Genomic DNA, 137,170 nt, shown 5'->3' on the forward strand with positions numbered 1-137,170 from the left:
TCTGGCCCATTCTGATGAACACCCTGCCCCGAGAGCTCTCGTGAGCCCTGAAGACTGGGTCTCTCCAGAGTGCTCTGCCCAGTGCTGGGTGTCACAGAAGCCCTGGTCAGAGCTGTGTGACTTTGGACATGTGCCTTAACCTCTCTGAGCCTCAGGCTCCTGCTCTGCTGCTCCTGTGACAGATGGGCGAGTAGGCGGCTAGGTCAGGTCCCAGCTGGAGTGAGAAGAGGGAGAGTCTCTCTCCCTCTCTCTCTCTCTCTGTCTCTCTATTTTTTTTTTTTTTTTGACAGGCAGAGTTAGGTAGTAAGAGACAGAGACAGAGAGAAAGGTCTTCCTTTTTTCCCTTGGTTCACCCCCTAAATGGCTGCTATGGCCGGCGTGTTGCGGCTGGCGCGCTGCGCCGATCCGAAGCCAGGAGCCAGGTGCTTCTCCCTGGTCTCCCATGTGGGTGCAGGGCCCAAGGACCTGGGCCATCCTCCACTGCCCTCCCGGGCCACAGCAGAGAGCTGGACTGGAAGAGGAGCAACCAGGACAGAATCTGGGGTGCTGGGAGTCTCTAAGAGTGGGCAAGATGCAGGCTTCTCCCCAGAAGACAGAAGAGCCAGTCCCACCCCCCACCCCCCCGAGTTCCTAGAAGTCGCCTTCCCACCTTTCTGATGGCCTTCTTTTTCATCCTGAGCAGGCTGGACAGGATGACAATCCCAGCCTTCTGAGGGATTCTGTCCCTGCCCTCTGTTGTCCCCAAACTGTGCCTAAGCCTCCACTCCCGGCAGTTTCTCGGGTCTTCCTCTCTTGGCGCCCCCCTCCCGGCCGCTGCACCAGGAGGTTTCTGACTCAAATAAACCTCACTTTGCTCACTGCCTTGTCTGCGTGGAAATTCTTCTTCTACGTGAGACGGGCACTGAGGTCGCCTTTCTTCCTCACCGTTTTCCCTGTAACGCTCTCACCCCCAGCCTGCAGGCTAAGGCACATACAGTAGGTGCTCAACAATGCATGGGCTCAGGGCTCTGCCCACCCACCCTTCCCACAGGTCCTGAGTGCTGAGGAGCTGCTTCTGAGACCGAATCTCAGCTAGCAGCAAGGGGGAGAGCTCAGGAAGCCAAGCCCGCCAGCCCCGTGCCCTGCGCCCTAGTCGTTCCGCTAGGACGCGGCTCCCCTACACGCCCAGCCCCTCACGGAGCTGCACAGCCAGGAGGGAAATTGCCCTAAATGTGAATCCGCGTGTGAGCCTGGGGACACTGAGTTGGCTGCTTGGAGCCGAGTGTAGGGGGCCTTCTGTGAACAATGTTTCCAGCTTGTCTGCCTCCCAGTCGCGCCTAAATCTTATGTTTTATTTGCTGCGACTGCTCGTCAGGGCCCCGCTCCACCTGGCACCGGCCGCCAAGGCCGCACATTTGCGGTCACATCTGCTTCTCATTTGCAATGGACAGAACGGGATTCAGCTGCCTGCTCCGGGGCGCCTGTGAGTCACCCACAGGCCTGCCGCTGCAGGGGCACCAGCGTGGACGGGGGACTTGCACCATCTGCCTGAACGAGGCATGGATAGCGTGGCTGCAAGGCCGGGGAGCCGAGCCGCACACAGCAGCCCCGAGTTCAAATCCTGACTCTTCCACTTCGGGGCTCTGTGACTTCTTCTCTGCCTCATTTTCTCACCCATGGACGGGATGATAAAATCTTTGCCAATCTGTGTTTTTTGCAGCCTTCTCTCTCCAGCAAGCAACCGGGGATGGCGTTCTCAACGTGTCCTCTCCATGACAGTGGCTTCAAAGTCAGCTTCTATAAGGCTGTGTGTGTACCCTCAGCCTCGGGTGGGTGGGATGGATAGGCTACGATCCTGCCACACAAGGCAGGAGTACTCACAGCCCTCAAGAGCATTTCTGCCCCTTGAAGACACTTAGGCTCAGTAAAACAAGCCGGTTCCAAAAGGGCAAATACGTAGGATTCCACCCACAGGAGGGCCCTACTGTTGTCACTTTGCAAGGACAGGTGGTAGAGGGTGCTTGCCTGGCGCTGGGGGAATTGGCATGGGGTGGGGGCGGAGCTTCGGTTTCACATGACGAGAAGGTTCCAGAGATGGGCTGTGTTGATGGTTGCCCAACACTGCGGGTGTACTTGATGTCACCAAACTGCGTTTCAGCGCGGTTGACACAGTAAAATTCATGTTCCCTGTATTTTACTATGACTTCAGTTTTTTAAAACTAAGAACAAAGTCAACTTTTAAAAAGCCAACCCAAGAGGAAGAAGCCAGGAGAACAACAGATCTGCCCTGGAGCAGGTTTCAGAGACGTGCAAGGGAGTCCAGGGACAGATATTAGCTAATAAAAAAATTCCAGCCTGGCTGACATGGATGGTTTGCAATTTCCAAGAAATTACCAAACTCGCCTTTAAAAGGAGTGGAAAGCCAAGGAACGCATTAAACTGCAACAGAAGTAGATGATTTTCTCCAGGAGCTGCCCTCCCGGGAACATCTCCAGGCCCTGATGACTGGCGTCTACTCCATTTCATTCATTCACGGAGTGGATCCCAGGATCCGAACCCTCCATGGCAGAGAAAAGAAAGGAGGCTCCCGTTCATCTTGCAAAATGTGCATCACCACGTTGATGAGATGTAACAGAGACAGCGCAGAAAAATAAAACCACTGATCGCTCTTTCCTCTCATTGAAGACGCAAAACACCCGAGACAGGGGCGGGTGCTGGGAGCAGCAGTTAAGACACTGGTCAAGATGTCTGAATCCCCTGTTGGACTGTGTGGCCTCGACGCCTGACTCTGGCTCCGGTTTCTGGTTTCCTGCTAATGTGGAGCCTGGGAGGCAGTGTTGACAGCTCAAGTACTTGGGCCCCTTCCAGCCCTGCGGGAGACCTGGCTCAGTGCTGGCCGGCTGTGGCCTGGCTCAGTGCTGGCTATCGAAGGCGTTTGGGAGGATGAACCAGCGGAGGGAGCGTGCTCCCTGTGCATCTCTGTGCCTCTCTGCCTCTTGAATTAAAAAAAAAAAAATCATGAACTAAATTCTGGTGATTTGAAGCCCTTGTGTATTACTTTCAGAAAACCAGAGTTTGGCAACAGCTATTTCTAACTTTTCTTAACAACATACCATGTGTGAAAATCAGGAATTCATCTTTTTAAAAAATCTGCATTTTCGCATAGAAACCAGTGCCAGCAGGGCACAAAGATGTCAGTGAGGCATCTCGTGGAGAAGCAGGCGCCTTCTGTTCACAAAGCCGCGGCCGTCTCGGGCACAGCCCAGAACCGAACCCATTTGCCTTTTGCAGTTTGTGAAACGCTGAGATCCCTGGGGCGGGGGCTGCGTAGCCTGCACTGCCTCCGAGCAGGCTTCCTTGATTCATGAAACGACATTGGGTGCCTGCTCTTCTTCCTGCCGCTGAAAAGTGGCTACAGCAGGTGCACGGGTACACACTGGGGGCCACCCAGGGATGGAAGCCCCCAGCTCCTGGCCCGGCCTGGCTGGGGGCACAGACCAGAGAGCTAGCATGCAGAGCACATCCTGGAAGGTGACCTTGGTCTGTTTCCTGCGTTCATGGCCTTGGCCAGGGATGGGATTAGCAGCTGACTGCTCTTGGAGGGGAAGAGGGAGGTCCCTGGATGTGTTGGTGCAGGCTGGTCCTTGCTCATGGTTGCAGATGTCACAGAACCACCAAAGCCTGAGGCTGGAGTCTCCTGTCCTGTGTGTGTCCCTGCGCTCCCTGGAGGTGGAGGTGGTTCAAAGCCTGACCCCACCCCTGGGCAGCCTCCCAGCTTGGCCTCTTGTTGGACAAGGAGGTTATTACCCACAGCCTTGGCTGGCCTGGGTGCCCCTCCTCTCCCTGTCCACACCAGAGGAGCAGGCCAGTGGTGCCCTGGAATTCATGCCCCAGCAGGGATTTGAACCGTGAGAGGCGGGGGGTGGGGGTGGGACAGTCCAGTGGGTGCCCCACAGCGGGAATCAGAGGACCCCCCAAGAAAAGATATGGCCCTAGCCTCCCCCGATTCCAGTTACTGTTGCTGCCAGACAGAGCACTCCAAAACTCAGCGGCACTCACCAGGTGTTTTAAACACCAACAGAATTGCGTGGATGGGACTCGGGCAGAGCACGTGGTGGGAGGCTTGGCTCTGCCTGCAGTGTTTGGGCTCCAGCTGGGGATGCTCGGTGCTCAGGGCCTGAGGACCGGAGCCACGTGGAGGCAGCCATGCTCCGTGTCTGCGCTGAGCCAGGCCCTCCGCGGCTGGGGTGGGGACTGGCGCTCCTGCCCACGGCCTCTGTGTGTAGCTTGGGCTTCCTGGCTGCATGGCGGCCTCAGGGAAGTCAGGCTTCTAACGTGGGCACTGGGGGTCCATTGTGGGACATTACAGCAGTTCAGTTGGACGATCTTGATTTTTTCTTGTTTTCCATTCTAGAACTGGACAATACTTCCCTCTGTAACAGTCAGTTGTCCCTAGGCCGGCGCCGCGGCTCACTAGGCTAATCCTCCGCCTTGTGGCGCCGGCACTCTGCCTTGCGGCGCCGGCACACCGGGTTCTAGTCCTGGTCGGGGTGCCGGATTCTGTCCTGGTTGCCCCTCTTCCAGGCCAGCTCTCTGCTGTGGCCAGGGAGTGCAGTGGGGGATGGCCCAAGTGCTTGGGCCCTGCACCCCATGGGAGACCAGGATAAGTACCTGGCTCCTGCGGCGGCCATTGGAGGGTGAACCAACAGCAAAAGGAAGACCTTTCTCTCTGTGTCTCTCTCTCACTGTCCACTCTGCCTGTCAAATTAAAAATAAATAAATAAATAAAGAGTAAGTTGTCCCTATAGCCTGAGTAGGGGAGGCTGACTTTATAGACAAAGGCTGCAGACAACAGACTGGGCTTTTCCAAGTTGAGTTTCCTTGCAAGGGTGGGACACAACCACAGAAAACAGCTGATGGGTCATCATCAGATGGTTTCAGATTATGAAAAAAAAAAAAAAGATTCAAGGATGAGGCAGAGGGCAGTTCAGCATCAGGCCCGGGACACAGGACTTGGGAAATGAGATTGTCATCTCGCCAATCCCATCCCGATCTCTTGGAAGTTCAGGTAAGCAGTTTGGTGATACAGAGCCTTTTCAGATTTATTTATTTATTTATTTATTTATTTCAGAGGCAGAGCAAGAGAGAGAGGAGAGGGAGCGAGGGAGAGAGAGAGAGATCTTCCATCCTCTGGTTCACTCCCCAAGTGGCTGCAACAGCCAAGACTGGGCCAGCCTGAAGCCAGGAGCCAAGCCCTGTCTTGGGCCATCATCCACTGCCTTCCCAGGCACATTAGCAGGGAGCTGGATCGGAATTGGAGCAGCTGGGACTTGAACTGGCACTCAGATATGGGGCACTGTGGTTGCAGGTGTGGTTAGGCGCCCACTGCACCACAGCGCCAGCCCCTGAGGCAGATCGTTAGTCCAGGGAACACCGTTTTGAATTTCAGCCTGTTGTGTCCTAGTGCAGGAGTTTAATCTGAAGCAATGAACTCCTTGACTTTTTAATTTAACAATCCCAGGGGACAAGGCAGGCACCTGTGTAGACTTTTGTGGCCTCACATCACGCAGCAGCCACACACTGTCACTTCTGCTTCGCTGCATTGGTTGAAGGAGTCATAAGCCCACCCAGATTCAAGGGACAGGGACGTGTAACCTGTTTCTTCGTGGGTCTTTGTGGCCGTGTTTGAAATCCCCCCCACCTGCCGCTGGCCAGGGGCCCTCTGCCGGCTCTCCCCCACTGCTGGTCTCATCACCCCTCCACGACGGGACTTGCACCCAGATGCGAGGCACTGAAGTCCTCTCTTCACGCCTGCTCCGCATCCCACCCCCCAATCTGCGTGCCCCCTCCCTCACTCTCCAGAGCGCAGTTCTGTCATCATTTTGGCCACACCTGCCTCAGGCATTTTTCTATGCATTGGCATGTATATGTCTTCATGCTTTGAGGTGAACTGTGGCACTTCTGGGTGTGGCACTTTTGATCTGTTTTTACAAGTAGGCACTGGAGTGATCATATCATTCATGTCCTCTTTTTACGCAAGAATCCATCTATTGATTTACCGACGTCAGTACACAGGAAAGGGGGATGGGGTGGGGGGTGCTGCTCAGGTCTGGAAACTGGACAACCTTCAGGACTAAATGCTCACAACCCACAAGCTACAGTCAGAGGACTTTGCTATGGATGCCCAAGTCTGTGGCTGCTAGGCCTCTCACATTAAATGGTGCAGTATTTGTAATCTATGCATACCCTCCCACACACTTCATAGATTTGTAGATTTATTTGTTTGAAAGGCAGAGTTACAGAGAAAGAGAGAAAGAGAGAGAGAGAGAGAGAGAGATCCTCCATCTACTGATTCACTCCCCAAGTGGCCACGACAGCCAGGGCTGGGCTGGGCTGAAGCCTGGAACTCCATCCGGGTCGCCCAAGTGAGTGCAGGGGCCCAGGGAATACCATCGTCCACTGCCTTCCCAGGCACATTAGCAGGGAGCTGGATCAGAAGTGGAGCAGCCGGGACTCCTATCAGCACTCACATGGGATGCCGCTGTTGCAGGTGGCGGCTTAACCTGCTGCACCACAGTGCCCGCCACTCAAATACTTTTGATCCACGGTTGGTTGAACCCGCAGGTGCGGAGCCCACAGGTGGGGAGGGCCGGCTGCTCTTGTCAGCCCACCAGGGTGCTCAACGTCAGGACCCTCACCTGTGCTCGGCCCGTGGCTCACCTGGTTGATCTTTGCCAACAAACCACAATGGGGTCTCCGTCTGAATCTCCCGCCCCTTCCTTTGGTGCGGCCCCAGGTTCTAATGCGTGAAGACGTCTCCCTGTCCATCTGGACTAGATAACTGCTGAGCCCCACCAGCGGGAAGGGGGACTCTCTGGGCGGCTTGTTTACTTCTGCTTTTGGAAATTACAAAGACAGGGGGCTGAGACCCAGGGCCTGTCCTCAGCGCTGGCCTGGGGTCAGGGCCCTTTTTCTTTTTTTATTTTTTGACAGGCAGAGTTAGACAGTGAGAGAGAGAGACAGAGAGAAAGGTCTTCCTTTTTCCATTGGTTCACCCCCCAAGTGGCCGCTACGGCCGCAACGCCGGCCGGCGCGCTGCGCCAATCCGAAGCCAAGAGCCAGGTGCTTCCTCCTGGTCTCCCATGCGGGTGCAGGGCCCAAGGACCTGGGCCATCCTCCACTGCACTCCCAGGCCAGAGAGCTGGACAGGAAGAGGAGCAACCAGGACAGAACCGGCGCCCTGACCAGAACTAGAACGCGGGGTGCCGGCGCCGCAGGCGGAGGATTAGCCTAGTGAGCCGTGGCGCCGGCCAAGGGCCCCCTTTTCTTGAACTCAGAGTTCTTTGGAAGCTAGGACGATCAACTAGAAAAACCAGAAAGGCATAGAATACCCATGCTGGGCACTACGAGGTCCCTGTGTCTCAACCCTGGGTCAAAGGTCACCTAGGTGCACCAGCAGAGGATCGGGGCAGGGCAGGCTTTGGGGGGTTTTCCACCCTCGGGGCAAGCGCAGCTGCTGGCTTTAAACGGAAGTGACATTTTGGTGCCCATGCAGCCAGGTTACTTCCTGCTGCCATAGGGGCAGAATCTTCTCCGGGCTTTGTGGCAGCCTTGTTCTGCTGAAGCACCCATTGTTTCTGTCTGTGGCCTCCAGGGCCGGAGCCCAGCCAGGCACAACAGGAAGCCACAGAGCAGAGCTGTCCTGTCAGATGGACAGGAGGCAGGCCCAGGGCCCCTGCGCGCCCAGGAGAGGGGAGCCTGCCTGCTCCTCACCCACTCCAGGCACTCCAGTCTTAACCTGACCCACCCTCCACCACCCCTGCCACACGCGCAATTTTCACCACATCCCTAAGTGTGGGGACCAGGAAGCAGGAGATGTTACAATCCCTAGAAACCTCATAACCTCTAGGTAGCGGAGCACACAAGCACGTTTGGGCAGTCATGGTTCTGGAAACTTCAGCAGGTCCTCCTGTTAGGAAAATGGTGCAGTTTTATCTATGGTGCAATCTATACCCTAGCCCTAGCCTAGGATGGATAGCGGGTGGGTAGGTGGAGGGGTGGACGGGTGGATGCATGGAGGGATACATGGATGGGCTGATGGCTAGGTGGAGGGCTGGATGCATCCATGGATAGGTGAGCAGACGAATGGATGCATGGATGGATAGATGGCTGGGTGAGTGTTTAATGCAAAAATCCCTCGTAGTTATTTTTTACTCTCTATTCAGAAGGAATGGAAACAGTTTTCATAGGCAACCAAATAATCTTATACTGGACCAACCAGGAAAGAAGGTAACTCTGTCAATGTTTTTTAGTGTTTATTTATTTTAATTTATTGGAAAGGCAGAGAAACAAGGACAGAGAGAGATCAACAATCCATCCCTTGGTCCACTTCCCAAATTCCCACAACAACTGAGCCAGGCTGAACCCCGGAATCAGAAACTCCATATGGATCTCCCACCTGGGTGTCAGGGATCCAAGTGCTTAAGCCACCATCTGCTGCCTCCAAGGGTGTTCATCAGCAGGCAGCTGGGCAGGAAGCGGAGGTGAGACCCAACCCCAGGCACTCTGATACGGGATGTGGGACAGGAGCATCCCAAGTGGAGGCTGCAACACGCTGTGCCACAGTGTCCGTCCCACGGCCACTGTGCAGGAGAGGTCGAGGGAGCTGGGTGCACCGAGCGGAGCTTGCCTGGTCCTGCGTGCTGCGAGAGCATGGCCCACTGAAACACAGCCTCCTTCCCCAGGCCTGTGCCGTCTCCCCGTGCCCCAGGACGGTTCAGGGGCCCCAGTAGGAGTGGGTGAGATTCCTGTGCTTCCATGGCACCCATTTTCCTTCTGGTAACAGTCATGGCTTCTCTCAAGGTGGATGGCTCTGGGATCTCTGGGCTCTTTGAGATCTGTGGCTCAGTTCTCTTCCTCGAAGCTGGATCATGGAATCTTTTCTTCCCAATACATTATTATGAACATTTCAAATACAGAGGAAAGTTGAAAGAATTTAATGATGTGCACCCATTAACTCACCACCTATGTATGCCACTTTGTCTCGTGTCTATCCCTCTATCTGTCCCTTCATCAAATAATTAATACACCTAATTTTTGGTGCCTTCCAAGGCAAACTCTGGACATCAGTGCACTTCCTACTTCATAGGTACCACTGGCTAGATTAAAATATTTGTTTACATTTTTCTTTTATTGTAAAAATTACATTAAATAAAATAGCAGGGGCAGGTGTTGTGGCATAGTGTGTAAAGCTGCTGCCTGTGATGCTGGCATTTCACACGGCCACTGGTTCGTGCCCCAGCTGCTCCACTTACGATCCAGCCCCCGTAAGTGGCTGGGAAAAGCAGCGGAGGATTGCTCAAGTACTTGGGCCCCTGCTTCCTATGTGGGAGACCTGGAGGAAGCTTACCTTCAGCGTGGCCATCCGGGGAGTGAACCAGTGGGTGCAAGACCTTTTTTCATCTCTCCCCTTCTGTAACTCTTTCAAATAAATTTTTAAAAATATACAAACCCAAACCCCTGCATATGGAATATTGCCATCACCCCCGGGTCCCTTCCTGCCTCTCTCCAGCCGAGTCCCGCTCTGCTGGCTGACTTGCTGCCCCGAGCTGCCTCCGATTTCGGGATTTCGGGCTGTTACATGGCCTGCTATGAAATTTAATGTAAGCCTGCTTTTACAGATGCCTGCTTTCATTTCTTCCGAGTGACTGTGCAGGGACAGGACTGTTAGATGATAGACTGGGTATGTTTTTTAGTTTAAGAAACTTTCACACCCTTTTCCCATGGTTGCACCACTTCACATCCTCATGACAATATTTTAATTCCAGTTGCTCCACAACCTTGCCAACCTTTCGTGTGAACAGGTTTTTTACTTTTAGCCACTCAGGTGGTGTGGAGTGATCATACCGAGCATATCTTATCTTTGTCGACCATTATTTCTCTTCCTTTGTGAATGGCCATCTAAATCTCTTTTGCCCATTTTGCTGGGTTCTGTGTCATCTACCTACACAGTTTGGGAGATACATAAATATAGATGTAACAGACACTGTTCCTTCGTCAAATCTGAGTTGTACAGACCGTTTCTCCCAGTCTATGGTTTGCCTGTTTTCTTAATGGTGTCTTTTGGTGAGCATGTGGTCTGGGCCTATGCTAACTCATAGATCTCGTTGTCACGGCCATGGAGGTTGTTTCCAGGGTGGGTACACGACTCAGTTGTGTGCCAGTGAGTGATCTTCCAGGGAGCCAGGGCAGACACCGGCCCTCTGTGGGTGGCTGAGCCTTAGACACAGGGTCTGTCTTGCTGCATGTATAGATACCCAACGTGAGCTGGTGCCCAGCCAGGGAGTAGAATCGGAGACAAAGACGGCAGGCACCGGGGGCACTGGGGCCCTGCCCATGGCTCTTGCCCATGTAGAGCTCGCACAGCCTGCCCCCGTGCCTTTGCCCAGGCTGTCCCCCTCCGCAGGGGCGCCTCTCTGCCCAGTCTCTGAGCGTCCACACAGCCACACCGGATATGCCTTCCCCACCACCTCTGCTCTGAGCTCTGCCAGCCTTTCTGTGTCCATCTCAATGTCCCTGTTCTTGGTGTCTTTCTTTGTATTATTTATAACCTTGCACTATAAAGATGATGCATTGCTTTTTTTTCTTAAAGATTTATTTATTTAAAATTCAGAGTTACACAGAGAAAGAGACAGATCTTCCATCTGCTGGTTCACTCCCCAAATGGCTGCAATGGCCAAGGCTGGGCCAGGACAAAGCCAGGAGCCAGGAGCTCCTGTGAGTGCAGGGATCCAAGCACTTGGGGCACCCTCCACTGCTTTCCCAGGCACATTAGCAAGAAGCTGGATCAGAAGTGGAGCAGCCAGGTCTCAAACCAGTGTCTTCATGGGACTGAGGCGCTGCAGGCACCAGCTTTGCCTGTTATGCTACAATGCAGGGCTGCTTTTTAACAAAAGTCACACTGCATCACGTCTGGACCCATGTCTCATCTTGGTATGATTTATTTGTTTATTTTTTGACAGGCAGAGTTGGACAGTGAGAGAGAGAGACAGAGAGAAAGATCTTCCTTCCATTGGTTCACCCCCCAAATGGCCGCTACGGCTGGCACCGTGCTGATCTGAAGCCAGGAGGCAAGTGCCTCCTCCTGGTCTCCCATGCAGGCGCAGGGCCCAAGCACTTGAGCCATCCTCCACTGCACTCCCTGGCCACAGCAGAGAGCTGGACTGGAAGAGGAGCAGCCGGGACAGAACCAGCGCCCCAACTGGGACTAGAACTCGGAGTACCAGCACCGCAGGTGGGGGATTAGCCTAGTGAGCCGTGGCACCAGCCCCTCTGTCTCTTAGTAAGAACCCCTTAGCTCTGGGCTGTGGTGCACACACTTCAGAACAAGTCGGCTGAGCGTGGAGAGTCCCCCGAAGTTGCTACTTTTTTCTACTTTGACAAGCAACGGTGTTTGGAAAGCTGCCATCACACCAAGCTTGACTTCATCAGAGGAAGAGAGACTTCCACACCAAAGGGGGAGCGCGGCGTCGCCGAATCAGGGATAAATCCCCCCTCCCCCCGCCAAGCGCTCAGCTCACAGCTATTCCCCTCGTTTTGCCTTGAAACAGCACTGAGCTGCCAGCGAGCATCCGGGAACCACTGCGGGCTCAGCTGGAGGCCACAGAGGCTCAGGGAGGGAAAGAGGGCGCCCCCGGCCACCCAGCCGGGGCAGCAGAGCCAGGCCAGGGCTGTCCACCTGGCTCTACCTAGGGGCTCTGTGCCCATTCTCTGTGTCTCTGGGGTCCGCCCTCACTTACCTGAGCTGCAGCGTCGGCCTCATTTTGGTATTACATAACGTAACCTCTAGAATCTACAGGTCTGGATTTCTCAAGGTGGGAGCCCAGAGAATTTCAATTCCCTTTCTTTTTTGCAACTCTACAGAAGTGGGTATTGCTTCTGCATGCAGTGAAAAAAAAATTAAAAGGTTAAAACTCACCGAATGGATGAAAGGATGGATGAACGAAGCAGGGTGCGTGTGTACCGTCTTCACGCACCCGAACGTCGCCACCCCCGCTCCCTCAGGCATGGCATCCAGGCTCCTTTCCCCCTGGGGTCCTTCCAGCTGTCCTCCTCCACTTTGCTCAGGCTTCTCCTCCCCTCTGATTCTCTCCCCGTCCCGCAAAGCCCAGAGCAGCACCCAGGACTGGCTGCAGTGGCCGGCTGGGGAGTAAGGAGGCGGCCCCTTCTGGGTCCACAGTTTCTGCTCCTCACATAACCGACTTGTCCCGGTTTCTCCAGACTGTCCTGGATCTAGTATGCAAGTTCCACATTCCCAGGCAAACCCAAACAGCTGCTTACCCCGCTGCCCGCTCCTCTGAGCCCCGATCATCTTGTTCCATCACAGTGAAAAGAAACCTGCAGTGGTTTCTGTGGTGGGCAGACCTGTACGGCGGCCCCAGGTCTCCTGTGCCCTGCAGAATTCCCTCCCTGGAGTGTAGGTGAGGCCTGCGACGTGACGGACACATGCGGTCACCCAGCAGTTGGCTCTGAGCTGACCAAAAGGAAGACCATCCTGGATGGGCCAGGGTGAGGTTTTAAGAGAAGGTGACACATCAGGTGCCTTCCTGTTGGCACCAATACCCAGCAAGCCACAAACAACAAAAACCAGCTGAGCTCAGTGAAACCTGGGGCCCAGGGGACACCTCGATTCCAGCCTGTGGGACCCCCCAAGAAGACAGGAATGCTGTGTCATGCAAAGCGACTGCATCTGTGGCCGCTTGTACACAACGACACAAGTATGAAAACAAATCCCATCCCATGATGGGTACTCCCCACAAGAGGAAGCCAGGCAACTGCGGCCAGTTCCCTCACCTGTCTGGGCCTCGGTGTCTGTCTCTGGATGGAGGAAGCCAGCACCCGTGTCCCAGGGACATTCCGAACAAGAAACGGGCGCCTCTCCTGGAGCGTTCAGAACAGGGAAACAACTCAGCGAGCGGGGAGGCGGGGCAGGGGCAGCGTTCCCACACCAGTTCTTGGGACAGTCGGCCCCTCCGCTGTCCAGCAGATCTTGTCTACCCTGGCTCTCACATTCACATGGCCAAGGTTCAAGGTTGGTATGCAGCTGGGCTCCACCCTGACTCCCTCTTCCAATGGATAGAACTCTTTCTGTCTCAACGGGCAACTGCTTTGCCAGAATTAGGCAAGAACCAAGCCCTGGACACCCTCGGGCTGATAGAGGAACTATGGCTAGAAGGAGCCTGGCATCCGGGGAGATTCCATGTCGGGGCCTCCCTGGCTAAGGCAGAAATCTGAGCCTCACCGTTTTCTGAGTACTCGCTGCACACAAAGCACTGTGGGGTGGCAGGGTGCCTGCAGGGGGTTTACCTTCCTGGACAGCGAGGACCTGGGCGCTCACCGCTCGTTCTCTGAAAGAGTGAAGCAAAATTCAACAAGATTGAAAGTAGAGCCTCCAGGAGCCGGCGCTGTGGTGTAGCAGGTAAAGCCACAATGCCAGAACCCTTACGGGTGCCGGTTCATGTCCCATCTGCTCCACTTTCAATCCAGCTCCCTGCTAGTGGTCTGAGAAAAGCAGCAAAAGTTGGGCCCCTGCCACCCACATGGGAAGCCCAGATGAAGCGCCTGGCTCCTGGCTTCAGCCTGGCCCAGTGCTAGACACTGTGGCCACCTGAGGAGTGAACCCAGGCATGGAAGATCTCTCTCTGTCTCTCTGTGTCTGTCTGTCTCTCTCTAACTCTGACCCAAGAAAATGAATGAAACTTAAAAAGAAAAGAAGAGAAAGTCAGGACTCCAGTAGATTCATGCAGTCATGGTCACATCGACCCTGTTCACCACAGCCAACAAGGTGGGAGAACCCAAGCGCCCACTGATGGGTAAATGCGTGGCCAGAAGGGGACGCATCCATGCAACGGAACATTACTCAGAAATAAAGAAGAAAGGAATAATGAGGCAATGGAGAAAGTCAATTTTATGTTTTAAAAAACAAAAACTGTCCAATTTCAAAAAAATAGAAATCTGAAAAATACCAAGTGTCTTACAAATGAGGGCTAAGAACGCTCATCCACAGCTGGTGAGATGCCGAGCCCTACTCTGGAGCCACTGGCCGACTCGGAGACCACTCTGGCTTTGTCCAGCAAGTTTGAGTGGCAACTACCCTTGCTCATCCCGCCCACACAAGCTCATCCTGGGCGTGGATCCTGGAGAATCTCACACAGAGAGGCAAATTCAAGGAGGCTTGTTGCAACACCCTTTGTAACAGAAAAAGTTACAATCTATATGGTTACTTGGAGGGTAAAGAACACAGTTGCTGCTTTGTTTACACAACGGGATCATGGAGCCAAATTAATGAAATATTGCTACATATGTAACTTCCATCAACCTCAACCAAGCCCAGGCCACAACACCCCTCCAATTTCAGACTGAAGCACAGGGCAGGATACTGTCTGTGCAATAGGTAAAAACATGCCAGAGAGAGAGAGACAGAAGGAGCTGGCACCAGTGAGAAGAACCCTAAGTGCAGAAGGCAGTGCAGAGGAGCCAGAATAGAATGAGGTGTGAAAGGTCACCTGAGTCATTCCCTGGTAGGACAGAGCTTGTATCTGACACTGGGCACTGGGTACACGGCTGTTCAACACACCCCGCACACTTATTTATGTGTCTGAAATGTCTCATAACAACACATAAGCAAGATTAAAAGAATTCAATGGGATACTGACAAAAGAGCTCGTTAATTTATTGAAATGATTGTTGAGCACACCCTACGTGCTCGAGGCTGGGTACAGGGCGACAGCGTGGGTACAGGGCTTCTGTGTCAGAAGCTTATGGTCTTGCTGGAAGACAGGTGTGAGGGGCAGGTGTTGGCCTAGGGGTTAAGACACTGACTAAGATGCTGCATCCCACATCAGAGTACCTAGGTTCAATTCCCACCTCTGCCCTGGATTGCAGCTTCCTACCCAACACATACGCTGGGATACAGAGATGACGGCTCCAGGAACTGGGTTCCTGCCACCTACATGCAAGACCTGGATTGAGTTCCTGGCTCCCAACTTCAGTCTCCTGACCCAGTAATGGCTGCTGTGGGTGTCTGGGGAGTGAGTCAATGCAGGGAAGCTCCATCTGTCTATCTCTAGAACAAAAATCTAAGCATCAGGTGAAGGAACGTAGAACTAAAACTAAATCAGGTGCTCTGATGGCAAGGCCAGAGACTAGACTTGTCTTTGACCCAAGAATGACTTACAGTACTGACACTGGGGGACGCCCACGGAGCAGTCTGACTGGACCATTCCACAGTGACAGGGTCCCCGAGCAGCAGGAAGCTGTCAGGGATCCCCAGTCATCTGAGGCAGATCTGTAGCATGAGAGACCACAACCACTGACGCCTGCATGCATATTTGTACACGCGAATACAACAGCAACTGCGGGCGGTGACCCATCTTCAAAGGCGGGTGTGTGGTGCCACACTCAAGTCACCACTGGGGACACCCACATACCATAAAGGAGTGCCTGTGTGAGTGCCACTGCTGCCTCGGATCCAGCCTCCTGCTAGTGAGCACCCTGGGAGGCAGCAGAGGACGGCTCAGGTACTTGGGTCCCTGCCCCCAGTGTGGGAGACCCAGATTGTATTCCAGGCTCCTGGCTTCAGCCTGGCCCAGTCTCAGCTGTTGTGGGCATCTGGGGAATGAATCAGCAGACAGGATATCTCTCTTTCAAATCAAATGAATTTGTAATTTTTTAATTTTTATTTATTTATTTAATATTTAGGTTCTTATTGTGTGTGCCTCACATCCAGGACAATACTCAGTTACACTCCTTAGATCTTTTTTATTTATTTATTTACTTACTTATTTTTTTATTTGACAGGTAGAGTTATAGACAGTGAGAGAGAGACAGAGAGAAAGGTCTTCCTCCCATTGGTTCACTCCCCAAATGGCTGCTATGGCCGGTGCTGCGCTGATCCGAAGCCAGGAGCCAGGTGCCTCCTCCTGGTCTCCCATGCAGGTGCAGGGCCCAAACACTTGGGCCATCCTCCACTGCACTCCCGGGCCACAGCAGAGAGCTGGACTGGAAGAAGAGCAACCAGGACTAGAGGTGGAGGATTAAGCAAGTGAGCCATGGTGCTGGCCCTAAAAATTTTTTTAGAAATAGAAACTATAGGCCGGCGCCATGGCTCACTAGGCTAATCCTCCGCCTAGCAGCGCCGGCACACCGGGTTCTAGTCCCGGTTGGGGCGCCGGATTCTGTCCCGGTTGCCCCTCTTCCAGGCCAGCCCTCTGCTGTGGCCAGGGAGTGCAGTGGAGGATGGCCCAGGTGCTTGGGCCCTGCACCCCATGGGAGACCAGGAAAAGCACCTGGCTCCTGGCTCCTGCCATCGGAACAGCGCAGTGCGCCAGCCGCAACGCGCTGGCCGCGGCGGCCATTGGAGGGTGAACCAATGGCAAAGGAAGACCTTTCTCTCTGTCTTTCTCTCTCACTGTCCACTCTGCCTGTCAAAAAAAAAAAAAAAAAAAAAAAAAAAAAAAAAAGAAATAGAAACTACATTGCTATTTAAAAAAAAGAAGCAAAACAAAAGCTATCTTTACGATCCTCAGAGAAATAAAAGGAGGTGTTGCATCCACAAAACAAGAACAGAATGCCATTTTAAATAAAAGGAATATTGAAAGAACAAAGAACTTCTCACATGTAAAAACATGACGGGGTGGGTTTCTGGCCTAGCAGTTAAAAGTGGTTAAGCCGGCCGTAGCAGCCATTTCAGGGGTGAACCAATGGAAGGAAGACCTTTATCTCTGTCTCCCTCTCTCACTGTCTAACTCTGCCTGTCTAATAAAAAAAAAGTGGTTAAGACAACCATGTCCTTTTTTTTATGATTTATTTATTTATTTGCAAGACAGAGTTACAGAGAGAGGTAGAGAGAGAGACAGAGAGAGGTCTTCCATTCGCTGGTTCACTCTCCAAATGGCTGCAATGGCCAGAGCTGAGCCGATTAAAGCTAGGAGACAAGAGCTTTTTCCAGGTCTCCCAGGTGGGTGCAGGGTCCCAAGCACTTGGGCCATCCTAATGCTTTCTCAGGTACATTAGTAGGAAGCTGGATTGAAAGTGAAGCAGCCAGGACTTGAATCGGCAGCCACATGAGACGTTGGTGCTGCAGGCCGGGACTTTAACCTGCTGCGCCACAGTGCTGGCCCCAACACACCCATGTCCTTTTATCAAGTGCCTGGGCTCGAGTCCTGGTTCTCCCAAGTCCATCCTCCGGCTGATGCACACCCTCTGTGACACGGCATCACTCCAGCAGAGTTCTGGGCCCCTGACTTCCAGTTAGCCCAGCCCAGCCCAGCCGCAGCGGGTTGTGGGTGTTTGGGCTAATGAACCAGGAGATGGAGGAGCTCTGTCTCCGTCTTTCAAATAAATAAGCAAGCAAATCAGTTCGTGGTCTACTAAAGAAATAACTAAACATTTAACAGAGGATTCTGACAGGACCCAGAGTCTGCGTGCATAATATTCACAACGCCCAGGACACAGTGTAACCTCTAGGCACACAAAGAACCAGGGAAAGCGACCAACCCTCCAGGGAAAAGACAATCAACAGATGGCTGCCCTGACAGTCCCCATGCGAGGGGATTAAGAGAGGCTGTACAGCAGCTATTCTAATGATGCTCTCTGGGTACAAGGAAATTTGGATTAATGGACGGGAGAATATCTGAGCTAAAAACTCACTGGATGGGCTGAATACGGACTGGGGAGGAGGGAGGAAGGGAGCAGTGAACCTGAAGTTACAGCAACAGAAATCACACGCTCCAAATGACAGAGAGGAAAAAAGATTTGAGAAACTGATCATAGCCCGGGGGACTTCTGTGACAACATCAAAAGGTCAAACACGGTGTCCCTGAAGCCACAGAAGGAGCAGAAGAAAAAAACAGGTTGGAGAAGAGAGCGAGCATCTAAAGACATCACGGTGATGGAAAACTACATTTACATATCCAAGAAGGTCAGTGAGCCCCAAACCAGATACACTCAAAGAAAATCACACCATAATCACGCTGCTGAAAATCCAAGATGGGAAAAAAGATCTCGAGAGAAGTCAGAGAAAACCAGTGTACCGCAAAGGGAAGTGAGATTTCTCAACACGGGCCCCAGAGGCCAGGGGACGGGGGGACAGCAGCTTGAAAGGCCAAAAAGAAAACAAAACCCTCCCAGCGGAGAATCCTGCATCGAGCAGACACCTTCGCTTAGGAGTGAAGATGAAGTGAAGCCATGCTCGGTGTGGGGAAGCTAGGAGAATTCAGCGGAAGCTGGCGTTGTGGCACCGTAGGCTAAGCCACCACTCAGAAGGCTATAGCATCCCACACCACAGTGCCTCAGTCCCTGCTGCTCCACTTCCAATCCAGTCCCCTACTAATGCGCCTGGGAAAGAAGAAGATGACCCAGGTACTGTGCCCCTGCCACCCAGATGGAGTTCCTGGCTCCTGGTTTGGACCTGGCCCAGCTCCAGCTGTTGTGGCCATATGCTTAGCAAACCAGTGGATGGAAGATTCCCTTTCTCCCTTCCCCTCTTTCTCTCTCTCTGCCTTTCAAATAAATAAACATATTTATTTATTTATCTATTGGGACCGGTGCTATGGTGCAGTAGGTTAAACCATCCTCTGGTGCTAGCACCCCTTGGGGGCGCCAGTTCAAGTCCCAGCTGCTCCACTTCGAATCCAGGTGCCTGCTAATGTGCCTGGGAAAGCAGTGGAAGATGGCTCAAGTGTTTGGGCCCCTGAACCCACGTGGGAGATCTGGAAGCTCTTGGCTGCTGGCTTTGGATCAGCTCAGCTCTGACTGTTGCAGCCATTTGGGGAGTGAACCAGTGGATGGAATACCTCTCTTTTTATTTATTTATTTGACAGGTAGAGTTACAGACAGTGAGAGAGAGACAGAGAGAAAGGTCTTCCTTCCATTGGTTCACCCCCCAAATGGCCACTATGGCTGGCACTGCGCCGATCTGAAGCCAGGAGCCAGGAGCTTCTTCCTGGTCTCCCATGTGGGTGCAGGGACTCAAGCACTTGGGCCATCCTCCACTGCCTTCCCAAGCCACAGCAGAGAGCTGGACTGGAAGAGGAGCAACCGGGACTAGAACCAGCATCCATATGGGATGCTGGCGCCACAGGCGGAGGATTAACCAAGTGAGCCACGGTGCTGGCCCTAAGACCTTATTTTATTTATTTGAGGCAAAGTTACAGACACATAGAGAGAGAGAGACAGAGAAAGGGAAAGAGAGAGAGAGAGATCTTCCAGCCACTGTTTCACTCCCCAAATGGCTGCAACGGCCAGGGCTAGACCAGGCCAAAGCCAGGAGCCAGGAACTTCATATGGGTCTCTCACGTGGGTGCAGGGGCCATCTTCTGTTCCTTTTCCAGGTGCATCAGCAGGGAGCGGAATTGGAAGTGGAGCAGCCAGGACTTGAACTTGCACCCATATGGGATGCTGGAGCTGCAGGCCACAGCTTTACCCGCTACGCCACAGCACTGCCTGAAGGAAAGGCCGCCACAAAACACCAGAGTAAGGGAAAAGGTTTATTGTCGAATGGGGGAACCCAACAGGCTGCTTCCCCGTGCACAGAGAGACCAGCAGCCTGCACTGGGAGCCCAGGTCTCCACATCCCGTTAGGGTGGGGTGGAGCTGACACTGTGGTTGGGCTCCTGGGTCACCTGACTTCTAGAGAGCCAGGCTGGGCTTAGGGAGATGGCACCATTTTACTAACACCACCCCCAATAGACACACTTTTTTTTAAAAAGATTTATTTATTTACTTATTTGATAGTCACAGCTACACAGAAAGAGAAGGAGAGGCAGAGAGAGAGAGAAAGAGAGAAGGAGAGAGAGAGAGAGGGAGGGAGGGAGAGAGAGGTCTTCCATCCTCTGGTTCACTCCCCAAGTGGCTGCAACGGCCGGAGCTATGCCAATCCAAAGTCAGGAGCCAGGAGCTTCTTCCAGGTCTCCCACATGGGTGCAGAGGCCCAAAGACTTGGACTATCTTCCACTGTTTTCCCAGGCCATAGCAGAAAGCTGGATCGGAAGCGGAGCGGCCGGGACTTGAACCTGAGCCCATATGGGATGCTGGCACTGCAGGCAACGGCTTTACCTGCTATGCCAGCGCCCGTCCCATAGACACATTTTTAAAATAAAGAATTCAGCAGCAGCAGATCTGTTCTACAAGCAAAGCTACAGGGAGTTCTTTAGATGGAAAAGAAAACAATGCTGCCACACGGAAACCGGAAAGTCAGGCAGTAAAAGGAGGGACGCATCCCAGGGACGCCCGAGACCTGACTACTCCCACCTTGGGCCTGACCTCCATCTGTCCCAGGTGAGCCTGGAGGTCATTCCAAGCCCTGTGGTAGGGTAAACAAAATCATGAAGATAACTGCTGGGCTTATCTGAAGTTCTTATCCAACTCCTACAATGTTCATGCTTCTGGAAAAAGCCCAGGGGTTCCGGTTCGCCAAGGCTGCCTCTGTCTGTGAAAGCCTTGCCTGCCTGCCTCCCAGCACTGGTGCACATTACGCTGTCTAATCCTGGACTCGTCTGTCTCTCCCATTAGTCTGACAGTCAGTTTTCATATACTGCATTTTTTCAAAACAAATATAAAGACTATTATACTCCCAGTGAGTTCTTTAAAACACGTATAACTGCTGAGTTTAGAAATCAGCACATCACCTGGTGAGATTTCCTGTGTACACACATGTAATACCTATGACAACCATGTGGGGTGGGTGTTGGGTGCAGTGGTTGAGATGCTGGTCGGGATGCCGGGTTTGGGTCCGGGCTCTGCTCCCAGATCCAGCTTCCTGTTAATGCGCATCTCACAGACAGCAGGTGGTGGCTCAAGTATCTGGGTCCCTGCCCCCGACATGGGACACCCAGATTGAGTTCCCCTGGCCATGGTGGGCAGCGGAGGGATGACCCAGTGGATAGATCTCTTTCTATCTCTGTCTCTCTGCCTCTTCAAATAAAATTGTTTTAATCCTTTACAAAGAAAAATAAGGTATGTATATTTTAATGCCTAGATTAACCACCAAAAACTCATAAAAGGAAAACACCCAGCAAACCAATAGATAAATTAAAATGGAATTCTAAAAAAAAAATCAAATAATCCAGAAGAGAGCAGAAGAGAGGAACAGATGACCAAAACCAGATAAAGACAAACAGATGCAAACAACAGATTGGTAGCACTACCTCAAACCAGCTCCAAAGTGATATTAAATGCAAATGGTCTAAACATGCCAAATAAAAGACAGATGTGGTCAGACCAGATTTTTTTTTAAAGACTTGGTTACAGGCCATCTATAAGTAACTCAGTTTCATTATAGAGACATGGATGGGCTAACCGTACAGCCTGAATAAGGATATGCAAAGCATACAATAATAACTTTAAAAGCTGGAGGGACTACCTTAACATTAGACACAAGAGCCTCAAAGCAGTATCACTGGGGATAAAGAGGGATATTAGAGCCAAGGAAAGGGTCGGTTTTGCCCCATCTCCTGCCTGGCCCTGGTGGCCCTGGGTGTCCTGCTCTCTGTTCCTAGGGAGCTGAGCATAACTTTCCCCCTTCATCACCGTCATTTCTGTCTGTGTCCCACAATATACAACTAAAATGAATTCTGGGCACCATTTTAGAATTCCTGAATAATCTTATATTTACTAGAGAAATTGAATTGTTAAAACCTTCCAGCAACAACAAAAGAAAAACAAACGAACAATGACCCTGGAGGCCCAGAGACTCCACTAGAAAATACTGCAAAATGAGGCCGGTGCTGTGGTACAGTGGGTTAATGCCCTGGCCTGAGGCGCCGGCATCCCATATGGGCACTGGTTCAAGATCTGGCTGCTCTACTTCCAATCCAGCTCTCTGCTATGGCCTGGGATAGCAGTAGAAGATGTGCTCGGGCCCCTGCACTGGCGTGGGAGACCCAGAGGAAGCTCCTGGCTCCTGGCTTCGGATTGGCGTAGCTCCAGCTGTTGCAGCCAATTGGGGAGTGAAAGCAGATGGAAGACCTCTCTCTCTGTCTCTACCTCTCTCTGTAACTCTTTCAAATAAATAAAATAAAATAAAAAGAAAATACAGCAAAATGCATAAGACAGACATGAAAGCAACTCTACAAACTCTTCCAGAATGTAGAAGAGGGAGTAATACCTCCCAACTCCTGCTACGAGGCCAGCATTACCCTGACACCAAAAACACTGCAAAGAAAACTACAGACCCACATCCCTGAGAATGCACAACTGTTCAGCGTGACTTTGGCGAATCAGATCCAGCAGAAAGGACAGTCATCATGCCCCCGTGGGAGTTACCACGGAAAAGAAAGGCTGGTTCAACATCTGAGAATCAATGTAACTCACCACAGGCACAGACGAAAGAACGAAAATCGTCATCATCTCAACAGAGACAGGAAAAGCATTCGGCAAATCTCAGCCTTCGTTCTAGACAAAGACTCGTGGGTAACTTGGAAGGGAACATCTGTCACCTGATAAAGCTGACGTGGATCACTGAGAGGCCACAGCTAACAGCACACAGGGTAGGAGATGGAATGCCTCCCTCCCAGGATCAGGGACATCCCTGGCATGGCCACTCTCACCACTGCTATTTGCCATTGCCACTATCTTGGAGGCCTAGCCAGTGCAAGAGGCGAGAAAGAGAAGTAACAGTCACACATGTTACAGAGGAAGAGATACTGTGCCTCTGCTTACTGATGATGTCATTGTCTACTTAGGAAATCTCGGGAAACGGACCCAGAAACTACTAGAACCAATAAGCGAGTCTGACAAGGTTTAGGGATAAAAGTTCAACACGAGGGGCCAGCACTGTGGCACGGCAGGTTAAGCCTCCGCTTGCAACAGCGGCATCCCATATGGATACCAGTTCAAGTCCTGGCTGCTCTGCTTCCGATCCAGCTCCCTGCTAGTGTACCTAGGAATGCAGCAGAAGATGAGCCAAGCACTTGGGTCCCTGCACCCACGTGGGAGACGAGGGTGGAGTTCCAAGCACTTGGTTTTGATCTGGCCCAGCCCTGCCAGTTGCAATCATTTGGGAAGTGAAAACAGTGGATGGAAGACTTGTTACTCTGTCTCTCCCTCTTGGTCACTCTGCCTTTCAAATAAATAAATCTTGGCTTAAATTCAATTTTTTGCTCTCTTTTCTGAAAACGGGGCGTGGTACTGTGGCATAGCGGGTAAAGCCACTGCCTGTAATCCCATATGGGCAGTGGTTTGAGACCCGGCTGCTCCACTTCCAGTCCAGCTCTCTGCTAATGGCCTGGGAAAGCAGTGGTAGATGGCCTGCATGTCGGGTCCCTGCTACCCACGTGGGAGACCCAGAAGAAGCTCCTGGCTCCTGGCTCCAGCCTGGCCCAGCCATCTGGGGAGTGAACCAGCAGATGGAAGATCTCCTTCCCTTTGTCTCTCCCTCTCTCTCTGTAACTCTTTCAAATTAATAAATAAACCTTTAAAAACAGTTTTTTTCTGATAAATTCCATTTCCAATAGCACTACAAACCATGGAAAATGCATACTATGGATCTCAAATAACGTTGTATCAAAATAAACTTGACTTTTTTTTTTTTTTTTTTTTTGGCAGGCAGAGTTAGTGAGAGAGAGACAGAGAAAAAGGTCTTCCTTCTGTTGGTTCACCCCCCAAATGGCCGCTGCGGCCAACATGCTGCACCAATCCGAAGCCAGGAGCCAGGTGCTTCCTCCAGGTCTCCCTTGTGGGTGCAGGGCCCAAGCACTCGGGCCATCCTCCACTGCCTTCCCAGGCCACAGCAGAGAGCTGGCCTGGAAGAGGAGCAACCAGGACAGAATCCGGCGCCCCAACCAGGACTAGAACCCGGTGTGCCGGTGCCGCAGGCGGAGGATTAGCCAAGTGAGCCATGGCGCCGGCCCTAAACTTGACTTTTTAAAATTAAAGATTTATTTTATTTATTTGAAAGGCAGAATGACAGAGAGAAAGGAAGAGACAGAGAGAAATTATCCATCCACTGGTTTATTCCATAACAGCTGGGGCTGGGCCAGGGCTGAAGCCAGGGCCAAACCAGGCAGAAGCCAAGGGCTATGAGCTTCTTCTGGGTCTCCCACATGGGTGTCAGGGCCCAAGCACTTGGACCATCTTCCACCATTTTTCCAGACCATGAGCAGGCAGCCGGGACACTAACTGGTACCCATATGGGATGCCAGTGTCACACGTGGCACTTAACCTGCTACGCCACAATGCTGGCTTCCTATTCCCAGATATTTACCCAAGAAAAATAATAGCCTATGTCCATGTAAAGATTTCTACTCATAGCAAGCAACTTTATTTAAAATAGCCAAAAATTGAAACACCAAAAAACTACACACCCACAGGTAAAGGATAAAGCAGCTCACTCACTGGAATACTACTAGGCAAGAAAGAGGGATCGATAGAAAGCACAATGTGGATGAATCTTGAAGTAACGACGTGTGTGAAAGAACCCAGACAAAGAGTATTATGGTGTGCCCCCATTTACAGAAAATTTGAGAAACAAACTGATCTAGGCAGAGAGCAGATGGGTGGAGGTCTGCAAATGGAGGTGAATGAGAGAGGCTGGGGAGTTGGGGTGAGGGGCAGGATGGAGGAGCTACCAGAGAGGGCTCTGGAGGCCTGGGTCATTACCTGGACAGTAGCGACGACGTCATGGGTATACGAGGGTACTCCAAGAAGTTCATGGAGGGAGCAGTGCCGGGACTGGATCTGCATGTTCACAGCAGCCTGCGTATCTCCCTACATCACTGTCTGCTTCCCAGTTCCAGGGTGCTGCTGGCCAAGCAGGGCCAGAGCTGGATGGAGGAGGTGCTGACCACACAGGCCCGGTGGCAGGACTCACTCAAGGCCTTCTGCTGTGCAGACAGCTCCCCAAGGTCAGGAGGAGACCCCACTCTGCCCCAGTCCAGTGCCATCCTCTGTCACCCGGGCTGCTGCTCCGGGCGGCCCTGCTGGACATGGGAACGACAGCGTGGAGGACGTGGGCTACAAACACACGGCCCCCTACTGCTCCAAGGAGAGGCAGGCAAGGGCGCCCACATGAAGGCGTTGCCTGGGCCACAGAAGCCTGTTCAGCCCCTGCTGTCCAGGAACCAGGGAAGCCAGGCCGTGGTCTCAGGCAACCCGATCTTCACCGATGGCAACCTGCAGGGGCCTTGCCTCTAGCCTGCCAGATCCCGGCCCCCAGCTGCCCGGATGTCTTTTCATTGCTCACAGCCTCGGTGGCGTGCCTTGGTGCCTGGTTCAAGGTCAAGACCTTCCTGGCATTCCACAACGACACGAAACAGTCCATCAACCACAACGGGAACAGTGAGGGCTTGGGAGCCCTGCAGGAGGAGGCAGGGGCTCCCCAGGAACACCAGAATTTGAGAGAGAGAGAGAGAGAGAGAGAGAGATAAAGTTAAAGGTGAAAAAAATGAATTAAGAGATAATTTTATTTCAATGTAAAAAAATTGAAAATCATGCAGTTTTTTCATAATACACATTTCCATGAACTTTCTGGAACTTCTTCAAAAAGACTTTTCATGGATTTCAAAGTTTTTCCCATCAAAACATTTTTTAAAGATTTATTTATTTGGCCGGTGCCGTGGCTCAATAAGCTAATCCTCTGCCTGCGGTGCTGGCACCCCAGGTTCTAGTCCCGGTTGGGGCACCGGATTCTGTCCCGGTTGCCCCTCTTCCAGGCCAGCTCTCTGCTGTGGCCCGGGAGTGCAGTGGAGGATGGCCCAAGTGCTTGGGCCCTGCACCCGCATGGGAGACCAGGAGAAGTACCTGGCTCCTGGCTTCGGATCAGCGCGGTGCACCAGCCGCAGCGGCCATTGGGGGGTGAACCAACGGAAAAGGAAGACCTTTCTCTGTGTCTCTCTCTCTCACTGTCCACTCTGTCAAAAAATTTTTTATTTATTTGATATCAGAGTTACAGAAAGAGAGCAAGAGATAGAGTGAGCTCTTTCATTCACTCCCCAGATGGCCACAGTGGCCAGGGCTGAGCCAGGAGCTCCATCCAGATCTCCCATGTGGGTAGCAGGGGTCATGCACTTGGGCCATCCTCCACTGCTTTTCCCAGGCCATTAGCAGGGAGCTGTATTGGAACTGTATTGGAAGTGGAGCAGCCAGGACCCAAACTGGTGTCCAAATGGGATGCCAGCATCGCAGATGGTGGCTTTACCCACTGCCCCACAAACGTATCTTTTAATTCCACTTTCCATGACCTCTTTGAATCCCCCATTGTGTCAGTGTGCACACACGGGTGTGCATGGAGTTTCAGAGTTCTCACACTTTCAACATGTGCCATTTACTGTACCTCAGTCTCCTCAACAAAGCACCCCAGAATACACTGGATGCTAGAAGACCACGGGCGAGGCCGTCAGTGCTGTCCTGTGGAACGGTGCACAATCCAGGGTTCTACACGCAGCTACATCATGAACCAAACGTGAGGACAGACGAGACAAGCGTGGTCCTGATACACCACGTTCCTCCCTGGGGACCTATGCTGCAAGGTGTCTGGCGTGTAACAAATCTTCCCAGGCAGATGAATCAATTAATTCACAGGCTTTTGTTGGGGCTCCGCTCCCGGGCGAGGTTCACCGGTCCCAACAGAGCAGCAGAGCGGGGGCAGGAGAAGTCGCACGTCAGAGATTGGGAGAGCTCCTTTTATAGATTCAGGGCCTGGGGGTTAAAGGTGGAGGCGGGGCTGATCCTCACTGGTTGACCTTTAGGCACCCGCAGGGACCTTGACAAGGACTCTTCTTCCCCGGAAGTACAGGTAGGGACTCTCCATTCCCGGAAGTGTAGGCCTTCCTTCCTTGCGGGTCCCAGAGCTACCGTACGCATGTAGTGCTCCTCTGCGAAGTGGGGCAGGAGTGGAGTCAGGGGTTCTCTCTCCCTCTCTCTCTCACACACACACACTCACACACATGAGGGGACTCAAAAAGTTCATGAAAATGGAATTAAAACACAATTTTATTTTGGTGTGAAAAATTTTGGAATCTATAATAATTTCAAAATCCTTCATATGCATAATTTCAAGAATCTTTGCACCAGAATAAATATCTTTTTTTTTGTTTGTTTGTTTTGGACAGGTAGAGTTGGACAGTGAGAGAGAGAGACAGACAGAAAGGTCTTCCTTTTTCAGTTGGTTAACCCCACAACCCGCTACGGCTGGTGAGTTGCAGCCGGAGCGCTGCGTCAATCCGAAGCCAGGAGCCAGGTGCTTTTCCTGGTCTCCCATGGGGTGCAGGGCCCAAGCACCTGGGCCATCCTCCACTGCACTCAGGGCCACAGCAGAGAGCTGGACTGGAAGAGGAGCAGCCAGGACAGAATCTGGTGCCCCAACCGGGACTAGAACTCGGGGTGCCAGTGCCGCAGGCAGAGGATTGGCCTAGTGAGCCGCAGCACTGGCCCCAGAATAAATATCTTTTAATTCCACTTTCCATAAACTTTTTGGGGTATCCATTTATATATACATATACATATATACTCTATTAAAGGTAGCTGCTAACTTATCACTCCTAGGGTAAGATTTAAAATAGCCATTTCAGGGACTGGCACTGTGGCTCAGTGGGTTAAACTGCTGTCTGAAGTGCCAGTATCCCAGTTCAAGTCCTGGCTGCTCCACTTCCAGTCCAGCTCCCTGTTAATGACCTAGGAAAGCAGCGGAAGATGGCTCAAGTCCTCGGGCCCCTGCACCCACGTGGGAGACCTGGAAGAAGCTCCTGCCGCCTCTTTGGCCTGGCTCAACCCGTTGAGGCCATTTGGGGAGTGAATCAGCAGATGGAAGATGGACCTCTCTCTTTCTTTCTCTCTCTTTCAAATAAATAAATAAGTCTTAAAAAATAAAATCATCACTTGCTAATGATCACATCACTCCAATCCTCCGGGAGTGTCTTGAGCACTTGGCCATGTTGCAGATCCTTAATAAATCTCTGCTTTTACACTTGGAGGTCATATGCTGACCTGCTCTTTAGTCTGAAAAGGAGAGCCCAGCAGGCCCGGCGTCGGGAAAGACTGGGAGTGGTGAGCCGCAAACATCTCGAAACGGAGAACAGGGGCGGGCGTTCGGCACAGTTCGGCACAGCCGGTTAGGCCACTTCTAGGGACACCCACGTCCCGTATTACAGCACCTGGGGTCACGTCCTGCCTCCACTTCTGATCCGGCTTCCTGCTGGCGTGCACCCTGGGAGGCAGCAGTGATAGCTCAAGTACTTGGGTCCTCGCCACCCAGATGGGAGACCCAGGTGGCATTGGGGGCTCCTGGCTTAGGCCTGGCCCAGCCCCAGCCCCAGCTGTGAAACACAGATGGAAAATCTATCTTTCTTTCAAATGAATAAAATTCAGTTAAATGAACAGAATACTCCACTCACAAGGACTTGAGTGATGCAAGTCTTCCCCACTGTACAACACGCCCCAGGTAGCCTCTTCGCTTCCCTGGGAAACGACGTTACTGTTTAACACCATTGGCGTCTCCCGGGAGGTGGGTTCCGTTTCTCGGCCCCCTGGGCGGTGCTTGGCCAGGGCTCACTTTGGCCAGACAGATATAAGATGAGGCTCCACGAGTCATTTCCTTGCAATAGCTTCAAAAGCCACCGCGTGCTTCCTCCTTCTGAATTCTACAGACAGCAGGTGTGGCCACGCAGCGTCCTGCGGCCAGGGAAAGTGAAAAGTGCCCATCACGGAGGCAGAAGCGCCACCAGCCAGTCCGCGCTTCGTCTCTTTCTCCTTGACGTCTGAGGTTCCGGACAGGACCAAGGGCAGCTCTGTCAGCCGTCGGCGAAGCGCAGAGACCACACGTGGCAGAGGCACAAAGCACAGAGATGCTCCCGCAGCAGGGGACACGGCCTACACTGGAAGGCGCAGGGACTTCAAGATCTGTTACTGCCGCGCGGTCTGCGCCGTCCGCACTGCTCTGCACGCGGCTCCCAGCTGGCGACGTCTGAGAGGCGTTTCAGCATCACCAGTTCCCGTGATCCTCTCCAGCCTTCGTGCAGGCGATGGCTTCATAAGCAGAGCCAGTCATAACCACAGGATGCAGAATTTTCTTTTTAGCCTCTGAAAGCCTTTCCTTATCCTCTCTGGGTAAAATCATTCTCATTCATTCATTTCACAAATATGGAGGCAAAAATCACGCGCCAGGCGTTGGGCTAGGTGCTGAGCGGGCCATGAACAAGGTAAGCACGGCCCCGCCTCAGGGGAGGTTTAGTCTCGAGGAAAAGCCAGAAAAAAGCAAATCCTTACACAGAGACTTACAGGCAACAGGGGGAGTGCAACAATGATGTCGCCCAGGGTGTGTGAACACGTAACCGTGAACCTGACCAGGTCTGCCTCCTTGTCCAGGAAAAGATGGGGAAGCAGAACTGTATCTTCCTACGGAGCCGTGCTCGGATCTCTGGACCAAACTTTGGAATGTATCCCGCACCTGGGCCAAGAACCCTGTTCACACTGTTTATGTTCATGGGAAAACCAGCTGGAATATGGAGGAACCAACATCTTCAGCTCTAAACTATTAAAAAAAAAAAAAAAAAAAAACCACTTGGGGCCGGCACTGTGGTGCAGCAGGTTAAAGCCCTGGCCTGAGGCGCTGGCATCCCACATGGGTGCTGGTTCTGGTCCCAACTGCTCCTCTTCCGATCCAGCTCTCTGCTATGGCCTGAGAAAGCAATGGAAGATGGCCCAAGCGCTTGGGCTCCTGCACCCATGTGGGAGACCCAGAGGAAGTTCCTGGCTCCTGGCTTCGGATCTGCACAGTTCAGGCCATTGCGGCCATCTGGGGAGTGAACCAGCAGATGGAAGACCTCTCTCTCTCTCTCTCTGCCTCTCCTTCTCTCTCTGTATAACTCTGACTTTCAAGTAAATAATAAATAAATCTTAAAAAAAAAAACACTTAAAACAGAAATATCACTGATACTGGGTGATAATTACATCAGTGTTCCCTGTTGGTGAAGGTTGATGTAATATTCCTGACAGCGACAAAGCTAAAACACTCCACATGCCAGACCAGGCAACAAACATGTGTGTTGTTATGGTCCTGCCTCATAGAAGCGTGTTAACAACCACCCAGCCAACTGGGTGGGTTGAAATATTTGCCTGAAACTGATCATCTTCACTCTCGCAGTTTTGCCAAATTCTTTCATTATGCCATAATCTAGAAATCATTCCAATTGGCATTTTTCTTGCTTTTTCTTTTTAAAGATTTATTTGTGTGAAAGACGGAGTGACAAAGACAGAGATCTTCCATCCACTGTCCTCCTCAAATGGCCAGAATGACTGGGGCTGGGCCAGGCCAAGGCCAGGAGCCTGGAACTCCCTCTGGGTCCCCTACATGGGTGGCAGAGGTTCAAGGCCTTGGGCCATCTTTTTGGTGCCTGCCGGGCACATTAGCAGCAAGCCAGGACCCGTGAGCCGTCATTCTCATACAGGATGCCAGTCCCAACTTGGCACTTTTCAGTCCTAAGGAAGCATCTACGAGGTGTCAAACTCGGTGTTTTACAGAGGAAAATGAGAAAGTCTGCTCTAAAGAAATCCACAGTCCGAGAGTGAAGTCATTAATGAAAACAACCAAAAAGCGCACTTTGGCGATCGGCCAGGAGTTTCTCAGATTTCTTCCCCCGCCCGGAGCTCACCCCGTGTCGGCGGGTGGGGGTCATCAAGAGAAGTCAATGGATTCTCTTCCTCATCTCCTCAGCTTGGCGCCCATCTTCCTTCCCAACTCAACTCGGGTATAAAACACTCAGCGACTCAGCCCTTCATAAAACCCAACCCTTGGCACCAGAGGGCTTGGTACACGTTAAACACGTGAGCAACTGTGTTAACCCAGACAGGCAGGCCAATTTGGACTTGCTGCCAACAAGCAGGGTGTCCAACTCCAGGCCTTGCTACTTCTCTTGGGTTTTGTTTTCTTACTTAGAACAACTTTTAAAAAATATATTTACTTTATATGAAAGGCAGAGTTAGAGAGGCAGAGGCAGAGAGAGAGAGAGAGAGAGAGAGGTCGGTCTTCCATCCACTGGTTCACTCCCCAGATGGCTGCAATGGCCAGAGCTGCGCTGATCCGAAGCCAGGAGCCAGGAGCTTCTTCCAGGTCTTCCACGCGGGTGCAGGGGCCCAAGGACTTGGGCCATCCTCCACTGCTTTCCCAGGCCACAGTAGAGAGCTGAATCGGGAGTGGAGCAGCTGGGACCTGAACTGGTGCCCATACTATATGAGAAGCGGGCACTGTAGGCGGCCACTTTACCCGCTATGCCACAGCGACGACCCCCAGAAGAACCATTTCCAAGGCTCAAGTGTAGTCCTGGACTTTGCTTTAAAAACTCTGTACCTGTGCCGTGGCGTGGCGGGTTAATCCCTAGTCCTGCATCCAATATGGGCGCGGGTTCAAGTCCCAACTGCTCCACTTCTGATCCAGCTCCCTGCTAACGCGCCTGGGAAAGCAGTGGAGGATGGCTCAAGTCCTTGGGCCCCTGCACCCGCGTGGCTCCTGGCTCCTGGCTTTGGGTCGGCTCAGCTCCGGCCGTTGCAGCCATCTAGGGAGGGAACCAGCGGATGGAAGACCTCTGTCTTTCCTTTTCTGTCTCTGTAACCCTTTCAAATAAATAAAATCAAAAATATGTATCTAGTCACTCTTTAAAAAAAAATTTACTTAAGGCAAGACGTCCTGCTGCAATCCCGCAATGCGTTCCGACCCAGGGGGCGCGGGCGCAGTGAGGGTCCCGACCGCAGGGGCGTGTGTCGGAGGCCATCGGCCGGCTCCCGGGGGTCCCCAGGCAGCCCCCGGGCCGCCGCCAACCCCTCGTGGCGCCGTCGCGCGCCCGCCATACCTCACTCTGCTCTCACCCGGCCGGTGCCAAGCGCCCGCTCCCCACAGCGCAACCCCAGGGGTCGGGTTTTCAGTGAACCTCGCCTCCTCGGGGGGCCTGCAGAGGAAAGCCCCGTCACTCCTCCCTGAGCGTCTCCACGGCCCGCGGCCGGCAGCCCCCGGCCCACGTCCGAGCCGCAGGGGCCTGTGGCGACAGCGCCGTCCGCCCGGCACCGGCTCGCACCCGGGGCAGGGCGGGGTCGCGACCCGGCGCGGAGGGCGCCCGGAGCCCCGCCCCCCGCGCCGCGGCCCCGCCCCCGCCTGCGGCCGGGCCGCGGTCACGTGCTCTGCAGACCCCGCCCCGCAGACGCGGCTCCCCTCGCACCGGGCGTCCCGGCCTCCCTTCCGCCGGAAGTGGGGCGCTTTTCCCTTTCCGGCTACGGGTCCCCAAGCGGAGCGGGAGGCCGGACCGGGGAGCCGACAGGCGGCGGCGGCGGCGGCGGCGGGGGCGGTAATGGCGGAGCTGGTGCAGGGGCAAGGTGCTCCGGTGGGGATGAAGGCCGAGGGCTTCGTGGACGCCCTGCACCGGGTCCGGCAGGTACGGGTGCGGCCGGCTGGCGGGAGCACGAGAGTCCGAGGCGGGGCCGGGCCGGGCCGGGCGGGGAAGAGGGGGTCGGGCCTGGGGGCGGGAGGCAGCCGGGGCCGACGCCTCAGCCGGGCCTGGCCTTGCTGTGGGGCGTCTGCGGCGGGGAGGAGCCAGGGGACGAGGCGCCGCTGCGGGGCTCGGGCCCACCCTCGTCGGGCGGGTCTCCCAGGTGCCTGCAGCCGCTGGGAGAGGAGCCCCGGGGCGCCCCCGCGGCCGGGCTGAGGGTCGTGGGGGCAGGGGGCTGGGGAGCTCCCGCCGAGGGTCCGGGCACGGAAAATGCCGTCTTTGGACTTAACCATGCTTGGAGGGTGGAGTGGGAGAAACCGAGGGTGTTCTGGGGGCGGGGGGTCCCGGGCCCTGGAAGTCCCGCGTGTCAGCCGTTTTCCTGTGCCGGCGAGAACAGGACAGGGGCTCATCCCGACTGTGGGGCTTGGTCGTGCATTTTGACAGAGTTGCAAGGGGCTGCACGCTTCCCCGGACAGCGAGCGTGGGCCCTGCCGCCGGCGGTTCCCTGCCTCCCGGCAGGCGTCTTCACCTCGTGTCAGGCTTACCGATCAGGTAGCCGGGATACCGGAACTTGCTCTGTTGACTGGCATCTGACTGTCGTTGCTGTGTGATTGTGCGTGCGCTGATGGTATTAAGGGTTGGGCTGTAACTACTGACTGCTGGATCCCCGACAGACAGCCGCAGGACTCGCTGTGCTAGAAGAAGTTCTCCACTTCCATCTCTTCCCAGTGTCCGAGGGAGGGAGCCCTACCCGTTTCCCAGATACTCACTGTTGGTCCGAATACCCGGCTCCTCGAGACGTCCTGTCGGATCCCAGAACTCTTCGAGCCTGTGGTCCCGCCTGGAATCTTACCTGATGAGTGGTCCTCACTGCCTGGGTGCCAAGCAGGGCGGTAGTGAGTGTCCAGGGCCGCCCGCGGGCTGTGATGGACAGACACGCCCTCCAGTGCCCCCTCCGCTCCTCTGCGGTACAGGGCCCTGCACCTGTTCTCTGGCTGTAACACAAGTGTGCAGTTCTGTGCTGATGTGTGACAGTCACCTTGCTGGCCTGCTGTGTCCAGGAAGAAGTCTAGTCCGCCCTGAGGAGCCCGGGTCCTGTGGTTGAACGTAGAGAGCGGTTTGAACCATTGAGAAGACGGCGTTCCCTGCGCTGGTGGTAGAACTCGTGTTCTTGGACAGCCTGCTCGGGAGGGAGCCCCTCTGTCGTACGCTGGCCTCATGTGGGTTGCTGAAGCAGGGGTGTTTACTGTTAGCAGTGAAAACCTCCCCGGAATTGTGCTCAGCTCTGAGCTATGCTGTTGGCCGGAGCAGGAATCAGCTGGGTGGAGACAGGGCCGTAGGTGTGTGCCTTCTGGTGTTAGCAGCCAGAGGTCCACACTTCTCCAAGGACTGGACGGCCTTTAAAGACCGAAGGAGAAGACAGGTCTGTGTGTAACGTTAGGTGTAGCCCACAGATTTGCGTGGACAAGAGTGGGGTGTTAGAAATCTGTGATACTGTGTGCCTTATGGTAGGGCTGACCCAGAGGCTCCCGTGTCGTTTGGACATCTTTAAGGAAACTCGGCTTCACCGCTGTGTGCGCAGCATGTTGTACAGACGTGACTTCCCCCACGTAAATAGAAGTAAAAGACTGCGTTTCTCTATGTGAGTGATTTCAAAGCTCTCTCTTCTCTTACGTGTCTTCATAAACAGTCTTTGAGCCCTTACAGGTTTGTTAGGGAGCAGTGAGGCGTCGGCGTGCTCAGTGTGTCCGGCAGATCCCGGCAGAGTCTGAGTGGCCCCTGCTGCGGTTGGAACCTGCAGTGTCTGTCCAGTCTGCCGCGTGGCGTCCAGCAGCTAATCCACGGAGCGTCCCTGTGGCACCCTGGAGCCTTTTGCGTAGCCTTTGGCCTCTTTCCAGCAAAGTGAATCAGTTGTTGCTGTGAGGTCCCTCTGATCAAAAGAGAATCTCGGAAGATGTTGTGTACGCTTTAAATGTTTTCCCAGCAGTCTGGAGTCCAGCGAGTTCGTGTTGGGCACACGTGGGTCATGGACACCGTTCTGCAGGGAGCAGGACTGTGGTCCGACTCGGTCCCAATGCCGAAGAGCTGAATCTGCTGCGTGTTAAAAGCATGCAGGGATGGGGGCCGCTTGGAACATGCTCATCCCATGTCAGCCTCCTGGGTTGAAGTTCTAGCTCTGCTTCCCAGGCCGGATTCCTGCCACTGTGCGGCATGGGGGGCAGCAGATAGTGGCTCACGTGGCTGGGTCCCTGCTGCCCATTTGGGAGATTCGCTTGGAGTTCCTGGTTCCCAGCTTCAGCCTGGTGCAGCGCTGGCTGTTTTGGGCATTTGAGGAGTAAACCCCCAGATGGGGGTAGCTCGCTCTGTGTGTCTGCTTTCCACATAAAATGAAAATGAACAAACGTTAAGTAAAGACATGGCTAGTTCTGCAGAGTTACAGGCTTGGTAGTAAAAGTAAAGTGTTTCTTCAACTCGTGCAGAGGGAACAGGGTCCTCCTAGTACAGGTGGGACGTGTGCCCAGCGTTAGATAGGCCTCTGCACCTGCCTCCTGACTGGCTGGGTCGCGGCTATCCCACTGCGATAATGGATGAGTAGGTACAACTGTGGCTCGTTTTGCTTAGTTTTTCTAAAGGTATTTTTGCAAGTTCCAAGAAAGTCTGCTGCTCGTGTAGTTGTGTCTGTCACCAGGTACCAGCAGGCACGTGGGAACAGGTCCGTGTGCCACCACAGAGCATCGCTGGTCCCGACGGCCTTCCACAAGCCGGTCAGCGGTCGCCAGGCCTTACCTCGAGAGGAGAGGATGCCAGCCCCCAGTGCTCTGTAGGACAGTAAGCTGCTGTGTTGATCCAGGCCCAGCCAGCGCCTCTGCATTGCACAACGCCAGAGGATTCTGTTCACTTAGAATCAAGTATGAATGGAGCTTCACGCAGTGGCTCAGCCCCTAGTGGGTACGAGGAAGTCCTTGCCGAGTCAATAGGAAGTGGCCTTTTGACAGATTTTCCAGCCTGGAACCTGTCTTTGCTGGCATTTGGGAGTGGGGGAGGATGGGGGTTGGTGTGGCGCCTCCGCTGCTGCTGCCTCTCGCCTTGAACCTGAGCAGTTGGCATGATTGTCGGATACCCTGGGCCCGTGTGGACTTCAGCAGTGCGAGGTGCTTTGTATATAAGCACAGTGTTAGGAGAACACTGTGTGTCTGCCATTAACAGTGGGGGAGAAAACCTGCGTTGATTGGCTGCTGGCTACACCTTGAGAGATTCGTGCCTTTGCCCATTTGTTAATGTTTGTTGACTCCTGCAAAGGTGAGCGTGCTGGGTGGTCTAGATGCTTAGTTTGCACTCACTGAGACTGTTGTGTACAAGCAGGGGTTGACCAGTTCAGCATGGCACAAGGGGCCGACGTCTGCCTGCAGGCTCACGTGAGCTTTCTCAGACGCCTGAAGGCGGCCAGGGGCTGCAGGAGGCCCATGGGCCGCTCCCGGAGCTTTGCTGTGGTGGGACCCAGTACAGCGCCCTGCACAGGGCGAGTCCTTGTTAAAGAGTTTTGGGTGTGCCACTGAGCCCACCTGGGGAACCACATGCTAATGCTGAATTTCGTGTTTGGTATTGAAGAGTAGATAGTAAACGAGCTATGCATTCCGCTGGATGCCTCTGGCTTTCCTGGGCGGTAGCTGAGACTTCTCTTCTTACCATCTGACAGCCCATTGGTGCTAGCAAACTTTGGATTGCTTTGAAGTCTGTTTTGTTAGATACCTCCACCACAGTTCCCTAACTGGTAGCCCGTGGGCTGGAGCAGGGTTACAGTGGGTCTGCAGGCGTCCTCTGTTTGACCCACTCGGTGCCAGCTCTCAGAAACTAGAGTGGTTGGCGGAAACTGAGACTCCAGCTTTTCTAGAAAAGGTGTGGCCACACTGCTTCCACTTCCTGTGTGGCGGTGGTGGGCAGGAGTAGCTGCTGCCCGCACAGGCGCCTTGACTCTGGGCTGCCTTCACCCCGCCTCCTTGGTGAAGGTTGGGATGCCCAATGAGCAGCTTTGGTCCTGATTCTTTGCCAGTTGTGAGCCCATCATCTAATTCTAGTGCAAAGAAGTCTGGGTGGAGAGTCAGAGGTCTGTGTCTCCTGCCGGTGGCCGGATGACCTTGGGCCAGGTTGGCCTTTGCCAGCTTCTGATCGCAAGCTGTGGTAGGTCCTCCATGAAGAGGAGCTCTTGGGCAAACAAGTTTGTAAGTGCAGGGTTCAGTAAAAGTGAGCTGGCTGAAGTCAGTGCCCTCTGTTCATGAAGCCGAGTCTTATTCTAGGGGTCAAACTTGAGGAAGTGGACAGTCGCAACACTTTAAACCCATGAATATTCAGCATTTGCATCTGACTAGATTTTTTTTTATTATTATTAAATAGAATTTTTGGATGCTGGCGCTGTGGTGCAGCGGGTTAAAGCCCCGGCCTGAAGTGCTGGCATCCCATATGGGCGCTGGTTCGAGTCCCGGCTGCTCCTCTTCCAATCCAGCTCTTTGCTATGGCCTGGGAAAACAGTAGAAGATGGCCCAGATCCTTGGGCCCCTACACCCACATGAGAGACCCGGAAGAAGCTCCTGGCTCCTAGCTTCAGACTGGTGCAGCTCCAGCCATTGCAACCATCTGAGGAGTGAACCAGCGGATGGAAGACCTTTCTCTCTCTCTCTTTCTCTGCCTGTCTATAATGCTTTCAAATAAATAAAATAAATATTTTTTAAAAACATGGAATTTTTAAGATATTACTTATTCATTTAAGAGGTAGAGTTACAGAGAGAAAGGTCTTCCATCCGCTGGTTCACTCCCCAAATGGCCACAAACAACTGGAGCTGCGCTGATTCAGAGCCAGGAGTTTTTCCCAGGTCTCTCATGTGGGTGCAGGGGCCCATCTTCTACTGCTTTCTCAGGCCATAGCAGAGAGCTGGATCAGAATTGGAGCTGGCGGAACTTGAACCGGCACCCATATATGATGCTGGCACTACAGGCAGAGGCTTAGCTCACTACGCCACAGCACCAACCCCCTGACTAGAGCTTTAGAATTTTTGCAGAGTTTTTTATTTGATAGATCTTCCATCTGCCAGTTCTGTCCCCAGATGGCTGGGACTGGACCAAGCTGGGACTTGGGAGCCAGAATGCAGTCCAGGTCTCCCAGGTGGTGGCAGGAACCCACTTGCTTGAGCCATCCGTCACTGCTGCCTCCCGAGTTCGCACCAGCGAGGCTTCAAACCCAGGTTGCACGTTGGGTGCAGGTGTCCTGAGTGCAAGGCTAGCCACCACCACCGGAGAAGCTTGATGGTGCTGCTTCTGTTGCCGCCTGATCACATCTTGTCCCAGTGGACGTCCAGTCGGGCTCCCTGCCCCTGCTGTGCTGTGCAGTCCTTGGCGCTGGTCCCAGTGGAGAATGTGTGCATCTGGGGTTTCAGTTATGGAGACACCTGGGAAAGACTGGCCAGGGCGTCTTTCGGAGTCGTGAACTGCACTTCTGTTTCAGTGCCAAATGCTACGAAAGCATTTGCAGGACCTGAGTGGAGTGGCGCTGCGGTTCAGATCACTTCCATCACTGAGGACTGCCGCGTTCACGTGGCTTTGGTTTGGTGCTGGGCCCTGCACGGTGCATCAGACTGGTTTGAAGCTGGTTTTCACCTTGTTTCAGAATTAGATCTCCCAGCAACCAGATGGGCTATAATTCTCATTTCTTATTAAAAGAACGAGCCAAAGGGGGTATTTGCCGAGAGGGCCGTGCCTGGTTAGTGTGGTAGTTGTCAAACCGACGTGTTCACGTTTTGCAGACTTGGTTCCTTTGCAGAGGTGGTGGAGTAGTGTTCCCCCGCAGCGGGGGACTGCAGCAGAATTCTTGAACAACATGTCCAAGAGACGCTGGTGGGATTCAGTGGACCGCAGGAGGTAACGCCCACGGGCAGCTCGTCAGGAGGGCCTGTGGTGGGGACCCCGCCTGGACCAGCACTGCCGCCGCGAGCTCAGCGCATCGCTGCAGCTTTGCCTGCAGATGGGCTTCTCTGCATCCGCTCTAGATGTAGTGAATGTGTAATGAGCACCGTCTGTATGCCAAGCATTGTGGTATGCATGAGGGGAGTTTTTCTTTGACTTTTTAAAGACGACCGTGGAGCCAGCGCTGTGGTTCAGTAGGTTAAAGTCCCCACCTATGGACAGCGATATCCCATGAGTGACAGGCAAGTCCCAGCTGCTCGGCTTCTGAGCCAGCCCCCTGCTCGCTGTACCGGGGAGCAGTGACGACGGCCCAAGTGCTTGGGAGACCTGGGCGAAGCTCCTGGCTTCGACGTGGCTCAGCCCCGGACATTGCAGCCTTCGAGGGAGTGAACCAGCGGATGGAAGATTCTCTCTCTCTCTCTCTCTCTGTGTGTGTGTGTGTGTGTGTGTGTGTGTATGTACCTCTGCTTTTCAAATAAATAAATCTTTAAAAAACATTACTTCTTGGCCAGCGCCACGGCTCACTAGGCTAATCCTCCACCTGCAGCGCCGGCACACCGGGTCTAGTCCCAGTTGGGGCGCCAGATTCTGTCCCGGTTGCTCCTCTTCCAGTCCAGCTCTCTGCTGTGGCCTGGGAGTGCAGTGGAGGATGGCCCAAGTGCTTGGGCCCTGCACCTGCATGGAAGACCAGGAGAAAGCACCTGGCTCCTGGCTTTGGATCGGCACAGCGCGCCGGCTGCAGCGGCCATTGGAGGGTGAACCAACGGAAAAGGAAGACCTTTCTTTCTTTCTCACTGTCTAACTCTGCCTGTCAAAAAAAAAAAAAAATTACTTCTTAAGAAAATGGACCTCTTAAGGAATTTTTGTCTTAAGGGTACAGAATGCTTGAGACAGGCCCACCTCTCAAGACTCCGGGAGGCAGGGAGGTGGATGTCCCACACGGGAACTTCCTCAGTGAGGTTATGCTGTTTCGAGGTGGTTTCTAGAGTACTTTCCAGTGAGAAACGGAGCGCTTGGTTGTGCCCCAGCGCGGGTAGTGTGAGGCGATCAGCTTCTGAGAAGAGCTGGCCTCTTGCTCAGCCGTCACAGAATTCCTTGTTCCGGAGAATGCCAGCAACTAGGGCAGAGTCGGCCGGGGCCTCATCTCTGGTGACAATAGCTGTCGTTCACTCAGCCCGTGTTGTGCTGGTGCCAAGCAAGGGTTCTCATTTATGTCCTCTCTGATGACAGCCGCAGAGTTCTCCGCGGGTACTGCCGTCTGGTGGCAGTTACAGTTAACTTGAAGCCTCACCTTCATCTCATCGTCTGTGATGTGGCATCTGTGGATGATAGTAGCAATTTTGCAAACAGTAGCTCGATATGAAACACTCGGGGGTTACCCTTGGTGGGGTGGTCCCTCGAGGAGGTGCGGGGCAGACGTCAGGTGCTGGTTGTGTAGGCATCGGAGTTGATGGAATCGCAGCAAGCTGTGAACTCGGGTCGTGTTCCTTCTTGTGTTGTTGTTGTTCTTCAATGAAAGGTTAAAATAGCAAGCATTTCTGCATTCTTACTGGTGCCCCGTGGTCCTGGGTGTGTTACATTTGTTATCTTTGGTGACCTTGTGGATACAATTCTAGGCTGACCTGCCCCAGACCCCGCAGGAGTGAGGCTCAGGCCCTTAGGTGCCGTCACATTGACAAAACGCAGTCCCCTGCGCGGCGTGCTAGGTAGCAGGCCGGGACTGCGGCTTGCTCCTCGCTGCCGGCCTCTGCTCTCCTGGCCACGTGCCGTCCCCTCCTGCCATGGGGAGCCAACTTCCTGTCCCACTTGTGTGTTCTCCTGGCGGAGCCTCTCTGGCGGCTGCAGAGCGCACGTTCTGGGAAAGTTTGGCCCCTGCTCCCTGGGGGTGCTGGGGTGAGGGTTGACCTTGCCGAGTGTATGAGATCCAGAGTGGCACAGGTAGAATACGGTGTTCGGGTGGCTTTGTCTGCTTCCGCTTGGTGCGAAATTACAATAGGTGTGACCATGTCGGGGTGTCCATAAATGGGACATTCTTGGATTTATGAAGTTAACTACTTTGATGGTAAAACCTGTTGTCAGAGAATTTTAGTCTTGAAAATGTGCGCTGAGAAAAATTCAATTTCTAACTTGTGTGGTTTGTGTACCAGCTCTATGATCTTTCCTTGCCATACCAGTAAACCCTCAGTTTACTATTTGCTTAACCTTATAAAATGTACATATGTTTAGAGTAATTTTTAAAAGGAAACTAAGCCACGGCCGGCGCTGCAGCTCACTAGGCTAATCCTCCGCCTGCGGCACTGGCACCTCAGGTTCTAGTCCTGGTTGGGGCGCCAGATTCTGTCCCAGTTGCCCCTCTTCCAGGCCAGCTCTCTGCTGTGGCCCGGGAGTGCAGTGGAGGATGGCCCAAGTGCTTGGGCCCTGCACCCCATGGGAGACCAGGAGAAGCACCTGGCTCCTGGCTTCGGATCAGCGCAGCACGACAGCTGTAGTGGCCATTTGGGGGGTGAACCAACAGAAGGAAGACCTTTCTCTCTGTCTCTCTCACTGTCTAACTCTGCCTGTCAAAAAAAAAAAAAAAAAAAAAAAAAGAAACTAAGCCAGGCTCCTAAGTGGAAAACTGCCTACATAGAATATAACCGTGGGCCAGCGCCGCTGCTCAATAGGCTAATCCTCCACCTTGCGGCGCCGGCACACCGGGTTCTAGTCCCGGTCGGGGTGCCGGATTCTGTCCCGGTTGCCCCTCTTCCAGGCCAGCTCTCTGCTGTGGCCCGGGAGTGCAGTGGAGGATGGCCCAAGTGCTTGGGCCCTGCACCCCATGGGAGACCAGGAGAAGCACCTGGCTCCTGGCTTCGGATCAGCACGGTGCGCCGGCCGCAGCACACCGGCTGTGGTGGCCATTGGAGGGTGAACCAACGGCAAGGGAAGACCTTTCTGTCTCTCTCTCTCACTGTCCACTCTGCCTGTCAAAAACAAACAAAAAAAGCTAACCGTGAGGACAGCGGGCGGATGTGCAAGTTTAAACGTGCTCAGCCCCAGGCTGCCCGTGTGTCCTTCCTCGGAGACACGGGGCTTGTCTGCCCTCGCGCTTCGCAGGTGAAGACACCAAAGAGCAGGGTCCTTGAGGATCTTGTCCAAGGTCACCCACTGGAAGAGCTGGCTGGAGACCAGGACTCTGACTGATCCCTGGCTCAGTGCTCCCCTCCCCCTCCCCGTTTTTGCTAACTTCTGGCAGTGGAGGCTAAGTGTCTGTGGCGTGGATTTATTTTCCATCTCTATCAGTGTGCTTAAAATAGCACAGGTAGTGAGATAACCCATTTGCCTACCCTCAGAAGGGAAGGGAGTGAGTCTTGTGGGGGAAAATCTGCGCTGGAGTCCCCTCCAGGTCGTGCTGCAGTGGCCTTGGCTCTGTGGCAGCAGCCTGGCCTCGTGACGCTTGTCTTGGGCCCACACCATTAGGGACTGAGGGTAGTATCTTCCTTCCCATGAGCAGCTGCCGTGTAGGATTCTGGGAATCACTCGCCAGTAAGTGTAAGGCCTTGGGAACTGAGACATGAACCCATTGGTGGAGGAAGGGGCGTTTGCTTAGTAGTTAAGAGCATGTGCTCTAGTCAGGGGCCTCGGTTTATTTTTTGTTTGTTTTTGTTTTTGTTTTTTGTAAGATTTATTTATTTATGGAAAGGCAGAGTTATACAGAGTCGGAGAGAGCGAGAGAGCTCTTACATCCGCTGGTTTACTCCCTAAATGGCCACAATGGCCAGAGGTGGGCCGTTCCAAAGCCAGGAGCCTCTTCTGGGCTTCCCATGCAGGTGCGGGGCCCCAAGGAGTTGGGCCATCATTTACTGCCTTCCCAGGTCATAGCTGAGAGCTGGATCAGAAGTGGAGCAGCTGGGACTCGAACGGGAACCCAAATGGGATGCCGGCACTGTAGGCGGCAGTTTCACCCGCTTCGCCACAGCACCAGCCCAGGGGTGCCTAGGTTTAAATACTGTTTCTGCCACTTGGAAAATGGGTGACTGGGGCCAGTGTTGTGGCACAGTGGGTTGAGCTGCCTCCCAGCATGCCAGCATCCATATGGGTGCTGGTTACAATCCTGGCTGCTCAGCTTCTAATCCAGCTCCCTCCTTTCTCTCCCTCCCTCCCTCCCTCCTTTCTCTCCCCCCTTCCCCTCCCTCCCTGTCCTTCTTTCCCTCCCTCCCTCCTTATCTCTATCACTCTCTGTAACTTTGCTTTTCAAATAAATAAGTCTTTAAAACAAACCAAGAAAGTGACTGGGCACAACAGGCTTCCCTGAGCCTGTTTTTCTTGTCTTGATAAGTAAATAGAGGGTCAGGGGGCCTGAGTCAGGCAGCCCTTGAGACACCTGCATCCAAAAGCAGTCCTGCTTCCAACCCAGACCCAGCTGTGATCCTGCTAATGAGCATCTTGTGAGGTTGCCAGTGATGGCTCAAGTCCTTGCCACCCACGCGGGGGCCCTGGGTGGAGTTGCTGGCTTCTGCCAGGCCTGGCTCAGCCCCAGCTGCTGTGGGTATTTGGGTGTGGGGGGGGGGGTAGAACGAATGTCTGGAAGTATGCTTGCTGACTGTCTCTGCCTTTCAAATAAAAACAAACAAACTTGCAAGAAGTGTAGATGGGTGGGTGTTTGGCCCAGCAGTTGAAGACACTGGTTGGGACACCTGTATCCTATGTCAGAATGCCTGTGTTGGAGTCCCAGCAATGTCCCAGTTCTAGCTTCCTGATGACGCACAGCCTGGGAGACAGCAGGTGGTGGATCAAGTATTTGGGTACCTGCCACCCACGTGGGAGACCTAGATTGAATTCCTGACTCCCGACCCTGGCCATTACAGGCATTGAACAAGTGAAGCAGCAGATAGGAGTGCATTCTCTGTTTCTTTGTCTGACACTCTGCCTTGCAAATAAATAAGTAAATTTTAAAATATTAATGGAAATAATACCACCCTCCTAGAGAATCATTATAAGGAATAGCATATAGCATATTTAAAAGACACTTAGCACAGTGCCTCGCACAAGGTAAGCACTTGTTCAGTTTTAATTCTCACATATTTAAAATGATTTCCTGGAACAAAGTTGCATTTGTAAGGGTAAAGGCATGCATTTTTTCTTAGAGTAGACTGTAACATAATGTATCCTGTAGTGTCAGTGTACATGGTGTGTATGTGGTAAGGGTAGCTTAGTAACATTCTGTAGCCAGCCTTCCAATGCAGTTGGCTGCCTGCAGTGCTACCCCTCCTGGAGATTTTTCCCAAATTAGAGATGACCGAATGACTGAAATAAGCATGAATTAAGACCATCCCTGGGGGCTGACACTGTGGCACAGTGGGTTAAAGCCAGTTTGAGTCCCGGTTCTACTTCCAATCCAGCTCCCTGCTAATGTGCCTGGGATATCAGCAGAGGATGGCCCAAGTCCTTGGGCCCCTGCACCCTGGTGAGAAACCTGGAAGAAGCTCCTGGCTCCTGGCTTTGGATCGGCGCAGCTCTGACCATTGCAGTTATTTGGGGAGAGAACCAGCAGATGGAAGAACTCTCTCTGTCTCTACCTCTCTCTGTAACTCTTTGAATTAAATAAAATAAATCTTTTAAAAAGAAAGGAAGGAAGGAAGAGAGAAAAGGAAAAGAACATTGCTGAAAGCCTCAGTCTCATCTCAAGGTTTCCTGTTGATTTATTCGGGGCACGGAGGGGCTGTTTTAATACTTCCAGCACCTTGGCTTTGGGAAAAAGTGACATCCCAGCAAGATAGGAGACTATCATGTAAATTGTGAGGGAGGCCAAGGACTCAAGTGCATTTTAGCTCCTTTAGAAGGAAAGGGAAGAGTCTGGAAGGCCAGAAGCGTCATCAGAAGGCGGGGGTGGGGGGTGGGGTGGGGTCATGCTTAGGAGCGGAGTTTGTGATACACAGCGGTTGGAGACTCCACTGGGAATCATAAGCCCCTTTACCCACCTCTTTGAGTCGTCTTCGCTGTCTGCTAGGAGTGTTCGGGTCATCTTTAATAAGCAGCTGGCCAGTGCTGCTGGAAGCCCTCGTGCTGGAAGGGTCTGCCCCTCACCAGCTGTACCCTGCAGGGCAGCTTTTGCAAGTAAAGTCAGTAGCCAGCCCCGCAGGCTCATCCAGGACAGACGGGCAGCATCGCAGGTCCTCGGAGAAGGCTGTTTGGCAAGATGTGTGCCGTGTTCTGTTTTAGAGCAAGTGAATCCTTGCCCTGAGGCGTGCACAGGGGAGGTGGGTTTCTACAGCAGGCCAGCTTAGAATTATTTACTAGAAGAATAAAACGGGTTTCTGCAGCACCCGTCCAGGCTGTGTCCTCTCGAGCCCTGTCGAGGGGGTGGGCAGGCTGTCTTTCACGGTCCACGCAGGAGGTGTTGCACGTAGGCCTTGGCACTGTGTCCTCTGGGTAGCTCTCAGCTGCGCCGTGGACGTGCAGAGGCCACCACGGCCAGTATGGTGACTTGCCAACAGTGCCTTCATTACAAAAGCCAGTGGTCAGGGCTGGCTTTGTGATGTATTGTGGCTTCTGGGTCTCCCACGTGGGTGCAGGGGCCCAAGCACTTGAGCCGTCTGCTGCTTCCCCGGGCACATTAGCAGGGAGCTGGGTCAGAAGTGGAGCAGCCGGGACTCCGCCAGCGCCCATATGCAATGCTGGCAGCACAGGAGCGGCTTTGCCTGCTGCGCCACAGCACCCTCCTCCCTCCCCCCGAAGGTCAGCCTTTCCACAAAGTCCAGCTCCTGACTCTGACCCGCAAGCTCTACAGCAACTGCACACGGCTCCTTCCATTCCAGCAGTGTTGACTTCTGCCTTCCAAGCTCATACCTACCGAGCTTGCTTCTGCCTCAGGGCCTTTGCACCTGAGATGACCGGTCGTTGATGGCCTTGTTTGCCCTGTGACTCCAGGAGAGCAGGGCCTGCTTGTCTTGCCCAGTGCCTTGACCAGAGCCCTGCAGTGGGTTCTTGGTGCTGGCTGGGGAGATCTCCATGCGTTACACCCTGGCATTTGTGAAGTGCTCTCTGATCTTAGAGTCCCTTTGCATTTGGGATCTTTTATTATCCTGTCAAAAACTGTGAAACCAGTGGTGTTATACCTGGGGGCCTTCTGCAGAGAGAATAGACCTGCCCATCATCGCAGGACTAGTAAATGGATTGAAGCCTGCGTTTGGTTTGCTGTCATGATCTTCTTTGCTTGGTATTTGTTTAGGATGCTTTATTTTGGTCAAAAAGCCTCTGAAGTGTCCAGACACATTTGGATGGCCTCAGCCCCAGCACTGAGACTTTGCTCTTGGGACAGCTGTGTTGGCTGCCCCCTTGACAACCCCTCCCTCTCCCCACATACACTGTCTTTGACCATAACTGGGGGACGTTTAGTTCCTGTGAGAAAAACAGTGATGGGTAAGTTAGGTCCTGCAAACCATCGGGCTTTTGGGGGAAGTTTGTTCAGAGCTATGTTCAGATCTTTGGTAGCAAAGACTAAAGGTTGAACTAGTTCCCAAGGGGTATCTCCCCTTCTCCAGTACAAGAGTCAGTTCTGCCGTGGTTTGGACACTCCCATGACAAGCAGCTTGCCATTTTCTGTCTCTGTAGGTCACATCATCTGTGGACGTTAAAGTCACAAGGATGGGTATATTCCTAGAGAGTCGTCACTCTCGAGCAAACAGAGCCTTTTCAGTGTTCTTGGGGGAATTTGTGGCTTAAGGGAATACTTTTAAAAGGAGCTGAGAGGCTGGCACTGTGGTATAGTGGGTAAAGCTGCCACCTGCATATGGGCACGGTTCGAGTCCTGGCTGCTCCACTTCTGATCCAGCTCCCTGCTATGGCCTGGGAAAGCAGTGGAAGATGGCCCAAATCCTTGGGCCCCTGCGCCTGCATGGGAGACGCAGAAGAAGCGCCTGACCCTGGCTTCAGATGGGTGCAGCTCCGGCCGTTGCGGCCATTTGGGGAGTGAAATAGCAGATGGAAGACCGTTCTTTCTCTGCCTCCGCCTCTCTGTACCTCTGCCTTTCAAATGAATAAATAAATCATCTTTTTTTAAATTAAAAAAAAAGGAGCTGAACCCCTTTGGACAAAGTTCTCCTGAAGCAGGCCTGCCCGTCCTTCACTTTGACACAGCTGTCTGCGATGTGACTCCTGGGAAACACTCCTGTGCCTGTACAAGGCGTGTCTTTGGGAGTATTTAATTCTAAAGACGCAGTTAGAAGGCCAAAGGAAGACTCGCTGAGCAGTGAGGAGCGTTCGTCTGGTCATGACGTCGCCGTGCTGTGCTGTGGTCGGGAAAGTGGGATAGCGCCCGTCAGCCAGGACGCTTGTCTTCCCCGGACACAGAGCTGTGATTTGTTACTGAGTATTTACTTCTGATTCTCTCTGTAGATTGCTGCTAAAATTGACTCCATTCCTCACTTGAATAATTCCACACCTCTCGTCGACCCCTCAGTGTATGGCTATGGAGTGCAGAAAAAGCCCGTGGACGACGGAGGTAAGTTGCTGTAAATATCTTTGCCTCTCAGACGGTGCTGAACCTGCCAGTTAGCTCTGAATCTCTGTCAGCCATTTCCTTAACAGCCTCTCAGACGTCGCTCAGGAGAACAGTGAGGGGAAGAATTAGAATGGTTTCCTCAGCAGTTCTCCAGCATTTCTTCCTGTTTGCCGCGATAGCACAGGAGGCGCTTCACCTGGGCTGTTAGGTAAAGACTTGGCCCCCAGCATCTGCTTGGAAGTCAGCTGGCCTGCTGGAGAGCGCTGCTTGGCTTGGCCTCAGTTCCCCGGTGCACGTGTGAGAGTAGGAGCGCCCGCCCGTTCCCAGGCAGAGCTATGTGGTGGCTGCCTCTTGCCCTAAAAGGCAACGAGAACAGTGGCTTTTGCACAGCCTGTCCTGTCTACGACAGGTTCTTTTTAGAAGCATCCGTTTGCTTCTGTTTGTTCATTCATTCATTGTTTTGTTGGTTGCTTTGCACACACTGCTGCGTCCCCGGAGAGTCTGAGTCCTCTAGAAGAGCTGGGACTGGCTGTCGCGTGTCGTCTCCTGCAGAGCGTCACTGTGGCACACGGTGACGTGCACGTGGCCAGCAGGCCGCTGTCCTCTCCCGTGCACCAGCATAGCACCCCGTCGTGTACGTGTGCACACATTTCTGTGGCATGCAATGAAAAATTCACTGTAGAATTGTGTAACAAAAAACCCATATTCTGTGCACATAGGAAAAACAGAATTTGACATGACTGATTTCTCTGATTACTTTGGGAATTCTACAAGAGGAGCTGACTGTTGTTTTTAGATGTGGAAGCCTTTTTGGAGTAATTGTTTTAAGGGGATAGCACTCATTTAAATATTCTTGTCTGCTAGTAGCTGTTCATTGATCACACACCGAGGTAACCTTTAAAACGGCTGCTCCAAAACTGTGCTCTCGAAGCTTTTGACTGGTGTTAGTGGTTTCTTAGGCCAAATATGACTGACTGTGCTGTCTGTGTCTTTGCCTCATCAGAAAGCCGTAAAGCGAAGTAACCTTTTTACCTTTCAGGGCAGCCATGCTTTTGGTTCCTCCTATGGGACCTCAATGTAAAAATGCAACTAAGTTGTCTGGCTCTGAGCACAGATCTTATTAATGGGCAGTGTCTCTGCGGCCGGTGTTTCCAGAAATAGCGATCAATACGCTTCACAAGTCATTTAGGCTGCTTTCCTTTGCTGCATGGAGTCGAAGTGCTGGAGCGTGTGTGTGCAGTGAGCGGGGGCTGCCAGCCAGTGCCGCTCTGCGGGTGCTCTGCCATCGCTCCTCCGCACGCCCTTGCAAAAGAAATCAGTCAGGGGCTCCGAGCTCACTGGAGAGAACTGGGCAGCGGGCCACCTCAGCCAGGCTCATCCACAAGTCTGTTGTCCACAAGTCTGCTGTTTTCTTTCAGATTCATTCATTTATTTATTTATTTGAAAGAGTTACACAGAGAAGGAAAGGCAGAGAGAGAGAGAGAGAGAGAGAGAGAGAGAGATTTTCCATCTGATGGGTCACTCCCCAGTTGGCCACAATGGCCAGAGCTGCACCGATCTAAAGCCAGGGCCAGGAGCTTCTTCTAGGTCTCCCACACGGGTGCAGGGGCCCAAAGACTTGGGCCATCTTCTGCTGCTTTCCCAGGCTGTAGCAGAGAGCTGGATCAGAAGTGGAGCAGCTGGGACTCGAACCGTGCCCACATGGGATACTGGCACTGCAGGCGTTGGCTTTACCCGCTACGCCACAGCACCGGCCCCAGGTCAGTTGGTTTCGATAGCCACAGGTCTTTGCCTGTTTGCCCTTGGGGACTCACATCCTTAGAAACGGAAAATGAACATGGTTTCTCTTTGTGCTACTCGCTCTGAAGGCCGACAGTAGGGGAATGCCAAACAGCCGCCTTGCGTGCTGTGCCCACGCTCCTGCCCCACAGCACGCGAGGCCTCTCCCCAGCACGGCCGCGTCCTCTCTCCTCGTGGGCCCTGTGTAACTGTCAGAGTTGGGCAAGCCCTCCCTTTCTCTCTGTGCCTGTGGAGTTCAGGGTTGAGCTCAGCACGATCCCCGGGTGGTTGGGGCTGCCACAGCCTCGCCTCATCGCCTGCCCCCTGCCAGGTTTGCTCTCTGCGGAAACTGAACACATGAATGGGCGCAGCTTGTCGAGGGAGAGGTGCTCCTGGCTCCCTGACCGCCCTCCAGCGCTCACGGTCTCGCTGCTCCTGCTTGGAAAAGCAGCTACAGAACAGGAGGCCCGAGGCCCGGCACCCCAGCGCGTGGCAGTTGGGTCTGTTTGGTTTGGCGTGGGTGTTCTGAGAGACACTCACCGGATCACTTCTTTAGCAATGTGAACTCTCTACCTTTCCTGCGAAGCAGAGTTCTGTAACCTTCAGGCGGTTAAAGTTCAGTCCCCTGGAAACTTTTTGGAGGTGTTTCTTGGGTCTCTTTAAAAATACTGCAGCTCTGAAATGAAGTAGAAGACCCTTCACATGGGGTTTATCCAGACATGGAGACTATGTGCACGGAGCGCTACACAGCGTGCTAAGTGCTGAGCCTAGGGGAGATTGTTCCTGGCGCAGAAAGGCTTTGGTGAGTTGAGTGCCAGGGGGTGGCCGTGTGGCTGGTCCCCGGGCCTGTGTGGGACCCGGCACGAGCCGGCTTTCACAGGCTGCCTGGTGCCTGGGAAGAGCAGCCACCCCGCTGCCTGGCAGCTTCGGATCAGTCGTCAGCGTCTTCGGCGTGAGTCCGTGCTTTCTGACAGTCTTTCGGATCAGTCGTTAGCATCTTCGGCGTGAGTCTGCTTTCTGACAGTCTTTCGGATCAGTCGTCAGCGTCTTTGGCGTGAGTCTGCTTTCTGACAGTCTTTCGGATCAGTCGTCAGCGTCTTCGGCGTGAGTCCGTGCTTTCTGACAGTCTTTCGGATCAGTCGTTAGCGTCTTCGGCGTGAGTCTGCTTTCTGACAGTCTTTCGGATCAGTCGTCAGCGTCTTCGGCGTGAGTCTGCTTTCTGACAGTCTTGGCACCCCTCTCTGCTCTCAACTGTGGCGCCTTTTCCATCCGGAATTTTCCCCGTGCCACAGCTGGGGCCAGTCTGACCAGTTCTGTTCCTCTGCTCCAAGCCCAGTGACAGTTCCGGTGACCAGGAACTCCGGGTCTTCCCTGCCTGCTCTTCCGGAACTGCACCCCCCATCGCAGCGTGGACTTGGCCTTGAGGGCCGAGTGAGAACTGGCGGGACTTCTCAGAGAGCCCTGTCTCCACCCATCTGTTCCCTCCCTTCGGTGTCCAGCTGCGGTGCCACCAGCCTCTCTCTTCACTCTCCCCCTCCCCCTTTAAAAAGATTTAGAGAGGCAGAGACAGAGATCTTCCATCCCCTGGTTCATTCCCCAGAAGGCCACAGCCGAAGCCAGGAGCAGGCGCTCCATCTGGGTGTCCCACAGGGTGGCAGGGCGCAGACTTGGGCTGCTGCGTCAGGGTGCATCAGCAGGGAGCGGGATCAGAAGTGGAGCCGTGGGACTGCGGCTTCTCTCTGGGAAGCCAGCTTAACCCCAACGCCTGCCCCACCCTTCGCTGTTGTCCTGCCTCCCTCTGCTCCATCTCCCTTGTCCTACCCCTGCCCATCAGCGAAGGACAGTCACGCTCTGCTCTGAACCTCTGGAGTGGTCGTTTGTCCCCTTTGTACAAGGGCAGTTCCCAGGCCTGCAAAGTCCCCTGTGCTGTGTGCAGGCCCCGGACCCACGTCTGCCTTTCCTGCTAGCTGTGTGCCGTGTGCAGAGATGGCTCGTCCCCTTTGGGCTTTCGGTACTGAATACTCTCTTCACGCTGAAGTTCTCCTTTGTATCCTACAATTAGCATTTGTTAACTTTCCTCGAGAATAAGCTTCAAGTTTAAGAGAATGAGAGAACTAGGTGCGGGCGGGGGAGGGGAGGTGTTTGACCTGGTGGTTAGGGCCGTGTGGGACACCTGTGTCCTACAATGCAGCGACTGATTTCAGGTCCTGCCTCTGCTCCCCATTTTGGCTTCCTGGCAGGCAGCAGTGACGGCTCAGTGGTTGCATCTCTGCCGCCCGCCCAGGAGACCTGGGGTCCCCAGTCCCAGCCATGCCTGGCTCCTTGGGAGTGAACTTCTCTCTCTAGCTCTCTCTCTCTCCCCCTCCCTCATTCTCACTCCTTTCCTTCACTCCCCCATCTGTCTCTGCGTCTTTAAAATAAAGTTTTTAACAAAAAATTAAAGAGAATGGCATTAGTTGGATGGCTTAGAAGTGCAAATTTAAATTTCATCTAAATCATGGGTTAGCGCTTGTCTTAAAGGACCACACAGTAAATATTTCAGGCTTGCAGGGCCTGTGTTCCAAATGCTCAGCTGTGCCTTGGAGCGCAGAAGTAGCCAGGGACAGCGCGTGCGCAAGCGACTGAGCACGGTTGTGCTCGGCCTCCAGAACCGGCAGCTGGCCCTTGGAGGAGTTCGTCAGCCCCGGTCCCAAGTGAGCCGCCGCAGGCGACTGCTCCCGACACTGCCTTCCTGTGCTTGCTCTGTTCCTTCAACACGCGTCCCGCTCCTCGGCTGCCTGGCAACACGGGCCATTTCCCAAGGCTAGCCCAGAGCGGGCTGACACATGTGGAAGCCACTTTGTCGCTTCCCCTCCACCGACAGCTCGAGGAGCTCAGCCTTTCTGGTTTGCCACTTGGCAGAGTTATAGGAGTCGTGGACCCCTGTGCCGCTTCGGTTAACCAAACTCCTCTCCCCTCTGTAAACGGTGGCTTGGGACCAGAACTTTGAAGAAAGCGGAGTTCCTGCCCCTGGGGCGCAGGGCCGTCAGCCTTGCGGTGACCTGGAGGCTGCACCTGCCTCCCTACCAGACTCACCTTTGGTGATCCAGTGCCAGGCTTTCTAGCCTTAGTTTCAGGGGGTTCCTTTGGAGAGAAGGGAGCGTTCTTGGGTGTTCGTACCATCCAGTGAATCATTTACAGGAAGATGTTTCTGCACGTGTGGCATGGGGCAGAGAAGGAGAAAAACAAGGAGGAGGGAAAGGTTTTTTTAATTGCAGACTTTAAAAAGGAGAGGTGAGGGGCACCGATGCTGGGTGCTGAGTGCCGAGGTTCTTCCTGCTGAGTGGGCACCAGAGTGTGCTGTTTGGTGAGAAGGGAAAACAGCTCTTGGAGATGTTGGTCCTTTCCTGAATGGAGGATAGTGAGGGATGCTGGGGTGAAAAGCCAAGACCAGAGCAAATCCCCGAGAGTGGAGCGGCCGGAATGGGAGCTGCTCTCGGCAGTGGGTGGAGCGAGCCGGGGGTGTTGTCGGCAGCAGGCTGCAGGAGTGAGTGGTGCTGGTGGATTGGAGCACTCCTTTCCCAGCTCTTTGATTCTGTCCAACTTCTTCCCTAAAGTGGACCTGAGAACTCTGTGTGTGCTGGGGGGCCGTGTCCTTGCTGTGCCCCCGTGCGCGGACTCCCCTCGTTTGGTTTCTCGTGGTACACCCTGGGCTGCTGGCTCAGGATCTCCAGGTGAGAGAGCCTAAGGAAGCAGCGTAGTGCTGGCAGGAAACACAGAAGGGGACCAGTCTTGATTTTATCCAGGCAACAACTTACGTCCAAGGCTCCACAACCTCCCACCTCCTCGCTGCCTGTTCCTTTCTTCCTCACTCCCTCTCATCCATCTTTCCATTTCAGGGTAATTCTAGAGTGTGGTGCCGTGGGGTAAGCCGCTCCTCAGGACACCCGCATCTCTTACAGAAGGGCCTGGTTCAAGCCCCGCCTCCACCTGCAGTCCAGCTCCCTGCTGATGTGCCTGGGTGGCAGCAAGACGATGGTCCAAGTCCCTGAGTTCCTGCCACCATGTGGGAGGCCCAGATGGAGCTCCAGGCGTAGCCTGGCTCTGCTTCAGCCATTGCAGGCATTCAGGTGGTGAACCAGCGGGTGGAAGATCTCTTCCCCGTCCATTGCTCTAACTTTCAAATAAATAAATCTTAGAAAAGAAGCGAAGCGGTAGCCGCGTGGCCACTCACGTATGTGTGAGTTGGAAAAAAGGGGCGAGAGTTTTCTTGGCTGGGCTGAGTGTGATCTGATGGGCCAGTTGGTAACAGCTTAGCCTTGGTGGAAGAGTAGACATGTTCCCAGAAATGAATGCTGTAAATTTGCAGTGTCCATGTTGTGACCAAACTCATATAGTCAGCGCCTCTTTCATTCTTTGCTACTGTTGACCTGAGGAAAAGACTGAGTCGTCAAGTGCTTTCCAAGTTCTTGTAAGGCACGTGCTAGCCAACGTGGCTTGGCACCCTGACGGGGCATTCGGGGTTCACTCAGGGAGCTTTTCAGAGCTCATCTTGGTAGTGCAACCTCTCCGCAAAACAGCTCTGCAGTCTTGTGGAGCCACCTGCACTTTCCTTCCAGCCCCAGCTGCTCTCCTCAACATCTGCTCCCGGGAGGTGAGAACCTCGTTCACGCGTCTTCACCTCTGTCAGCCCCAATTCAGAACAGCCTAGGTGTCCCTCAGCAGGTGGATGCTTGAGCAAACGGCGGCTCATCCATCCTGTGGAATATTACTCAGCAGTACAGAGGAACCAACTGCTTACACGTGTAACCATTGCGATAACATTGCTGGGAAATTAGATAAAAAGCAGATTCCAAAAGATTACATGCTCTGATCCCCTTTCTATATTGTTTTTGGAATGGAGAACAGATTCGTGGTTGCCAGGGCTTAGGGATTAAGTGCTGGGGTGGGGAGTCCTGGATAGAACACAAGATCGCCACTAGAAGGGAACTTGAGGTTGAAACTCCTTACGTATAGATGAGGAAACTAGTGTCAGGAGAGGTAGGTGGTGTCTGGAAAGCCGCGTACCTGAGTGCTGACAGGAGGGAGGCCTGAACCTGGCACTCTTACGCTGTAACAGTGTCGTGCAGGAAATGTGGACTCAGATCTGATCCAAGTGAGAATCCAGCTCTGCCAGCTGTTGGCCATCTGACTCCAGGAAGGTTGCTCACCATCTCCCAGCCTCTGTCTTCTTCCCTGTGAACTGGAACTAATAGTGCCTACATTATGAGATTTTCGTTAAGAATTACATTTTCAAAGTTCAGAATATCACAGAGCCAGGCATATGGCACAGCAGATAAAGCTGTCATTGGGAACACATGCGTCTCGTGTCAGAGTGCCCAGGATTGAGTCCCGCCTCCATTTCTGATCCAGCTTCCTGCTAGTGCATCTGGGAGGCGGCAAGCAATGACCCAGGCACTTGGGTTCCTGCTACCCAGGAGGAGTTCCTGGCTCCTGGCTTCAACCTGGCCTGACCCTGGCTATTACAGGCATTTAGGGGAGGAACCAGCAGATAGAAGATTTGATCTTGGGGCTGACACTGGCGTAGTGGATAAAGCCATATGGGTACTGGTTCAAGTCCCGGCTGCTCCACTTCTCTACTGTGGCCTGGGAAAGAATAGAAGATGGCCTGAGCGCTTGGGTCCCTGCACCGCATGGGAGACCCAGAAGAAGCTCCTGACTCCTGGCTTCAGACCACCACAGTTCTGGCCATTGCAGCCATCTGGGGAGTGAACCAGCGGATGGAAGACCTCTCTCTCTGCCTCTGCCTCTGCCTCTCTATAACTGCCTTTCAAACAAATAAATAAATCTTTAAAAAAAAAATAAACAATTTGATCTTATTCTCTGTCTCCCTCACTTCCCCTCCTCCCTTCTTTTCACTCCCTCCCTGTTGTTCAGCCTTTCAAATACATCAGTGAATACAGGGGCTGGCGCTGTGGCTTAGTGGATTAAGCCATCACCTGCAGCATCAGCATCCCACATGGGCACCGGCTTGAGTCCCAGCTGCTCCACTTCCAATCCAGCTCCCTGCTAATGCACCTGGGAAAGCAGCAGAAGATGGCCCAAGTGCTCGGGCCCCTGCACCCACGTGGGAGACCTGGATGAAGCTCCTGACTTTGATCTGGTCCAGCCCTGACCGTTGTGCCCATTTGGGAAATGAACCAGCAGGTAGAAGATTCATTCTCTCCTCCCCCCACCCCCGCCTGCCTCTGTCTCTGTGTAACCCCACCTTTCACATAAATAAATCTTTAAAAAAAAAAAAAAATTCACAGTATGAAAAATACTGGTATTGCCAGGAGTTTGGCTCAGCAGCTAAGTGGCTCTGGGATGCCTGCTTCCAAGTCCCAGCTACGCTACTTCCAGGCCAGTTTCCTGCTACTGTGCATCTTGGGAGGTGCAGATGATGGTTCCAGTACTTAGATCCTGGGGCTGGCACTGTGGCGTGGCGGATAAAGGCACCACCTGCAGTGCCGGCATCCCCTATGGGCGCCAGTTCGAGTCCTGGCTGCTCCACTTCTGATCCAGCTCTCTGCTCTGGCCTGGGAAAGCAGTGGAAGGTGGCCCAAGTCCTTGGGCCCCTGCATCCAATGACCCCGCCATGGATTTTATGACCACTGCTTAAATGAAAATAAGGCATGATGCTGAGAATATAGTGCCTTAGATTACTTTTCTTCTTAATGTCGCTCTGTTGCTCTTGGACAGGTACTGTGTGTGTGGGTGAGGCACAGGTCCCAATGAGCCCTCTACCCCTGGAGCCCAGGTTCACTGTCCTGATCGCCCGGTTCTTTGCTCTCTCCTCTAGACTCCAAGCTCTTTGAGGACAAAGCTTGTCTTGTTGGATTTTATCGCTGGAACTTAGCACAGCAACTTAGTACCTTCAGCAGCGCTGAAGAGTGGAAGTGTTGAAACCCCAAGGCCAAGGGTGGGGGGGCAGGGTGGGTGGGGCATTCACTTGGGCGCAGCACAAACCCCTCACCTAGATGGGACTGTGCCTTTCTCCTCCTCAGAGTGGGAATGGGGGTCTAGGTGCCCCCTCCCCGTTGGTCTCCTGTGGGACTGCATGAGTGAGCAGATGAGGTCCCAGTGTGGCTGCTGATGCCGGGCTTTGCCACTCCCAAAACCACAGCAAGCTACAAAGTCAGAGTGGCATTTTTAAGATAAGTTTGAATTTACTCTTACTTAAAAAAAAGTAACTTGCAAACTTGATAACAGATTACTTTCCAAGGGCCTCTGGGCTACAGGCAGCATATCAGTGTTCTGTGGCCCAGGGGCGAGCCTGGCTGCCTAGAACACAGGAAGCCTTTGTATTGACCCTGGGAGAAAAGCTTTTTAAAAATGCTTTGAATCTGCACAGCTAACTCTGTGTGTTACTGACCTTAGGGGCTCGGAAAGAGTCGGAAGAGGCCGGATTCCAAAGGAGGATGGGGACGATTGTTTTCACAATCTGAAGAGGAAGTTTCCGTTTGTTTGTTTGTTTCTGCCAGTCCTATAAAAACTGAGGGCATGGTTCCCTCCCTGCCTCCCACTGCTGCCCGTGCGCCAGCCCGGGCTTCGGCTTCGTGAGGGCTCCTTAGTGCTTCCTTGGGCTTTGGGGGGTGGGCGTGACTGTTAAAATGGATTCCTATCAGGAAGACGGGCATGTTTCCCTGTGGTGTTTTGTTGGCATTTCTTTGGAGGAACAAAATGAAGACTTTTCCTCCATGTTAATAGAAAAAAAAATCTATCTGGCCCCCTGATTTTTTTTAAGACGATTATTGCAATTGGCAGAGTATTACCGGGCAGGAAGACTGTCTCATATCGTGGGACGACTCGCCTTGTGAGAAGGTCATTTTTCCGTCCGTGGCCCAGGCGGCTGTGTATTACAGAGTGTGCAGAGCAAATGAGACCCACACCTGTGTGTGCGCGTGCGCTGGAGTTGAGCTGAGGGGAACTTGGGAAGCAAGGGGGTGCATTGCTGGCCAGTGTGCACCAGTAACGGGAAATTGGAGTGATTTTATTCAGCATTTTCCCTTTTTCACAGTAAAATGACTGCAGTTACCATTAAATTGAGCTTGATCGGTGTCCCCATCTGCCTCCTCGGGAACCCTCCTGGCCAGGAAGACGGGAGCGGTCTCCCTTTCTGGAGTCAGACATGGTGGTTTGCTTCTGAGCGCCGTCTAACTGCTGGTTTTCATTTTCAGGTACCGAATGGGACTGTTTCCCAAGGGAATGAAACTTTAGGTCATGCATTACAGCCTTGGGCTGCAGCACTGGCATGGAGGAGGGAGACAGGTTGGCCTTCTTAGGGGTCCACCAGCTCAGAGTTGACACTGGATTTGAATTTGATTTCATTCCTCACAGCACGGCTCCTCTGGGATGATGGCGTGAGCGCTTTCAGTGTGTGCCTGTGTGGGCACTCCCCTTGTCAGCAAAGCAGCCGGCCGGCAGAAGTGGTGCCGTGTGCTTGGCACCTGTGCCACACGCTCTGCCGTCACACGGGGCTGTCCATGTTTCTGATGAGCAGGATCGTGAATGGCTTGAACAGAAGCCCTGTGACCATGCTTGCAAGTCTCACGGCGTCCTTTATGGTAGCATCATCCCTTTCCCTGTCTCAGTGGCTCTCCTGGCTCAGACAGAAACACTGGAAGATCATCAGCCAGCTTTTTTTTTTTTTTTTCCTTAGTAGAAATTTTCTGGGAGTTGTTTTTTTGTGTGTGTGTGTGTGTGTGTTTTTATTTTATTTTTTAGTTTTTGACAGAGTGGACAGTGAGAGAGAGAGAGAGAGAAAGGTCTTCCTTTGCCGTTGGTTCACCCTCCAACGGCCGCCGCGGCTGGCGCGCTGCGGCCGGCGCACCGTGCTGATCCGATAGCAGGAGCCAGGTACTTCTCCTGGTCTCCCATGGGGTGCAGGGCCCAAGCACTTGGGCCATCCTCCACTGCACTCCCTGGCCACAGCAGAGAGCTGGCCTGGAAGAGGTCCAACCGGGACAGAATCCGGCGCCCCGACCGGGACTAGAACCCGGTGTGCCGGCGCCGCAAGGTGGAGGATTAGCCTAGTGAGCCGCGGCACCGGCTTATTTTATTTTTTTTTTTAATTATTTACTTTCTTTGTTATTTTAAAGGCAGAGAGACAGAAAAAAGATCTTCCATCCACTGGTTCACTCCCTAAATAACCACAGCAGCTGGGGCTGTGCCAGGCCGAAACCAAGAGTCTGATACTACAGCCGGGTCCCCGGGTGGCTGTCAGGGACCCGGGAACTTCAGCCATCGGGCTGCCTCCCCAGGTGTGTGTGCAGGGGCAGCGCTGGCATCAGAGGTGGGACTTGGTCTCAGCCACTCCCGAGCAGCAGCTTAGCCAGTACGCCAAGCACTTCTCCCATCGTCAGCCTTTTTATGTCACTGGCCCAGCAGCACAGGGAACCAGGTGCCGCAGCCCTGCCTCCTTGGTCTTTTGGGAACAAGCCTGTCTCCTCCGTGGTCACTGCGAGACAGCTCTGTTGCTCTGTCTCCAGTGGGCTCTGCACTCACTGAGAGAGGGATTCCCGCCTGGAACGAGGACGGCTGCCCAGACTCGTGGGCGCTGCGTCAGCGACGGGCTCCTGCTCCTCCCCGCGGGCTCCCGCAGTGGACGTCCTCTTTGGGTCATTCAGGGCTGAGCCCTCCCTGAGCTGCCTGACCCATACGAGAGCGTGTGTCACATTCCAGCTGGACGTGCAGGAGGGAAATTTTGAAGATTCAATACAAAACAATCTCTTATCCCCAAGATAAGCAGGTTGATAGTACCGTGTCAATACTGTGGCTGCAGAACGTTATCTTGCTATTGATCCAGAAGGAATAATACTTATTGACTCAGTAGCTCCACTCACTTTTACTTTTTGCTAGCATTGTTTCCCTATGCATTTTCTCTCCTTAGAATATCATGATCTGGTTTCTCTCCCTTGTCTCTTCATGACTAGCTGCTGTCGACAGAGGAAGGTAGGGTTGAATTTGAACAGAAAGAGGTTGAAGCTGTGTGTGTCAGACATCAGACCATGTCACTGTCCGAAAGTGGTGGAATGGATCCTTCCCTACTCATCTCTATCTGTCCTTAGGATAAGTTCTGCCAGAGACGTGTTTTCAGAGCGCTTTGTAGCGTCTTGTCGGAGTCCTGCAGTCCGCCCTAATGTCTTTAGGGTTCACACTCGTTCGCTGGCTGTGTTTCCTGAAGAGCGATGCCTCATTTTGCTGAGGGCTGGTGAAGGAGACGTTCATCAGCGTCTAGGAGAGGAGAAGCTGGAACGAAAAGCGTGGCGACAGTGGCTGTGTGGGGCTGTGATTGCTAAGAGGCTGTTGGGCCCCGTTGTCTCTGACCGGGCTTGGGAGGCAGTGGCTCGCTCTCGTGTCCACGACGGCCCGGGCTGGAGGCGGCCGGAGGCTCTGGTGGAGATGCTCTGCTGCTGGGGCGTCCCCGGCTGCGTCCAGCAGAACATATGTGCCCGTTCTTAGCGGCCGCAGCTGCCGCAGAGCCCCGGACAATGCTGCCGAGGGGGTTGGAGCTTCTCATTTGTTTTTAAAAGAGGGGGGAGCTCTCACTGAGTTTGGATCCAGAGCGGGAGGGAGGCAGGAAGTTAGAGGGATTTAGGCAAGCAGGATTTTCTCCCAGGCCTCTCAGCATGTGCACACACAGATCAATTTTTTATCCTGCGTTCAGCTGGACACTGGGTTAGAGACTGTTGATCAAGACGTCCCCTCCTGTTTCGTATCATGTAACGCATTCATCTCAGCCACTGAGCCTAAATTACTGTTTGCTTTCTTTCTTTCTGCCTTTTCTTCCCCCGAAGTGGTAAGAACTCATATAAAGATGAAGTTAGTTTATCCGTGCTAATGCTTTGATTTTTCTTTTCTCTTTCTCTTTGCCACAGTAGGTAACCAGTTAGGGGCCCTGGTACATCAAAGGTAAGCAGTGGGTTATGTTTTATTATTTATTGATCATTTCTAATTGTTTATTGATCCACCATCTGTACTAGAGTGTTAGAAAGTCAGAGGTTGGGAGTGTGGAAAACCACGGGCTAGATTTCTTTAAGACTCGAGGTTTTTGCTAGCCCCTTCCAAGACCGTGTAAGCTCAAGGAACAAACCGACACAAGGGATCAACGCCAGACAGACTTGCACATGCAGACTCGGAGGGGAGCGGAGTCGGTCTTTCTTCTGACGTACGTTTAACTAGAGGGAAAGAATGTGAACTGTTCCTCCTGGCTTAGGGGTCCTCAGTTTCTTGGGAATCCTTAGCCTCTTCTCGCGAAGAGATGTTCTGAAGCACCAGGTGCCGGCCCTGACCAGATGCTGTCGGGGCAGGGCAGTGTGGGCCACGAGGGGACCTGCCAGAGAAGCTCGCCGGGTGCCCCCGGATTCTCTGCCTCTGCGTCCCTCGGGACCTTCCTCTGCACGTTGGGAATTCAGAGATAGGCCAGTCCAGGAGATCGGAGGTTTGTGGTCCCGAGTCCTCCGTGGAAAAGGGAACAGTGCACTGGGAGTTGTGCCGAGTCCTCCTGCGTACGGCTGGCTCCCGTAACGCGTTCCTCACCTCACTCGCAGTGACACAGCCCTGGTAACCACCAAGCAGCCATGACCCGGAAGAGCTCTCCTGGCTTCTCTCCTAGTTCTTTCCTTGTTTGCTCCGTTTTGTTTGTTAATAAATGAAAATGGAAAGAAGCCGGTTTCTGGGTTTGCCTGCTAGTGGTCCCTGAGGCCACAGGTGCCGGGCTCTTGTCTCCAGGTGTCTGGACTGCGTGCATGTGGTGAGTCGCAGGCTTGTGTTGAGAGCAGGGCCTTTCCTCCCGGAAGCCCGGAGCGCCTCCTGGCACCTTGATTCGCATGGTCACGTGGGTCCCAGAGCAGGAGCGACTATGGGGCACGTGATGGGAGCAGCACCTCGTGGCTGCATGTCCAGAGCTGCAGCTGCCCTCGCAGGGGACAGGAAGGCCAGCGAGCGTTGGCGTTAGATCGTTGTCGTGTGGGTAGGAGGCCAGGAAAGGCCTGGTTTGGGGGTGACCACGTATATCTAAGAGACTGAGAATCCCTCCTCGCCTGTACGCTGAGTTGTGAGCCCCCAGGAAGCTGCTCCCATGAACACGAAGCCGTGGCGAGTGCTGTCTCTGCTGTTGCGTTTCTTCCAAGCACTGCACTTCGCACTTGCCCTAAAAACGTGCTTTATTCAGTCCTTCCCACGGTGGGTAGAAGTCCGGCTGTGCGAAAGATGTTTAAAAATGCTTGCTTGTTTTTTTTTTTTTTTAACTGCTTGCATTTAGTTTCCTCCTAAGGTAAATGTTTAGATTTAATTGCTTTCTGGGGTGTCGGACAAATTGGATCTTGTCCACAATACACTATGGCAAATTCAAAGGTTTGAGAGAGCCAGTACAGTAGTTGTTTTAAAGAAAGGGACATGATGCATGGGGCAGCATTACCCAGAACTGCCCTGCAGGCTCACTGCGTCCGTCGCTGTGTCCTGCTTGGCGCTGATTAGGCCTTTGTTGGATGCTGGTGCCACTGGGGGCATCGTACCCTGGTAGATAGGTGGGTAATTTGGAGACAGGCCAGAAGTCACGGTAGTAGGATTGGGAAGCAAGGCATGTCGGAGAGCAGTCGCGAGTCTGCCTCGTCCCCGAGAGGAGGCATTGAGATGGAGTCTGAGCATCTCCCCAAGCCCCACAGTGTCCCCGTGGGTCCTGGGACTGACGGCCCGTGCCCAAGAGAGGACTGCGGGCTAGAAGGGATGCTGGGAGGAGCCGCGTGGGGAAAGGCAGCTGCTAGAGGAGTTGATGGTTTAGTGAAAGATTGGCGGGTTCTTCCTGAGGCGCAAGGAGAGAGGAGGCTTGGATCTTTCCAGGGAGGGAGGGAGTGGCACTGCAGGTGCGGGTGGATTTTTTGGCCAGATTGGCGTGATTTCTTGCAAGCCTTGATCTTGCAACACTGGCAGGATGGGGAGTTTGGGAAATCCTGTATTCTGTAATTTCTCCAAAATGTTCTTTGTTTTTAGGGCAGTAATAACAGAAGAATTCAAAGTGCCTGATAAAATGGTAGGATTTAGTAAGTATCTGCCTCACCCGCTCCTCCCCCGGTTCCTGTCTGTCCTTTCTGTCGTGACCTCCGGTCGGGGCGTCCCCTGTAGCAGAGCGCTCTTCACGTGTGTTCTCTGCAGCCCGAGATGCTGCCGGTCCCTCTCCTGGCTGAGAGAGACCGGAGTGTTGGGCCAGGACCCTACCCTTCTCGGCACCCCCCATCAGCCAGAATGCCCTGTGCCTATCTGCTGTACTTAACACGCAGCTACTGCTGCCGTGGTGCCCAGAGACTTGAGGGGGCCAGCTTGACTGGTGGTGCTGTGAGCCAAGTGTAATGTTTATTGAATTAATTAAGCCATTCACGCACGGTTACGTGGGGAGCAGAAGGCAGATTCTGACCCATTTCAATCTGTTGCAGTTATCGGCAGGGGAGGTGAGCAGATCTCACGGATTCAGGCCGAATCTGGTTGCAAAATTCAGATTGCTTCAGGTAAGGATTTCCTTCTTTCACAGATCTGTTTGATAGAAGTCAGTGTTTTGTGAGGTTTCCTGGTTTCTGTCCCTTGGCTTGTTGCTTAGATGTTTAGGGGTGTGGGTAAGTATATGCAATTTGTCGTCCTCGCACTTCTGGAATTGGGCTCTCAGATGAGCTCCAGAAAGACTGGAGCAGAAGCCGCCCAGAGTCGGAGACTCCGTCTGGCTTCCAGTGTGGACCCTCCCACAGTTCTGTGGCCAGGCGGGGCCCCTGCCCAACACCTGCCTCTCTAGGGCCTGTGTTTTCTGCACCAGAATGCTATGGCAGACAGCGCGGGGCCTGCAGGAGCCCTGTGGCTTCAGATCGCCCCAGGGACCGCACAGCAGCTCCCTGGACAGGACCAGCCCGTCTCTCTGTAGAGAGAGGACATTTGGGGTTCGCGCTGAGCTAGAGTGTGGGGAGCACGTTTCAAATGGGCCTCTTCCAGCGGGCTCTGTTTTCACAGTGCAATGGGGAGAGACCGACTGAAGTGCGGTTTTGATTCGATTTACAGTTTGATCATCTCACTGCAGCCTGACCTCCGTGTGTCGTGACAGCAGAGGTCTGTGGGACCCTGGACTAGTAAACACTTGTCATTTAAAGGACGCTGAGTGGAGCGTCTCGAAGGCAGTAGCTGCTGTTGGCTCTTTCCCTCTCGTGGTTTTTGTTTTTGTTTTTTAAAGAAGGGTTTCAAGAAGCAGCTTTCTCAGGAACACAGTAAAGCGTGTTGTGTGGTGTTGGAAAGTAAGACTTTTTTCCTCTTGTCACATGGCCCAGAACCAGTTGCACATAGTTGTCACAGGTCTCTTGGGATGTTCCCACCGTCACTAGGTGAGGACCCTAAATTCCTTACTCGTGCACCACAGCGCTGCTTGCAGACCTGACCGTTCAAGTGCTCTGCAAACGTGGAACGGAGGACTGGCAGGATACGGCGACTTGCAGTCACTGGCACGTGGACGGGTCCCAATGCAGCCAGCTTACAAATGTCCGCTGCGTGCTCCAGCCTCCCCCACGGGGCCTGTTTCCACCTGGAGAACCTAGGCAGAGCCCCTGCTCAGTGCCACGCTGCGAGCAGGCGCAGGCGCAGGCGCAGCCGTGTTCTGGGAGGCTGGCGGCTGTAAGGGACAGTCGGTGCACCGTCGCCTGGTGCCCACCAACACACCTCATCTTCTTGATTCTTCTTGTAGAGAGTTCTGGGATTCCAGAGAGGCCCTGTGTACTTACCGGAACCCCAGAAAGTATTGAGTAAGTTTATTTTATTTACTTTTTCCTTTCACTCTTCTTCCTTCTTCCCCAAGTGGGGAGAAACGGCAGGGCAGAACTGTCACTGAACACCGGCTGTCTGCAGTCTGGCACACGGGCAGATGCTAGAGGACAGACGGGGGCCACGCCAGGCAGCTTTTGTTCCTGTAATCCACGAGGTCCCGTCTTCTCTCCAAACCCTCCAGAGTGTCTCACAGCTGTCACAACATCTGTCTCTGTGAGCCAGCCTTCAGGAGTGTGCCTTCACCCCCAGTACTCTAATCACCCTACTTCTTCCTGGTCACGCCTCCTTCACCTGAGCAGGACTGGATTAGTAAGGCTGTCGCTCTGAGCCGCTGAGTCCTCAGACCGTGTGTTTTGCCTGAGGCCAATCCCCTGTCCGTCTGGTCTTTGTGGACCAAGCGACTCCCCCTTCCCGGCCTGGCTGCACTCAGAAGGGGCAGGACGGACCGGCCAGCGGGGCCCTTGGACAGCAGCCTTTGGACCGCGTTGTCGCCCACCCCGCCGCCCGTGTGCTCGGAGCCGTGTCCCGGACGCACTCGAGTGGCTTGACCTGCTTTCCTTTTCCAGTCTGCTCCGTGGCCTTGTGTCGGGGCACAGGGCGCCAGGCTCTGGCCAGCTCAGGAGACAGGTGGGCGTTCTGTTTCCCTGTGTCAGGCAGCCTGGCTGAGCTCAGCCCCACGAGCGGTGTACCGGAACAGACGCTGCCGCCAGGTGTGCGGGCCAGGGCCAGGGCCAGCGCGGCCTCGCTGGACTCCAGGCATTTTCCTCCCAACAGAGGTCGATCTAGCACACGGGCAAAATGTTAAAAAGCTGCTGTGACTGAGAAGATACCTGGAGCTGATTCTGTGCAAACTGCACGAGGCAACATCTGTGTCCTGCCTTTCTTTTTCTCCTGTTCTTCTAACCATTCCTGCTTCGTGTCTGCCCGAAGAGTCAAGGCAGTGGGAGTGTACCTTGAGGAGGAAATGTTCGTTTTCCTCTGCGCAGTACAGCCAGCCTGTCGAGTGGCTGAATTCCTGTCCGGCAGGGGAACCGAAACATAGGCTGCACATAGCGAGTGCGCGCGGGAGCGCGGCGGACGGCAGGCAGGGGGATTCTGGTGCAGAAAAGGAAACCGGCCCGGCAGACGGCGCTGGCGGCTGCCTTCACCGCCACAGCCTCTCGCTCTGCCTTCCCCACCCAAATAAATCGGCACGAAGGGCTCGGCACGTGGCGTGCAGGGTCCTGCCCGGCTGACGCGAGCAGCCCAGAGCAGGTAGGTGCCTGTGCGTGCGCAGCCGCCGCGGGCACTGCCTCCCCCGGCGCCTCCGGCACGCGGGTGCTGACGGCAGCCTCACCTCAGAGTCAGAGCAGTCGGCTGGTTGTGGAGAAGAAACCTGGAGTTGGGGAGTCGAAACGACGGCTACTAACCCGCGCTCGCTTTCTCCTCCTCCTCCTCACTGCTCTCTCCTGCTCTTCCCTCACAAGCCTGTGTAACCCTGTGAGTGGGCGGGGCCCCGCAGCAGCCCCGCTGAGGCTCCGTGTTGGGACGTGCCCTCGCGTCTGTGTGCTGCTTTTGAATCCAGCCCACAGCGCGGCAGGTGGCGGAAGGCCCCTCGGGTTGTGGGGGCAGGAGCTGGAACTGGACGCAGGGCTGCCTTGACGCCGTGCCCCTCGCTGCTGGCTCCCTCCCCTGCGCCTGCAGCGGTCCTTTAACGCCGCCTCTCTGTGGTTCTTCTCCCCAAAGACAAGCCAAGCGGCTCCTGGGGCAGATCGTGGATCGCTGTCGGAACGGCCCCGGCTTTCATAACGACGTAGATGGCAACAGCACGATCCAGGAGGTTCTCATCCCTGCGTCTAAAGTGGGTCTGGTCATCGGCAAAGGAGGGGAGACCATAAAGCAGCTGCAGGTACGCGAGCTGCGGGCTCGGGCCTGTGCCCAGGGGCTTCCACCTTGTTCCTGAGCATGACGGGGCTGAGGCCAGGTGCCAGGGCAAGTGTGCAGCCACTGGCAGCTCACTGCGGGTGCTCTTACAGTAGACGGTGTAGTGTGCAGAGGCGGGGCCCTGCCTTCGCTGTACAGTCTCGGGTGTGCTCGCTCACTTTCCCAAGGGTCAGGAGCCTTGCCTGTGAGAGGGAGAGTGCGCGCCTGTTGTCCTGACGGGACATTCATGCTCCATGAATGCTGCCCGCTGTTAGCTCCAGAATCCCTTGTCTGAGATGCTTGGGGCCCATTTAACACCCTCAGGAAGCACCAGCTGCACCTCTCCTCAAACGCACGTTTCCATAGGTGAATGTGGGAACAGCCACTCCACTGGAGGAGGACTGGAAGTCCGCTCCCATGAGCTCAGCTCTGCTGCCAGATGAGTTATGAACAGACCTGTAGCTCTGAGTGGGGGGCTTTGTATTTTATTTTATTTTTACAGCTGCAGGTGAGGTTGGGGCCTGTCTGTCATTCTCTCCTGACATGGGCCTTGGATTGTAAGTGATGGCCTAGCGTAGACTCCACTGCAGAATCTCACAGTTCAGGGTTGGTGGTCCCAGGAGCCGCGTTTCAGTGCATCTCTTGTTAGCTGTGGAACCGGGGCAGCCCAGCTGCTGGCAGAGTGCCCTTGGTCTGTGGAGTGGGAAGAAGGTAGCGCTTCCCCTACAGTCATGGGGGAATTCTAATCGGATGTCTTGGAGCACTTGGAGTGGTGGGTAACATCCTGTAAAAACAGGTCGTTGATGTCCAGATGTCCTAGGACCAGAACAAGAGGACCGGGAGTGGCAGCTTCCTGCGCTGTGTGCAGACAGCGTCTGGCGTGGCCCATAGCTCTGCATTCCCAGACGCCATCTTTGTGGTCCTGGTCAGAAGCCGGTGCCGGGCCACAGTGGGGTTTGGCTTACTGTGGACATACCTGAGCCATGAGAGAGAGAGAGAGAGCCCATCCTCTGGTTTACTCCCTCAAATGCCTACAATGCCTTCAGTGGCCAGGGCTGGACCAAACCAAAGTAGAAGCCAGGGACTCAACCCAGATCCTCTTCGTGGGTGACAGGGACCCAACTGCTTGAGCCATACCTGCTGCTTCCTAGGGTGCAGGTTGGCAGGGAGCTGGAATTTGGAACCGAGCCGGAACTTGAACCCAGGGATTGCAGTGTGGGATCCAGGCGTCCCAAGTGGCGTGTTAGCACTAGGCCGAAGGTCTGTGCCTCCACCCAGCCTCCTGGACCCGACCTCCTCCCTCGCCACACTGAGGGCTGTGCTGCTGTGTTCCCCCAGGAGCGGACTCGTGTGAAAATGGTCATGATCCAGGACGGCCCGCTGCCCACGGGGGCGGACAAGCCTCTTCGCATCACCGGAGACCCCTTTAAAGTGCAGGTAGGAAAGAGGATGCGAGGTGTCACGTGGTAACCCGGAGCTTGCGTCTTACTGAAGGAACTCTGAAACTGGATGTTCCTTTCTTTAGGGTAGGCTGTGCTCCTAAACCAGGTTTGGTGATGAACCTGCCTGTGTTAAGTTCATTCCGATTAAATGAGAAGTCAGCCCTCGTGGATGCTGGCCATATCCCAGGTGCTCGGGAGCAGCACCCTGGGCAGCGGCACGGAATGCCTCCCGGGTGCAGAGAGTCTGTGGGTGGCACTCATCAGGCGCGTTTGATATGCTGACCTGTCGTCGGCTCTGGTGCACGCCGTCTGGCCTGCATTGGCTGTTGTGCGTCTCGCTCTGTCAGCCGTTTTGCAAGCCCTTGGCTGGGGCTGGAGGGGGCACAGGTTCCAGAGCCACACAGGCTGGAGTGCCCTGAGCCTGCACCCTGCGTGTGGGCTGCCTGGGAGGAGGCCCACGTGCTGGAAGCAGTGAGGGCTGAGTTTCGTCAGCGGGGGTGGCCCACCTCCTGCTGGTGCAGTGGGCAGCGGCGTCTGTTCTCAGGGAGCTACGGACGCCGGTCTTCCTGCCACGTCAGCGGCCTGCCCAGCGCCAGGGCCATGCGCCTTGGTGAGCAGGTGCCGTCCACAGCTGAGCCACTCAGGGAGCATCGGACCCCTCCCCCGTTCTCCCCCCGCCGCACATTGGACGCTGGCGTGAGAGTCGGGGAGAGAGCCCGAGCGGGAGCGTGGCTCATCAGCACACGTCTCCTAAGAATAACCAGGCCTGAGAAATCTTGCGGGAGTCCGTCAGTGTCTGGTCGGACCCCTCCGGATACCCGGTGACTGTCGGTGCTGTTTGGTGGTGGGTTTAGTGTTCTTTCCGCAGCCAGGATTTGGTCTTCGCTCCCACGTTGCCTTGGGCTGTTAGCTGTAGTTGGCCCCGGTTGCAGACCCTGCCAGGAATGGGACGGGGGTGGCCTGGCGGGGGTGAGGATGCACGAGGCAGTCCAGTGGTCACTGAAATCTTTTAGCTAAGAAATAAGAATTCTGAGCGCTAGAAGCTGTTCCGTCCCCCTCTGGAGCGGCCATGTGGAGTGAGGCCTTGGTGGAGGCGTCCGTCTCGTGCAGCTCTCTGTAACTGGAGCTCAGACAACCGCCCTGCTGGAATGGATGGCGGCAGAAAGCACCTGAGGGCAGTGGGCACCGCTGCTGACCCCGCCCTGTGGTGCATTCTGGGCAGTGCAGCGCGCACATTTCCAACTGGTGCGTGCCGCGTGCCGCGTGCCTGCTTCTCCAGCAGCCAGCTCAGCTCCTGCTGCCCAGCTGCCTGCCCCGCAGTGAGCGAGCCTCGCTGGGAGAGTTTCCTCTCGAAATGTCACCCGTGTCCTCATCTCGTGTGTGCATGTTTTCCATAATGCCTTGTACTTGTGTTTGTGCAGCAAGCGAGAGAGATGGTGCTGGAGATCATCCGAGAAAAAGACCCAGCTGACTTCCGAGGTGTCCGCGGCGACTTCAGCTCGCGGCTAGGAGGCGGCAGCATGGAGGTATGCCTGCGCCCCCGCCTGGGGCAGACTGGGTTCAGCGAGGGTGCGGGCCATCCTGTGTCTGCCCTGCAGCCCTGAGCAAGTAGTCTTGTCTTGTCTGCAAAACCTTCCTTCTTCTTTTTTTTTTTTTTTTTTTTTTTAATGTTTATTTATTTGTTTGAGAGGCAGAGAGAGAGAGGTTCTTCCATCCACTGGTTCACTCCCCAGATGGCTGCAATGGTCAGAGCTGGGCCAATCTGAAGCCAGGAGCTGGGAGCTTCTTCCAGGTCTCCCACATGGGTGCAGGAGCCTCAGTGACCTGGGCCATCTTCCACTGCTTTCTCAGGTCACAGCAGAGAGCTGGATCAGAAGTGGAGCAGCTGGGACTTAAACTGGCACCCATATGGGATGCAGGCACCACAGGTGGAGACTGAACCCACTACGCCACAGCGCTGGCCCTGTGACTTATTCTTGACTTCATCTTTCACTATTTTGATCAAACCTCAGGCTTACTAGTCGCGTTTCATAGTCAAGACTGTGCAGCTGTCAGGGCCAGCCTCGGGGCACCACAGGGTAAGCCACTGCCTGTGATGCCGACATCCCGTGTGAGCGCTGCTCTACTTTCAGTCCAGATCCCTGCTGTTGCCTAGGAGAGCAGCGGATGTGGCCCAGTGCTTGTCCCTGCACCCACGTCCAGATGGAGTTGCAGGCTCCTGGCTTTGGCCTGGCCTGACGGGGAGTGAACAGCGGGATGGACGATGTCTCTCTTTCTGTCTCTCTAACTCTGACCTTCAAATAAAATAAATCAACATTAAATGGCAACAACAGCAGTCACTGATCACACTACTGTTCCTCAGAGGAAGAACTGTGCTGTATCATATCGTTTGAGGAATGCACACCGTCTCATCTTAATGTGACCTTTAGAGACGAGCAGAGTCATGGGAAGCTCTGACGGGTTTGTCTGTCTGTGCCGAGGTGTCCGTGCCGAGGTTTGCTGTCGGGATTGTCATAGGAAGGAACGGCGAGACGATCAAGAAGATCCAGAGCGACGCCGGCGTGAGGATCCAGTTTAGACCAGGTTGGCTGCCGCGGGTCTCAGAAGCCCTGGGCCTCTGCCGGAGACCAGGGCCTGCGTCACACCGCGCACACCGGGGCCCGGGGATGCAGTTAGCTGCTTATTTTGCTGCAGTGTGTCTTTGAAGTCCTCGTGTAACTTTCATGATCCGTGTCCAGGTGTCTTCTGGCTCTTGTCTCTGAATTCTGCTGCCTTCGTAGCCTTTCTGTGGCCAGAATCCTTCGCCCCGGCGTCCCACGCTGTCTTTTCTCCTGGACTGTGGGAGCGGAGGGGAAGCAGCGTGGTTCCAGCTTGTGCCCCGTTCAGTGTTAGAGGATGTTTCTAAAAATACACCACCTGCACATTCTGTTTTATATAAGTAGAGGCCATTTGAAATCAAAAAAGGACAAGCATTTTATAATAGATTTTATAAATTGACCTTTAGTGTACAGTCCTGCACTCTGTTTTCCTCGTCTCTTTAAAGACAGGAGAGCATACCTTGGGCTACTTTTTGGAAAATATCACCATAGCTAGACTCTCGTTCTTCACTTTTGTTTGATTTCTTTAATGGCGTCTTTTTAAAGCTGGGTGTTTCTGTGAGAAGTGAGTATTGTCCGGGCATCGGGAGGGTGTGTGTGTGTGAGCCCAGCCACGCCGCAGGGCCCCGTGGGCTGGCGGCATCCTCACCGCCCATCGCACCCGGTGCAGACAGACTGCCCTGTGTGTGAACTGGCACAGGGAAGGGGGAGCGCGGTGCCGGAGCGAGTCTCGTGGGTTCTTTCCCTCAGCTTAGTACAGACATGAAAAGCCAGGAAACATTTCGCAAAGAGGCAGAAACTTGTACTTGATTGGCAAGCGACAGAGAAAGCGTCTGATCAGAGAGGAGCCCAGGGGGAGTGCCCGAGCGGACACTGGCTCTGAGGAAGTGTCCCTAGTTTTTAAGGCATTACTGTTTTTTCATTGGATCATTCTGTGGGGGCGTCCATCAGACAGGAGTTTCACATAGGTGTGTTAATTGGCTTGGGGCTCAAGGAGATAGCAGCGGGGGGGGGGGGGGTGTCTCCTGGAGACTGTCTCCTTAGGGGCTCGGCCCCCTCTGCGAGCTCTGGGTGGAAGATGGCAATTAACTTGAAGGTGTGGTTTAAGGCTGCAAAGTCAGTCACACGTGCAGCACCAGGAGCTGTTGGGGGAGCGGCCTGGAGATGGGCGTTCCAGCCACAGCCGGCAGCCTGCTTGTGAGGGACGTTCTGCCTACGTGGGAGGGGCCACAGACCCAGCCCCTCTGGCCGGCCTCTCTGGGTCCCTCCGGTGAAGGCTTTGTCCTAATCCCGACTCGCCTACTTCCACAGATGACGGCGTCAGCCCAGAGAGGGCGGCGCAGGTGGTGGGCCCTCCGGAGCGCTGTCAGCACGCGGCCCACGTCATCAGCGAGCTGGTTCTCACGGCACAGGTGGGTCTGGCACTCGGCACTGCACGGGGGCTCCAGGGACTCACTCTTTTTGTCTTAAAGTAGAGTTTCTTTAAAGTTACAGATAGAGAGATCTTCCATTCACTGGTTCACTCACACCGTCGTCGGAGTTGGGCCAGGCTGAAGCCAGGAGCCCGGAACTCCATCCGGGCCTCCCACCGGGGTGGCATGGGCCCAAGGACTCGGGCCATCTTCCATTGCTTTCCCAGGCTCGTTAGCAAGGAGCCAGATCGGAAGTGGAGTGGTCAGGACTTGAACCGGCGCAGTGGAGCCAGCAAGGCTGCGGCAGCCACAGCGCTGGGCCCAAGCAGTCACTGTTAAACATGATTCTGCTGCTTTTGGGGCCTGACAAGCAGGTGTTCTTCACCGTCCTTTTGTCCTCTGTTGGCCTGAGTGTGAGGGGTGCTGACACACGCAGCGTCAGCTTCTCTGTTTCTCAGTTTACTTAAGGTCAGAAGCCACACCTGGCCATGGCTGTTTGTGACACCTAATGAGGTGCCCGATGCGCGCTGGCCCAGAACCTTGGTGCAGCGTGTGTTGGCCACCGGAAGGAGTAGCCTGGCCTGCACTCTAAGGCCCTAAAGAGAAAGGGGGCCTGCGCTGTGGCGGGTAAAGCCGCTGCCTGCAGCACCGGCATCCCATATGGGCGCCAGTTCCTCTCCCGGCTGCTCTACTTCCGATCCAGCCCTTTGCTACGGCCTGGGAAAGCAGTGGAGGATGCCCCAAGTCCTTGGGCCCCTGCACCCATGAGGGAGACCCGGAAGAAGCTCCTGGCCCCTGGCTTCAGATCGGTGCAGCTCTGGCCATTGCAGCCATCTGGGGAGTGAACCAGCAGATGGAAGACCTCTCTCTCTCTGCCTCTGCCTTTTTGTAAATCTTTCTTTCAAGTAAATAAATAAATCTTTAAAAAAAAAAAAAAAAAAGATTGGAGCACGAAGTTCTGAACTTTAAAAAAAAGAGAGAAAAGGTTGAGGGCCTCTACGTGGGGTTCCTGCCTGCCCACCCATCTCAGTGGGAATCTTGCACTGTTTGTGTAGATCAGATCCACACGGGGGATCCGCTCGTGCCCTCCTCAGTGTAGATCCACATCCACACGGGGGATCCGCTCGTGCCCTCCTCAGTGTAGATCCACATCCACACGGGGGATCCGCTCGTGCCCTCCTCAGTGTAGATCCACATCCACACGGGGGATCCGCTCGTGCCCTCCTCAGTGTAGATCCACATCCACACGGGGGATCCGCTCGTGCCCTCCTCAGTGTAGATCCACATCCACACGGGGGATCCGCTCGTGCCCTCCTCAGTGTAGATCCACATCCACACGGGGGATCCGCTCGTGCCCTCCTCAGTGTAGGTCCACATCCACGTGGTGGATCCGCTCGTGCCCTCCTCAGTGTAGATCCACATCCACGCGGGGGATCCGCTCGTGCCCTCCTCAGTGTAGATCCACATCCACACGGGGGATCCGCTCGTGCCCTCCTCAGTGTAGGTCCACATCCACACGGGGGATCCGCTCGTGCCCTCCTCAGTGTAGATCCACATCCACGCGGGGGATCCGCTCGTGCCCTCCTCAGTGTAGATCCACATCCACGCGGGGGATCCGCTCGTGCCCTCCTCAGTGTAGATCCACATCCACGCGGGGGATCCGCTCGTGCCCTCCTCAGTGTAGATCCACATCCACGCGGGGGATCCGCTCGTGCCCTCCTCAGTGTAGGTCCACATCCACACGGGGGATCCACTCATCCCTCCTCAGTGTAGATCCACATCCACGTGGTGGATCCGCTCGTGCCCTCCTCAGTATAGATCCACATCCACACGGGGGATCCGCTCGCGCTCTCCTCAGTGTAGATCCACATCCACGTGGTGGATCCGCTCGTGCCCTCCTCAGTGTAGATCCACATCCACGCGGGGGATCCGCTCGTGCCCTCCTCAGTGTAGATCCACATCCACACGGGGGATCCACTCATCCCTCCTCAGTGTAGATCCACATCCACACGGGGGATCCACTCATCCCTCCTCAGTGTAGATCCACATCCACGTGGTGGATCTGCTCGTGCCCTCCTCAGTGTAGATCCACATCCACGCGGGGGATCCGCTCGTGCCCTCCTCAGTGTAGATCCACATCCACGCGGGGGATCCGCTCGTGCCCTCCTCAGTGTAGATCCACATCCACGCGGGGGATCCGCTCGTGCCCTCCTCAGTGTAGGTCCACATCCACACGGGGGATCCGCTCATCCCTCCTCAGTGTAGATCCACATCCACGTGGTGGATCCGCTCGTGCCCTCCTCAGTATAGATCCACATCCACACGGGGGATCCGCTCGTGCCCTCCTCAGTGTAGATCCACATCCACGCGGGGGATCCGCTCGTGCCCTCCTCAGTGTAGATCCACATCCACACGGGGGATCCGCTCGTGCCCTCCTCAGTGTAGATCCACATCCACACAGGGGATCCGCTCGTGCCCTCCTCAGTGTAGGTCCACATCCACACGGGGGATCCGCTCATCCCTCCTCAGTGTAGATCCACATCCACGCGGGGGATCCGCTCGTGCCCTCCTCAGTGTAGATCCACATCCACATGGGGGATCCGCTCGTGCCCTCCTCAGTGTAGATCCACATCCACGCGGGGGATCCGCTCGTGCCCTCCTCAGTGTAGGTCCACATCCACACGGGGGATCCGCTCGTGCCCTCCTCAGTGTAGATCCACATCCACACGGGGGATCCGCTCGTGCCCTCCTCAGTGTAGATCCACATCCACGCGGGGGATCCACTCGTGCCCTCCTCAGTGTAGGTCCACATCCACACGGGGGATCCGCTCGTGCTCACAGGGTAGATCCACATCCACGTGGTGGATCCGCTCGTGCCCTCCTCAGTGTAGATCCACATCCACGCGGGGGATCCGCTCGTGCCCTCCTCAGTGTAGATCCACATCCACACGGGGGATCCGCTCGTGCCCTCCTCAGTGTAGGTCCACATCCACACGGGGGATCCGCTCGTGCCCTCCTCAGTGTAGATCCACATCCACGTGGTGGATCCGCTCGTGCCCTCCTCAGTATAGATCCACATCCACACGGGGGATCCGCTCGTGCCCTCCTCAGTGTAGATCCACATCCACGCGGGGGATCCGCTCGTGCCCTCCTCAGTGTAGATCCACATCCACGTGGGGGATCCGCTCGCGCTCTCCTCGGAGCACCTGTGATCGGCGTTAATCCTGGTGTGAGAGAGCGCTCCCGAGTCGGAAGCGTGGGCGAGTGCTTGGCTTCAGTGTGTGGCAGCCATGACGCCTGCGACGCAGCGCCGGGGGTAGTGCCGGTGGAGTCGTCCCCAGACCTCATTGCTTCCTTCCCAGGAGAGAGATGGCTTTGGCGGCCTGGCGGTAGCCAGGGGAAGAGGCCGCGGCCGAGCAGACTGGAGCATGGGAACCCCGGGCAGCATCCAGGAGATAACGTACACGGTGCCGGCAGATAAGTGTGGGCTCGTCATAGGCAAAGGTGAGCGCCTCTGCCAGCGCGCAGCACCTCCCGCTGTCGTAGCTGGGGACTGGGGGGGGGGTGACAGGTCACGCCCACCCCCGCGCAGCCCAGCACCAAGGGGCCTGTTGGCGCCTGGCTCTCCTCCGAGGCTGCGCTCACCCTGCCGCCAGGATGAAGAGGCCGTAAAGCAGGACCCGCTGGAGCAGCTCCAGCTGCTGGGCGTCCTGCGGGAGGCGAGCGGCCCGGCGGGTCGTGACAGACTCACTGGGGACAGCTCTGGTGTCCCCCTTGGTCTTGCTGGCCTTGGTCCTGCGCACGTGCCCGTGGTGGCGTCCGGGTTGAGGCCCTGGGCGGGAGCACTTTCTGTCCTGCAGTGGGAAGGGCGGCCCCGCCGGGAGCTGGGTTTGTGTTGGCCTGCATTGCCTGCTTGTAAGCACTTGGAGGAAACACAGCCCATCTTCTCTCCGCTACTTGAGGGGTGCTAGTATTACAGGGAACACGATTTGGGGGTGTCCACGAGAGACGCGAGGTGGTCGCAGCCTGTCCTCGGCGGGCCGGGGCAGTTTCCCTCCCCTTCTGCCTCTCCTGGCGCCGGGTCCTCATCAAGGTGACCGCTTGCCGCTGGCAGGAGCTAGGCGGGTTTTTTGCTTCTCTGGTGGGCATCCGTTGCAAGCTGCTCTGGGCCACGCCATGCCACGCCACGTGCCGCTGGCCCTCCCCTGGACTGCCCTGAGCCGGGATCCAGCCGACACCTCCCTTGGTCTTTGGAAGCCGTTGGTGTTGAAGGTTTTCGCTTGAGAGCGCGCCTTATGTTGAGGCTGCCGCAGCCTCACCAGCTCCACTGTGCCGCTTCCCAGGGGACCCCCGGTGCTCGCAGGCCAGCCCCTCCCAGCGTGTCCTCCGCCGTCACCCCGCGTGGAGCCTAGAGGCCAGCAGCCGCTGACCTGTCCCTAGACACTAATCGCGGCCTCAGAAGTGCGTGGGGATGACCTCCCCGTGGCTGCCGCACGCGCCCCAGGCTGCGAGGTATTCGCTTTTCTTGGTAGAGTCTGTGGATGAAGGAGAGAGAGGCAGCCGCACACGGTCAGGCCCCTCTCTCCCGACTCTGGCCTCGGACAGACACGCAGCCTCCCCGGGCCCCTGCTGGATTTCCATGATAAACACAGTAACATTGACAGATAGCGTGGCCAGCCCTGCTCTTGTCAGCCAGGCCTTTTAGCAGATTTGATTAATTGCTTTACGATTTCACGTCTAGCCGGGGGCCCCTGGTGGGTCGCCTCTGCCCCCCGTCAGGTGGAAGAATGGAGCAGGCTGCTGAATGGGTCTGTGGACAGCCACCATGTGCCAAGCTGGTGACCTCATTTTGAAGGAAGATGAACTTAAATTAACTCCTTCCGGCCCCATGTGGTTCTGTGGCGCCTCCTCGCCTTATTAGCATGCTCCCAAGGCCTCCAGGCAGAGGGCCTCGGGGCTGCCAGTCCCGTGCTGGAGGGGCGGGAGGCCGGCGCCCTCTGCTCCTGCCTGCAGACAGGTGGCATCTGAGGGCTGGGTGTGCTGTGGCAGTGGCTCATCCACACTTTGTTCTGTTGCCCAGGGGCGAAGCTGCTCGCTTGGCCTGGGACAGGAATGGTGAGGCTGTGACATCTTAGTGAAGGGCCAGAGAGGCGCTGGGCGTGTGCTGTCCCCAAGACACGCCTGTCTGGCAGGGTGGAGGAGGCAGCCTGCTCTTCTGATTGGCCTTTAAATTGAAAACCTCGGTGAACTAAAGCCAACACACCGCCCCAGCTGACCCTGAGCAGAGCCATGTTTAGATGCTGTGTGTGCCCGCCCCCGCCCCCGCCCCACTCACTGGCTGGTGCTGCCTTCTGGGCACGAGCACACCCAGGCTGGGCCCCTGTAGGAGGCCGGCGTCCTTTGAGGATGTCTTTTGGTGGGCCGTGTAGGTGCAGCTTTTCAGCCGTGGGGGTGTGGCAGGGTTGAGGGGGTGTTCCCGGCGTGCAGGGAGGGCCAGCCCCCCACAGGCCCTCGCCTGGCACGCCTGCTGCCCTGTCCCAGGTGTGACTGATTTTCATTTTTTGGTCTCGCAAGTGTCCGGTGCTCTTAAGTTTTCCTCCCTCTGCCCCTACCCAGCTGAGCAGAGCTGATCTGTAACGTGTGTGAATTTCACAAGAAGCAGCAGACCATTGTTACCCCAGGGAAGCTTTTGTGACACAAATTTCATTAAGAGACTGGAACTCCTGCAGGTTTTTCAAAGAGCACGGCCCACCCAGGCCTGTCTAGAGCCACCCCTCACCCCTCCCACAGAGAGGACTCTGGGCATTGTTGGGGCCGGGCCGGTGGCTGGCTGTCTGACCACGTAGAGGGGCAGAGCGCCCTGGCCTGTGCCCAGTGAAGGCCTCCGTTGTGCCAGGGAGGGGCCGTCCGGTTGCCGTTCTTGTGCTGAGAAAGCTCTCGGGCCCTGGCCCTGGGGAGCACACAGCCTGTGGCTGCCACGTGGTGTCCAAGCGCAGCCTGGCTCTGGGCGAGGCCAGCGGCACGCCACACAGCTGCTTTTGCAAGCGAGAGTGCCCTGCTCCTGGCGAGAGCCAGCTGTAGCCGGTGGCCGGTGCTGATGGCCCCAGAGGACCCACCCAAGCTTCGGTTGCCACTTACACCTCCTCTGTTCGGCCTCCAGGGGGTGAGAACATCAAAAGCATCAACCAGCAGTCGGGGGCACACGTGGAGCTTCAGCGAAACCCCCCTCCCAACACGGACCCCACCCTGCGGGTCTTCACCATCCGGGGCGTCCCCCAGCAGATCGAGGCGGCCAGACACCTCATCGACGAGAAAGTGGGCGTACGTACAGGGCCCTCCCCAGCCGCCTTGACCGTCGCCGCGCTTTCTCTTGCACGTCCGAGGTGCCTGTGCTCCCCAGAGCCCTGTACTTCTGTGCCTTCCTGTGCTCGTGTTGCATGAGGGCCGCACACACACCCCCGCCCCGCCACGCTGTGGCAGGGGGCAGGCAGGAGACCCAGGAAGGCCAGGCCCGGCTCCGGAGCGGCCAGAGCAGCTCTGGCAGGAGCTGTGGGCCCCGCCCGCGCCCCGCAGGCTTAGATGAGCAGGGCAGAGCCTCCCCACGCCCACCCGGCGCCCCCGCAGGCAGGGCTCACTGACTCTGGCTTTAGTTTCAGGCGCCTCAAAGCAGATAAAGAAAGGGAGTGTTGATGGAGCACAGATTGGCCACTGCTCACCTCAAGGGGGACGTAGAATGGCAGAAAGAGCCTTGGGCCAGCCTGAGTTGACGGAGAGTCAGCAGGTTGGTCCCTCGCCCAGGGTGGCGCGCCAGGGCCGCGGCGGGGGCGGAGCCGCCTCTGCAGACCCCTCCGCCGCGGGAAGGAAGGCTAGCGTGAGTGCGAGGCCTCTTCCCGCCTCGCCTTCATCTCCCCGGAAGCTGGAGTCGGCCTGGGGCGGGGCCGGGCAGAGGGCAGAGGTGCGTGCGTCCGGCAGGAAGTGAGGGCCCTCTCTGTGCCCGTGCAGGGTACCAGTCTCGGAGCACCAGGAGCCTTCGGACAGAGCCCGTTCGGCCAGCCGCCCACCGCGCCCCACCAGAAGTGAGTCCCTTGCACGTGTGTGGAGGAGCTCACTCCTCCGGAGAGTCTCCGCCTCCTCTCCAGCGGGCGGGACGCAGGGTCTCCCCTCGCCGGGGCCTGCAGCTCGCTGGCCTGGTCCCCCCGGGTGGAGGGGCGTCCTGCGGAGGCCTGGGCTCCCGGCCGACTCCGGTTTCTTTTCGTCTCTCAGCTCCTTCCCTCCCAGGAGCTCAGGGTGCTTTCCAAACATGGCTGCTAAAGTGAACGGAAACCCGCACAGCGCCCCCGTGAGGTAGGTGAGCCCTCTGCACCCGCAGGCAGGGGCGCTGTGTGTGGCGGGCCCGGAGGGAGGTGGGGGGGACTTGTCCCATGCTGGAGTGAGTGACTCTCTGTCGTCCACAGTGGTCCTCCGGCCTTCCTGACGCAGGGCTGGGGCAGCACCTACCAGGCGTGGCAGCAGCCCACACAGCAGGTCCCAAGTAAGTGACTCGGGAGGATGGGTGTGCACACCCTCCCGGGAGGCCTGGCCAGTAGGAAGTGTCCGCCGCAGAGATGTCGGGGTGCTGCGGCCTCTGCCTGGCTGGAGCTGTGTCCCGCCGCGCCCTGCTCTCCCAGCGTCTCCTCAAACAGGGGTCTCTGCTCCGAACTTCCCAGAAAGCGGAGTTGGCTCTGCCGAGCAGTACCGCCAGGAATGCTGGGCTCAAGCCCTCGCCCTGCTCCCTGTCCCCGTCCCCGTCGAGCTCTGGGGGTCCTGGGGGTCTCAGGCTGCGCTGTCAGTGAAGTGGACGCCACCGCCCGTGTCTCTGGGCTTCTCCCACCCTCCTGAGCCGTCTGCCTGAGCTTCAGGCACCTTCCCTCCTCTGCTGGCAGGGGTGGGCTTAGGGTGGGTGTCCAGGATTCTCGGTGGGACATCTTGCACGCGCCGCTGTGCGGCTGTGGCCCCTCCGGCTCCGCCTCACTCCTCGCTCCCCGAGGGTGGCGTGCTCACAGCGCAGGGTCAGTGCCAGAGCGCCAGGCGCTGTTGGGATCGGAGGGCATTGGCAGGGGTTGAGTCCAGAGCGGCCCGTCGGGACGCACCTGCGCCTTGTGAGCGTTGCTCTGTGTATTCCGGGGGCCTCCTGCCCGCTGCCCGTGTCAGAGTTGGTGCCGCCCCCGCCCCTTGCTCATCCTGGTCTTTCAGCCTACTCTGTGCCAGCCCCTCCTTCGGGGCTTCCCTCTCCACGCTTCCTCCCTGGCCCCCAGCGTGGGGGCTGACGACTCCCCCCACCCCGTCCTCAGAGCCAGCCTCTGCCAGGAGCTGTATTGAGAGCAGCCCGTCCTGCCTCCTGCTGCCGACGGCGGCTCTAAGGGAAGCAGACATCGGAGGGCGTTTGTGGGCCAGCCGTGGCCTTGGCACAAGGAAGGGTCCTGACCCTCATGGGCTGCCGCCCACCCCAGGTCTCGGCACTGGGCCGCCTGTCCCTGCCTGAGGAAGCCCGCAGCCGCTTGGGGGTGAGGTGCTGTCGGCCCCTGCTCTGGGGGCCTCACCTTCCCGCCGTGGCCCCCACCGTGGCTGCAGTGCACACAGTCGCCCTGCCTGTTCCCTGCCACCCTGCTGGTGCAGAGGCCCAGCCGTCGCCCTGGATCCGAGGGCCGGGAGCACCCTCTCCAGTCGCAGGCCCGTCCGAGGGGCCCGGGGCACCCAGCTGGCCTGCCGCTCGCCTCTCTCTCTGAGGGGGCTGGGCGCTCGGGCCAGCCTTGCCGCCTTCCCTGGGCTGCTGCAGGGTGCGGTCGCATGGGGCCCAGGCGGTGAGGAAGCCGGGGGCCTGACTGCTCTTGTATTCACACAGGCCAGCCGAGCCAGCCGCAGAGCAGCCAGCCCGACTACAGCAAGGCCTGGGAGGACTATTACAAAAAGCAGAGTGAGTGCCCGGCGCCAGCCTTGGCTCTCGGCTCTGCATCGCCTTCCTGTGTGACCAAACCCGCTTACCTCCGTCCCCTCCCCACTGCTGTGGTGGAGGCAGGCTTGGCCCCGAGGGGCGTGGGCCACGGTCCGGCTCCCAAGGGAAGCCGTGGCCCTCGGGAGCGCACCCGAGGCCGCGGTGACGCCGGTGGCTGGCTTCCGACCAGGCTGTCGGAGCTGGGCCAGCTTCAGGGGCGCGCAGGGCCTGTGTGTGCAGGGTGTGGGCATGCGGGCCTGAGGAGGGAGCCGCCCGCGGATTTAGGCCGAGCCTGGGAGCAGCGGGCCGGGCAGGCAGAAGCAGGGAAGGCGAGCGGAGGAGGAGTCTCCAGGGCGCAGAGGGCCCGGCCGCGCCGGCAGCTGCCCGTCGGGGGCCGCCGCTCCCGAGTAACGCGTTTCTCCTGTGTCACCAGGTCACGCAGCCAGCACCGCTCCGCAGGCCAGCTCCCCGCCAGACTACACGATGGCCTGGGCAGAGTACTACAGACAGCAGGTCGCCTTCTACGGGCAGACGCTAGGGCAAGCTCAGGCCCACAGCCAGGTCTGTAGCCCGTCCCCAGCATGCGGCCGCCTCTCTGGACAGGCTAGTGCTGCCCCGGGCAGCGGGGGGCAGCGGGCGGGCGAGGCCGTGCCTGCGGCTGGGCAGGGCAAGATGGAGTAGGGCGCCCTGTCCGGTGAGAGTCCATTGAAGTGGGGAGAGCCCAGTGTCCCCACAGGCGTGTTTCAGGTGACGGATGCCGGCCAGGTCCCCAGGGACAGCCGCTTCCCTCTGCCCCTTGGTGGAAACTTCCGTGGGTCGGGCTGGCAGTGACCGGGACGAGTGTGGCTCACGCCCCTCCCGGCCCCCTGCCCAGTGTCCCCGGCAGGAAGAAAGGCCCCAGGCCTGCCCTCCAAGGGGTTTGGCCCAGGCAGATGCCGTGCCCTGCGCCCCGGGGGCGGTGCTGGCCGGGGCCGGGGACGGGATGAGGGTGGGCCGGGCGCTGGCTCACGGCTGCTCCCCTTCCTCCCGCAGGAGCAGTAGAGGGGCGCCCTGCCTGGCTTCTCCCCGGAATCAGTGTGAAAGCCTGTTTGCCACAGAGGTTTTCAGATTTGCAAACCTTTTGATGAAGAACCTTTGTTTTCTTCTGTGAAACACTATATTTAGATTAACAGAATTTTTCTAAAAATCGAGAAAATTAGCTACTAAAAATTGCTGATAATTTCTGTGTCATCATTTTGTTTGCCGTCGAGCGCGTGAGCGCGGCTCCCGCAGGGCGGTGCCTGCGCCGGTGCCCTGGGCCTCCGCGGGACATTTCAGGATGGTGTTTTTTGTCTCGTTTCGGTTTCTTTCCCGTCTTTTTATTTACAGTTTTTTTCTGTTGCAACAGAAAGTGGCTTGGAAGTCTTAGGTGGTATGTAACAAATTCTTTTTTAAAAATTTTTAAGCAGTATTTAAATATTCTTAAATGTGTAAATTCATTAAATGTTTTACTTCTAATTTCTTGTATCTTGGCTGTCTGGTTTTATTGCATTTTTTAAAAACTGAACTATTATGTATTGTAATTAATTATGTGAATTCTGAATCGAGACAGATCATTGTAGCGCTGTCCATGGGCGGGGCGTCTTCTGGGTTTGCAGACTTCGCGGCGCCGTGAGGCGGTGGTGTCAGTGCGTCCCCGCTGCGTGCGTTGTTCCCGTGTCTCCGTGGCCGGTTGCAGTTGTGTATCTAAGACCTCCAAGCTTGTGTTAGAAACAAAACAGAAACCTTCCTCTATTCTCTCAGAAGTATAAATACTGTTATTTTTAATATTAAAAAGAAATTCAATATAACTTTTAACAGACACTGTGGAACCTTAAACCGTATAAAATGTAGTAACTATTTTTTAATTCCAAGGTGTTTCTTTGCTTCTTCCTTTTAAATATTTTCTTAATATTTGTCAGATTAACTAGATGAATAAATAAATCTAGTATTAACCACAGTATGAATTAAATAATTTTTGATTTAATAAAAGGGATATGATTTCCAGTGTTTACTGTAGTGTTCTTGTACAGATAACATGTATTTTTAAAGGAAAAAACGGAACTGAAGCTATTTTTTCTTGGATTTTTCATTGACCTGAGGGAACAACATTCCGTTTGAGACGTGCTGGGTTTTCTCCTTGTTTTCCTTATAATGCTTGAAATGTCTAACTATTAAAAATGGCAGTTGGGAAAATGTTATGCATGTTGTTTTAAAAGTGTTCTTTTTATTTGACTGACAATTCATTTTACACTCTATATAATAAAATTCCCACAAGCCGTCTGTGGGCCAAGTATTTCCCGTCTCTGCGTTTGCTCGTTTCCGCTGGCCCCTCGGAGCCCCTGCGGGGACTCCGCTCCGTGTCCCCACCGGCCTCTGGGTTTCTCTCGGTGGCCCTCGGTGGGTGGCCCGGCCCACGCTCTGCCCTGGAGCAGAGACGCCGGCACCAGGTGGAGCTGGAGGAGGGTTTGGAGGGAGCGCGGCCAGGCCGGCACCGTGCCCAGTGACAAGTCCGTGGCGTGTCCCTGACCCCTTCCCTGGCGCGTGCAGGTGCATCCTCTCAGCCTGGCCTGTGTGCCCCTGGCTGGGCGCCCCCGGCCCCGGCCCCAGCACTCACCTGTGGCTGCCACGGTGGTGTGGTGTGGTCCTGTGCCCACAACGGGGAACTGTGTCGCTAGGAGAGCTGGGCGGAGCCAGCCCGTGGTGGAAGCAGGGTGTCCTTGTCCACAGGCTTTAAGTTCGGGGAGTCCTGTGGTTTCGGGACACACACAACAGGGCCCAGGCCTGGAGAGGTGTGGAGGAGTAGAGGTCAGCCCCTACTTCTCTCTCCTCCCCCTCCAGCTCCCGAGCCTGGCCCGCCTTCTCCTTTGGCCTCACGCGTACATGCATGCGTGTGCGTGTGTGAGCTGAGAGACACAGCCCCGCCTGGGTCCCGACACTGCGGGGAGGCAAAACAGATCAGTGGCTCCTGGAGGCCCAAAAGGGGCGAGCAGGGCGGCCCAGCTGCGGCCGCCGCGGGCCTGTCGGGAGCCGGAAGACAGGCAGGAGATGTGGCATCTTTAACTACACCTCTAGAGAATCGAGTTTGACGTTGAGAAATTGAACAGTGAAAGCCATGGGTGGGGGCCGGGCCAGGCAGGCCGCGCTCGCTGATGGCGGTAATGGGAGCGGGGAGAGGGCATTACGGGGAGGACTTCCTTCTAATTCATCTTCCAAGCTCCGTGCCAAAACAGCATTTGGCATGGTTCACAGGGAGCGATTGTGTGATAATGAACCCTAAGGTGTCCCTTAATTGAAGACTGAGCTTTGCGGTTTGTGCCAAGAGTCATAAATGGCACACGGGCTTGCGGGAGGATGCATTTTCTTAAATGTATCGGTAAGTACAGATTAGCGCTGTCCCCAGTGAAATGCCCATACTATAAATTATGGAAATCTCGCTCGCTCGCTCTCTGATGCAGTCTTTTATTGGGGGGGTGGGGGGTGCTGGCCAGGAGGCGGGGGAAAGTTTGCAAGCGGCTGAAATCTGGCCTCTCATTACCATGGCGCCTGCGGAAGAGGTTTTCCTCAGCAGTCTGATGTCCTGCAAGGTTGAAGTGCTTGCAAGGAACCCGGCTCGGCGGTCGCGTTCCATTAAGAAAGCTGCGTGGTCATCACCGAGAGGGCTGGCTGTGTGCGGGGCGGGGCGGGGCTGGCCGCTCCGTGTCCAGCAAGGCCGCTCCCACCCTAAAGCTTGTCCCTGGCTTGCAGGCTTCTCTAACCAACCAGCCTCCGTCCATAACGCCAGCCTCGAGTCAGGCCGGAGGCCTGCCTGTCTCCCGTGTCCGTCCCGAGTGGGGACCCTGGGGGAGCCTGGTCCGAGGGGGCACCGGACACCACGGAGCCACAGCTTCGAGCCCGTGGGCCCAGCTGGGGTTTTTCAGATGGGCTAATGCAAATGGTCCTGATAGACTCTTGGAGATTAATGGCCAGAAAGTGGCTCGGCACTCGATTCCGCAGGGGCTGCCGGCCTGCCCGTGCGCTGCAGTGCAGAGGAAGTGGAGTGAGCACGCTGGCCTCCGTCTCAGGGCCTGCCTCGAGCAGCTGCCGCAGGTGGCCAGGCCCTACCCAGGCAGCTCTGCACCCTGGAGGGGGGACAGCCCTCTTCTCCCCCTCGGTCAGAGACTGGGCCCTGCCCTTTCGCACTCACGCAAGTGTGCAGGGCCGGTTCCGGGCCAAGTTCCGCGCTGCTCATTGGGGGTTCCGTGCGGCCGGGGGCCGCCGCCCACAGGGAGCTCGGTCTTCCGTGGCCACCCACACCGGGCCTGCAGGTGCTCCCGTTCCGTACTTGGCAGTTCTACTCACGGCAGCTTAGGGGTAACCCCAGAATTCAGACGGGGGTGGGGGGGCTTTCATGGTCATCTAGGGCTAGAAGCGGCCTGGCGCCCAATGCACACACTCCCGGCTGCAGCCAAGCAGGCGGCCCGCTCCGCCTGCCCAACTCGGCTTTCCTGCAGTAACCAAGGGTCCACGTGGCTACTCAGCGCCACGTTTTCTGCAGTTCGGGGCATGGCTGGTGAGAACTCAGGACCCTGGGCATGGGGCACTCCTGAGTCCAGGCCGAAATCACAGAGCCACTGGACGTCAGCTTAAAGTGAAAGAACCATAAATACAGGGGAAGGAAGCGGCAGCTGTGTAGCCTCACGGTTCAGCTCCTGAGCGCCTGGGTTCGATCCCCGGCCCTGGCTCCTGACTCCAGCTTCCTTGCAAATGCACACCCTGGGAGGCAGCGGTGACGGCTCCAGGGACTGGGTCCCTGCCACCCACGTGGGGGACTAGGGCGGAGTTCCTGGCTCCTGGCTCAGTCCCGTCTGTTGCGGGCACCTGGGGAGCAAACCAGCAGATGGAAGCGCTCTCTGAGTTTCTCTCCATTTTTCAAAGGACACTTAAAGAAGGTTTTTCTTTTTGTTGTTTTACCAGAAGCGCACACCAAACGTTCCACACGGCAGCCCTGGCTGGCAGGAGCCTGACCTCGGGTCTCGCTGCTCTGCTGGGTCCCTGCTGACACCGCGTGGAAGTCCAGTGCCACCGCGTGGTGTGGGGGGTGGGATGCTTAGGAGGGACCAGGTCAGCACGAGGGGTCATCCAGGTCAGCACGGAGGGTCATCCAGGTCAGCACGAGGGGGTCATCCAGGTCAGCACGAGGGGTCATCCAGGTCAGCACGAGGGGTCATCCTCCTCGGGAAGCTGCTTGTGATAAGGCACGACAGGCAGCTCCTCCCACTCCGTGTCTTCTTGACCCCTCGTGAGACCCGGAGTCAGTGCCCTGTCCTTGGACTTCCCAGCCCCCGGAACCGGGAGTCAAAATGAATTTCTAGTCTTTTTTTTTTTTTTTTTTTTTTTTGAAAGGCAGAGAGACAGACTGAGAGAGATCTCCCATCTGCTGGTTCATTCCCCCAACTACCCACAACAGCCAGGGCTGGGCCAGGCCAAGGCCAGGAGCCAGGAGCTCCACCCGGGTCTCCCACGAGGGTGGCAGGGACCCATGTCCTTGAGCCATCATCTGCTGTTTCCAGGGCGTGCATTAGCAGAGAGCTGGAATTGGAAGCAAAGCCGGGACTCGAACCCTGACACTTGGACATGGGCTGCGGGCATCCCGAGCAGTGACTTAAACCCCATGCACCATCTTCTATTTTTTTTTTTAATTTACTTGAAAGGTAGAGTTGAGAGAGGGAGGGAGAGAGAGAGAGGTAGAGAGAGGTCTTCCATCTGCTGGTTCACTCCCCAGATGGCTGCAATGGCTGGAGCTGAGCCAATCCAAAGCCCGGAGCCAGGAGTTTCCTCCGGGTCTTCTACACAGGTGCAGGGGCCCGAGCACTTGGGCCACCTTCTGCTGCTTTCCCAGGCGCATTAGCAAGGAGCAGCCGGGACTCAAACTGGCGCCCACCCGTATGAGAAGCTGGCGCTGCGGGCGGCAGTTTTGCCTGCTGTGCCCAGCACCAGCCCCGCCTTCTGTTCTCTAACTCAGGCAGTGCCAATGTTCTGCGACAGCAACAGAGAACAGGCTGGGCTTGCCTCAGGAGCAAAGCTTTAGCGTTCACGGAGTGTGTCTTCTCAGAGACTGTCCAAAGTCACCTCCACGAAGAGCCAGGGTCCCTGTCTCCTCCGTCCCTTTGAGGACAGGGTTGTTCTCGTCTGTGGCAGAGATAAGGAAATTTGCCGAGCAAGGCAGGTGCCCGGGACACCCAGCAGGTTCAACTCGGCAGGGGCAGCAGGAGACAAGGTGTGGCTGTGTGGACAATCAGGCCTGGGTCTGAGCCTCTGCCCCGCAGGAGCTCCCCCGTGAACGAAGGTGAGGTGTTCAACGCCCCAGGCCCCCCGTAGCTCCCGATCCCCGCCCCCACCCTCTGCCACAGGTTGGGGGATCATAACCCCGGCCGGTGCACAGCTGAAGGGCGCTCAGAGAGGCTGCTGGCAGCGGTGAGTGAGCCCGGACTGCTGTGTGGCTTCCGCTCCGCCGTGAGGCCAGGCTCTCCCCTGGAGTCACAGAAGCTAAGCCATCAGGAAGGAACAGCCCCAGCTGGCAGGGGAGGCAGCTCTGGGACCCCATATGCTGCTGTGTGCGATAGACGTGAGGCCAGGGGCTGGGCGGGTCAAGGTTATGCAATTTTGGCCACCCAGGACACTGAGGGGCGTCCTCCCTTGGGCACTTTATAAAGGAGTCTGTGGCCTTTGGGTCTCTCCCACCTTGCATCAGATTGTCTAACCTTGACTTCCCCGAGGAATAGGTGCCTTGGCCCTTGACCGGAGACCCAGAACCTCCAACTGTCCAGCTGTCACTCACTGCCAGCCATTCTGCCAAGTCCACTGTAAGCCCCAACTCCCATGGACCTTCTGTTCCTGGGGGGTGCAGTCAGGAGCTCTGGGCTGCAGCTCTTGGTTTAAGAGAAAGAGAACAATGAAGACCGGGTGGTGGCAGGAGGGAAGGATGACTTTGTTCTCAGCTCTGTCATCCTCCCACGGGGTCACCTGTCCACGTGCGGGTGTTCAACGGTTCTTCTCCAGTGCTGCCTCCTCTTGTGTCAAGGGCAGGGAACAAGACCGGGACAGCCAATTAGTGTGTGACTTGAGCAGGTCATATCTGTCAGTCTCACTCTCTCTTCCTTGAGACTATACTACACACACAAGTGCATTTCCAAGTCGTGTTAGGCTGGAGCCAACGGTTCCCAAGTTATTTGATTCAAATTTCAATAAAATACATTTAAACGGTTTTATTATAGTTTTTAAGACATACACTCAAGGACATTATATGAGGCATGTCCATGTCACCAATCCTTGTCCTTGTGCATGTGCCAACCCAATGTTGTGTCAATGACTGGACAGTCAGGGCAAGCCCTGCAGCTTTGTTATAACTCAAAGTTGGCTTGGCTCCGCCCAGTCCCTTGTGGTTCTATGTAAATTTTAGAATCAGATTGTTGTTCCTCCATCCCCCATCAGAAATACTTGATAACTTGCTGGAATTTGGGTTGGCATTGCATTAAGTCCACAGATCAACTTGGGAATACTGAGTCTCCAATCCATGAACATGGTATGTCCCTTCTTTGGTTTAGTTTTCTTTGCCTTTTCTCTGTTTTGTGTGTTTATCAGTATAGAGGGAGTACACATGTTTTCTTCCATTTGTTCCTGCACTTGACTGCATTTTTTTATTTCTTGCCAGTTACAGAACTATAATTTATTTTTATATGTTAACCTTGATTTCAATGACTTTGCTTAAATTCACTTATTAGCTCTTTTTTAAAAAAAAGATTTATTTATTTGAAAGTCAGAGTTACACAAAGAGAGAAGGAGAGGCAGAGAGAGAGAGGTCTTCTATCCGCTGGTTCACTCACCAATTGGCTGCAACGGCCAGAGCTGCGCCTATCCAAAGCCAGAGCCAGAAGCCAGGAGCTTCTTCCGGGTCTCCCATGTGGGTGCAGGGGCCCAAGGACTTGAGCCATCCTCCACTGCTTTCTGAGGTGCATTAGCAGGCAGCTGGATAGGAAGTGGAGCAGCCGGGACTCGAGCCAGTGACCCTATGGGATGCCCACACTGCAGGTGTGAGAATCCTGTTTTCTCACTTATTTACCCAGTACGCCACAGCACTGGCCCCATCTATCGCCGTCTCTGTTCCATGTCTTTGACTCTGAGCATTTCCCTGATTCTTTCTCGGACCCGTCTCCGCTTTTGTCACGCAGCTCTTCTTGTATGTGTCTGCTTTCTCCGCCAGAGCCCTTAGCCTGCACCGCCACTGCCCTGCATTCCAGCCCTGGTGTCACATCTGAGGCTGGTTCACATCACTGTGTTGCCTCTCCCAGGTCTGCTGCCCCTTGCCTTTCGGCATGGTTTGCAATTCTTTGTTGAAAACTAGATGTGCTGGGGCTGGAGCTGTGGCGTAGCGGGTTAAGCTGCTGCTTGCAACTCCAGCATCCCATACAGGCATTGGTTCGAGTCCCTGTGGCTCCACTTCTGATCCAGCTCCCTGCTAATGTGCCTGAGAAAGCAGTGGAGGATGGCAAAAGTGCCCACAGGGGAGACTCGGATCGAGTTCTATGCTCCAGCCTTCAGTGCAAGGCTGTGCCTTGTGCTCTCAGTGGCTGGAGGAGCCAGCACTGTCCGGTTCTCTCCCGAACCTGCTTTTGTCTCCATGGTGGCTTTGGACTTTTCTAAGCTGTCCTCCCTGGAGCTGTGATCCTGTGACTGCTACAACTCTGTTCCTACAGCTGAGGTATGGAGGGTGGGGAGCCGCTGGCATTTTTTAAAATCAGTTAATTAACACTTTTGAAAGGCAAAGAGACAGACAGAGCTCTCCCACCTGCTGGTTCACTCCCCCAGTGCTTATAGCAGTAGAAGCTGGGCCAGGCCAAAGCCAGGTACCAAGAACTCCAACTGTGTCTCCCACCTGGGTGGCACCTGCTGCCTCCCAGGGTCTGCATTAGCAGGAAGCTGGAATGGGAGCAGAGCCGAGACTCAAACCCTGACACTCAGATGTGGGATGCCTACACCAAACCCTCGCCCTGCCGTCTCCTGGGGAAGAGTCAGTCTCCCTGCAGGCCCAGGTGCCAGGGCTATGACCTGCACCAGTGACCCTGTGAGGCGGCCCTTTGTCCCCTGCCTCCTCCTCCCTTCTCTCCCCCTCCCCTGCTGGAGAGCCCTGGACTGTGGTCCCCAAGACTTTCTCCCTCTGGTGCCAGGTCACGGAAGGCCTCTGGAAGCTGCCCTTGAAGTGCCACCACCACCAGCCTGCGGCTCCACTCACATTCCCACATGCCCACAATAACTAGGGCTGGACAAGGCTGAAGCCAAGAGCCCAGAACTCCATCCAGGTCTCCCACGTGGGTACCAGGAGCCCAATTGCTTGAGTCATTCCTGCTGCCTCCCGGGGCCACCCTGGCAGGAAGTTGGAGCAGGAGCCACAGCTGAGAATCGAACCCAGGACCTCAGATGTGCGACACAGGTGTCTCAGCCGCTACACACCTGCTCCTGGGCAGCTTCCTCTTGTAAGGAGGAGAGCGATGATTTCCAAGGCCTTTTGTGACAGAGCTGACCTTGGAAGCGCTGGGTCTGTTTTCCAAGTTAGACGCCTTCTTCCGGTGGGAGAAGGTGTTTCGCCACTCAACACGTATTTGAGTTCCCGTGGACCTGCAGATGTGAATGTGCGGGGTCGCTCACGGCACCTTTTCCCAGGATGCTGTGGGGCACAGGGGGGCTGCGTCCCAGCTGGAGGACAAAGCCTTTCTCCTGGAAATCCGTGGCGGGTTCCAAGGCCCCAGCTGGCATCCCTCGGCGTGGCCTGGGCTCCGTGCACCTGCACAGCTTGCTCGGGGAATATCAGTGCCTCCCAGACAGAGCCAGCCAGGTCCTCCCTGGGCTCTCCCTGCTTGGACCGGACCGGCACGGTGCAAGCTCGCAGTTGGTGCCGGGAGTCCTCCTTTCACGAACGTCTCCTGGAACGGACAGCAGCCAGGCTGGGCCCCTGCTCAGTGCCCCCAGCTCCAGGTCTGGCCTGGCCTATTGTGGACATGCACTTTGCATTACTGGGGGTGGATCCCACGTCAGTGCCTGCTTCAAGTGTTCTCAGTGTTGAGAACATTGGCCTTGCTGGGGGTAGGGGAGGTAGGCGGTACAGTGCCATGAAGACACCCCCACACCAGGGATTTCATTCTCTGGGTGGAAGCAATGCTGTGCCTCAGTGGCTGCCTCTGTGAAATGGGCCTTAGCCCACCGAGTTGCTCCAGGCACTGGAGCAAGGAACTCTCAGAGGGCCAGGGCCCTTGCTGCCTTTTCCTGGGAGCAGGGACCAGCTTTGGAGGCGGGGCAGTGACGATGAGAGGGGACTGGCGGCATGGCTGGGACAGAGGCAGGAGGCAGGTGCAGAGGGCCGGGAGCAGGCGCCACGTCCGGTCCCTCCACTCTGGCTCCGGGGCCTTTGGGGCACTTGGCGCTGGGCTCAGCAGCTCCTCCCACGTCCCCGCGAGGCCCCGGGTTCTGCCGATCTCGCTGCCTGGCTTCCAGCGGTGCTAGCAGATACCACACTTTCTAGAACAGTGCAGTCCCCGGAGATGGGAGACAGAGCCAGAGGCCCCAGTCTGCAGAGCCTGCTCGCGCTGCCACTCACCGAGCACCACTCTGGACCAGGCCCTGGATACTAAGGACCCTAAGTAGCTCTATCCCGGGATAGGTCGGAAGGGGCTGTGGGGCTCCCCTCTGCTAGCTGTGTGCCAAGTCCCACCGCAGTCCGTGGGAGCTGCACGGGAACAGCCTCGTAGGGCCGGCAGGTCACGCGTGGATTCCTGACCCAGGTAACCCTGACTTGAGCATCGGTAGCCCCGAGGCTGCAGTGCAATGGCAAGGCTCAAGCAGCCCTTCTGGGACCCTGAGGACAGAGGGAATCTCACACCTGTCATCCCAGGGCTGCTGAGCCAAGGCCCGGTGTGTGAGAAAAGTAACTCCTTGTGATTGCAGGAGTCTTTGAGGTCAGGTTCACTGTGGTTTGGGGCCACGGTGTTCCGGCTGAGATACTTCGACACCCCCCACCAGGCTTGGCTTCCCCCTCTGGGAGTGGAGATCATCTTAGCCGCTGGCTCCGGGAGCTGGCGTGAGGACGGGTCCAGACGCCGCATGTGGAGAAACAGCAGCTGGGACTCAGCGCCGAGCCGACGGTGCTGCTTTCACTCCAGCCACTCTAACAGAGCAGGACCACGGACGCCCTGGCATCCTGTCCACGTCCACGGCACGTGGCTTGGCCCTCAGTGCCTCTTTGTGGGTGACATTTGTGACCCACCTCTGTGCCACCGTATTTGCACTTTCAGCATGAGTGTGCATGATTTTGTTTAATGGCATTGTGGATATTTTTGCACACATCAAATAGGATTTCCATACATAGTCTTTGATCCTCCTCCACAGCGGGGGGGGGGGGTGTCATCCCCAGTTTGCAGGTGAAGAAACTGACACTCAGAGAGGGGAAGGGGGGGCCTTGGCACCAGCTGGAGCCAGCCTTGCAGCTGCATTTAGCCTGGTGGGCCCACAGGACCCAGGACTTGCACACATGGGGGCCGAGTGGGCTGTGGCGGGGGCCGGTGGCAGGGACGACAGCCTCACTCTCTGGAGCTCTCTGCGACTGAACAGTAGCTCGGGCACCTGCCACGGCAGCTGTGTGAGCCAGGCACCATTCTCCACTTTACAGGTGACCTTGAGCTTCTTGGACAAGAGCCCTCATGGAGCCACAGGCTAGCCTAGGTGCCCCCAGCCCAAGAAGGCAAGGACAGGGCCTGCCCTGGTCACCATGGTGCCCCCAGGCACCTGAATGGGACCTAGCACCCAGCCAGGGCTCAATAAATATTTACTGTACGCGGGAGCCTCCAGGATCCCGGAGAGGCAGCAGACGGTCTGCATGGGAGCAGGTGCAGTCCAGGAGTCTCGGCTCAAGCAGCTGCCGCAGCTCTCTCTGCTCTGGGACACGGTGGGCAGGTGCAGGAGCTGGGGAGCAGGAAGCTGTGGCTGGAGCCATCTCCCAGGAAAGCTGGGGAGGGGGAGGAAGGGAGTAAGAGTGAGTGGGGGTGGGCCCCTTCTGCCCGTCCAGGGACCCTGAGATGTGGCAGGCAGCTGGTGAGGGTGAGGGATGGAGGCCAGAGGGGCTAGGGAAGGCCGGGCAGGGGGCAGCAGCACCCCCACCCAGCCTCCGGCTGTCTTCATCCCGCCTCCTGCTTTCGCTTGCCACCCCCCACCCCGCCCCCCGCCCTGTCTTCCTCCTCACTGCCCTCTCCCAGACCTGGGCGCTGGTGCCCCATCGCCCCGCTCCATCCATCTCTTTGGCATCCCATCCCCAGGTCTGGGCTCTGACTTTGCATCCCTCCCCGCCAGCCTCTCTCTGCCTCAGTTTCCCTCATCTCCATCCCCCCTGCATCCGGAAGACTGGCCTCTCCTGAGGTCGGAGGCTCTCCCACGCTGCTGCTGCCCTCGGTCCCGCCACCTTGATGCCCCGAGGCCGCCAGCTCGGGGGAGGCAGCCTGAGCGATGGGTGGGGGCGTCTGGGAGGCGCGGGGGAGGGGAGGGGAGGGCCCATCCACCCCGGCCTGGGCAGCCTTGTCCCTCGCCGGCCTCAGAGGCTAGATTGGGCAGGGGGTGTCCGAAAGGGGTGTCTGACGCCCTGCTTCACCACGCCGGGGCCGCTTCTCCGCCCACCAGCCTAGTACAGGTGCGCCCGGAGTCCCGTCGGTGGACCCTGCCCGTGCGGTGAGCGCCCGCCACTCTGCTTCCGCCGCACGCGTCGCGGGGGCGCCCTGGAGCTCTGAACCTTCCTTCGTGAACGGGTTTGGAACTCGGGGTGGGGGGCGGTACAGGACCACCACCCCCGCCCCGAGAGGAAGGAGCCGCCTGGGCTCGGGCGCGTTGCGGGGGACGAGAAAGATGGAGACTGAGAGAGCGAGCCAGCGAGCGGTCGAGGGGCCGGGAGGAGGAAATAGGGAGGGTGGGAGGCAACCGGAGAGGGGGCCAAGCGCGGTGAGGAGCGCGCCGGGGACCGGAGCGAGCGCAGCGGCCGTGGGGCGGGGACAGCGCGGGACGCGGCTGTGCGGGGCGGCGCGGCGCGGGGCCCCGCTCCTGCCACGGCCCGGGCGCAGGGGTGGGGGCTCGCCGGGGCCATCGTCTCCTTTTCTTCCCGGGCCCATGCCGGCCGATCGATACCTGCGCGGGACCTGCCCCCGACGCTAATATCTTTTTAATGAGTTCGCGGGGCTTAAAGCCGGCGCGGCCTGCCCTCCAGGGCGGATTCTCCCGGGCAGATGTTCCGGGAGGAGGCGGCGCGCGGGGGCCCCGGGAGGGAGACGAATCCACCGCCGGGGGCAGGGGACTGGGACTAAAGTTCACAAGAAAGGCAGGCTTTCACTCGGCGCCCAAAAAATGTATTTCTTGGCGGACAATGGGCTTCTTTCTGTGCCTCCGAGGGCCAGCGAGGCGGGAGGGTGGGGACCCGTGCGCCCCGGCCCCGCCTGAGCGGCTCCCGGACGCCTGCGCGGGGGCTGGGGCCGCCGGGCTTCCCACCCAAAAGCCGGCTGCAGTGCACCGTCGGGGTCCGGGGCCGAGCCGCGCCGCGTCTCCGGGTACGAAAGGGATCTGCGGGCCGGGCCGTGGGGCCTGGGGCGCCCTGGGCTACTCCTCGCGCCCCAGGTCTTGCGGGTGCGGCCGCCGGGCCCGACGCGGGGGAAAGCAGGACAGTTCTCTGGGCTCGGACCGCAGCCCCCGGCCCCTCGGCGCTCCGCCCCGCACCCGCACAAAATCGGAACCGGAGCCTGAGCCCCACCCGGCCCGCCCTGCCTTCGCCCTGGCCCTCCACGACGCCGCAGCTCCTGCGCCCGTGGATCCGAGCATCCGACGGCGCCGCCGTCTCCCGCTCTCCACGCCCGTGGGCTCGGCGCAAGGAGGGACCCGGGGCGGCGAGGGTGACCTCCGAGGAGCCGCGGCCGATTGATTCGTTCCGCCCGGAGCCGGGCCGCGCGAAAGGGGCCCGGGCGGCGGCGGCGGCGGGGATAAAGATGTTCTCCCTGAAAGGGGGAGGGAGCGCGGAGCGGGAAGCGGGGCCATTCACTCCTGGCCCGGCCCCTCGGAGGAAGAAAGGGGGCCAGGGCCTATTCAAGCCCTACGAGCCGCCCACAATGGGCCGATATACTGGGGGCCTCTCTATTAACGCCCATGAATATTAAAGACGGAGCCGAGCAGCGGCCCTGGGGCGCGAGGGAGGGGCGGTGCCCGTGAGCTGGGCCCTGCTGGGCCCAGGGGAGGGGACTCCGGTGCCCCGGGCCCCACGAAAACCGCCGCGGTGGGTCGGCCAGGAAACTCGAGCCAAGGGGTCTTGCTCCCCAATTCCAAGGGCCCGAGACTGAGCGCGCCCCAAGAGCCCCCCTTCCTGGGGGGCGAGTCAGGTTGGGTCTTGGCTGGGCCTGAGGCGCAGGACACCAGCGATCGGTGCAGACGCCCCGGGTCCCCGGGCACCCAGCTTGGGGGCTGTTTTGGGCTCCCCAAATCTCCTGCGCACAACACCAATCTGCAGCTTTGCGGTTCCGAGAAAGGAGTGTAGCTCCGTGGCCGCTGTCCTAGCCGTGGGGTCCTGTATCTTCTGACTCCAAGCTTGGGGTTCGGGACCCGGATGCCGCACCCTGCGATGGACGGACACACGGACTCCAGGGCTTTTCTCCATGGAATGCGACCCGGGAGTTGGTAGAACCTTTGGGGGCCTGGGTGGGGACAGTGACCCAAAGAGAAAGCAGAAAGAGAGCTCAGGTCACAAAACCTAACTGGAGCCAATGGGCGGGCAGGCACACCAAGGTCCAGCAGGAATAAGGGACGCACAGCCGTCCGTGGTCCTGTGGTCTCCTGAGGGCGCTCAGGTAGGTGTCCCTGCTGAACTGCGGGTCTCAGCCTCCCCTGCCTGGGCGCACTCTCCTCTCCACCTGCTCTCGGCAGAAGCCAAGGCCCAGGAGCCCCCACACCAGACGCCTCCTCCCTCAGGAAGTCCCAGGCAGAGCGGGTGTGACTGGCCATCGCATCCAGAATCCGATGGAGGTTCCCGCACCCTCTGGCTCCTCCGCAGCGCTGCCCTCTGCTGGCGCGGTGCCCCCACGGTCCTGCAGGCTGCCCCACTCCAGCCTGGGGCAGATCTGGGCTCCGGGTCTCAGGGAGGGCTGGCTCCTTCCTGTACAACCGGGTGCCAGCAGGGATGCCCCAGACCATTGGCCCGAAGTGGGGGAGCAAGGGCCGGGGACCCGTCGGCGCCAGGTGGGAGGCCCAGCAGCCGAGGGGGCTCTTTGCCAAGGAGCGATCAAGTGGGGTTTCGCTTAAGGACGCTAAGTCGCTGCCCCTCTGCCTCTCCACCGCAAGACTTTCGAAGTCCCAGAGTCCAGCAGAGAAGTGGCCCTGGAGCCCAACGCTCAGGGCCCTGGAACACCTCTCCGGGCTGCCACCTGCCTCGAAGCCCCTGCAGCGTGGGGTGGAGTAAGGCAGGTGTGTCTGGGGCTGCGGTCGGGGGCTTAGGCGGCAGCAGCGGCAGACAGCGCCGGGCTGTCAGCGGCGGCTCCCGATCAGCGGCTCCGCGGGCGTTTGGAGAGGGACAGCGCGAGGTGCCTCGGAAGCGCAGTGCGGAAAGTCTGTTGGGAGAGGAGCGGAGAGCAGGGCAGAGCGAGGCCAGGAGAGAAAGGGCAGGAGGCCGGGAGGGACCCAGGAGCCCGGAGGGCCGAGCCGCGCCCCGGCCTGGCAGGGGCTGCCCGCAGTTCCCGAGGCGGACCGCTCCCACGCAGGTCCAGGCTCCCTTCATCCCCGCCGTGGCCCGCGGGAAAGCCTTTCTTGAGCGACTGGTGGCCAGCGCGGATTCGGGCCGCCCTTCGACCGACCCCCGACCTAGCGCCCCTCGCACCCGGAACCCGGCTGTCCGCGAAGCCGGCTCAGGCCCGCCCGGCCTCGACGGCGGCCGCGGCCCGGCCCCGGCAGCCCCCTCTGCGCCACCGCGCGAGCTTCGCACCCGGCTGCGCGAAGCGAGCAGGGCGGCCGGCGCGGCCCGTTTGAAGCGAAGCGCCGGCTTCGGCAGCGCCGTCTGCTCCGGAGAGATGAGTGCGGCGGGAGCTGGGGCTGCAGGCGGCCGGCTTCGGGGCGAGCACCGCCGCCTGGGGCGTGGAGCCCCAAGGAGCGCGGGGCGCGGGAGGGCCGGGGCGCGGTCGGCCCGGCGGTGCGGGGGATGGGAAAGCCCTGCCGAGGGGCTCTGGCGAGCGTGGATTCTTGCCTGGGACAGGAGGTGCGCTGGGGCCCGCGGGGGCCGAAGGCCAGGAGTCCCCTCCTGCCTGACGGGGTCCCTGGAGTCCGGGCCTCGCCGCGCCCCCTCCCCTGCTCCATCCCTCCTCTTCCCGCCGCCGGCTGAGCGTCCCTCCCTGCCCGGCGCTTCCCACGGGGAGAGGAGGAGGAAGAGGAGGAGGGGGGGAGGAAGAGCCGGGAGCGGAGGGAGGAGTGAAGGGGGCTGTTCCGAGCGGTCCGCGCGCCCCCGCCCCTCGCGCTCCGGCGGGCGGCGAGAGCTGCTCCAGCCGGGCCGGGTACAACAAGTCTCCTCCGACGTCAGGGGGGTCATTAATAACCAATTAGGAGGGTCACTGCGGCTCCTATAAAGGCGCTGAGGTTTTTTGCCAAGGGGAAGACGGTCCCGGCCGGGTGTGCGAGAGGCCTGCGCGCGTCCGAGAGCCCCCAGCAGCCGCCGTTTCTCCGCAGCCGCCCGCCCCCCGCCCGCCCCGCAGCCCCCGCACCGCCTCTGCCTCCACCCGCGCCTTCAGCTCCTCGCGCCGCCTCTGCCGCCTCTGCAGACTCTCCCCTCCGCGCCCGCCTGCCTCTCCCCAGGCTCACTCGCCGGCCAGCCACCCCCTCGCCTCCCGCTCCCTCCCGCGCCCTCCGCCGCCGCGGCCTCCCCTGCTCCGCTTCCCTCTCCTCCTCCATCACAGCCGTCTCCTCTCCCTCCGCGGCTCCCCTCCTCGCCTGCGCGCCTCCCCCGCGTCGGCCCGGCCGTCCGTCCGTCCGTCCGTGCGTCCTTCCCCGGCGCCGGCGAGCCCCGGGCCGCCCATGATGGGCTCCGTGCTCCCGGCGGAGGCCCTGGTGCTCAAGACGGGGCTGAAGGCGCCGGGGCTGGCGCTGGCGGAGGTCATCACCTCCGACATCCTGCACAGCTTCCTGTACGGCCGCTGGCGCAACGTGCTGGGCGAGCAGCTCTTCGAGGACAAGGGCCACCACGCCAGCCCCAAGACGGCCTTCACCGCCGAGGTCCTGGCGCAGTCCTTCTCCGGCGGTGAGTCGCGCCGTCGGGGCTCGTCGCGTCCCCTGCGCCCGCAGACCTCGGAGCCCCCGGCCCCGCGGCGCGCGGTGCGCCCCGGCTTCCTCGCGTGGCAGAACCGGGGCTTCGGCAGCCACGCTAGGGCTCGGCGCGCGGGGGTCGGAGGCGGGCGGTGGCAGCCCCGCACCAGGCGCGGCTCCAGTCCCGGATCCCGGCGCCCGCCGCCCCCTCCCCACCCCCAGCCACACACACCCTTTGAGTCGGCGGTCCCCGGCATTTAAAGCCTTACTAGGCGTGTAATAGCAGTTGACTCAAAAAGAAGGGGTTTTAAATTCATTTAGTTAACTCGGGCTTGACCCGCGAAAGTTCCCACTTAAACCAAGGACTTTAAAAGGCGGCGGGGGCTGGGGAGGGGGCGGAGGGCGGACGGCCCGGAGAGAAAGCCGCGGGGAGAGCGAGGGAGAGCGAGAAGTTTCTTTTCTTTAAGGTGTCTCAAGTTCTCACTCCTCATTCATCAACCCGCAAACAATATCTGCCGGGCGCTGGCATCGCTGCGCCGGGCCGGCTCTCTCCCCCTGGAAGATCTCTGTTCCTCCCCTAATTTACCGTGACGCCTAATTCCAGCCCCATTCACGCTATGTCAACCATCTAATCCCCCCTTTTTGTAAAAGAGGATTCCTCGGCCCCTTTTAAACAAGTCCGCTCCGCATGGAGTTACAATTTACTGCTACAGCATTCTTGCAGGGCTAATGAATTTAGAATTAGCCATTTCTTTCGAATGGAGCCCAGTGAATGCGACCGCTTTAACAGCGTGACAAATTGCCGGCCGCGCCGCGGTGGACGCCGTGTGACCCCCCTTCCCTCCGGCCCGCTCGCCGGGGACTTTCCCAGGTAGCTTAGACCGAAACCTTGTAAGACCAGGAGGCCGCCCCCACTCCGGCCAAGGGGGACCTCCGCGCGCCTCGGGGGCCGCCCGGGATCCGCCTCGCCAGGACTGCAAGGGGCCCCGGAACCCGCGAGCGGAGAAGGCGCGCTCGGGGTCGCACAGCGAACGCGGGGCCGCCGTGCCACCGGCCGCGTCTCTCCTGCACCTCCGCCGCCTGGCGCGGCCCGGGCCCTGTCCCCCCACCCCGCGCTGACTGCCCCCGGGGCAGCGCCCCGATTCCCGACGCGCAGGGGGGCGCCTGGGCGAAAGAGTCTTGGGTTAGCCGTCACTTCCTCGGAGGACCTGCGCTCCGTTTCTCCGCCTGCTCGACGCACTGGGTCCCGAACTTTTCCCCGGGCGGAGGGCCGAGGAGGGTATGGGAGCTTCGCGGGGAGACTGAAAACTAGCTCCTGGAAAGCAGCCCCGGTTACCCTGGGCTGCGGGGGTCGGGAGCACAGGGGCCCCCGTTACGCACGGAGGAAGCCGGCAGCCGAGCCTCCGCCCGGCGCCGCTCCCCTCCGCAGCGAGTCGGGATCGGGGCCCTGACCGCGCTGGCGCCCCACTTCGCAGAGGTGCAGAAGCTGTCCAGTCTGGTGCTGCCGGCCGAAGTGATCATCGCGCAGAGCTCCATCCCCGGCGAGGGCCTCGGCATCTTCTCCAAGACGTGGATCAAGGCGGGCACGGAGATGGGCCCCTTCACCGGGCGCGTGCTGGCACCCGAGCACGTGGACATCTGCAAAAACAACAACCTCATGTGGGAGGTAGGCGCCGCGGGGGGCTCGGGCGAGGAGCTCGCCGCCGCCGCCGCCGGCCGGCCGGGCGCTCTGCCTTCTTCCCCGTCGGCGCCCGGCTGCCCTGCCCCAGGCTGGACCCGAGGGGACCTGGACCGCTGGAAGTCTGCCCTCCCACTGCTGGGAGGCAGCTGTTCCGAAAAGTCTGATGCCTCCTCCCCTTTCTTCCAGCCAACCCCAGAGAGAGAGAGAGCGGAGCTGAGACCTGTAGTCTCTCGTCCAGGGTCCGGGAGCCATCTCCAGGGCCACCTCCTGCCCCCAGCTTTCTTTTCCTAGCAGGAGAAGACCCTCAGGGCTGGCCCTGACCTGGGGTGGAGGACAGCTGGAATAAAGAGGGGACGGAGGGAGCCATGCATTTCCCCCCCCCCCAACACCAGGGAAAAAAACAGTCGCCCTCGCTGGGGTGGCATTGCTGTCCCCACCCCAGTTCCCCATCTGCAGTCCCTGGGATTTCTCAGCCCCATTTTCCAAAGGACAGGGACTCAGGCTTCCACCCTGCCCCCACAGTGCCCCATGCCAGGGAGGGTCACCCTCTGCACAAAGCCACTCCTGCAGCCCCCCCCCCTCCTCCTGGGACCCTCGCCTTGCAGAAACCCAGCCCTCTTCCTAGTCTCCTCCTGTCCCGGGCTGCTCCTGCTGACTGTCTCCTGGGAGCTCAACGTGACAAACCCAGCAGCTTGTCCCAGGAGCAGGAGGAAGGGAACAGGACAGTGGCCCAGAGGTCTCTCCTAACCGCTTCATCCTCCCTTGAATGCCTGGGCCAGTGGTTACCTTCTCCAGTTGTTGCTGGGTTAGGACGTCGAGGTCTAGTTTGATCTCTGGGTGCGGACGTCGAGGTCTAGTTTGACCTCTGGGCGCCCTTGGCAGCTCCCACACAGGGGCTCCCGTGTGCCCCCTCTGAGTTCCTGGCGGGTGCTCCCCACTGCTCTGGGAAGCATCGCTGCATCCCGGGAGAGGCCGCTGTCGCGATCCTGGGAGGCCCTTTGTGTCGCGGGGTGGGAAGGACACAGCAGACGTGGAGCCCTGCACACTGACTCCTTGTGAGCCCCTTCCCGCGGGGTGGGCTCCGACAGTCACTGTAGCACCTTTTTCTCAGCCGGAAACTGGAGCTGCAGCCACAGTGGCCTTCTCCAATTCTGGGCACCGTTGTGAGGACGGAGTGTGTGTGTGTGTGCACGCGCGCATCCACACACCCCGCACGGGGCCTGGCCGGGGCCACAGCCACCCCAGCCTCAGCCAGGCCCCTTGGTACCTGCCCCCAGGTGTTCAATGAGGACGGCACCGTGCGCTACTTCATCGACGCGAGCCAGGAGGACCACCGGAGCTGGATGACCTACATCAAGTGCGCCCGGAATGAGCAGGAACAGAACCTAGAGGTGGTCCAGATTGGCACCAGCATCTTCTACAAGGCCATTGAGGTGTGTTGGGGGGGGGGGAGGCACCCAGTACGAGGCGTCTGTGACCAGAGATCACCGTGGCTCAGGGGCATTGGTGGTGGTCCAGCTGGCCCTGCCTAGGCTGTGGGGCTGAGGCCCAGGCACCGTGATCTCCAGGGCCGGGCCCTTCCGTGGGAGTCTTTTGGCTGCATATCAGGCTGAATGGAACTCCCCTACCTTTTTTTTTTTTTTTAAATACATCTATTTATTCATTTATTTTGAAAGAGTTACAGAGAGAGAGGGGGAGAGGGAGACATCTGTGATTGATTGGCTCACTCCCCCAGATGGCCATGACAGCCAGCGATGGGCCAGGCCAAAGCCAGGAGCTTCTTCCGGGTCTCTCCGCTGCTTTCCCAGGCCATTAGCAGGGAGCTGGACTGGAAGTGGAGCACGCACATGGGATGCCGGCATCCCAAGCGGCAGCTTTGCCCGCTACGCCACGACGCCAGCCCCTTTATGCCATGGCGGACGTCATGAGCGTTTCACTGGCGCGGTCCCTGGGTATCAGCGGAGCGCGGAGGTCAGAGGGACACAGGGCAGCAGCTGGGGAAGACAGCGCAGGCAGCGCACTTGGGGTGGGAGAGAGGGCGTAGGGCTGGCTGCATGCTGTCCCTCCTGGCACACAGCTGGGGCACTGAGGACATGCGGATCTGCCCTCCTGGCTCTGCAGTAGCTCGCTGCATGCAGGCTACTCCCCGACGCTGGCTGGGCACCGCTGTATTTCATCCTCACCCCCCAACATGGGAGAAGTCTGCTATTATGCAGATTATTTACAGTGTGCAGACAAACACTCGCTGGGCACAGGTCCCTCAGCAGCCCTGGAGGGGCCTTTGGGTGGGGCAGGGGGTGTGTTAGGAAATACCGCTTCCTGCTGTGAAAGGTGTTCAGGAGGCTTTGGACGGGGGGTGAGGGCTGAGCCAGGGTGAGCCTGGGAGGGTTTAAGAGGAGCATGGGCAAAGCAGGTGCTCCTGATAGCAAACGCATGGGCGGCGGCAGCAAAACTCAGGATGCACGTGAAGCCAGGGCGCAGAGCAAGTGTGGGGCGCACGCTCAGGAGTGGGGAAGCTGCCCCAGGCCGGCGCTGGGCTGTATGGGGACTCGGGTCGGGGAGGGAGGTGACTGGGGCGGAGCAGAGTTGTTTGGGGGAACGCTTTCCCAGTGGTCCTCCTCCGTTGTCTCCCTGGGATTCAGGGCTTCAGGCTCTCAGCCCCAAGGGGCACCCTGGCCTAGGAGCTTCCGGGCCTGGGGTCTGTCTGCTCCCCAGTAACCAGGCCCCAGGGACTCTCCCCGGGGCTGGCAGCAGGAAGCCACTGTCTGGGCTTGGTGCAGCCAGGAAGTGGAGCCCAGCTGAGCAGTGGTCCCTGGAAGGCTGTAAAGTGGGGGGTAAGGAAAAGTGAGCAGCTCCCAGACAGGGGTTCAAGAGAGGTGGGACAGCCGTGGGGTGCCGTGAGGGTCGGATTGGGCCGCCCACCTCCTAGCGTCAGCTTCAGGTGCAGGGGAACCCCTCAGACCCTCCCCCACCCCACTCACACCCTCATTCTCACACACTCCTCGTTGGTTGTCCTGACACAGCCATGCAGAGGGCGCACCCCTACCCCACCCCTCCCTCCCTCACACACACACACACACACACACACACACACACACACACACGAGCACAGCAGACAGCCAGAATACCTGCTTTGTTTTGGCAAGAGTGCTCCCGGCCCCGGGCAGACACAGGGAATCGAGTGCCCTGTCACGGGGCAGTCCCGCCCCCCGCCTGGAAGCTGGACAGAGCCGGGAAATGCTAACAAACGAAATGAAGTGTCAGGGGACGAGCTGGCGGGAGGGCCTCTCCGGGGAGAGGAATCTGAGTGGATAGGATTGGGAAAACAAGCTCACCCGCATCCGAGCATGAATCTCAGTGCATACTGGGGACCAGGATCTCGTCATAGATAGGAATATCTGTAATTGAGGGTCATGGGAAACACAGGATGATAACACTATGCATTTTTGCCCCAAAATAAACACCTCTTTTAGTTCCATTTTCCATGAACTTTTTGAAGTCCCCCGTACGTGCTGACATCTGTGTTATATCGTATGGGATGCAGGTAGATACTCACCAGACTGGCTGTGTGGGCTCGTACAGAATTAGCAAGCTTGCCGTATTTAGGGGACCATCAAATATCCCGATTTTGCTTTCCATAATTGAACGTGGGCACATTCTTCATGGTGGCCATTTTCTCCGACCATTTTGTCGCGCTGTCAGTTCTTGGGTAAACTGTGCCCGGAGTCCAAGTGACCCCCTCACAACAGGGCCGGGGTCCAGAGCTCCTGTGGGGGCCCGCACCAGGCATCCTGTGGCTCCCCTGGCCCACCCCCTGCTCATCTCTGGAGTAAATCTACTGTCTGTTCTGAGTGTGAGTGTGAGTGAGCCAAGGAGAGGGACCGTTGATGTGATCTCTCTTTTTTTTTTTTTTTTTTTTAAGATTTATTTTAAAGGCATAGTGACAAGGAGAGAGGGAGAGAAAAAGCGAGATCTTCCATGTACCTGGTTCTCTCCCCAAACGACTGCATGGGCCAGGGCTGGGCCAAACCAAAACCTGGAGCCTGGAACTCTGTTGGGGTCTCCATGTGAGTGGCAGGGGCCCGAGCACTTGGGCCATCCTCTGCTGCTTTCCCAGGTGCCTTAGCAGGGAGCTGGATCAGAGGTGGAGCAGCCGGGACTCGAACCAGCGCTTGATAAGCAATGCCGGCATCGGGAGCCGGCACCGTAACCCACTGCTCCACAGCACTGGCCCTCGAACTGTGTTCTTAATCTTCCTGCTACTTACGTTTCATAACAGTAACCCATTGCCTGCCAAAAACCAATGGGAAGAAAATAGTAGGCAGAATCTACTGGGGCGCTCTAAGCGTGGCCGCAAACACAAACCCGGCTCTGAAGACAGAGACCAGGGCAAGAGCTTCCTGGGCCCAGGCAGCGGCCAGAGCGGTTGCGCAGGTTTTGCCTCTGGCCGGACCGGCTCACACCTCATCTGCAGGGCAGCCGCCTGGCTTGCTTCAGTCCCGGAAGAACTGGCCATCATCTCAGCTGCCCGCAGTGCCGTTTCTAGAAAGAGCCCCACCCAGCAGAGCGGGCATTGAAGGAAGAAGAGGTTTCCCTGCGGGTGATGGGGGCCGGGTGGAGACGGGGGACACCCAGGGACCCAGTGCTTCCGGGAAGACAAAACCGGCTGCCCAGAGGCAGGGCTTCGCCTCCAAAGGCCAGCGCCGGGAAAGGACTCGGGGACATGCGCTGGCGTCTGGGACTTGGCAGCTGGGAGGAAGATGCCCCGTTTGCCCTCGTTTTGGGGGGCCAACTCTGGAGCCCTGAAATGTTAAGTTTTTCTTTCTGCTACTTCCCTTCTCATTTCAGGCTGCTAAAGCCTTTTTTTTCCCCCTCCTAGAACCCGAGAGCCCTGTCTGTTATTTCTTAATTGTTTCTTTTTTTTTTTTTTTTTTTTTTTTGTTTTTGTTTTTCCTTCTTTCCTTGGTACTAAGAGAACAAGTGCCCTTTGCTTTTTCCCTTGCTCATTGGTGGGGACGCGGGTTATTAGTGATAAGCCTGACTGATAATGATGGGTTATCAGTAAGAAGCCTGATCGGTAGTGTTGGATTTTAGTAACCAGCTGGACTGATAACGTTGGATTGTTAGGAATCAGCCACACGCTTTCTCCGTGTGACCCCGTCCTAGGGATCTCAATGACTTTAAACACAGGATTCCGTGAGGCACGCTCCCCTACTGTCCCATTTAACTGGTGGTGACAGTGAGGTCCAGGAGATTCCCGAGCCGTGACCCGAGGCCAGGCTGTCTGGCCTCACCGGTGCCCCGTGGCCTCGCTGGCCCGGAGCCGTTGCTGGAGCTGTGTCGATGGCGGTGTTGGGGCACCTGCAACCAGTTCCGATGGAACTGATGCGTGTGCAGCTGACGTGGAAACCCTTCTGCGCCCCTCGGGGAGAGGGGGAAAGTGGCAGAGGCTGTCGTCTGCGGGCAGAGAACTCGGGCACGGTATTCCCAGAGCTTTGAGGACCAGGGTTGTCTACGGGTCTCGGTCCCCTTGCCATTGCTTTGTCTGTTGTGTGTCCTGAGTCGGTGCCTGCTCCGGGACACATGCAGGGCCGCTGACGCTAGGTCCCCGAGCCCCGGGGGAGGGTCCCAGCTGGGACGGGCTGGAGTGGCCGGAGTCCAGCGCCTGCCAGGGGGCTGCAGAGGACCGTGTACGGCCACTCTCTGCATTTAGGCGGTCAACTGCACCGCCTGTAGGCTGAAGCCGCCGCCGCCAGTAGCGCCGAGGTCTTGGGGGAAGGAGCTGCAGGTCCCTGGGTCTCCCGGGCTGGACCAGAGTTTGTGGATGAAAGGTGCTGGCAGCAGGACCAGGAGCTCCGAGGGGCCAGAGAGACCCCAGCCCCGGCCTCCGTGCGGGTGAGGCTGCCTCCCCTGCTGCTGGAGGCTTCCAATAGGTTTTTCTTAATGGACCTTCTTTCTTTTTTGTTAAATGTGCTGTTTTGATTTGCATGTGTGCGGAATAAGAAGTGCTCATTAATTTTTTAAGGACCAGAAGGGTCAGGTAGAAAATGCAAGTCATTCTGCCGCTTCTTGCTGTTTTGCTCGAACCCTCGAGTCAGCCTGATTCCGTCATCTGGTCTCAGAGTGGCAGACGCGTCTCAGGAAAGACACACAGAGAGCCGGCGACAGCCGCAGTAGCGGGGGCGTGGCTGTCCGTCACTTACCCTGTGACACGTCTGTCTGTCCACTTATGTCCATGTGTCTGCGTCACTGTTTTCATTTTCACATTAATGAGATCAATGCCAGCACATTTTAAGAAGTTGCTAGTAAATAAGCGAATCACCCTTATCCTGACACGCCCACTGAAGGGCTTGTTTAAAAAGGAACATTCCAAATAATCACTTTGAGTAAGAATGTTCCAGATTTGTGGCTCCGATCCACACTGGCCATCACCACCATGCTCATTTCGGTGGGTATCACATTTATTTTATTTTTCATAAAAATTGTGCTTTTCAGTTAAAATTAAGAGGCCAGGCTTGACTTTGTGTTGGAGTCATAGACGTTGGCTCTGGCAATGGCTCAGCCGTGGCCATGGTGGTGCCAGGTGGGGAGGCAGGTGTCCTTGGGGGCATTGGCAAAGTCCAGGGGGGCTGGGGCTTCCACCGTGCCCGTGGCCCTGTGGACTCTGCTGCAGGACACTCACTGTACCAGAGGCGGCTGCCAGCTCAGAGAGAGGGACCAGCAAGGGCTCCTGAGTCTCCGCTCCCAAAGAGCTTTGTGCCCGCTGCCCTGCTGAGCCCCAAGACCGCTCGCTGGGGCCAGGGCAGGTGACTGGCCGCATTGTACACTTGAGGCAGCCTGCCCAAGGTCACTGGCTCAGCAGGCGGGGAGCCCAGGTGGCCCCTGGCTTGTGTGACTCAGAGACTGATCCAGACCCACGGGTTGCGGGGCTCTGTGCTGCCAGGGCGTGAGCAGGGCGGTCTGAGTGGTGCTGGCTGCTTTAGGAGAAAGAACCGTGATACAGAACTGTGCAGTTCTGCCGGAGGCTTGAGCCAGGGCTTGGGCAGTATTGGAGGTGACTTAATCGCCAGCAGAGTGATGGGGGACCCTCAGGGGCCGTGTTCCCATGCCCCTTCCTTGCAGGAACAAGATGAGGGAGGCAGGGGCTTGCCGGAGGTCACACAACTCAGCAGCGCCTCTCGTAGAGCCACTCCCTTCACAATGAAGGCATCTTATTTATTTGTTTGTTTGTTTATTTATTTATTTATTGACAGGCAGAGTGGACAGTGAGAGAGACAGAGAGAAAGGTCTTCCTTTTGCCGTTGGTTCACCCTCCAATGGCCGCCGTGGCCGGCGCGCTGCAGCTGGCGCATGGCGCTGATCCGATGGCAGGAGCCAGGAGCCAGGTGCTTTTCCTGGTCTCCCATGGGGTGCAGGGCCCAAGCACCTGGGCCATCCTCCACTGCACTCCCGGGCCACAGCAGAGAGCTGGCCTGGAAGAGGGGCAACCGGGACAGAATTCGGTGCCCCGACCGGGACTAGAACCCAGTGTGCTGGCGCCGCAAGGCGGAGGATTAGCCTAGTGAGCCGCGGCGCCGGCCTACATCTTATTGCTTTTTTAAAGAAAGGCTATAGGGTTCAGGATCTTCACTTTCTGGCTTTTCTAAGATTTATTTCGCTAGGGCTGGGCCAGGCGGAAGCCAGGAGCCCGGAACGTTGCCTGGGTCTCCCTTGTGGGTGGCAGGGGGCCAACAACTTGGGCCATCATCTGTTGCCCCCAGGATGCATTAGCGGGAAGCTGGATGCAAAGCCGAGTAGGCGGGACTTGAACCTGCTGCACTCAGATGTGGGCGTCCCACGTGGCAGCTCAAGCCTCCGCATCGTGCCGCCGCCTGCCCCTGTCTGAAATAGTCTAGTTCCATCATCTGCTCTTCCGAGAGGTTCACAAAACCTTTCTCTTCTGCACCCCATTTGCAGCAGGGGCCTCCTGCCCTGTCCCGGACAGTCGCCATGGCTGGGGATGACCAGAGACATCATAGGGACTTGGGCTGTGGTGCCAGACTCCAGTCTGCCTAGTTCTCCCTGGGTTTCAGGACCACACTTGTTTTTTTTCTGACCCAAAGCCCATCAGTCTGCGCTGGCCCTGAGGCTGCCTCGTGCCCCTGGATCGTGGGGTTGAGTGGGACGGGGCTTGGTGGCCACAGGTTGTCTTAGGAGGATGCCAGCTGCCAAGCCCCCCACCCCACCCCTTCCTGCTCCCTCTTCTGCAGCACCTTTCAGGGTCAGCATTTGCTGCAATGGTCTGAGGGCCCCCCAGGCTCTGATCAGGTGCTGCGTGCGGCAGGGCTCTGCAGGTCGGAGCCCTCTCTCTGACCGCCCCTGCTCTGGGTCCCCAGATGGAATCCCACATGATGCTGCTCTAACTCAAAAGGACTCACTGGGAAAAGAAAGCAGCCATGGCCTGGGGTACCCAGGCTTCTCTGGGTACACCAGGGGCAGGTGCAGAAGCCAGGCCCCCTGGGGAGAGTGAAGGGCTGTCCTTTCTCTCACTGGCCCTACCTGGTGATGGTTCCCCACCTTTCAGCCAAGGCTTGGCAGGCCCCCTGAGATGTCCCGGAGAATGTGGGCTCCCCAGCCGGCTTTCCACGCCTCTTTAGGCGGTCGCCTTCACCCCTCCCTGGGCTGGCACCCCCGCTGGGAGCAGCAAAGCTCCCTGACTCTGAAGCAGGCGGAAGTTGACACAGTTCAAGGCCAGGTGCCCCAGCTGCGTGGCGGCAGTGTTCGTGGATCTGGGTGCTTCTCTCAGCCTCTGCCAGGCACACATTCGCACAGGGCCCTGTGCTGGGCAGGGAGGTCCGTGTGACGTGGTGCTGCCTGCAGGGGCTCAGGATGAGAGACGTTTCTAGAACATTACCAGGCAGGCTACAGCAGCCCCACCGCTCCATTCCTCGGAAACACCTGTGCCAGCCCTGCAGCCCCGAGGGATCTGGTCGCCTGTTACTCCTGCTTGCCCGGGATCTTCCGGAGCTGGGATGGAGACAGCGAGACGGCCTGGGCAGGGCCGGGGGGAGGGCACAAGGGGCTGATGCCAGACACCTTCCACGCTCGTGCAGCTGGCTGGAGACAGCTGGGTGGAAATGGACCGGATCGTGGCTTTCTCAGGGCTGTGGGGGGGAGGGGCGCAGGGCCCCTGCCTCTCTGACCCGGTGCTGCCTCCCTCTGTCCCTGCAGATGATCCCCCCGGACCAGGAGCTGCTGGTGTGGTATGGGAACTCACACAACACCTTCCTGGGCATCCCCGGGGTGCCCGGGCTGGAGGAGGAGCAGAAGAAGAACAAGCACGGTAGGTGCAGGTGCTCCCTGGGCCCCAGGGGAGCCCCAGGGTGGGGGTGGGGCCTCCAGGGACCCTGCTTCAGCCCCTGGTCCAAGGAGGCCGATGCTCTCCCCGGGGACAGCCACCAGAGTCCGCGAATGTGTGGAAGAGGCCTCCTGCCCGCTGGCTAGGACAGGCTGACCGGGGAGCAGTGGGGGCGGGACTGAACCCCGGCTGCGCTGTGCAGTCTTGGGAATGGCCCTACACCTGCCTCTCCATCGGCCAAGGACCTGGGTGAGGTGCTGCCGCCTACAGGCCGGCTGCAGGAAGGCGGGCAGCCGTGCAGGCATGTGCTCAAGAGGCCTGGCACGCAAAATCCTAGGCAGAGTCTTCGCAGGTGTCTCCTGCTGGGTCCTCCTGTTGGTGATCTCTATTGGTAGAGGAGGACCTGAGGCTGCCTCGCAGGTTACTGTTTGCTGGGCCCGTGCCCCGCAGCTGCAGACTTGCGTTTCTCAGAAACTTCTAGCTGGCCTGCGGGGTAAGGGGCAAGCAGGTGCGGGGCCGCGCGTGGCACACGGGAGCCACTCGGTGCCTATTTGCGAGGGGAGAAAACGAAAGGGCGGGGTGCATGTCGGAGGGGGGTCCCACTCCCTCTTCTGGCAGGGGTGCGCCCGGCCCTTCTCTGCCGCGGCCCCCGACAGGTTGGCGTCACCTGCCCTAGCCAGGTTCCCACTACACAGATGAGGGCGCTAAGGTTGAGGGAGGCTCAGCCCTCCCCAAGGCTGCACAGCACCTCCTGGGGGCCGCGACCCCGCGGGCGGGGGGCCCCAGCGCCGGTTCTGACCCGGCCGCTTTCTCCTTCCCCGCCCGCCCCGCGCGGCCAGAGGACTTCCACCCTGCGGACTCCGCAGCCGGCACGGCGGGCCGCATGCGCTGCGTCATCTGCCACCGCGGCTTCAACTCCCGCAGCAACCTGCGCTCGCATATGCGTATTCACACGCTGGACAAGCCCTTCGTGTGCCGCTTCTGCAACCGCCGCTTCAGCCAGTCGTCCACGCTGCGCAACCACGTGCGCCTGCACACGGGCGAGCGCCCCTACAAGTGCCAGGTGTGCCAGAGCGCCTACTCGCAGCTGGCCGGCCTGCGCGCGCACCAGAAGAGCGCGCGCCACCGGCCGCCCAGCGCCGCGCTGCAGGCGCACTCGCCCGCGCTGCCCGCGCCGCACGCGCACGCGCCCGCCCTCGCCGCCGCCGCCGCCGCTGCCGCCGCCGCCGCCGCCGCGCACCACCTGCCGGCCATGGTGCTGTGAGCCGGCGCGCGCCCCGGGGCGCGAGGGCCGGCCGCGCGGCGGGTGCGGCTGCCCGGGCGCGCCTCCCGCAGAGCCCGCAGCTGGGGCCGGCCTCCCCGTCGTGCGTGGCAGGAGAGAGGACTGAGCGCTCCCACGGAGAGCTCCGCGCTTGGGAATGCCCGGGGAGCGGCAGCCGCGGGGCGGGAGTTTGGGGGAGTGTCCGTGTCCCGTCTCCAGCGGCCCCCCCGGGGACCGTTGTCCTGAAGGGTCGGAGGTCAAGGACACGACCTGGAGAGCCTGGGGCCGGCGAGACAGAACCGTGGCCCTGGGCTTGGGCGAGGTGCCGCAGCTTGGCGAGGGGAGGCGCGAGGCCGCGTCCCTTCTTCGGGCCTCAGTTTCTCCTCCTGTAAAACGAGGGAACTGGACCCCTGCCCAGCCCCTTCGGCTCCGACGTCGCGCGTGGGACGGGGAAGGCTGGGGCGCGCCCAGCGCACACTGCAGCCGCGGAGGGCCTGGGGGGCACCGCTGCCCGCCCGCCCGCCCGTCCCCAGCTGCGGCCGCGCGCGCCCTCTGCTGTCGCCTCTCGCACCTTGCAGTCGTTGGCAGGAGGTGCCCGGGGCGTTTGTAAAGAGATTGTAATATTCGCGGAGAGTATACCATGTATAGAGTTTTCAAGAAACTGTGTGCTACTTCCAGAAAACGGTCACTTTAAGTCTGTAAATATTTATCTAAAAGGATATTTACAAAACCGGGATATATATTATTTGGTTGTATATGTACGACTGTAAATACATTTGTACCTCTCTTGTATTCTAAAATAAAAAGTACTGGAACGTTTAGCGTCTGCGTGGGTGCACGAGTCTGTGTGGGAGGCTGCTGTGGAGGGCGCCCAGAGGCTGGAGGGGGGGTGAGAGCCCGCCCCCCCCCCATTTCTGCGGATTGGAATCCACCAGGCCTCCTGGGAGGCAGGGCTGTGTGTGTGGTGGGTGTGCCAGAGCCCAGACGGGTGCACCACGGAGCAAGGCAACCAGCAACTAGGAAGGCAGATGGACTGCATCGTCAGCCACTGTTATCTCCCCCGAAAGCTACTCTCTCTTTTCTTTTTTCATTTCATGGCCAAATCGAAGGGTTCTAGAAGCCACTGGGGGTGGACAAAGAAAATCAGCGTTTTCAAAGGCTCTGGGCACCCGTGTCCAGACCCCCGGGAGACCACCAAGGAGCAGGGAGAGCACCCGGGTAGGGCCGAGGGCCTTCACAGCTGCCTAGGCCAAGTCCAGCTTGCGCCAGCCCCAGGGCCTCATGGCTGCCCTGGCACATGCCAGCCATGGAGGTCATCTTTGCACTTGCTGGGCAGGCACACTACCTGGGATCCCACCAGGCACCTCGCAGTGCAGCCTTGGCCAGCGGTGCACACACACACACACACACACAGCCTGCAGGGGCTCAGCTCACACACACACACACACACACAGCCTGCAGGGGCTCAGCTCACACACACACACACAGCCTGCAGGGGGCTCAGCTCACACACACACACACACAGCCTGCAGGGGCTCAGCTCACACACACACACACACACACACAGCCTGCAGGGGAGCTCAGCTCTCTCTCTCACACACACACACACAGCCTGCAGGGGCTCAGCTCACACACACACACAGCCTGCAGGGGCTCAGCTCACACACACACACACACACACACACACACAGCCTGCAGGGGGCTCAGCTCACACACACACACACAGCCTGCAGGGGCTCACACACACACATACACACAGCCTGCAGGTGCTCAGCTCACACACACACACACACAGCCTGCAGGGGAGCTCAGGTCACACACACACACAGCCTGCAGGGGGGCTCAGCTTGCACACTCAGGCCACCCCCACTGGGACTTCCTTGTGAACCCCTGAAGACGCTCATGCCTTGGGGCTCTGCTCCTGTGCCCTGGCCGTTGGGAGCCCGAGCAGGCGTGCACTCCCAAGGCAGCAGATGGCGCTACCCAGTTCTCCTCTTCGCTCCCAAACCTTGCTGCCCCTTTTTGAATTCACATTTACTTATTTTATTTATTTGAGAAGCAGGGAGACAGATGTGGAGAGAGAGATTGCGTCCACTGCTTCACCAGACACTTGCAACTGCCAGGCCTAGGCCAGGCCAGAGCTAGAACCCAACCCGGGTCTCCCACACTGGAACCTACACGGCCGGCCCCACTGGGTGCACTTTAGCAGGAAGCTGGAATCGGGGGTGGAGCCGGGACCGGAACCTGGCACTCTGATAGGGGGTGTGGCTGTCCCACACTGGTCTTAACCCTACGCCATCGATGTGCCCCAAGCTTGCTTCTTTGGTGCCTGACCACGAGGCCCCCAGTGTCTCCAGTGGCCCCTGCACGGGGGCCCTGCATTACCCTCCTGTTGCGGCTACAACCCGGGCCAGAGCCTCCTCTGTCCTGAGTTCCCCTCCCTCTCCATGCCAACGAATGAAAGTGTCAGGCCTCCTCGGGGGTGAAGCCGGCTTCCTGAAGAAAGCCTTTGCAGGATTCGAACTCCAGACTTCAGTGGGAGCCTAGAACAGAGATTAGATTCTTACTCCCTTGGGCGTAGTCTCAGCCAACAGCCCTGCGGGCCACGACCAGCTCAAGAACCCGCCTGGTGGCAGTATGCTGTAACTGCAGACCAGGATGCTTTTTTTTTTTTTTTTTTTTTTTTTTTTTTTTTTTTTTTTTTTTTTAAAGCGTGCACCAGGGCCTATGCTAAGCCCTAGGACACACAGACGGGGCGTGCACTGTGAACCTGTGCAGTTGGCACATTGGAGACAGAGCTGCCACTGAAAATCCCAACCTCTCACTTTGCTTGCAGTTCCAAGCAGAGCCTCAGGGCCCCAGACAAAGGCTGTGTACACACCCAACAACTCCTGTGTGCCAGCCTGGGCATTGGCATTTAAACACACACAGCACCCTGGAAATCCCCCCCCTAAATCTCTGAGGCCGCGTCCTTTCTCTTCCCTTGTCCCCTGGTGGTCTTTCAGTCACTGTCCATTTGCAGTACCTGCAAACCGAGAAACACGGAGAGAGTCTTGCAGCCATGTCACTCTGCCGGCGAGCGGCTCCCACGGGCCCTTCTGGTCAGCCTGTCCATTCTGAGCAGCCAGGGGGCTTCTGCACGCCCCACAGGGACGCAGACCGTGTGTCTCCAACCTGGCGCAGCTCACTTACCTGCTCAGTTCCTGTTTACATTCCTTGGGACTTCCACGCACTTCCACTCCCCTTCCCACCCGCTGTCTTCACTTTCTCTTCCCTGATCGCATGGTCCAGGGCCTCCAGGCACAGGCAGTCCTCGGCAGAGGCCAGTGGCCCACACTGCAGACTGCGGCTTAACCCACTACACCGCGGCACCGGCCCCTGCCAGAGTATTTTAAGCAGGGAAGTGATTTGATCTGATCCTTTTTTTGGGAAGATGCATTTATTTATTTATTTTATTGTGTATATTTTTATTTCTTCAAATTATTTATCAGGAGTGACTGAAATTAAAAAAATGTAATTGAGTCCCATCATCATCATCATCATGGAAATGGCTTTAAGAGAAAACTGGTCATCGGCTGGTGCCGCGGCTCACTAGGCTAATCCTCTGCCTGCGGCACTGGCACCTCAGGTTCTAGTCCCGGTCGGGGCGCCGGATTCTGTCCTGGTTGCCCCTCTTCCAGGCCAGCTCTCTGCTGTGGCCCGGGAGTGCAGTGGAGGATGGCCCAGGTGCTTGGGCCCTGCACCCCATGGGAGACCAGGAGAAGCACCTGGCTCCTGCCATCTGATCAGCACAGTGCGCCAGCCGCGGCGGCCATTGGAGGGTGAACCAACGGCAAAGGAAGACCTTTCTCTCTGTCTCTCTCTCTCACTGTCCACTCTGCCTATCAAAAAAAAAATTAAAAAAAGAGAAAACTGGTCAGAAGAATATTATTGCTTCCCATTTTCAACCAGCACATAGTTGCTTTTGATGAGACAGACAGGAGCCTGTCCAGAACGCTCAAGAGTATAATCCAACATGCCTGTCACAGGGGACCAGACCTAGGGAATAACTTACATGAACTTCTTGATTTCATCATACAAGACAAGACAAAAGCACCGCCCATGCCTCTGGGGACGTTGGACCATGCACCCTTGAAAAACGCTTTGCCTCCTTCATCATGAGCGATCTTCCTCCAGCAGTCAAGTGTGCCTGTGTACATGACATCAGTTCCTTTACGCCCCGACTGCGTCATCATGCGCCGACGAACAGTGTCGAATGGATAGGAGGAAGTCAACCCAGCAACAGCAGTGACAGACTGCGCGATCACCCAGCTGGTGAAGATGTGCGTGTTCCGGGACCTGGAAGCGTTCCTTCTGCGGTGTCAGAGATACCGAGGCAGGCAGCCCGGTAGATGATAATGCCCTGCACAGACACATTAAAGCCTTGGTACAGGCCCCTAATCCCTCCAGATTTGTAGATCTTAACCAGGCAGTCACCGAGGCCTCTGAATCCCCTTTCAGCTCCAGCTTTGCCCACGTCAGCTGCTAGACGGGTACGGGCAAAATCAAGAGGGTACACGAAACACAGGATGTGGCTCCAGATTTCCTGCAAAGTAGCGCCAACACTGGGTCCTCTTGTCCACGCCACCCAGAAGGATCTGCTTGTATTTATCTTTGAAGGCAAAGTTGACAGCCTGGGTGGGGAAGTAGCTGATGACATTGGCCAGGTTACCATGCCAGAAGGACAGGACTCCCTGCTCCGAGGGGATACGAACCACGCGGTCTAGAATGCCCTTGTGTTGCTTATCGGCAGTGATTTGCTTGCTGGCATGCTGCACCTGCAGCAGCAGCTTGACCCCCTCGATGGGCGCCACCGCGGATTTGGAGATGGCCAGCCACTCCACCTGCCAGGACGTCCTTGGCGAAGGACACAGCGGCATCTGTCATGTTGGAAGGAAAGAGGAGCCAGGCGAGGCGACTGCGGGACAGGACTGGGCTGGGAACCGGCTTTGACTCCGGGACTCTGGGGCGGGAAGATGCATGTATTGATTGGAAAGCAAAGGCTTTCAAAAGCCTCCCTGGGTCGCTCCCCAAATGCCCACAACAGATAGGGCTGCGCCAGGCTGAAGCCAGGAGCCAGGAGCTCCATCACAACCTTCCCAGGCGCATTAGCCGGGAGCTGGATGGGAAACGGAGCAGCCGGGACTCAAACCAGCACTCCAACATAGCATGCCAGTGCCACACCCAACGGGCGACTCACCCGGCCGCACCACAATGCGGCCGCCCTAATCTGACGCGTTCTGGATGGAGAACTGGGGACACGGCGGGAGGTTGTTACAGTCACCCAGGACAGAGACGACGCTGATGGGCCTGGGGCAGCGGCCGTGGAGGTGCACGGGCGCCAAGGCACGGGTCCGCGTCAGGCCTGGCTGGGCGCTGAAATCATGGAGCTGCAGACGCTCCCTCGCAGAATCCCGACCCGCCTTCGCAGGAGTGCACGTGTCCAGCACGCCCCTGGGACACGCAGCATTTCTGGGTGTCTGCCCCTCCACGCAGTGGTACAGAGGCTGACGGGACGCTGAGGGAGACCGGGGGAGGGGGGGTCTGCAGCTGGACTCCAGTCCCGGCTGCAGGTTTGTCTGGGGGACTCGGGAGCCCCGAGCGCCGTCAGGAATCACTGCTATGCTGTGTGGAACGCACTCAGCCCAGCCTCGGGAAATGGGGGAGGGGGTAAAGCAGGTGCCCCGGCACAGCGCGGGCCTTGCCACTGTGTGCCGTGTGGGTTCCGGCCTTCTGGGGCCTGCCGTATCCACACGCCGATCTGTGACAGCGCTGCGAACGTGAGCGTGCGAGCCTACGCCCGGCCCACCTGGGATGGCAGGGGGTGATGGCCACACTGCAGCCGGTGCCCTGTGGCTGTGCGCCTGCCTGCCCGGGCGAAGCTGGCTCAAAGGACAACACCGCCCTCTTGTGGACGCGGCCGGGCTCTACGTTCTAGGCTCTGGGGGCTCTCCGCAGGCGGGGACCAGGCCAGCACCTGCTGGTCCCCTCGCGGAGACCCGCAGGGCACTTGTCTGGACTAACTGCCGCTCTCTGGCCTGGCGGAGCTCTGGAGGCAGTGTGCGTGGTCCTCCGGAGAGGCCCTGTGCACAGAGGATGGATGACCGCCCCTGGTTCCTGAGGCCAAAATTGAGCAGGGCGGGGGGGGGGGGGGGCAGAGGAATGTGGGGAGGAGGGGGAGGGGTAGGGGAGGAGTGAGAGGGAGGATGGGAGGGGAGGGAGGAGGGGGAAGGAGAAGAGGAGGAGGGAGAGCGAGGGAGGGGGCAGAGGGAGGAGGAGAGGAGGGGTAGGTGGAGGGGAGGGGGAAGAGGGAGGGAGAGAGAGGAGGGGAGGAGGAGGGACAGCTAGGAAAGGGGCAGAGGGAGGTGGGAAGGAGGGGGAGGAGAAGGGAGGAGGGGAGGGGGAGGGGGAAGAGGGAGGGAGGAGGAAGGAGAGGGAGGGAGAGGGCAGTGGAATGTGGGGAGGAGGAGAGGAGGGGGAGGGGGAAGAGGGAGGGAGGAGGGGAGGAGGAGGGAGAGGGAGGGAGGGGGCAGGGGGAGGAGGAGAGGAGGGGTAGGTGGAGGGGGAGGGGGAAGAGGGAGGGAGGAGGAGGGAGAGGAGGGGAGGAGGAGGGAGAGGGAGGGAGGGGGCAGAGGGAGGAGGAGAGGAGGGGTAGGTGGAGGGGGAGGGGAGGGAGGAGAGGAGGAGGGAGAGGGAGGGAGGGGCAGAGGGAGGTGGGGGAGGGGAGGGGACGAGGAGGGAGGGGGAGGGGATTAGGAGGGGCCGGGAGGCACAGCTCCTTTAAGCAGGAGTGGCAGATAAGACCACACGGGACAGGCATCGCTCCACCGGCAGGGACTCCTGTGACGTGACAGGCAGTGCCCGGCACGCGGGCGGAGGCTGCTGTGGGCACAGACGCAGGTGCAGGCCTTGGTTGTGTGTGCGCATTTGCCCTCTCCACCACACACACCTGCCTCGCGGGGTGTGGCCTGCTTCGCTTCACTTCTCTTTCTCTTTTTTCAGAGAAGTCAGCTGGCTCAGCAGTGTCCGGTGTGCTGCCCGCGGGTGGGGGTGCGGGCTGGGTTGACCCAGCAGCCGTGAGGCGGCTGTTCTGACCCAGACTGGGGCCACTGGGAACAGTGTGAAGCGGGGCGCTTGGGGCTGGCGCCAGGGCACAATGGGTTAAGCCATCACCTTCTATTCTGGCATCTCATGTGGGTGCAGGTTCAAGTCCCGGCTGCTCCACTTCCGATCCAGCCCCCTGCTAATGCTCCTGGGAAAGCAGCAGGGGATGGCCCAAGTGCTCGGGCCCCTGCACCTGCATGGGAGACCTGGGGGGGGAGTTCCTGGTTCCTAGTTTCTGGCCACTTGGGGAGTGAACCATCAGATGGGAGATCTTTCGCTGTCTCTCCCTGTGGCTTTGCCCTTCAAATAAATCTTTTTTCCCTAAACTTGGAACACTGCTTTAGAAATTGCTTGGCTCCTTAAACACTGTCTTTTTAAAAGCATTTATTTATTTGAAAGGCAGAGTTAGAGAGAGAGACAGAGACAGAGAGACAGAGAGACAGTGAGACAGAGAGGTCTTCCATCCACTGGTTCACTCCTCAAATGGCTGCAAGGGCCAGAACTGGGCCAGGCCGAAGCCAGGAGCTTCCTCCAGGTCTCCCACGAGGGTGCAGGGGCCCCAGCACTTGGGCCATCTTCCACTGCTTTCCCAGGCGCATCAGCAGGGAGCTGGATGGGAAGTGGAGCAGCTGGGCGCCCAATGGGAAATCAGCGCTGCAGGCAGCGGCTTACCCCACTGCGTCCCAGCGCCAGTCCCAATAAATCTTTTGAAAAAAAGAAAGTATGGCTATGCTTTCTGTTGAAATCGTGTCCTCCTGGGCGCTGTCATACAAAAATCAGATTTTAGCGGCTTAGAGCTGGGAGGAAACTCAGAGGCCCATTCCTCAATTACGTCTAACGCTGGTAAACAATAAGTAGGATGGCAGTACCAGACAGCTTTGATAAAAAGCCACAAGCAACAGCTTGTGGAATGCCATCACGCCACAGGTGCACCCTTGCCAGTAATAAACGTGGAAACTCCGCATTCCTCCCCTTCAGGTTAACATAACGGTTGCCAGTAGTCAACATGGCTGCCACACCGTGCGCTCCCATTGGCGGCTGCCCTGAGGCCCCGCCCCAGACCGCCCCTCTCGGAGTTGCCGGGCTGAATTCCGCGGCTCCGGGCCGAGCTGCGCCTGCGCAGGTTATTGGCGCCAAGATGGCGATGGAGATGCGCCTTCCGGTGGCGAGGAAGCTTCCCAGCGAGAGTCTGGGGCGTGATACCAAGAAGCACCTGGTGGTGCCGGGGGACACGATCACCACGGACACGGGCTTCATGCGGTACGGGGGGCCCCGGGGTGCAGGGGGCGGCCGCAGGGCTCTGCACGTGGTCTGCGGGCCCGACCGGGGGCCCAGGGCAGCCCCTCGGCGTCGTCTGCGAGACGAGTCCCTGACGCCGCCTCGCCTGCACTCTGGCGGCCCCGACTCTGGGGGTCTGAAGCGCCGATCTCTGGGCGTTCCTTGCTGGGGGCGGGAGGAAGGGGACTCCGCGGGTCCCGGCGGTGTCCGGGGGCGGGGGCGGTAAGTCGGGGTCTCTGCGGGTCCCGGCGGTGTGCGGGGGCGGGGGCGGTAAGTCGGGGTCTCTGCGGGTCCCGGCGGTGTGCGGGGGCGGTAAGTCGGGGTCTCTGCGGGTCCCGGCCGTGTCTGGGGGCGGGGGCGGGAGGAAGGGGACTCCGCGGGTCCCGGCCGTGTCCGGGGGCGGTAAGTCGGGGTCTCTGCGGGTCCCGGCGGTGTGCGGGGGCGGGGGCGGTAAGTCGGGGTCTCTGCGGGTCCCGGCGGTGTCTGGGGGCGGGGGCGGGAGGAAGGGGACTCCGCGGGTCCTGGCCGTGTCCGGGGGTGGTAAGTCGGGGTCTCTGCGGGTCCCGGCGGTGTGCGGGGCCGGGGGGCGGTAAGTCGGGGACCTTGCGGTTCCCAGCCGGGGGCGGGGGGAGGGCAGACTTGGCTTCTCTCCTCCTCCCTGAGCCCCCCCCCGCCCCAGCTTGGGCCCAGGGTAGGGGTCGTAACCTGTGTGGGCTTAGGCAGACCCAAGGTTGCATGAACTACCTTGCACGAATACACGCTGTGCCTTGTAGTTGGGGGACAAGGGGGGCTCCCCGCCTGCCAGTCACCTTATCAGAGGTCCGGTTCCTGATCTGTAAGAGTTACTGACGGGAGTCACTGAAGGGTCGGATGGGAAAGATACAAGACTCACCGTTAGATCGCCGGCAGAGATAAGCACTGGCAGTGTTTCAGCCTCTTGGTTTTTTGTAGGAATGCACGTTTGCCGGGTGTACATCATCTTCAGCATCAATATTTGTTTATTTATTTTTTATTTATTTGACAGGCAGAGTGGACAGTGAGAGAGACAGAGAGAAAGGTCTTCGTCTGTTGGTTCACCCCCCAATGGCCGCCATGGGCCTCGCGCTGCGCTGATCCGATGGCAGGAGCCAGGTGCTTCTCCTGGTCTCCCATGGGGTGCAGGGCCCAAGCACTTGGGCCATCCTCCACTGCACTCCCGGGGCACAGCAGAGAGCTGGACAGCAAGAGGAGTGACTGGGACTCGAACCCAGTGCCCATATGGGATGCCAGTGCCACAGGTGGAGGATTAACCAAGTGAGCCGTGGCGCCGGCCCCTGCTTATTTATTTTTGAGAGAGACAGAGTGTTGTTTCACTTCTCAAATGCCTGCAACCCTCTGGCTGGAGCCAGGAGCCAGGAGCGCAACGTGGGTCTCCCACGTGGGTGGCAGAGAGCCAGTCGCTTGAGTTGTCACTGCCGCTTCCCCGGGTCTGTGTTCACAGGAAGCCAGAGCCAGCAGTCAGACCCTGGCACCAGATGTGGGAGGCCGGCTTCTTAGCTCCAGGCTGAACACTTGCACACCCACCACCACTCCCCTAACTTCTCCCGGGGCTCCCGGGCAGGTGCAGGGGCCCAAGCACTGGGCCCTCTGCTGCTTTCCCAGGCCATAGCAGGGAGCTGGATGGGAAGTGGAGCAGCCAGGACTTGAACCGGCACCCACATGGGATGCCGGCGCTGCAGGCAGAGGCCCAACCTGCTGGCCCCACCCCAAGTTTGAGGTTGTTGGAATCTCCGAAATGTTAAAATTCATTCCTGTGTTCGTACTTTCGCCATGTATTTGTAGTCCGTGTGGTCTGGGTGTAGCAGTGAACAAAATGAATTCTGTCCTGGCGGAGTTGGCGTCTGGGGAGACACAGATAGTGAGGAATATGTTGGCCGGCGCCGCGGCTCACTAGGCTAATCCTCCACCTGCAGCGCCGGCACACCGGGTTCTAGTCCCGGTCGGGGCACCGGATTCTGTCCCGGTTGCCCCTCTTCCAGGCCAGCTCTCTGCTGTGGCCAGGGAGTGCAGTGGAGGATGGCCCAAGTGCTTGGGCCCTGCACCCCATGGGAGACCAGGAGAAGCACCTGGCTCCTGCCATCGGATCAGCGCAGCGCGAGGCCCATGGCGGCCATTGGGGGGTGAACCAACAGCAAAGGAAGACCTTTCTCTCTCTCTCTCACTGTCCACTCTGCCTGTCAAAAAAAAAAAGAAAAGAAAAAGAAAAAGGAATATGTTAGCACAACAGACAGACAAGGAGTGGGGTCAGTGTTGCGGCACCAGGGGTTAGGCCATGGCTTGAGGCCCCAGCAGCCCGTATCCCAGCCCAGGTTAGAGTCCCGGCTGCTCCACTTCTGATCCAGCTCTCTGCTGTGGCCTGGGAAAGCCGTAGAAGATGGCCCAAGGGCTTGGGCCCTGCACACACGTGGGAGACCTGGTGGAGCTCAGGGCTCCTGGCCTGGCTTGACCCAGCCCCAGCCCTTGCAGCCATGTGGGGAGTGAGCCAGGGATGGAAGGTATGTCTGTCTGTCTCCCTGTCACTCTGCCTTTGAAATAAATAAATAAATCTTAAACAGCAACAAATAAGGCATAAATGGAGAGCGTGCTTGGGGATACGGCGGCAGTGGGGGGACACTGTTTGCTTTGTCTGTAATAGCAAAGGCAGGGGAGACCCTCCATCTGGCGTTTCGCTCCCGCAAACGCCCACGAGAGCCAGGGCTAGGCCAGGCCAAAGGCAGGAAGGACCCCGGCAACTCAGTCTGGGTCTCTCGCATGTGTGCCGGGGACCGGGATCTGCTGCCTCCTAGGGAACTGGATCAGAAGTGGAGTAGCCGGGGCCAGCACCTGCAGTGCCAGCTTCCCATATGGGCGCCAGTTCGAGTCCTGTCTGTTCCACTTCGATCCAGCTCTCTGCTCTGGCCTGGGAAAGCAGTGGAAGATGGCCCAAGTCCTTGGGCCCCTGCACCCACGTGGGAGACCTGGAGGAAGCTCCTGTCTCCTGGCTGTTGCAGCCATTTGGGGAGTGAACCAGCGGATGGAAGACCTTTCTCTCTCCCTCTCTTCCGCCTCCCTCTCCCTCTCTCTCTCCTTCTGCCTCTACTCTCTGTGTATCTGACTTTCAAATAAAATAAATAAATCTTTAAAAAAAAAAAAGTGGGGTAACCGAGACTCACAGCAAGCACCCCGGTGTGGCCGTGGAGGTCTCACACGGTGACTTGGCCCCTGGGATGGGCCAGGCGGGCTGCTGGAGGCGGTGACGTTGGAAGGACCTCTCGGAGAAGGTGTGTGGCCCGCAGGGAGGGCAGCAGGAGCGGGCGGGGCTGGAGGAGCTCATGTGTAGTGCAGAGGGCACCCGGGTCCCAGGTCCCAGCGTCTCTGCCTCTTGCGACAGGGGCCACGGGACCTACATGGGGGAGGAGAAGCTCATCGCCTCCGTGGCCGGCTGTGTGGAGCGAGTGAACAAGCTGATCTGCGTGAAAGCGCTGAAAACCAGGTGAGAGCAACAGGTGCGCGCTCCCGTCCTGTCCCATCAGGCCTTTCCCACCCCGCCTGCCACGGCCTGAGCCTCAGCCTGACCCTGCTGTGGGCGGCAGACGCGTCCCCCACCGCCTGGGCGCTCCGAGCCAGGCTCCCTCCTCCGCACGCTGCCTCCTAGCCCCGGTGGCGTTCAGCCAGGCGGCACCTGGAAAGTCTCGGAGCCGTGCAATAAGGGGGAGCCCCAGGAAGGAAGCCAGGGAGTCGGGGGAGTGGGTGCCGGCAGGGAGCAGAGGCAGGCGCACAGCGGCCTGCTGGGGGCGGGAGCAGAGGGTGGACCCGGCTGCCTTCTGTGTGTGGAAGTCGCTGGCCGTGGGGCTGTTGGGGGCAGGGGTGGATCAGGGGCCGTGCACCTAAATGGTGATGGCGGTGGCTGGCCGTTCCGGCAGCTGAGATCCGGGGAGTGCGCCAGCATCGCGGTGTCCAGAAGCCTTTGGAGGCCAGGGTGGGCTTGAAGGCGAAGTGGCCTCTGCCAAGCCTTCAGTGGTGGAGCTGGGAGCGAGGGAACAGCACCGGAGCGCAGGCCGCAGGCCACGGGTGGGAGCCGGCCGGCAGCGTGGTGCGGTGGCATTGGCATCCCTCTGCCTGGCGTCCTTGTCCCTTTTCCTTTGTCGGGCACAGAACACACCCGTGTTCTGCAGGGGGATAGCCCATGCTTTTCCTTGTCCTGTGATGTGACAGGATAGGGGTCTTAGGCTCAACACAGTGCTTGCAGGAAGTGACTTGTTGGAGGTTGGCTGGTCAGGCTGTGCCCAGGACGTCTGAAGCTTCCATCCCGGAGCACAGCCGTGGGGTCTGCGAGAAGTCCGCTCTCGCCGGCCGGGCCGGGCCCCCCGACAGCACCGGGCCTGGAGGAGTCTGGGCGCTGAGGGTGCCTGTTTGTTTTCTCTTCCAGATACAACGGTGAAGTCGGAGACATTGTGGTGGGGAGGATCACAGAGGTACGTTGGGCGCCGGCGTCTCGCCGAGCCGAGGCGAGTGGGGTCTTTCCCTGAGTGGGATGGTCACTCGTGGTTAGCCCTGCTGACATGCTTAGTTGCGTTAGGCCGCCGTGTGACGGTGATGGGGCCATTAGGCCCGTCACGTCCGGGGTTACTGTCAGCTGCGATGTGCGCGCTGGCCCCGGAGCGTGTGTCCAGGAGTGCGGGGTCTGTCTGCAGGTTCAGCAGAAGAGGTGGAAGGTGGAGACCAACTCCAGGCTCGACTCAGTCCTGCTCCTGTCGTCCATGAACCTCCCTGGAGGAGAGCTGGTAGGGGCCCCGGCGGGCTCCTGGGGCTTCCTGGGGGCCAGCAAGAGGCGGGGGCCCGTGTCTCCAGCGGGGAGCTTTGCCCCGCGCTCGGGGCGTCCCTGTGTGCTGCCCAGGTCGCTGTGCGGCTGTTCACCTGGCCCAGGTGCCCCAGCGCAGGCGGGGTGCGGGGTGGGGTCAGCGCAGGGCAGAGCTCTCACACCGGTGATCCCCGGGAAGCCGAGTGCAGAGGAGTCTGTTGAATGGCGTTTGCTCACCCAGACATTCCAGACGGCCGCGCCCTTCTGTAAGATGCCACGGCTCACCTTTCTCACGGGCGCTCGCTGCGCGGGGTCCTGAGCCGAATGCCAAGATAAAGGAGGCATGGCTGAGTTCCCCAGAGAGCTTCCAGCCGGCTGGAGCCGAGAGATAACTGACAACAAACACCTGGCAGCGTGCCGGCGGACAAAAGGAGTGATTAATTTCAGCGAGAGCCGCTCCTAGGCAGGGCTGGCATCGGAATTGATCCTTGGAGGCTGGAGAGAATTTAAATGAGCTCAGGCAGTCGGAGATAAACGCAAATACGTGAGCAGAGACACAGGCGTCAGGATCAGCAGGTGGTGTGTCCCATGGGAGCCACTGAGGGTGGGCGGCTCAGGTGAACCCCTCGGGCCTTCGTTCGTAGCGTGTGGCCATCTGAGCAGGTGGCCTCCCAGCGTGTGGCCATCCTAGTGTGTGGCTGTCTGAGCACGTGGCTGTCCTAGCGTGTGGCCATCCTAGTGCGTGGCTGTTCCAGTGTGTCCTAGCGTGTGGCCGCTGTGGTTGGCTTCCAAGATCTCGCGGGTGTGAGCGCGGCCGCGGGCAGAGCGCTGTGCCGGCTGACGTGCGCATGCTGTGTGTGTTTCAGAGAAGGAGGTCCGCGGAGGACGAGCTGGCCATGAGGGGCTTCCTGCAGGAAGGGGACCTCATCAGTGTATCCTGCACCCCGGACGCCTCCCCGATGGGTGGGGTCCCTGCCATGGTGCACCTGGCATCCTGGCCGAGACGGGAGGCCTGGGGCATGCCACCTGCCCACGGCACGGTCCAGAGTCGGGCTCTTGGGGCGGAGCCGGAGGAGGAGTTGATGGAGGGGTGGGGCCACGCGAGGCCGCTGTTTGCTCCTTCATCACCCCGGCCAGGCTGAGGTCCAGGCCGTGTTCTCGGACGGAGCCGTTTCTCTGCACACGAGGAGCCTGAAATACGGCAAAGTAAGTGGGCTCTTGCTGTTGTGGGTGCCCGCCTGCATCTGACTTGCCCTGGTCCTGAAACTCTGATTTAGGGAACCCCGGGGTGAAGCGCACGGGCGGGCGGGCGGGCGTCCCCCGCACTGATCGCTCCTTGCGTTTGGTGGTCGTGGGTGGGGAGCTTTGTAAGCTTTGTAAGCGACAATGAGGCCTGAGAGCTGTATTCTCTGCTCCCTCCAGGGGGCGCTGCAGCCCGAGACAAAGCCCCACTGATAACATGAATACTGTTAGCTGCAGATGGGTTTGTCATCTGGGCCTGCAGGTGACACTCCTCGGCTGTTCCTGTGGGAGGCAACATTATCGAGGCTGTTTGTTTTTAAGACAGCCTACTTCTTAACACATTACGAGTTATTAGCCTTGGCTCTGAGTGGGTGGAGCGCTGCATTTCCTGAGTGGAACAGACCTCAGCGACGGCCCGGGTGACATGCGACCCCACGGGCCGGGGCAGCGACCCCCAGCAGCATGCGGACTTAGGGCTGGCCCAGCTCTTGGCCAGGAGCACCCATCTCGCCGGCGAGACAGGCATGTGGGGTTGAGGTGCAGGCGCTGGGGTCATTGCTTCTTGGCCGACAGGAAGCTGGTGTTCAGGTCCTCACCAGCGCCGGCTCCCCTGACAGCCAGCGCGCCAGCCGTGCGTCAGCGCGTCACGGCCACCGCGGAGGGGAATGACAGCAGGGAGTGCCGGGAGTCTCCCGTCGGGGCGTCGTGAGCCCAGACGCGTGCTCCATAGGAGTGCATGCTGGCGACAGCGAGTGTTAGCGGAAGGGCACCGCGTCCGCGGGCGGTCCTGCTCACCGTGTGTTTCTGCAGCTAGGCCAAGGTGTCCTGGTGCAGGTGTCGCCCTCGCTGGTGAAGCGGCAGAAGACCCACTTCCACGACCTGCCCTGCGGCGCCTCCGTGATCCTTGGCAACAATGGCTTCATCTGGATCTACCCGACCCCCGAGTACAAGGAAGAGGACGCGGGGGGCTTCATCGCAGACCTGGAGGTGAGGGAGCCACGTTGCCCGGTGCCACGTGTTGCTTTGGTCCCCACTGCCCTGTGTCGCTAGGGGTGTTGTTCCATGAGCTCAGGCGGCCCCGATGTCACTGTGCGATGTGACCCTGGGGGGAGCCCGGCCCTGAGCGGAGCCTCACCAGCCTGCTGCCGTCTGAGTTTGCATTCCTCCAGGGAGGTTTGCTCGTGGACGCGGCCCTGCCTTCTCCCCGATGACTGGTCTCTCTTGGTGGGCGGAGAAGGCAGAGCTGCAGGGTGCCAGGCAGGGAGCTGTGGAAGCCCTCTGTCGCCCTCCCTCGCAGCCAGCCGCCTGGGTGCAGTCCCAGGGTGACACTGGCGTCAGGAAAGCGGTCCTTGTCGCGAGTCCCGGGGCCAGTCACTCACCCACCCTGCTCTGTGGCCCTTCCCTGGGCTCCCCCAGCCCGTGTCCCTCGCCGACCGAGAGGTGATATCCCGGCTCCGGAACTGCGTCGTCGCGCTGGCCACCCAGAGGATGATGCTGTATGACACCAGCATCCTGTACTGCTACGAGGCGTCCCTGCCGCATCAGGTACCCCGGGCTGCCCGTGTCCTCCGGGACCCCTGATCCGGGCAGTCCAGCGCGCCCTCAGCTCCACGTGCCCCTGCTGTGGCCGTCAGGATGAGCTGACAGCCACCCTGGGAGCCTGCTGGGTCCTCCCCCAGACACCGGCAGCGTTCTCAGTGTGGTCGTGGGCGGGCAGGCGGGCGGGCTGGGTCTGCCAGAGGGGCCTGCTTTGGGACACTAACCCCGGACTTTGTCCTGTGCAGCCCAAATTTCTGCTTGTTTGCTGTCTTATTTTAAAATTATTATTACTTGAAAGGCAGAGTTACCGAGAGAGACAGATCTTCTATCCGCTGGTTCACTCCCAAAAAGGCTGTAACAGCTGGGGCTGGGCCAGGCCGAAGCCAGGAGCCTTATCTGGGTCTCGCACGTGGGTGCAGGGGCCCAGTATCTGGGCCATCTCCCGCTGCCTTCCCAGGCGCATCAGCAGGGAGCTGGGTCAGAAGTGGAGTCGACTTGAACCGGAGCCATGTGGGATGCCGGGGTCACTGCTTGACCTGCTGCACCACAGGGCTGGCCCCCAGCTCCTTCCTTTAGTGGATGTCAGGTCAGAGCTGTTCTCGGCGTCACCGTACGCCAGCGGGTCCTGCTGACCGCGCAGGCCGGGGCGGCAGATCCTGTCCTGCTGCGCCCGCCGAGTGTGACGAGGAGCAGAACGGGCTGTGTGGGCCGGGCTGGCTGGCTGTGCGCGGCGGCTCTGCGGATGGTGGGTTTGTTTACCAACAAACACCTTGTTTCCTTTTTGTTTTTTTTTCAGATCAAAGACATCTTAAAGCCAGAAATAACGGAGGAGATTGTATTGGAAACGCGCCAGAGACTTCTGGAACAGGAAGGCTAAGCGGCTTCCGAGGGGTGGCCTGGCGTACCTTGCTGGAGCGGCTCTCCCCACGAGGTCCCACCTGCAGCTCAGAGAAGCGCTGAGAGACGCTCGCTTTGCCTGCGTCACAGCCGCGTGGCCGCCTCCAGCCTGTGGCCTGCCTTCTGTCCCAAGACAGCCTGGGGCAGTGAGCAGCACTTCTGGCCTGGGGTTTGCCGCCCGAGGCCCAGCACTGGTGGGCGGTTTTGGGTTTTGCAGTGCCGCGTCCAGGCCCTCCCACACCCCAGAACAATGAGGAGACTTGCTTGTCTCCCACTCTGTCATTCACAAGGGCCAGTGCCCTGTGCACCTGCCCCCAGTAGAATGGTGACAGCCCTCACCCCACACGCCGTGCGCCGGCCTCCGTCCCCACCGCCTCGGAGAACACAGCCGGCGAGGGTGGCCAGCAGTGAGGGGGAGAATAAAGGTGGCTTCCCGCGTGCTTGGAAGCTCATTTCCCATCGCGTGTTCCTTCCAGAGACGGCCACACCAGGCTGCCTGCGCCTGCCGGCCCGGGAGCGCGAGCTGGGAGAGGCCGGGTGGTCCTCAGAGAGGATGAACGTCCTGGCCCGTGTGCTTCCGGGTGCTTTAATGGGCATAAAGGGAACAAATAAGAAAAATGGAGATGGGAAAGCAAGGCTGTTTTCTTCTGATAATTGAAGTAGTAACACATTAGCTTCTGAATCGTTCAAGGTTAAGAGATTAAAGCAGGAAGCTGAAGCTCTCAGAAGTGTTAGAATTCCCATTTGTCCTGAGACAACCAAAAAGTGATGCCCTGGGGCCAGCGCGGTGGCATGGCAGTAAAACCATGCTACATGCCCGCATCCCATAGGGGCGCCTGTTTGAGACCGGCTGCTCCACTTCCGATCCAGCTCTCTGCTGTGGCCCGGGAAAGCAGTGAAAATGGCCCGAGTGCTTGGGCCCCTGCACCCCCATGGGAGACCCAGAAGAAGCTCCTGGCTTCTGATCGGCCCCGCTCTAGCTGTTGTGGCCATCTAGAGAGTGAACCAGTGAATGGAAGCCCTCTCTCTGTCTCTGCCTCTCTGTAACTCTGCCTTTCAAATAAATATATACATCTTTTAAAAATTAAAAAAAAAATGATGCCCTGGTAGTTTTACTTATTTGAAAGGCAGAGTGACAAAGAAATCTTTATCTGCTGGTTCATGCCCCAAATGACTGCAACGGCCAGGGCTGGGCCAGGCTGAGCCCAGGAGCCAAGAACTCCATCCATGTTTCCCCTGGTGCCAGGGCCCAGGGCCCTCCTCCACTGCTTTCCCAGGCGCATTGGCAGGGAGCCAGATGGGAAGTGGCGCAGCCAGGACTGCATCTGCGGTCAGATTTGGGAGGCACCGCCTGCCGCTTCCTGGGTCTGCAGCAGCCGGAAGCCGGGGTCGCTGGAGCTGACCTCAGTCAGGAGCGTCGTTCCGGTGAGCGTGTAGATCATGGCCAAGTGCCCGCCCGTTTAGAAAAATCGCAAGGTGTCCTCTGCAAGTGCGGTTTATTGCACGTATGTGAACTGTGTGAACTGTTTTAAAGTCATTGATCTGAAAGACACAGTAATAGGACCCTCCATCCACTGGTTCACGCCGCAAATGGCTGCACCAGGCAGGGCTGGACCAGGCGGGAGCCAGGAGCTCCATCTGGCCTTCCTATGTAGGTGGCAGTAACTGAAGTGCCTGAACCATCATCCGTTGCTGTCCCCTGTACGTTACAAGGGGCTGGGTTCAACACTCGGGACAGAGGCTTCCAGGCGGCGGCTTAACCCACTGCTCTGTGCGCCTGCGGGAGCTGTTTGGTGACGCCGGCGTCACTGGTTTCTCATCTGAGGCTGGGGTCATTCGGAGCTGCGTGCGGCTGGAGGACAGTGTGGATGATGCCCCGGTGGACACCTCGCCACTGCCCGGCCACCGGGGAATGTGAACCCGAGAGCTTCGGGGTAGTGACTGAACCTTGCCTTTGACGGCTTTGAAATACAGCGTGGCTCTGATGAAAAAGCATGCTTCTTTGTAACATTACTCCGTACAGTTTCATTTCATTCTTATTTTTCTCAAGTTGTATCACTTGTTTTGTTGAACTTTTTTTTTTTTTTTTTTTTGACAGGCAGAGTGGACAGTGAGAGAGACAGAGAGAAAGTTTTGTTGAACTTTTAAGAAGAAAGATCCATTTATCTGAAAGAGTTACAGGGTGGGGGGAACGTCCATCCGCTGGTTCACTCTCCAAGTGGCCACGATGGCTGGGGCTCAGCCAGGCGGAAGCCGGGAGCCTGGAAGTTTATGCAGGTCTCCCACATGGGTGCAGGGACCATCCTCTACTGCTTTCCCAGGTGTAGTAGCAGGGAGCTGGGTCAGAAGCCGAGCAGCTGGGATGAACCAGCGTCCATATGGGAAGCCAGTGTTGCAGATGGTTGCTTACCCCCCTGCATTACAACACTGGCTTCTGTGTTGTTGTTGTTTTTAATTTATTTATTTGAAAGAGTTATAGAGACAGGTCTTCCACCCTCTGGCTCACTCCCCAGATGGCTGCAACGGCCAGAGCTGTGCCAATCAGGAGCCAGGAGCTTCTGGGTCTCCCACACGGGTGCAGGGGCCCAAGGACCTGGGCCATCTGCCTGCTTTCCCAGGCCACAGCAGAGAGCTGGATGGGAAGTGGAGCAGCTGGGACTTGAACCGACGCCCATATGGGATGCTGGCACTGCAGGCCAGGGCTTGAACCCGCTGCGCCACAGCGCCGGCCCCTGTTTGTTTCATTTTGTGGTTGCTGCTTTTTTCTAAGTGCCATTCTCCCCTCCCCCTTTATGTAACTTCATTTGAAAGGCAGACAGATCTTCCTTCGAGTGGTTCAGTTCCCAAATGCCTGCAACAGCCAGGGCTGGGCCAGGCCAAAACCAGGAGCCCAGCTCTCAGCTCCGGTCTCCTACGGAGGTGAGAGGAAGCCGAGTTCTCCGGCCGGCGCCTGCTGCCTCCCAGGTGTGAGGGAGCAGAAAGCCGGATTGGAAGGGTGGGGACGGGCACTCTGACGGGACGTGGGCCTTGCAGGCAGTGCCTTAATCGCTAAGGCTAAGGCACAACATCCTTAGAAATACCCCAGCACCTCAGAAACGCACAGCCGAAAGCGTGGTCTGGGTGCCTGTCGCTGGTGTTTAGATGTCTCTCCCTGTTGTCTCGGCCAGCACTAGCTTCTCGGGCCCGTGTTACACGCGTGTGTGCAGTAACGCGTCCACACCTTTACCTGGACACATCACTTAGTCTTTACAAAAGTGGAGTCACGCAGGGTCCCGCAACTTAACCTGTTCTCTGAAGGACACCCCGGAGCGCCTGTCACAGGTAGTGGCTGGGCTCTCCTGTCCCCTGGTGTTGTTTGTGGCGTCACCTGCTTTGAGCTGTGTGTGGACAGTGTTCCACAGACCATGGTGTGACTTTAGATGGGCCAGCTGCCCTGTTTGAGAGAAAGGCCCACGCTGGATGCCTTTGAGAGCGGGGATTGGGACACTCAGATTTGACCACGGCTGTACATATAAGCGCCTCTACCCTGCTCCTGGGGTCTGTCCCAGACTGCCGTCAGTATCTGCCGAGGATGGACCACGAGATTGACCTATGCCGGCAAGAACCTTCCCATGCCTGCATTCCTCCTCTGTCTCAGTAGAGGGCGCCCTTGCTAAGTGTAATTCCAGTGGGTGTTTTTTAAAAAATGGAATAAACAGATTTTTTTTTTCACACTGGTGTAACCTGGTGGGCTGCTTTGTCTAAACTGAACTTTTAGTGGGAATGCGTGCGCCTACAGGCTCTGACTCAGCCTTTGCCAACATTCAGTTACTTGTGACAGTCACACATTTGCTCGGCTCTGGATTCCAGGTACAAGCCCTTAAAGACATCATTCTGTGGTGTTACACGGGGGGTTATGAAGCAGAGTGCATCTCCAGGGAGAGAGGTACGGCCAGGGCGTGGGGCTCTCCTGTCACTGGGAATGGAGACCAGGACAAGTCTTCAGGTCAGGTGCAGCCCACAGTGACTTCCGGGAGCCTCAGTCACCGTCTCCGTGGAAACCCACGCCAGGTCTCGTTTGGACCTCAGGATGACCTCGTAAGGGAAGCAGCCCCGAGCCCCACGAGCAGGTGAAGGAGCCAGGTGGGTCCCCTGGGAAGGTGTCGGCAGGCAGGGGGGAGCAGCTGGCAAAGGTGCCGGGTCCGAAATGAGACTCCCAGCGTCCAGACAGCCCCTGCCCCTCGCAACACGCGCTCTGAGCGCGAGGGCAGCGTGTCCACCGCGGCACCCAGCACCGCCGGACGCCTGCTGGGTGCGTCTGTTGGAGTTCTGATTCGATTGCCCGCATTTTAGCCAAACTGGAGGACGAAGACGTGGAGGAAGTGAGTGAAGCGTGCATGGGCTCACAGGAAAAGCAAACGCCACCCCCCGCCCCCCCACTAAAGAAAAGTGAGGGCGCTGAGCAGGGTCAATGGTGGGAGGGACCGATGCCGCCGGTCAGGGCCGCCCGCCCGCGCGAAGCCCAAGCGATTAGCCCCGAAGACCCTCAGGGCCCCACCTGCTGCGCGTCCAGGGACCCCAGGGGCCCTCTCCTCGCGAAGCCGGTGCCGGTTCCCAGCCCAGCGGAAGCCCCTGCGAGACCCCTGGCGCCCCCGCGGCGGGGGCAGCGTCCCGAGGCCTGGGGCGCACGGCAGAGAGGAGGAAACCCCAGCCCGCTTCCGCGTCCGCACTCGGGGAGCCGGCCCCGGGGCGCAAGGCGACGGCGCACTCGACGGAGGCCGGCCCCGGGCCCGGGGCGAGCGCTGCTCCTGCCCGGGCGCCGCCCCTGCGGCCCTGTCTTCTCCAGCGCCGGGGTCTGCAAGGGCGCAGGGGCGGAGCGCACCGAATCCCCCGGTTTCCAGGAAGGAATCCGACTCCGGTTCTCGGAGAATCCGATCCACAGCTTGGCCCCTGCTTTGGCGCCCCGCCGGCCAGCCCGACGCGAGGCCGGCGAGAGCACCGGCTCCGGAGAGCGACGGCCAGAGGCGCTTCAGCCGGGAGCAGCGCGCAGGACGCCTCGGCGCTGCGGGACTACAACTCCCGGCACGCCCCGCGGGCTGCGCCGACTGCCATTGGCCGAAGTCTCCAGCATGCCAGCCCGGGTCGACCAATGGGATGGAGGAGAGAGGCCTGGCCAGGATCCTCGGAGGCCAATCGCAGTACAGGGGAGGCGGGCGCTTCCTTACCACTCACCTTGCACTCGGAAAAGTCGCCTTTAAAAGGTCGTCCCGGGCCGGGCTCCTGCGAGGCACTGAGGCCAGAGCCAGAAGGTGCGACGGGGTCCCAGGAAAGCGGCGCCGGGGGCATCCCAGTCCACGCGAGGCGGGCTCCGGACGGCGCCGGGGGGCGGGGCCGGGGGCGGGGCCTGGCCTCGTTGTGGAGCGGCTCGTAATCCATCATGGCGGCCGCGGGGGTCGGCCACTGTCCCTGAGCAGCGCCGAAGTCGGAGCCGGTTCCTGGGTGCTGCGGTTGAGGAGCCCCTTCGTGGCCCACGGCCCCTACCGGCGGGGGGCAGGCGGGGTCCCTCGGCGGAGTTCGGGGGATGTGACTGCTTGGCGGCGGCGGCGGCAGCGTCCGGGGCCGCGGGACGGGGGTGTCTCGGGCAGAGACCCCCGGGCTCGGGGCAGCTGAGGCGGCCAGGCCTCCTCTCTCGTCGGCCCGTCTCCCGCCTTCGGGCCGCGCGAGTCTTTCGTCTCTCGCAGCCCCGCCGCGGCTCTGGGACGCCCCCCCCCCCGGGGGGTGGTCTCTGTTCGCTCCGGACGTGGGACGCCCCCGTTTCCTGAGGCGTGGAGAAGCGTCGCCCCCCGAGTAAGCCGCCCGTGCCCCGCCCCGGAGTCGCCCCCCGCTCCCGCTGCCGGCCCCAAGGCTGGCCGCCGGAGACCCCCATTCAGACCCGCTGCGTGCTGTCAGGTGGCCTCCCATGGCCCGCCAGGTTGCCCCCGCCAGCCTCTGATGCCCTGACTTCTTCCAATGTCACCTACGGGCCCCTTGGTCTCAGCCCAGCCAGAAACTTCCATGCAAAGGAAGAGCCTGGATTGGTTTCACAGGCCTTTTAAAAAGCGGACTTAAAAGTTGCTGGCCATGCATTCCGTGCCGAGCGCGCCGAGATCCGGCTGACCCGCGCGTCCTTTTCCGGAGGGCCGGGGAGAGCGAGGAGCCGGAGCGCAGCCGGCCCGGCCCGGCCCGGCGGGAGCTTTGCTGGGGGACAGGCGCGGGCGAGCACCCCGGGGCCCGCGACGCTGCCGGAAGGACTAAGGGATTGTCGCCCTGCGCCCCACCGCTCCGGGAATAGTTCTGCTTAGGTGCGTCTTCCCAAAAAAGAAAAAGCGTGGTTCATTCAGTGGAGTATCCTTAAAGACGGCGAAACCTTTGGGGAGTGAGGGAATCACCTTACTCCCCAAAGCCCGAGGCTGGGAACAGTCAGCGGGCCCCCCGTGTCCATGCGTGGAGCCCCCGGCAGGTGCCTGCCCGCGACTGCCCGTGCGGGCCGCCGTGGCGTGGCGGGCATGCGCTGAGTGTGGAAGGCCCCGCCGAGGCCACCGACTGTTCCGGAAGCTCCTGGACCCTCTTCTGGAAAGGGGAGCCCCGCGCTAACTTTATGGGGCAGCAGCCTGGAAAAGTTCTTGGGGACCAGAGAAGGCCGAGTCTGCCCGCCCTGCACTTCATCAAAGGAGCCGGCAAGAAGGACTCGGCGCGCCATGGGGGCCCGCACTGCAACGTCTTCGTGGAGCACGGTGAGTGTCGCGGGCGCGTCCCGGCGGCTCCGCGGGTGCCCGTGCCTGCCGCGTCCGCGGGTGCCCGTGCCTGCCGGCTCCGCGGGTGCCCGTGCCTGCCGGCTCCGCTGGGCGCTCGCGGTGGTCCCGGAGCCTCGCGTGGAACCCGCTTAGTCCTGGAAACGGTGTCCTGGTGCCTGCGTGCCCCCTGCACACCGAGCCGTGCGCCGCGTCCCCTTGGTGCTGACCCGGGGCCTCCGTTTCCCGACCGGGTGGCAGTTAGCTGGCTTCTTCGCGGCGGCTCCCCGACTCGCGTGGGTCCTTAGCGAGCCCGCGTCTGTTCTCACGGTTTGGGAACCTCAGGTCTCAGTTGACACGGAACCCCCTGGCCTTTAGGAGGGCAGTGGGGCCCGCAGACGCTCCCCGGCTCTGCGGGAGAAGGCAGCGTTCGGGGGCTGAGCCCGGAACTCCCCGCGGCCGGAGCCCGCGCCCGCTTCTCTCCCGGTGCAGGGGGACGCTGGGCGCTCTGGCGTTCCTGTGGGCGTCTTCTCTTCACCTCCAGTGATTCTGTGGGGGTGAAGCAGGGGTCGCCTGGCCGCCGTCTGAAACAGAGGTCGGACCACTGAATCAGCTTCGTTCGTTCGTGTCCTTTACCTTAACATAGTATCCTGGGTGGGAGGGGGCGCCACCTGTGATGCGGCATCTCCTGTGGGTGCAGCGTCGGTTCCTGGCTGCTCCACTTCTGATCCAGCTCCCTGCTCATGGCCTGGGAAAGCAGCAGAGGACGACCCCCGGGGCCCCTGCCACCCATGTGGGAGACCCGGATGAGGCTCCTGGCTTCAGCCTGGCCCAGTGCTGGCCGTCGCGGCCATCTGAGGAGTGAACCAACAGCTGGAAGCTCCCTCTGTCTGTTACTTTTTCAAAATAAATAAATCTTTAAAAAAAAACACCTTAACTGGGGGCAGGCGTCATGGCCCAGTGAGTTAAGCGCCCCTTGGGATGCCCACATCTGTATAGGAATGTTGGGGTTTGAGTCCTAGCTGTCTCCAGGTCCGGGTTTTTGCTGCTGATGGGTGTATCCTGGGAGACGGCAGACGATGGCCCAGGTGCTTGGGCACCTGCCACCCACATGGGAGATCCAGATGCAGTCCCAGCTCCTGGCTTTGGCCTGGCCCAGCCTGGGACTGTTGCCTGTGGCAGGCATTTGGGGAATGAACTGGAGGGTGGAGGATTCTTCCTATCTCTCTGTTGTTCTGCCCGTCAAGTAAAATAACTATATTTTTAAAAATAGCAGTTGAGCCTATTGGCCCAGTAAGCAAGAGTAAGGTGTGTGCAGGCGGCACGTATCTTGAATTTCACTCACAAAAAATCTAACAGCGTGTGACTGCAGTGAACCAGTGTCTCTGTCGCATGGACTTGCACTGGCAGTTGAGATTTTAACGTCTTTTTTTTTTTTTTTTTTTTTTAAGCTTTATTTGAAATAGAGATACAGAGAGAGGTAGAGACAGAGAGAGCAGTCTTCCATCCGCTGGTTCACTCCCCAGATGGCCACAACAGCCGGAACTGCGCCGATCGGAAGCCAGGAGCCAGGAGCCTCTTCCGGGTCTCCCACGCGGGTGCAGTGCCTCAAGCACTTGGGCCATCTTCCACTGCTTTCCCAGGCCACAGCAGAGAGCTGGATCGGAAGAGAAGCAGCCGGGACCAGACCTGGTGCCCGTACGGGATGCCGGTGCCACAGGCAGAGGCTGCAGCAGTGCCATCCTTGCGCTTTTTATTTTTTTTAAAGATTTATTCATTTTTATTTGAAAGTCATTGTTACACAGAAGAGAGAGAGAGAGAAGGAGAGAGAGAAAGAGAGGTCTTCCATCTGCTGGTTCACTCCCCAAAGGGCTGCAACAGCTGAAGCTGTGCCGATCCGAAGCCAGGAGCCAGGAGCTTTGTCCAGGTCTCCCACGCGGGTGCAGGAGTCTAAGGACTTGGGCCACCTTCCACTGCTTTCCCAGCCCATAGCAGAGAGCTGCATCAGAAGTGGAGCAGCTGGGTTCTCGAACCAGCGCCCAGATGGGATGCCCGCACTGCAGGCCAGGGCGTTAACCCGCTTCACCACAGTGCCGGTCCTGCTGCAGCGCCGTCCCCTGCGCTTTTTTTTTTTTTTTTTTTTTTTTTTTTTTTTTTTTTTTTGACAGGCAGAGTGGACAGTGAGAGAGAGAGAGAGAGAGAGAAAGGTCTTCCTTTGCCGTTGGTTCACCCTCCAATGGCCGCCACGGCTGGCACACCACGCTGATCTGAAGCCAGGAGCCAGGTGCTTCTCCTGGTCTCCCATGGGGTGCAGGGCCCAAGCACTTGGGCCATCCTCCACTGCCTTCCCTGGCCACAGCAGAGAGCTGGCCTGGACGAGGGGCAACCGGGACAGAATCCAGCGCCCCGACCAGGACTAGAACCCGGGGTGCCGGCGCCGCAAGGCAGAGGATTAGCCTAGTGAGCCGCGGCGCCGGCCCCCCTGCACTTTTAAATAATGACGATGAAGCAGCCTTGGGGGAGGTTGATACAGACGTCGGAGCGTTCTGGCTGACGTACCAGAACTGAAGGCTGGGATCCAGGAGTCTCGCTCGATTCCTAGAACTGGAACCGTGGTTTCCTAGGGGCTAGTGCTGCCTCGGGGTGGGGGGTTAAGACCTTTGGTATTGATAGAGTCCTGAGCTCTTCCTCGCCTCTTGCCTTGTGTTGGCCTCTGCACAACTGCAGAAGTAATGCAGGCGTCCCCATGGACGGCGCTCACGGCTCTTAGGTTTTCCTGACGTGCACTCGCCGCGAAACAAACCAACCCCCTCCCCCCAGCAGCTTTCACTAAAGAATGCCCTTGATGAAGCAGCAGATGGTAATTTTATGAACTCTTTTGTGTGTTTTAATACTTTGTGGGATAAAAGTCGGCATAATGGACCAGCGCTGTGGCATAGCAGGTAAAGCTGCTGCCTACAGTGCCAGCAACCCATGCGGGTACGAGTTCGCATCCTGGCTGTTCCTCTTCTGATCCAGCTCTCTGCTATGGCCTGGGAAAGCAGTAGAAGATGGCCTGAGTGCTTGGGCCCCTGCACCCACGTGGGAGACCCCGAAGAAGCTCCTGGCTCCTGGCTTTTATATCATTGCAACTCTGGCCGTTGCAGCCAACTGGGAAGTGAACCAGCAGATGGAAGACCTCTCTCTCTCTCTCTCTGCCTCCTTCTCTCTCTGTGTAACTCTGACTTTCAAATAGGTAAATAAATCTTAAAAAAAAAAAAAAAAAAGATGCATAAAACACTTATGCTGTATCCTGAGGTCTGATGATTATCTCTGAACAGCACCTTGGGCGGTTGTTTGAGTTGTAGACTGAGCTAACTGCTTTGTTCGTGGACAACCATTTTTTACTTGAAACTGCTGCTGACAAACTAGTTATTCAGACTGAAGAATGTCTAAAAGAGTCCTTTCAAGGAAAATACTGGCGGTATTTTTTGCCAATGATACAATTTTAGTTTTCTAGTGAAAATTAGGATTTTGGAGAATTTGTATCTGCTGTTGTGATACAGAGATTGGTGATAATATTTACAAATGTTATCTTGATTATCTTACAAGGAAATGTGTGATTTAAAACATCTTCATAAATATGTGAACCGGTACTTTTAAAATTGTATTTGAGAGGCAGAGGGAGAGAAACGGAGAGAGAGCTTTGTCCACTGGCTCACTCCCCCAGTGGTCCATACTCTTGAAGTCAGGACTGGGTGGGCCAAGCCAAAAGCAGGAGCCTGGAATTCCATCCGAATCTCCTCTGAGATCGGCAGGGGCCCAGGCTTGTGAGCCACCATCTGCTGCGTCCAGGGTGCGCATCAGCAGGGGGCCGGGTCGGAGCGGAGCAGCTGGGAACGAACCAGGCGTTCTGAGACGGATGCCGGTGGCCCAGCCGGTGACTGAGCAGCTGCGTCAAGCAGCCGTCCCAGAACCAGGGTCTTTTGAAGGATCAGTGTGTGTATAAAATCATGCACAAGGAAAAGATCCATTCCGAGTGGAAGGTGGAACAATAGATTTTAATACAACAAAGTTGGTTTTTTTGTTTGTTTCTTT

The 137,170-nt window shown here is 57.6% G+C and overlaps 5 protein-coding genes and 1 pseudogene across 15 annotated transcripts in view; 5 read left to right on the top strand and 1 right to left on the bottom strand.

The window, feature by feature from the left end:
• The first annotated feature begins 32,205 nt into the window (after positions 1–32,205).
• Positions 32,206–82,112, top strand: FUBP3 (far upstream element binding protein 3). Of its 10 annotated transcripts, XM_089321410.1 has the most exons (21): positions 32,217–32,393; positions 46,776–46,881; positions 46,968–47,089; positions 54,577–54,846; positions 59,559–59,592; positions 61,672–61,721; positions 62,112–62,183; positions 63,395–63,452; positions 65,200–65,362; positions 66,715–66,813; positions 68,240–68,344; positions 69,299–69,401; positions 70,727–70,827; positions 74,190–74,331; positions 76,988–77,148; positions 77,830–77,903; positions 78,091–78,171; positions 78,282–78,358; positions 79,709–79,780; positions 80,232–80,359; positions 80,831–82,112. In XM_089321410.1, the coding sequence occupies exons 4-21, from the start codon at positions 54,780–54,782 to the stop codon at positions 80,837–80,839; spliced, it is 1,596 nt and encodes a 531-aa protein (XP_089177536.1). In that variant the 5' UTR covers positions 32,217–32,393; positions 46,776–46,881; positions 46,968–47,089; positions 54,577–54,779; the 3' UTR covers positions 80,840–82,112. The 10 variants fall into 10 exon arrangements, 9 of the variants coding, with proteins under 9 accessions (XP_051696755.1, XP_051696756.1, XP_051696757.1 ...); XR_016225987.1 differs by lacking the exons at positions 46,968–47,089; positions 54,577–54,846 and adding an exon at positions 77,478–77,608 and having other exon boundaries at positions 32,206–32,393; XM_089321407.1 differs by lacking the exon at positions 46,968–47,089 and having other exon boundaries at positions 32,230–32,393.
• Positions 82,113–96,316: 14,204 nt separating this feature from the next.
• PRDM12 (PR/SET domain 12) lies at positions 96,317–110,237 on the top strand. The gene is made up of 5 exons (XM_008253502.4): positions 96,317–97,142; positions 98,623–98,813; positions 100,106–100,261; positions 108,039–108,150; positions 109,005–110,237. The coding sequence occupies exons 1-5, from the start codon at positions 96,920–96,922 to the stop codon at positions 109,427–109,429; spliced, it is 1,107 nt and encodes a 368-aa protein (XP_008251724.2). The 5' UTR covers positions 96,317–96,919; the 3' UTR covers positions 109,430–110,237.
• A 3,239-nt stretch (positions 110,238–113,476) lies between these two features.
• Positions 113,477–114,371, bottom strand: LOC100352823 (ADP/ATP translocase 2 pseudogene; annotated as a pseudogene).
• A 3,311-nt stretch (positions 114,372–117,682) lies between these two features.
• Positions 117,683–126,791, top strand: EXOSC2 (exosome component 2). Of its 2 annotated transcripts, XM_002723610.6 has the most exons (9): positions 117,683–117,829; positions 121,257–121,358; positions 122,295–122,340; positions 122,560–122,649; positions 123,533–123,598; positions 123,804–123,872; positions 124,719–124,895; positions 125,325–125,453; positions 126,244–126,791. In XM_002723610.6, the coding sequence occupies exons 1-9, from the start codon at positions 117,708–117,710 to the stop codon at positions 126,322–126,324; spliced, it is 882 nt and encodes a 293-aa protein (XP_002723656.1). In that variant the 5' UTR covers positions 117,683–117,707; the 3' UTR covers positions 126,325–126,791. The 2 variants fall into 2 exon arrangements, with proteins under 2 accessions (XP_002723656.1, XP_008250431.1); XM_008252209.5 differs by lacking the exon at positions 122,560–122,649.
• A 5,536-nt stretch (positions 126,792–132,327) lies between these two features.
• Positions 132,328–137,170, top strand: part of ABL1 (ABL proto-oncogene 1, non-receptor tyrosine kinase) — a 148,369-nt gene continuing 143,526 nt past the window's right edge. The window contains exon 1 of the mRNA XM_051835403.3: positions 132,328–133,096. Within this exon, the coding sequence (XP_051691363.1) occupies positions 132,961–133,096 (136 nt within the window). The 5' untranslated portion in view covers positions 132,328–132,960. The remainder of the gene's footprint in view (positions 133,097–137,170) is intronic.
• On the top strand, positions 132,333–132,431 carry LOC138845421 (uncharacterized). The gene has a single exon (XM_070058128.2). It carries the CDS (start codon positions 132,333–132,335, stop codon positions 132,429–132,431), a length of 99 nt encoding a protein of 32 aa, XP_069914229.2.

This window comes from Oryctolagus cuniculus, chromosome 1, assembly GCF_051225735.1.
Source record: "Oryctolagus cuniculus isolate XC-2025 breed Fujian yellow rabbit chromosome 1, ASM5122573v1, whole genome shotgun sequence".
Classification (NCBI taxonomy): domain Eukaryota; kingdom Metazoa; phylum Chordata; class Mammalia; order Lagomorpha; family Leporidae; genus Oryctolagus; species Oryctolagus cuniculus.

Excerpts from the sequence above, each read along its gene's own strand:
- FUBP3 (XM_051840795.2), top strand. The coding sequence starts at position 32,310 with ATGGCGGAGCTGGTGCAGGGGCAAGGTGCTCCGGTGGGGATGAAGGCC. Across the intron at positions 46,882-59,558 it reads AAAGCCCGTGGACGACGGAG|TAGGTAACCAGTTAGGGGCC; the intron begins GTAAGTTGCTGT and ends TCTTTGCCACAG. Across the intron at positions 66,814-68,239 it reads GAGACCCCTTTAAAGTGCAG|CAAGCGAGAGAGATGGTGCT; the intron begins GTAGGAAAGAGG and ends GTGTTTGTGCAG.
- PRDM12 (XM_008253502.4), top strand. The coding sequence starts at position 96,920 with ATGATGGGCTCCGTGCTCCCGGCGGAGGCCCTGGTGCTCAAGACGGGG. Across the intron at positions 97,143-98,622 it reads GGCGCAGTCCTTCTCCGGCG|AGGTGCAGAAGCTGTCCAGT; the intron begins GTGAGTCGCGCC and ends CCCACTTCGCAG. Across the intron at positions 100,262-108,038 it reads TCTTCTACAAGGCCATTGAG|ATGATCCCCCCGGACCAGGA; the intron begins GTGTGTTGGGGG and ends CTGTCCCTGCAG.
- EXOSC2 (XM_002723610.6), top strand. The coding sequence starts at position 117,708 with ATGGCGATGGAGATGCGCCTTCCGGTGGCGAGGAAGCTTCCCAGCGAG. Across the intron at positions 122,341-122,559 it reads TGGTGGGGAGGATCACAGAG|GTTCAGCAGAAGAGGTGGAA; the intron begins GTACGTTGGGCG and ends GTCTGTCTGCAG. Across the intron at positions 123,873-124,718 it reads GGAGCCTGAAATACGGCAAA|CTAGGCCAAGGTGTCCTGGT; the intron begins GTAAGTGGGCTC and ends GTGTTTCTGCAG.
- LOC138845421 (XM_070058128.2), top strand. The coding sequence starts at position 132,333 with ATGTCACCTACGGGCCCCTTGGTCTCAGCCCAGCCAGAAACTTCCATG.